The following is a 123,971-nucleotide window of genomic DNA, read 5'->3' on the forward strand; positions in this document are numbered from 1 at the left end:
TGATCCCTAATTATATTAGAAAGCTTTGCCTACTGAAATCCCCCTTGAAGCCTATATACGCATTTCAGAAAAATCTATGCTTTTCTCTACAGAGCAAATGAGGACATCAGTGGGCGGTTCCCAAGTCCGAGGGGAAGCCACGAAACCCCACGGTCACTAGATGGAGCCCTCTGGGTGGCGCACGGAACCCCTCCCCTTCAACACCGAGCGGCGCAGACCCGGAAGCGGAAATGTGCGTCCTCTGCTGGCCTCCCCGTTTGGTCGCAGTCCTGCTCGGGCTTGGAGTGGCGGTGTGTCTGTCGGTCTCTTTCCTGGTCCGGCTCTCCTGTCTCGGGGTCTACGGGCGCTGGTCCAGGTGAACTGCGCAGTGCTGGCCTCGCCGCCCTCCCTGGGCTGCTCTAGAGCCGCGCGACTTCCTGTGGCCGTGCTGTGCCCGGGGCCTCCCCCCGCAGCCGCCTCTTTTCTGCCACGGCCGCCGCCGTTCCCCCGGCCCGCCCCGTCTTTCCTGCAGTCTCCGCCTCCGCCGCCGCTTTCCTGCGCCCACCGCCTGGTCAAAAACCCTGCCACCTTGCCCGCGCCCTCCTGGACCGCAGCTGTTTTCTGCACGGCCTGGGCTGTACTTTTCTCTCGGTGCGTTAACAGGTAAAATCGTGTCAATCCTCGCTAAGCTATAGTATGGTTCCCAGACCAGCAGTGTCAGCTTCACTGGGCGTTTGTGAGAAATACAGAGTCATGAGCCTGATAGAGGCCCAGGGTAGTTGGTCTGAGTCTGCATGCCCTGCTCCCCGCTCCAGTCCGATGCTCACCTTGCTTCCGTTTGTTTTCTGTGTTTCATAAAGCCGGACTTTTGTTAAGTATTGCGGAGCAGACAAAAAGTTAAGTTTATGATGAGGCATATATCCTCCCGCTACTTTAATGGTTATAGGTATTTAAAGTAGATAAGGAATTAAGAATCATGAGCTGGAACAAGTACGTGCATTTAAAAAAAATTTTTTTTTAAGGAGTATATTTATCCCTATTTCAGGAGGAAAATATTTAATAGGCGCATGTCGAGGAATTTCTTTGCCTGTAGGACATTTTCGTCATGATTGTGTGGGAAACAGTATGGCCAACCCTAGTCGGTCTGCTGTAAAATGTAATGTGGCTGAAGAAGCTTAATATAGGCCGTGACCAATTTATACAGGTCACACACCCAGTCTTTCTCCAAGATCTTAATGCCTGGCTGAAAGAACATCTGTGCAGCATTGGATGCTGGTGAGCCAGCCACAATTTTTGCTGCCAAAGAGCCACCCTTCTTAATAGGTTGAAAGCTTCTTGGAGTAAAAGTAATGTATATTCCCAATATTCCCAATGTTAGAACTTCAAATATTAGGAATGAGGGCAAAATGGAGGCATGTATAATGAAACTAATCCAAGCCTTAAACAGATCCTACAGAGTCAGCCAGGCTATAGTGTTGCAAAATGTACTTCATCCTTTGTGTAATAATTATGTTAGGAGGTATTCTTGTTTAGATTAATGTGAACGTGCAACTGTTAGAAAGTCATGATGTATAGTAAGTAATTTTGAACATAAGGTAAAGCTTAAATTGATGAGTAACGTGTGGCATCCATAACATGACTGGAGAATGTTTCTTTTTAAGCCAAACGTAATAATGTAGAATGAAGATAATAGTATGTGTATATCAAACCTAACGCATGTAAGAGGAATAAAAGAGTATCATTTTATATACGACAAAAGAGGTGAAAATGTATAGATGCTAGAGTCAAGCAGCAGCTGCAAATATCTCAAAAATTTAAAGCGTCTAAATTTTAAAGTGTCCTGTTTGAAAAATCATTACTTCCTTCAGTGTCATTAGCAAATCTCATTATTTTTACTATATAGAATTATAATTTACCAGAATTTTTGTTATGCAATCGTCCTTTTCTTTTTTGTATGTTAACATAGTGATCCGGATCCAATTACCTTGAAAAGTCCATTCTTTCCACATTGTAGTTGCTCAAATGCAATTTTATTTGTCTAGGCCTAAGGTTCACGGTAAGTCGGAATCGACTCCACAGAACACAATGATGACAACAACAGGTTGGCATTAAATTTGGAGATACCCACGTACCTCCCTATCTCCCCATAGTAACTACATTTCTCTCCTTTTACGTACACACTTAGACCAAGAGACTGTTTCTTTTTTTGTTTGTTTTAATGGTGTCATTTCATGCTATCTGTTTTGTGTGTGTGGTAAAAAATATACAACAAAACTTGCTATTTCAACCATTTTTACAAGTAAGATTCAGTAACATTAATTTCTTTGACCATGTGTGTGACCATCACCACTATCAGTATCTAGGTTTTTCCATCACTCTTAGCAGAAACTTGGTGCTTCTTAAGCATTAACTCCACTCTTCCTCTAAACTGCTGCTGGTAACCAACCATTTGGTCTATATATTTGCCTATTCTAGACATTTAAGTGGGATTGTACAATATTTGTCTTTTTGTATCTGGTTTATTTCACTTAGCATAGTGTTTTCAAAGCTCACCCAGGTCGTAGCATTTATCAGAACTTCATTGTTTTTATTACTGGATGATGTTCTATTGTGTGGATATACTACATTTTGGTTATTCATGTAGTTTGAGAGTCTACATATCTCTAACAAGCTCCCAGTTTATGCTGAAAATAGTGTACAAATAAAGGTGTGAATTAAAATTAGTGCTTTTAGAGAAAACAGTAAAAAGAAAGATCATACTGAAAGGGAAGACCCTGGTATAATGGTCATGCAAGAGAGAGAACATTTATATTAAGATCAAGAAATAAAGGAGTAAGAGTCAGCTGCATGGGGATGGGGGGAAGTGGGAACTGGTTTAGCTGCAAATAATTAAAAATCAATAAAACATGCTCCCATGTTGATCTCAAATAACAGTGTGTGTGTTGATCCACAAGGGGCCGAATTATGTAGGCAAACACACTAACTCATGCTTGGTCTCCTGAGTCCCTGGAGAAAATCAGGTTCAAGTTTTCCAGCCTTGCCATGGATGGTTCTCATGCTTTAAGCCTGTATACGCATATATATGAGTTAATCCCTCCACCTGTGATCTTGTTGCCAAAAGGAAGAGGCTCTGTAGCTGCGTGAATAATGTAGGTGTGTCCTCTGGAAGGCTGGAGCCTGTTCTGCCTTAAATGCAAATGGACCTAGGGTAGAGCACTGCCTTGAGACTAGGAGGAAGTCCTGCCAAGGAAAGAGTGGAAGGTCAAGACCCTGTCACTCTCTCCTTACTCAACACTGTCTCCTCCCCATCTTCTTCCATTTCAGGTCGCAGGTGTGACACAGAACTAGACCAGTTTAGGCAGTTGGGTACCTACAACGACCATCTTCTATATCCTTGCTATCACAAGTAAGGGTATCTACTGCTCTGACTGGCTGCTTCCACTCCCACCGCTCTTACCTACGTGGCTTCTTGGGCTCACAGAGAACATTTACTTAACTTCCAGAAGTTGTGCCAGGAAATGGTAAGTACCACAGAATACTGGGTAATTCTTAGTATAAGGGGGTGAGGCTAAATATGATTTGGTGGGGGACCTGCTATGTGCTCTGCGCTCTGTGTTTCTTCCGTGAGGTAAAAGGTCGCAGAGGAGGCCAAGAGACTCAATCCTAAGTGGCAACCTAAGGTCCTGCTCCACCTCCACTGGGCCCTTCCTGTATATATATGTGGTTTTTCAAGCCTTGGATGCCTGCGGTTACCTTCCACATGTAACTCTCAGAGCTGGCACCATGGGGCCTTAATGTCCCCACCCTGGGCCTCAGTGCTCTGTGTTGGATAACAGAATCTCATGAGCAGAGCCTGAAGATGGTGCAGCTCTGGCTGAGGAGACTGAGCCCTAGGCCTTCCAGAGCCATCCTTGTGCCATCACTGCAAACAGTGTTCTTGGCTTCCCCCAGGCACTGAAGGCTTTTCATTGCAGTTCTAAAGCTATAGCTCCACCTCTTACATGGTGTGATGGGGTAAAGAAAGGGAGAGAGAGTTATTCAAGGAAGAATGTTGACTCTTTGTGGGTCCTGTGTGGGGCTTGGCACTCTTGTGACCTCACCAAAGAAATGAGGCAGGAGAATGAGTCCAGCTGGATCATGTCTGGAGTCTCCAAGACCATCATTTTTCCAGTGGGAATGGTTTTGCTTGAGCCTTTCAGGTGTATGAGAAGCATGATACCCAATCCAGGTCCCCGTCCTCCCAGGCTGTCTGTGCCTATAGCTAGTATCACATTTCTAAAAATTTTGACTCCTCAGCACAGTCTTGGATTAAAATCTAAAGTTAAAGTGTTCTTTTTTTGCTAAAGCAGCTCAGGATATGAAATGGTGATACCGTCCTGCCTGGCCGGCAGTCAGGGCCAGCATCACAGGTGTAATCCGGAGTCACGGGGGTAAAATAGCTCCTAAAGTCTCTTGAAAAGGCTTGGTTTGAATTCCAAAAAAATAGGCAGCAGAAGCCAGGTTGATTGGACTAAAGGTTTTTAATTAGGTCAAACTTAGATACAGAAGGGCTGCGCACATTCCCATGAGTGAAGCCGGAGAGTGCTGGTCTTTAACTTAGGGCATGATACTGGCCTGCATCTGGGGCCTTTGGTCTACTAGTTACATACTCAAAGAGTGGGTGAATTAGAGTGGGGAAAAGGAATGTGACACCAGCACTACAGGAGGACCACCACAGGAGAAAGGGAGGGGAAGTAAAGCCTGAAAACCAAGTGTGGGGTGAAGGGAGTGGCCCTGAGGGGAAGAGTTTGGTTAACGTCCTTGTGTAACTACTGACAGGGTTACTGTCCGGTCAGCCGCTCTAGTTCAGTCTGAGTCCATCATGGGCAGGATCCATATGGAATATGTCTAACACCCCACAATCCACCCCTTTCCTGCCTGGGTCTTACAATTTCACGTGCATAGCTCTCCCCTTGAACTTCCCTGAGCCTGCAGGGACGTGGGGGAAATGAGTGTAGGGCTCCCGTCTCTACTTTGTTAAAGCATTGCAAACATACGCCACACCAGCAATATAAGGAAGTTCAAAAAATAATTCTACCTATTATGATGGAAGAAGTTTGAATAGTAATTTGTTTCACCATGTTTCCCACCCAGCAACCACCCCTTGATCTCCATCCTCCAGGTGTCATCCCCCGTATGTTCTGTGCAATCAAGTTGGGTTTGTAAGTGAACAAGCGAGTGGCTTACAGGGCTGCATTATCAGAATATATACACAGCATTCAATTGTTAATAATGTACAGATGTCTTCTTGGGCTGTCATTATCATGTTCAAAGCTATTCTGTTCTGGAGTACACCTTTCTGAAGACAGCATTTCTTCATTGGGAGCAGCAAGCCTGTGTTCAGTGTCATTTAGCGGAGTGGTGATGAACTTTTGTAGCATCTTAATTTTGATTATAACATATTGGTGACGTGATATGTATATACATACACATATACATATGTATGCGCAAGCATGCATATGAACCAATAGAAAACACCATGGCATGGCTTGGGTCAGGCCTGCCTTAGTATTCAAGGTGACATCTTTGCTTTTTAACACTTTAAAGAGGTGTTTTTTTTTTTTAGCAGATTTGCCCAATGAAGTGTGTCATTTGCTTTTTTTTTTATTGTGCTTTAAGTGAAAGTTTATAATTCAAGTCAGTTTCTCATACAAAAACTTACACACACATTTTTATGTAACCCTAGTTGCTCTCCCCACAAGGTGATGGCACATTTCTCTCCATGCTGTATTTCTTGTGGCCATTCAGCCAGCTCCTGTCCCCATCTCAGATAGGGGCTGCCCACATAGGCTTATGTGTCTACTTGCGTGAAAAAGCACACTCCTCACCAGTATCATTTTATGTCTTATACTCCAGTCTAATCTTTGAAGAGTTAGCTTTGAGAATGGTTTTAGTTTTAGGCTAACAGAGATTCCAGGGGCAATGACCTCTGGGGTCCTTCTAGTCTCAGTGAGACCATTAAGTCTGGTCTTTTTACTTGAATTTCAGGTTTGCATCCTACTTTTCTCCTGCTCCATCAAGGATTCTCTGTTATGTTCACTGTCAGAGCAGTCATTAGTGATAACTGGGGACCATCTAGTTCTTCCGGTCTCAGGCTGATGGAGTCTCTGGTTTATGTGGCCCTTTCTTTCTCTTGGGCTCATATTTTCCTTGTGTCTTTGCTGTTCTTCATTCTCCTTTGCTCCAGTTGGGTTGTGACCAATTGAAGCATCTTAGATGGCCACTTGCTAGCTTCTAAGACCCCAGATGCCACTTACCAAAGTGGGATGCAGAATGTTTTCTTAATAGATTTTATTATGCCATTTGACCTAGATGTCCCCTGAAACCATGGTCCCCAGACGCCTGCCCCTGCTACTCTGTCCCTCAAAGTCTTTGGTTGTATTCAGGAAACTTCTTAGCTTTTGGGTCAGTCCAGTTGTACTGAGTTACCCTGTATTGTGTGTTGTCCTTCCCTTTCATCTAAAATAATTCTTGTCTTCTATCTAATTGGTGAATACCCCTCTCCCTCCCTCCCTACCCTCATAACCATCAAAGAATGTTTTGTTCTGTGTTTAAACCTTTTCTTGAGTTTTTATAATAGTGGTCTCATACAACATTTGTCCTTTTGCAATTGATTAATTTCAGCATAATGCGTTCCAGATTCCTCCATGTTTTGTGAAGTTTCACAGATTTATCATTGTTCTTTATGGTTGCTTAGTATTCCATTGTGTGAATATACCATAATTTGTTCATACATTCATCCATTGATGGGCACCTTGGTTGTTTCCATATTTTTGCTATTGTGAACAGTGCTGTAGTGAACATGTGTGTGCACGTATCTATCTGTTCATGGGAAGGCTCTTATTTGTCTAGGATGTATTCCAAGAAGTGGAATTGCTGGGTCATATGATAGTTCTATTTCTAGCTTTTTAAGGAAGTGACAAATCGATTTCCGAAGTGTTTGTACCATTTGACATTCCCATCAGCAGTGTGTAAGTGTTCTAGTCTGTCCACAACCTCTCCAACATTTATTATTTTGTGTTTTTTGGATTACTGCCAGCTTTTTTTGAGGTGAGATGGTATCTCATTGTAGTTTTGATTTGCATTTCTCTCATGGCTAATGACTGTGAGCATTTCTTCATGTATCTGTTAGCTGCCTGAATGTCTTTTTTGGTGAAGTGCCCGTTCATATCCTTTGCCCATTTGTTAGTTGGGTTGTCTTTTTGTTGTAGAGGTATTAGATTTTCTTGTAGATTTTAGAGATTAGACCCTGATCAGATATATTGTAGCCAAAAATTTTTTCCCAGTTTGTAGGTTGTCTTTTTACTCTTTTGGTGAAATCTTTGGATGAGCATAAGTGTGTGATTTTTAGGAGTTCCCAGTTTAGTTTCTCTTCTGGTGTTTGTGCATTGTTAGTAATGTTTTATATACTGTTTATGCCATGTATTAGGGCTCCTAGCATTGTCCCTATTTTTTCTTCCATGATCTTTATCATTTTAGATTTCATATTTAGGTCTTTGATCCATTTTTAGTTTTTGTGCACAGTGTGAGGTACGGGTCTTGTTTCATTGTTTTGCTGATGGATATCCAGTTATGCCAGCACCATTGGTTAAAGAGACTGTCTTTTCCCCATTTAATGGACTTTGGGCCTCTGTCAAATATCAGCTGCCTATGAGCAGTGGATGAATTTATGTTTGGATTCTCAATTGTGTTCCACCAGTCTATTTGTCTGTTGTTGTACCAGTACCAGGCTGTTTTGTCTACTGTGGTAGTATAATAGGCTCTAAAATCAGGTGGTGTGAGACCTCCCAATTTGTTCTTCTTTTCTCAGTAACGCTTTACTTACCCAGAGCCTCTTCCCTTGTCATATGAAGTTGGTGATTTGTTCCGCATCTGATTAAAAAATGCCATTGGAATTTGGGTCAGGATTACGTTGTATCTGTAGATTGCTTTAGGAAACCCTGGTGGGGTAGTGGTTAAGTGCTACAGCTGCCAACCTAGAGGTCGGCAGTTCCGATCCGCCAGGCGCTCCTCGGAAACTCTATGGGGCAGTTCTACTCTGTCCTATAGGGTCACCATGAGTCGGAATCGACTCGTCGGCAGTGGGTTTGTTTTTTTTTGATAGACCGCTTGGGGTGGAATAGACATTTTCACAACGTTGAATCTTCCTATACATGAGTAAGGTATGTTTTTCCACTTACGTGGGTCTCTTTTGGCTTTTTACCATTTCAAGAGGTATCATATGATCCAGAACCAATGGTACTGAAAGAAGTCCAAGCTGCACTGAAGTCATTGGTAAAAAAAAAAACAAGACTCTAAGAATTGATGAAATATCAACTGAGATGTTTCAACAAATGGATGCAGAATTGGATGTGCTCACTCGTCTATGCCAAGAAATTTGGAAGACAGCTACCTGGCCAACCGACTGGAAGAGATCCATATTTATGCCTATTCCCAAGAAAGGTGATCAAACCGAATGTGGACATTATCAGGCAATATCAATATCACATGCAAGCAAAACTTTGCTGAAGATCATTCAAAAGCAACTGAAGCAGTATATTAACAGGGATCTGCCAGAAATTTAGGCTGGTTTCAGAAGAGGACATGGAACCAGGGATATCATTGCTGATGTCAGATGGATCCTGGCTGAAAACAGAGAATATCAGAAGGACGTATACCTTTGATTTATTCACTATGCAAAGGCATTTGACTGTGTGAATCATAAGAAATTATGGATCATTATGTGAAGAATGGGAATTCCAGAACACTTAATTGTGCTCGTGAGAAACCTGTACACAGATCAAAAGGCAGTTGTTCGGACAGAACAAGGGGATACTGAGTGGTTTAAAGTTAGGAAAGGTGTGTGTTGGGTTGTATCCTTTCACCATACATGTTCAGTCTGTATGCTGAGCAAATAATCCAAAAAGCTGGACTATATGAAGAGGAATGGGGCATCAGGATTGGCGGAAGACTCATTAACAGCCTGTATTATGCAGATGACACAACCTTGCTTGCTGAAAGTGAAGAGGACATGAGCACTTAATAATGAAGATCAAAGACCACAGCCTTCAGTAGGGATTACGCGTCAACATAAAACAAAAATCCTCACCACTGGACCAATAAGCCACATCATGATAAATGGGGAAAAGATTGAAGTTGTCAAGGATTTCATTTTACTTGGATCTACAATCAACCCCCATGGAAGCAGCAATCAAGAAATCAAAAGACACATTACATTGGGTAAATCTGCTGCAAAGGACCTCTTTAAAGTGTCGAAAAGCAAAGATGTCACCTTGAAGACTAAGGTGCACATGACCGAACCCATGGTATTTTCAGTCGCTGCAGTGGGTTTTATCATATGCACGTGAAAGCTGGACAGTGAATAAGGAAGACGGAAGAAGAACTGACAGCTCTGAATTGTGGTGTTGGCGAAGAATATTGAATATACCATGGACTGCCAAAAGAACAAAGAAACCTGTCTTGGAAGAAGTATAACGAAAATGCTCCTTAGAAGCAAGGATGGTGAGACTGCATCTTACATACTTTGGACATGTTGTCAGGAGGGATCAGTCCCTGGAGAAGGACATCATGCTTGGCAAAGTAGAGGGTCATCAAAAAAGAGGAAGACCCTCAATGAGATGGATTGACACAGTGGTTGCAACAATGGGCTCAAGCATAACAAGAATTGTAAGGATGGCGCAGGACTGGGCTGTATTTCATTCTGTGGTATATAGGGTCGCTATGAGTCGGAACTGACTCAACGGAACCTAACAACAACGGCTTTATGGTCAGAAAAGATGCTTTGTGATATTTTGATGTTTTGGATTCTGTTAAGGCTTGCTTTATGGCCTAATATGTGGTGTATTCTGGAGAATGTTCCATGTGCGTTGGAAAAGAAAGTATACTTGGCTGCTCTTCGGTGGAGTGTTCTTTATATGTCTATGAGGTCAAGTTGGTTGATTGTGGCATTTAGATCTCTCATGTCTTTATTGAGTTTCTTTTTGGATGTTCTGTCCACCAAAAGTGGTGTGTTGAAGTCTTGTACTATTATCATGGAGCTGTCTATCTCTCTTTTCAGTGCTGTTAGAGTTTTATGTATTTTGGAGCCCTGGTCTTGGGTGTGTCAATATTTATTGTGGTTCTGTCCTCCTGGTGTATTGACCCTTTAATCATTATACAGCATCCTGCCTTATCCTTTGAGGTGGATTTTACTTTAAAGTCTATTTTGTGGAAATTAATATGGCCACTCCTGCTCTTTTTTGATTGTTGTTTGCTTGAAATATTTTTTTCTGTCCTTTGAGTTTCAGTTTGTTGTGTGTCTTTAAGTCTAAGATGTGTCTCTTGTAGGCACCATATATATGAATCGTGTTTTTTTTTAATCCATTCTGCCACTCTCTTTATTTGCCCATTTAGTCCATTTATATTCAGTGTAATTATTGATGGGTATGAGTTTAACGCTGTCATTTTTATGTCTTTTTTTGTGTGTTGTTGGGTTTCTTTGTTCCACTCAATTTTCTGAGCTGAGTCATTTTTATGTATTTTCTTTTCCTCTTTTTCACTGTTGTTGATTTTGTATTTGCTGAGTCTTTACGTTTTTCCTTTTTTTTAGTTGGATATGTAGGATCGTTAGTTTCCTTCATGGCTACCTTAATATTACCACTATTCTAAGTTTAAACCAATCTCTTATTTCCTTATATCACCTTGACTTCCTCTGCATATGAAAGATCTATGACTACATTTTTTAGTGCCTTTTTATTTTTATGTTGTCATCTTTTACATAATGACATCTATTACCCTGTTCTGAGCATTTTAGCTTTGATTTATGTTTGTGATTTTGCTATCTGGGTTGATACCTGGTTGCTCTCTTTTGTATTCTAGTTTTGGATTATTACCTGATGTTACTGACTTTCTAACCAGAGGACTCCCTTCAGTATTTCTTGTAATTTGGTTTGGTTTTTGCAGATTCCCGAAACTAAATGTTTGTCTGGAAATGTCCTAATTTCACCATCACATATGAGAGACAGTTCTGCTGGATATATAATTCTTGGCTGCCAATTTTTTTTCCTTCAAGGCTCTATATATGTCATCCCATTGCTTTCTTGGCTATGTGGTATCTGCTGAGTAGTCCGAGCTTAGTCTTTGACTCTCCTTTGCAGGTGACTTTTCATTTATCCCTAGCCACTCTTAAAATTCTCTCTTTATCTTTGGTTTTGGCAAGTTTGATTATAATATGTCTTGGTGAATTTCTTTTGGAATCTCCCTTGTGTGGGGTCCGATTAGCATCTTTGATAGATATCTTCTCATCTTTCATCATATCAGGGAAGTTTTCTGCCAACAAATCTTCAACAGTTCTCTCTCTGTTTTCTGTTATCCCCCGCCCCTTTCTGGTATCCAATCTTACGTAAATTATTCCTCTTGATAGAGTCCCACATAATTCTTAGGTTTTCTTCATTTTTTTTAATTCTTTTTTTTTTTATTATTTTTCCCCAAATATGTTGGTGTCAAGGGCTTTGTCTTCAGTCTCACTAATTCTGACTTCCATTACTTCAATTCTGCTCTCTATTGAATTGTCTCTGAAATTTCATTGTTAATCCTCTCAGTTTCTGTTTGCTGTCTTTCTGTGAATTCCTACAGCTTATTAAATTTGTCATTATGCTCTTGTCAAATATGCTTAAGTTCCTCTAATGCATTGTCTTTGTGCTGTTTGGCATGTTCTGCATTTTCCCTGATCTCCTTCCTGACCTCTTGAAGAGTTCTGTATATGAACCTTTTGTATTCTGCCTCTGGTAATTCTGGAGCTGGCTAAAGCCATCATGATCTGCCTCTTTATTTGATGTGGCATTGACTGTTGTCTCCGAGCCATCAGTAAGTTAAATTGTATTTATTTAATTTTGCTTACAGTGCCCAAGCTTCCTGTTTTGTTTTGATATCCCCAAATAGGGTGCTCGAGCGAGCTTAGTTTGATTTTCAGCATGTTTGAAGCTCTAATGTCCTGTCACCAGGTGGTTAGAGCTCTTACTAGGTATGTGAGCCCAGGAGTCCATTCACTTTTCTTGTATGGATTCAGCTCAGGTATCCACATAGTCACCAAGTGTTTGAGGAAGGTCTCACTTACAGTCCTAGATGAGCAGGGGTGATTGGTGTAGGCACAGGTATCTGGCTGCAGTAGGGGGTCATATGCTGAGCAAGGCAGGGGACTGACAACCACCCAAGTGTCTGTGAGGAAAGCGTGTCCCTGTTCCCTAGAGTACGTAGGTGGATGGGTTTTACATCCAGACTATGGGCACCCAGTGCTGTTGGCTGTAAGGACTGGGAGGCACTGCTTATTCTTGGACCCCTGTTGTGGGTGGCTAGGTGTTATGGGTGGAGCCATCAGTCTTCAGGCCCCTGATGTGGTTAGGTGAGGAGCCTACTTAATAGGCAGAGTGTTGTCAAATGACAGGAACCTGAGACTTCACCATGTAGTTGAAACAGTTGGACTTCATGTATATACCCTGCTGTACTATGCTAATGAGGGCCTATGCTGCCGAAATGGGCCCACACAGATCTATGCAGGAGTGAAAGGTATTCAGAGTCTGTAGCCCCCTTATGCCTGTGCCTAGGCAAAGGAGCTGTTTCTGCCCTGAATTCCCAGTTTAGGGGAGCCGGCAGATTATTTTTTCCCTGGTTGTTAATTTGTTCCCTTTCCAAGGCTGGGAGAATGACTTAGGGCAAGCACAGGGTCCTTCTTCTGGCCCAGTGGGTGCAGCCGACTGGGACCCAGCGCAGAGCGGGAAGGGAGCAGGTAAGTGGGAGAGAGGTTTTTCCCTAAGAGATATTTTTGGATCGCGGTAGGTTAGATGCAGGTACTTATTTGCTGATTGAGGTCCACTTCTTGTTTGTTCTGGAGGATTGAGCAGACTTGCCGCTGTTTGGCCTCTCCTGATGTGGAAAACATGTACCAAATGCCTCTGCTTGCCTCACTGTGCTTGTGGCAGAGGAATTGGCCTGCGGGGTTCCGGTTTCCTCCAGGTGAGGTCTGGCAACTCGTTGAGTCTGATTCCTCAACTCCCCCTTTGATGTTCAGGGCTCCTAGCTTGTCATGTATAATCGATTCACTTGTTTTTTCAGGTCTTTGTTGTAGGTAGTGGGTTTTTGGGTTGTTGTAAGAACGACCACAGGAAGTATCTGACTACTAGACCATCTTGGCCCCACCTCTTGTTTTATTTTTTTGACTGCTGCTTCCATGAATGTTGATTGTGGATCCAAGTAAAACTGAAATTCTTGAGAACTTCAGTCTTTTCTCCATTTACATTATGTTGCTTATTGGTCCAGTGGTAAGGATTTTTGTTTACTTTATGTTGAGTTGTAATCCATACTGAAGGCTGTGGTCTTTGATCTTCATCGATAAGCACTTAAGAGCTCTTCACTTTCAGCAAACAAGATTGTTTCATCTACATAACGCAGGTCGTTAATGAGTCTTTCTCTGTTCCTTATGCCATGTTCTTCTTCATGTAGTCCAGCTTCTCGGATTATTTGCTCAGCGTACAGATTAAATAAGTATGGTGAAAGGATACAACCCTGATGCACACCTTTCCTGACTTTAAACCAATCAGTATCCCCTTGTTCTGTTCAAATGACTGTCTCTTGACCTATGTACGGGTTCCTTATGAGCACAATTAAGTGTTCTGGAATTTCCATTCTTCACAGTGTTTTCCATAATTTGTTATGATGCACAAAGTTAAATGCCTTTGCAATCAATAAAACACAGGGAAATATCTTTCTGGTATCCTCTGCTTTCAGCCAGTGTTCATCTGACATTAGCAATGATATCCCTCATTCCATGCCCTCTTCTGAATCCAGCTTGGATTTCTGGCAGTTCCCTGTCAATGTACTGCTGTAGCCGCATTTGAATGATCTTCAGCAAAATTATACTTTGATTCTCTTAGGGGATACCGAATACCTTCCTAGAGGGAGAAAGAGAGAGGAGTCTGGTTAATGTCCTTGTCTAACTATGGATGAGGTTACTGTCCTGTCAGTCAGTCTTCCTCAATCTCACTGTCGTTTGTAGGGAAGATCCTTATTGGATATGTCTAGAACCCCACAGGTGGGTGTGCTTGAATTCTCAGGGTCACAGTTTCCACTGGAAGCAAATTTCAGGATTAGTTTGTTGTGTTTCTACTGATAATTTTTTAATTAAGTCGATACCAATCTTCTGAAACACAGGGAAATGCCTATTTTAACTGAGGTAAAAGTTACTCTAAAACTGACTAAATCTCGAGAAGGATCTGAAGGACTCCCGTTACATTTACCGTATTTAGCCAGAACGACTAATGTTTTAACTCTTCTAGCCATTTTAGAAACGTTCTGATGGAAATAAACATATAGACCTATCCCTGGTTGCTGGGTTTAAATACAGAGCTCTGACTGAAGTTTTTGATTTGCACAAATATATCAGACTATTTTTTAACGCTTAGTCCTTAAGTGATTAAATCTTGAGTGCTTTTATACTTATGCATGAAATTCCTAGGAAACATATCAAATACTATGTTTGATTTATATTATGTTTAAAAGTAAAATTATTGTGTTTTCCCAATAGATAATAACCTTTAAAGCTCAAGTATCAATATCAACTTAACAAGCAGTCATTATGAAGAATTGTCTCTAACTTTGTCCTCATCAACCCCATACTTCTTCCTCCAGCTTCCTTTAGATAAGCAGCTTTATTATAAGATTTCTTAAGCATATTGCCAGTATTTCTTTATATAAGTGCAAGCAAATAGAAATTTTTATCTTCTCTACTTTGTTATACAAAAGATAGCTTGGCATTTATACTTGCCTTTTTCAGTTAATACATTACCCTGGAGATCTTTTCATAACAATATATAGACAACTTGAGTGTGAAGTTGTACAAAATTTCTTAGTATAGAATTTGATGAATCTCTCTTAGTATTTTCTGTTTTTTTACCTCACCACTTTGAATGGACACTCGGAATGTTTCCAGCATTTTCCTTTTACAAAGTTTACTCTAGTGAACATAAATGTAAATTTATAAGATCCAGGTATAAGAAGTTGGGGCATAAAAGCTAAAAGCCCTCTTGACCTAAGACTAGTTAAACCAAAATGAAGGGGCTGTCAGATTACTTGGGAAAATTAATACATGAAAATTAGTTTTCTTTTCTCATTTTAAATTACATTTTAAACTTTTTATTGTAAAATAAGTATAAAAGAATGCATGGAAGTTTTCAAGTGAAGTTTTTTCTTTATAATTTTTATTGTGCTTTAAGTGAAAGTTTACAAATCTAGTCAGTCTCTCACACAAAAACTTATATACGCCTTGCTACATACTCCCAATTACTCTCCCCCTAATGGGACAGCCTGCTCCCTCCTTCGAGTCTCTCTTTTCCTATCCATTTATGCCAGCTTCTAACCCCCTCTAACCTCTCATCTCCCCTCCAGGCAGGAGATACCAACATAGTCTCAAGTGTCCACCTGATCCAAGAAGCTAACTCCTCACCAGCATCCCTCTCCAACCCATTGTCCACTCTAATCCATGTCTGAAGAGTTGGCTTCAGGAAGTTCTCATCCTGGGCCAACAGAAGGTCTGGGGGCCATGACCACCAGGGTCCTTCCAGTCTCAGTCAGACCATTAAGTCTGGTCTTTTTATGAGAATTTGGGGTCTGCATCCCACTGCTCTCCTGCTCCCTCAGGGGTTCTCTGCTGTGTTCCTTGTCAGGGCAGTCATTGGTTGTAGCTGGGTACCATCTAGTTCTTCTGGTCTCAAGATGATGTAGTCTGTGGTTCATGTGGCAGTTTCCGTCTCTTGGGCTCGTAATTACTTTGTGTCCTTGGTGTTCTTCACTCTCCTTTGATCCAGGTGGGTTGAGACTCATTGATGTATCTTAGATGGGTGCTTGCTAGCATTTAAGACCCTGGACGCCACTCTCCAAAGTGGGATGCAGAATATTTTCTTAATGGATTTTATTATGCCAGTTGACTTAGATGTCCCCTGAAACCATGGTTCCCAAACCCCTGCCCCTGCTACGCTGGCCTTCGAAGCATTTAGTTTATTCGGAAGACTTCTTTGCTTTTGGTTTAGTCCACTTGTGCTGACCTCCCCTGTATTGTGTGTTGTCTTTGCCTTCACCTAAAGTAGTTCTTATCTGCTATCTAATTAGTGAATACCCCTCTCCCACCCTCCCTCCCTCCCCCCTCTCGTAACCACAAAGGAATGTTTTCTTCTCAGTTTAAACTATTTCTCAAGATCTTATAATAGTGGTCTTATACAGTATTTGTCCTTTTGCAACTAATTTCACTCAGCATAATGCCTTCCAGGTTCCTCCATGTTATGAAATGTTTCACAGATTCATCACTGTTCTTTATTGATGCGTAGTATTCCATTGTGTGAATATACCATAATTTATCCATTCATCCGTTGATGGGCACCTTGGTTGCTTCCATCTTTTTGCTATTGTTATTGTCATGTAAAGTTTTAATAACACAATTCTAAACACCTGATTATAAATAGGTCTTGAGGAGTTCCTAGAGCCTCTTATTCTGTCCTGTCCTAATCTCATTAACCTGGAGGTAACCACTGTTGTTAGGTGCCGTTGAGTTAGTTCCAACTCACAGCCACCCTGTGTACAACAGAATGAAACACTGGTTCTATGTCATCCTCACAATCATTGTTATGTTTGACCCCATTGTTGCAGCCACTATGTCAGTCCATGTCACTGAGGGTCTTCCTCCGTTTTGATGATCCTTCACTTTACCAAGCGTGATGTCCTTCTCCATGGACTGGTCCCTCCTGATAACATGTCCAAAGTATGTGAGTCGAAGTCTGGCCATCCTTGCTTCTAAGGAGCATTCTGGCTGTACTTCTTCCAAGATGGATTTGTTCTTCTGGCAGTCCATGGTATATTCAGTGTTCTTCACCAACATTGTAACTGCTATCTGTATTTTAGAAATTGTTATTATTGTTATTGCCATTATTATAGCTTTACCACCAAGTCTTAATTTTTAAACTATGTATTCTAGGTGTCGTTGAGCTTTGGATTCATTTTTTTGAACTTTCTATAAATGCAATTACTCTTTTGGGTTCTTTAGTGAATTATTTCCCTCATGGTATTTTTGAGTTTCATACATGTTGATGTCTGTAGCTCTACCCATGTTCCTATGTGTGTATGTATTCCATTTTTTCAGTGGGTCACAATTTACCCATCATTGTACAGCTTACAAAATTTGTTTCAAGTTTAGTTTTTCCTAGTTTATTCTCTTTATAGAGTCCAAGTGCTCTTGCCCCATAACTCTAATGAGGGCAGTCTGGGCTGCAGATCATAGCCAGGTTTAAATTTATTAGGAAATGCTGATGTAGTTTACCAGTTTTCCCTCCCATATAGTATGCATATGTATTTTATTTGTTTCATTTGCTTGGCAACATGGGGATTGTCGAATAAATTTTGCTTTGTAGAGGGGTATGAAATGATATCTTACTTTAATTTTATTCTGCAGTTATTATGCCAGTATTGAAAGGCTGTGCATATTTTCCCACTATTCATCTTTCTCTGACTTTTTAGAGTTTGTAAAAATGGCTTGGGGGCAGTGTCTGACCACCTCTAACTTTACAAGGGGGAAGGAGAATCAAAATCAACAGTCCAAGGCCCATTCCCATGAATCAGAGTCAGACATGCCTCCAGTCTCTGTCATCTTTACCAATTTTGACACCACCCATGGCTATGAGTTTTTCATCCCTCCCATGGCACTCGCTACTTCTCTGCTGGGTTGGATAATTCACTGCAGTGGCCACACAGAACGCACAGACAATATGATTATGGGGTTTATTAGGGAAGTAAGAGGTTACTATTCAGCTTCAAGAATCCTTGGGATACAGTTCTTCCATCAGGACAGTCTCTTCCGATCTGTACTCATAGACACGCCTCTCCCTGGCCCTCTGCCTCTGCCCAAAGGCCCCAGGTTTCTTGCTCCATGGGCTGGGAAGCCCACTGCGCCATCTCCTGCCAGTCTCTCCTTCCACCGTTTCTCACCATCTTCAGCGTTATAGCTCTCTCTTTCTCACTTCTGGTTCCAGCTTCTCAACACAAGGATCCTGGCGGTTCTTCCTTGGTGGTGGTGGGATCCCCTCTCTCCCACTTCTGGGGTGGCTAACTTCAAACCCAGCAGGATGGCAAAACTGACCAATCCCTTTGGTGGACCACAATTACCCTATGCACAGTCCCGCCCAGTGACTTGGGTAGGAGTTACAAGACCGTGGCTAGAAAGGCCTCACAAATATGATCCATCGCACCACAGGCCTTGTTTATAGGATTTGGAAATACATTTTTCATTTATGTATGTTGACTTTTTTTCCCTAATAGTAGCTTATGCAGTCACTCACTTTTTGCTGCCTTTTGATTAATAGTTCTGAATTTTAATATAGTTGAGTTTGTCAGTTTTACATTTTCACATTTAAAATTTATTTGGAATTGATTTTTACATATGGACTATGTAGAAATGCGTTAATTATTCCAATTAGATAATTTGTTGACTTGAGACCACATATTAAATAAAGTGTGTATAGTTTCTGGCAGCGCCGTGCAGTGCTTTCTCTGTCATGTCTCAACTTTCCATATTGGTTTTGGGCATGTTCCTGGACTATTTACTTTTTTCCATTGATCTATTTGTGTATTCTTATTTTGATACTGTACTATCTAATTTATTATAGCTATACACATATATACACCGTCACAGTTATATATATGGGTGTAGGTGTATACATACATATGTATGCATATATGTAAGTGTGTGTGTGTGTGTGTGTGTGTTTGTTTGGGCAAGTCACCATGCAGTATTCTTTAGAACATCTTGGCTGTTTGTGGATGTTTGTAATTCCACATAAATTTTTGAAGTATGTTCTGGTGAAGTTCTAAGAAAAATAATATATGTTGGAGGTTTTTGGAAGTTCCTAATAAGATTTTAATAAATCTTAATCAAGATTTATTTGGTAAAACAGCATTCTAAAAGCATACTTTAGGTTTTTATTTATTTTTATCAGCTTAGATAACGTTTAATAATGTTTTATAATTTTTTATTAGGACTTTTTATTTACTTAACTACACTCCTTGATCCTTTTTATTTTCAGCAAAATGTGTTATCCTTTTTTAAAGTTAAATTTTCAGCTGTTTGGTACTAGTGTATATGTTGTGTGCTGTGAAGTCAATTCCAAATCACAGTGACCCTGTAGGACAGAGTTGAACTGCCCCATACGGCTTCCTAGGCTATAATCTTTATGGGACTAGATCGTCTGGTCTTTTTTCCAGCGCAGTCACCGGTGGGTTCAAACTGCTGACCTTTCAGTTGGCAGCTGAGTGCTTAACTATTGTGCCACCAGGGCTAATCTCTCAGTCCTATAAAAATCTGTATAATCTTTTGGGGCTGTACATACATAGTTTTATAGCTATAAAATAGAATGGGCTGTGGTTTTTTTTTCCCTTTAAAATGTTTAACCTTTTCCCTTTTTTTTTTTTTGAGGGGAATATACTTTTTAAATTCTCTGGGATAATGTTTAATAGGAATGGAATAATGGATATCCTTGTTTTTCATCTGCTTTTTTGGGAAAGTGAACTTTTACTATCTATGTTCTTTGATGAACATTTTTTTTATATATGCCCATGCTTGGCTGCTAACCAAAATGTCGACAGTTCAAATCCACCAGCCACTCCTTGGAAACCCTATGGGGGGCAGTTCTACTCTGTCCTGTAAGGTTGCTATCAGTTGGAATCAACTCGACGGCAACAGGATTGGGTTTTTGTTTGTTTCTTTCTTTTTATTTCCAGATTTGGTTAGAATTTTTTACATACACACAGCTAAATTTATACTAAATATACAGTTGAGTAAAATATAAAATGAACATCCATGTAATGGGTACACCCTTGCTCTTGACTACCTCCATGAGTTGATTTTTAACCACAGTCCCCTTCTGCCCTCTTGATATAACAAATATTTTGATATGTGTAAGGATCATATATTTGCTTTTGTTGATATTTTTTCACTAATGTATATAACCTTAAATAGATACATTTGAAAGGAGCCCGGATGATGCAGTAGATAAACTCTCGGCTGCTAACAGAAATAGTGGTTGTTCGAACTCTCCAGCCGCTTCTTGGGAGAAAGACGTGGCATTCTGCTTCCATAAAGTTCACAGCCTTGGAAACCCTGTTGGGACAGTTCTATTCTGTCCTATATAGGGTTGCTGTGAGTCAGAATTGACTCAACAGCAATGGGTTTTTTTAATATACATTTGAATTTTGATGGTTTTTATGTTGTAATAAGATAGAAAAACACTAAGTGTACTTTTAATACCATTTCCTTTAGTTCACATTTACATTGGGAGGATACTGTGGGTTTGTTTATTTTAAATGCAGTATATTGTTCTTTTGATGGAATATGCTGTAATATTTTAACAATTCAACTTCCTGAAAATATTTGGGAAGTTTCATTTTGGTACTATTATAAACATTGGTTTTATGGTTTTAGTTCTTATATTTAGGTTATCAGTGCATTTTGAATTAATTTTTGTACGTGATATAACATATAGGGGATCAACTTCATTCTTTTGATGTGCAAATCCAGGTGTCCCAGCACCATATGTTGTAGATGGAGACTATTCTTTCCTCATTACAAACCATTTTTTAAAAAATCTTCATTTTTCTGTATTTTCCCCACTTGGATGTGTTATCCTTATTTGAGTCTCTATAAGCCCCGAATATCCTCTGCGTGCTTTTCCAGAAAATCTGCTCCCCTTGAAGGTTTCCACATCTGTGCTGATGGCACATCATCTTTTCAATCTTCATGGGTAAAAATGTTGGACTCATCCTTGCCACCTCTTTCTCTCACACCCCATCCTTCAGTCTACCAGGAACTTCTGTTGGGTCTACCTTTCAGATATCTAGGGACCACCCCTTGCACACTCATTTGTATTGCCACCACTCCAGTCTCAGCATTTCTTACATGATTATGGCCATAATCATCTAACAGATCTGCCAGCTTCTACAGTTGCCCTTACACAAAGGTCTTTTAAGAGCTGTCAGATTAATATTATCCTTTGCTCAAAAGCCTGAAACTGCTCTTTTTTTCACTCAAAAGCCAGAGACTTCACAGCGGCCAGCAAATGCCCAAGAACAAACATAATATGTCCACCTACCCCGGTCACCTTCCAACTTCCTCTACTGTTTCTTGTCCACATCTCACTCTGCTCCATTCACGGTGGTATTTGGCTCAAAGTACAACATACAAGGCCCCTCTGGCCTTTTTCTTCTTTCTGGAACAATCTTTTGCCAGATATCCCCTTGGATAACTCCTTCACATTTCTAACCAGTTGCTGTCGAGTTGATTCCAACTTATGATGACCCCATGTGGGTTCAGAGAGAACTACACTCCATGAGGTTTTTCAACGGCAGTTACCTTCTGGGAGTAGATTGCCAGTCCTTTTTCCAAAGCTCCTCTAGATGGATTCAAACTGCCAACCTTTTGATCAGTCGATGAGCACTTAATAGTTTGCGCCACCCAGGCATTCGCCTTCACGTCTCTAGGTCAGTACTTAACTTTTTGAGGAACCACCAAATTGCTTTCCCCAGTGGGTGCAGCATTTTACATTCCCACTAGCAATGGATGAGGCTTTTATTTCCTCCACATTCTCAGCAGTAGTTCTAATTTTGTTTTTCGTTTTTTAATTATAGCCATCTTAGTGGATGTGAGGAAACCCTGGTGGCATAGTGGTTAAGAGTCACAGCTGCTAACCAAAAGGTTGGCAGTTCGGATCCACCAGGCACTCCTTGGAAACCCTATGGGCAGTTCTACTCCGTCCTTTAGGGTCCTGTGAGTTGGAATCAATTCGACGGCAATGGCTTTTGGGTTAGTGGATATGAAGTGGTATCTCATTGTGGTTTTGACTTCTGTTTTCCTAATGACTAATGTGGTTGAGCATCTTTTCTCATGCTTTTTCTATAGTTCTCTGAGAAAATGTCTACTTGCCCATTATTAAAATGGAATGTTTATTTTTTTGTTGTTAAGTTGTAGGAGTTCTTTATATCTCTGGATAGTTAACCCTCTTCAGATACAATTTGCAAATATTCCATTCTGGAGGTTTTCTTTTCACTGTCTTGATAATGTCTGTTGGTGTGCAAAATATTTAATTTCGGTGAAGTACAGTTTATTCATTTTTTATTTGGTTGCTTGTCCTTTTGATGTCATATCTAACAATCCATTGCCAAATTCAAGATCATGAAGCTTTACCCACAAGTTTCCTTCTGAGTTTTATGGTTTTAATTCTTACGTTTAGATGAATAATCCATCTTGAGGTAGTTTTTGTATATGGTGGAGTCCTTGGGTGGCACAGCTTGTTAACTGCCCAGCTACTAATCAAAATGGTGGTGGTTTGAATCCACCCAGGAGCACCTCAGAGGAAGAACCTGTCAGTCTGCTTCCAAAAGATCCAGCCACTGAAAACCCTGTGGGGCACAATTCTACTCTGACACACATGTAGTCACCATGATTTGGAATCAGCTTGAGTGCAACTGGTGGTTTTTTGTTTTCTTTTCATGGAAACCCTGGTGGCGTAGTGGTTAAGTGCTATGGCTGCTAATCAAAGGGTCTGCAGTTCAATTCCACCAGGCACTCCTTGGAAACTCTATGGGGGCAGTTCTACTCTGTCCATTAGGGTCACCATGAGTCGGAATCCACTCGACAGCAGTGGCTTTGGTTTTTGGTTTCTTTTCATATGGTGTTAGGTAGGGTCCAGCTTCATTCTTTTGCATGTGGAAATCCAGTTGTCTCAGCACTTTTGTTGAGGAGACCATTCTTTCCCTATTGAATGATGTTATTACCCTTAATGAAAATTAATTGACTGTGTTGTTGTTAGGTGCTGTTGAGTCAGTTCTGACTCATAGCGACCCTATGCACAACAGAATGAAACAGTGCCTGGTCCTGCACCAGCCTCACAATTGTTGCTATGCTTAAGTCCGTTATTGCAGCCACTGTGTCAGTCCATCTTGTTGAGGGCCTTCCTCTTTTTAGCTGACCCTCTACTTTACCAGTGATGTCCTCCTAGGACTGATCCCTCCTGATAACATGTCCAAAGTATGTGAGACATAGTCTCGCCATCCTTGCTTCTAAGGAGCATTCTGGTTGTACTTCTTCCAGGACAGATTTGTTCGTTCTTTTGGCAGTTCATGGTATATTCAATATTCTTCTCGAACAGCACAATTCAAAGGCGTCAGTTCTTCTTCAGGCTTCCTTATTCATTGTCCATCTTTTGCATGTATATGAGGCGATTGAAAATACCATGGCTTGCGTCAGGCACACCTTAGTCTTCAAGGTGACATCTTTGCTTTTCAACATGTTAATGAGATCTTTTGCAGCCAGTTTGCCCAATGCAGTACATCTTTTGATTTCTTGACTGTTGCTTCTGTGGGTGTCAATTGTGGATCCAAGTAAAATGAAATCCTTGACAACCTCAAGTTGATCTCCGTTTATCATGATGTTGCTTATTGGTCCAGTTGTGAGGATTTTTGTTTTCTTTATGTTGAGGCGTAATCCATATGTATGGGCGTAGTCTTTGATCTTCATCAGTAAGTGTTTTAAGTCCTCTTCACCTTCAGCAAGCAAGGTTGTGTCATCTGCATAACGCAGGTCCTTGATGAGCCTTCCTCCAATCCTCATGCCCCATTCTTCTTCATATAGTCCAGCTTCTTGGATTATTTTCTTAGTGTACAGATTGACTAGGTATGGTGAAAGAATACAACCCTGATGCACACCTTCCCTGACTTTAAACCATGCAGTATCCTCCTGTTCTGTTCGAATGACGGCCTCTTGATCCATGTACAGATTCCTCATGATCACAATTAAGTGTTTTGGCATTCCCATTCTTCGCAATGTTATCCATAATTTGTGATGATACACACAGTCAAATGCATTTGCATAGTCAAACACAGGTAAACATCTTTCTGGTATTCTCTGCTTTCAGCCAGGATCCATCTGACATCCGCAATGATAGCCCTGGTTCCTAATTGACTCTAGATTGGATTTATTTAGGAACTGACAGTTCTGTTGCATTGGTTTGTGTGTGTAGGCTTATACCAGTGTGACACTGTCTTGATTAGTATAGCTTTCTAAGTTTTGAGTTCAGAAAATGTGAGCCCTCCTATTTTGTTCTTCTTTTTCAGGACTGTTTTGTCTGTTCAGGATTCTTTGCAATCCAATGGAACCTTGAGGATTTTCTAGACCATTTACTGCAAAAAGGGCTATTGGCATTTTGATAGTGATTGTGTTGAATCTGTATACCACTTTGAGTAGTACTGACATCTTAACAAGTTTTCCAATCTATGAAGATGGAATGTCTTTTAATTTATTTAGGTCTTTATTTTATTTTTTTTTTTTACAATGTTTTCTAGTGTTCAGTGTACAAGTCTTTTACTTTCTCGACTGAATTTATTCGTGGGTACCTTATTCTTTTAGATGTTATTGTAAATAGAATTGTTTCCATAATTTTCTTTTCAGCTTGTTGATTAATGGTGTACAGAAACACAACTGATGTTTACTGTCAACATTGTAATCTGCAAATTCATTGAAATCTTTTTTTAGGTCTAGTAGCTTTCTTGTGGATTTTTAGCAATTTTTCTATGTGATTGTGTCATATTTAAATAGAGATACTTCTATTTCCTATCAGAATTGGATCCCTTTATCTTCCTAACTTCTCTGGCTATGACATCCTTTACCATGTTGAAAGTTGTTAGGTGCTGTCAAGTCAGTTCTGACTTATAGTGACCCCATGTATAACAGAACAAAACACTGCCCAGCCTGCACCATCATCACAGTTGTTTCTGTGCTTGAGCCATTGTTGCAGCCACTGTGTCAGTCCATCTTGTTGAGGATCTTCCTCTCTTTTGCTGACCCTCTACCAACCATGATGTCCTTCTCCAGGGATTGGTCCTTCCCGATAACATGTCCAAATTAAGTGAGGCAAAGTCTTGCCATCCTCACTTTTAAGGAGCATTCTGTCTCCTTAGAACAATGTTGAATATTGGTGTGAAAGCAGGCATTCTTGTCCTGTTCTTGATCTTAGGGGTGAAGTTTTAATTCTTTCATACCGGAATATTATGCCACCAGCTGCAATCGAATCGATTCCGACTCAGCGACCCTGTAGGAGTTTCCAAGGCTGTAAATCTTTATGGAAGCAGACTGCCACATCTTCTTCCCATGGAGCAACTGGCGGGCTCAAACCACTGACCTTTTGGTTATCAGCCAAGCCCTTTACCACTGCACTTCCAGGGCTCCGTGGTGCTAATTGTGGGTTTTTCATGAATGCTTATTATCATATTAAGGAATTTCCCTTTGATTGCTAGTTAATTGAGTATTTTTATCATCAAGGGATGTTAGATTTTGTGAGATACTTTCTCTTATCAGTTGAAATGATCATGTGGTTTTTTTCCTTCGTATTATTGATGTCGTGTGACATTAATTTTGTAATGTTTAGCTATCCTTGCATTCTGGAATAAACTCCTCTTGGTCATGATGCATAATGATTCTAATATGCTGTTTGGTTTGGTTTCTAGTATTTTGTTGAGTATTTTTACATCTATATTCATGAGGGAAATGGGTCTGTCTTTTTTTTATTTCCTTTTCTGGTCAGCCTGTATCTGGCTTTGGTATCTGAGTAATGCTCACCTCATAGTGTGTTAGGAAGTGTTCCCTCTTCTATTTTTGGAGGCATTTTTAAGAAAGATTGATGTAAATTCTTCTTTAAATGTTTGGTAGAATTCAGCAGTGAAGCTATCTGGGCCTGGTCCTTCCACTGTTGGGATAATGTTGTTTACTGATTCAGTCTCTCTACTTGTTATAGTTTTGTTGAATTTTTCTATTTCTTTTTGAGTCAATTTAGGTAATTTGTGTTTCTAGGAATTTGCCCTTCATTGTGTTCTCTTGTAATCTTTTTTATTTCTGTCCGATCAATAGTAATGTCTTCATATTCATTTCAGATTTTGGTTATTTGCCTCTTCTGTCTTTGGTCAGTCTAGCTAAATGTTTGTCAATTTTATTGATCTTTTTCAAAAACCCAAGTTCTTGTTTTGTTGATTGTCAGTTTCTCTATTCTGCATTTCATTTATCCACACTGTAGTCTTCATTGTTTCTGTTTTTCTAGTATCTTTGGGCTTATTTTACTTCTCTTTTTCTGTTTCTTCAAAGTATAATATTATTGATTTGAGAGATCTCTTTTGTAATGTTGGCATTTAGTGTTATAAATTTTGCTCTGAGCACTGTCTTCCCTCCATCCTCGAAGTTGTGGAAATTTTGCTTTTATTTTTATCTGTGTCTAAGTATTTTCTAATTTCCCTTGTGATTTTTTAATCCCTTACTGTTTGTTTATTTAATAATTTGTTGTTTAGTTTCCACATATTTGTGATATTTCTTCTGTTCCTGGTTTTTAGTTTCACTGCATTATGGTCAGAGAAGGTACAGTTTATGATTTCAATCTTTTTGAATTGTATTGAGACTTGTTTTTTGACCTAACACATGGTCTATTTTGGAAGATGATCCATTTGCACTGGTGAAAAATGTGTATGCTGCTTTTGGGTGGAGTGTTGTATATGTCTTTGAAGTCTAGTTGTTTTATACTGTTAACTCAGATCCTATTATTTTCTTATTGATATTTTGTCTAGTCTGTCCATTATAGAAAGTGGTATATTGAAGACTGCCGCTCTGAATGTAGAACTATCTTATTTCTCCATTCAGTTTGGTTATTGTTTGTTTTGTTCACCTTCTCATTTTCTTTTGGATGTGGTTTTTAGATGTTTTCTTTGTGGTTACCATGGAGATTACATTTACCATCTTAGATTTATAACAGTGGAAATTAAATTATCAGTGTCTTAACTTTAATAGTATACAAAAGCTTTGGTTCTACATAGCTCCATTTCCCCGCCTTACGTTTTGTTCTCACAAATTACATCTTTGTCCATTTTGTCCCAAGTAACAAATTTATAAGTATTTTTTTATACATTTGTTATTTTAATCACGTATGACATAAGAGAGGAGCCCTGGTGGTACAGTGGTTAAGCACTCAGCTGCTGACTGAAAGGTCAGCATTTAAACCCAGCAGCTGCTTTACAGGAGAAAGATGGGGCAGTCTTCTTCCATAAAGATTTACAGCCTTGGAAACCCTATGGGGCAGTTTTACTCTGTCCTACAGGGTCACTATGAGTTGGATTCACCTCAATGACAGTGGGTTATGACATTAAAAAAAAAAAATAGAGGTACAAACCTAAAATACAATAATACTGGCTTTTATATTTTCATATATAAATGTTTTTACTAGAGCTCTTTGTTTATATAGCTTCCCATTACTATCTACTGGGTTTTTTTCTTTTCAGCCTGAAGGATTCTCTTTAGCAATTCTTGTAAATTAAGACTAGTCTAGTGGAAACCAGCTCCCTAAGCTGTTGTTTGTCTGGGCATATTTTAATTTCACCCTCATTTCTAAAGGACTGTTTTGGCAGGTATAGAAGTCTTGGTTTACAGGTGGTTTTTTTTTTTTCCTTTCAGCCTTGTAAGTACAGGTAGTCCCCAGGTTACCAAAGAGATCTGTTCCTAACTCTGTCTTTAAGTCAAATTTGCAGATAAGTTAGAGCAGGTGCATACAATTCTTATTAAGCCTTACTTTAGTGCAGGAAAAGTTTTAAAGCTTTTCATTGACTTAGAAGCTGCATTAAGCAAGTGAAGAAGATTGTGATGAAGAATTTATTACACGTAGGGTTTGGTTGAGTCGGGTTGGTTCAGTCATTTCAAAGTGAGGGCAAATTTACATAACATTAAAAGGCAAGTATGAGTTATCCATAAGTTGGACGTTAGTAACTCAGGAACTGCCTGTATGTCATCCCACTACATTCTTGTTTCCCTGATATCTCTTAATTTTTTGAGGATCCCTCATATGCTACTTCTTTTGAGGATCCCTCATATGCTACTTCTTTTGCTTTTTTCAATATTCTCTCTTTGCTTTCACTTTCGACAGTTTAATTATAATTTCTCTAAGTGTAGATCTCTTTGAGTTATTTCTTAAAGTTCATTGAGCTTTTTGGGTATGCAGATTCATGTGTTTCATAAAATTTGGGACAATTTCAGCCATTGTTTCTACAAATATTCTTTTTGCCCCTTTCTTCTTTTTTGAGTATGCATGTGTTGGCCTACTTGATGATGTTCTGCAAACATATCTGGCTCTGTTTACCTTTCTTCATTCTTTTATGTTTCTTTTTGTCAGACAATAATTTCAGTTGTCCTATACCAATTTCACTGATTCTTTCTTCTGCCCAGTGAGATACGCAGTTCAGCTTCTCTAGTGAATTTTTCATTTTGGTTGTTGTACTCTTCAGTTTCAAAATTTGTTTGGTTCCTTTGTATAATTCACATCTCCTTATTGATATTCTTACTGTTTTTATTATTGTTAGTTGCCAACCCCCTGAGTGTGGTAAAATTTCTTCATAGGGTTTTCAAGGCTGTGACCTTTTGGAAGAAGATTGCCAGGCCTGTCTTCTGAGGAGCCTCTGGATGGGTTCAAACCACCAAACTTCCAGCTACTATTGAGCACTTAACCTTTTGCACCACCCAGGGACTCCTCTTATTTTGTTAGTATATTGTTTTCATTTAGTTTTTTGTCCACGTTTTCCCATAGCTCTTTCACTCCACCCCACTCTGGGACTGCAGGCTGCCACCACTATAAGACTGCCACCTAACCAGGGAGCAGTTGAGGCTTGAGCAAGCAGAAAATTCCACAAAGCTTTCCTACTATTTTGAAATCACCTTTTTCTTGGTTCTGTGATTGCTTAGTTCTGTAAACCTTTGACTGGTTCTGAAGTTCTTACAAAGTTGAACATTTTCTGCTTGTTTTGTGTGTTTCTGTGTTTCCTGGTGGACAGAGCATGGAATTACTTATGTTACCTTCTTGCTGCCCTGTGTCCCATCTCTCTCCATCCCTTTACTTTTTTATATTTGTGTCTTTATAAGCATTCTGGATTTATAAACATCTACCTCATTTGCTACCATTTTCTGTTTCTTGCCCTTTGTTTCCTTTTTTTGTCCACCTTTTCTCTCTTGTGTTTTATTTTAGCATTTTATGGTTCCATTTTTCTCTTCAGACTTAGCATGTAAATTTTTTTTTTTTTACTTTTTCAGTGATTACTCTAGAGTTTGCATTATATAAGTAATCGATTACACTTTAAAATTACATAATACCTCTTCATTAGTAGTATAAGTATCCTAAAACAGTTTTCCCAGTTTCTTCTTCCTGTCCCTTATAAATTGCTATTCTTCGTTTCACGAGTCAATAAGTTACAATCACCGAATCTATTGTGTTGTTCTTAGGTGCCCTTGAGTCAGTTCCAATTTCTACCAGCCCTCTGTACAACAGAACAACACACTGCCTGGTCCTGCACCGTCCTCACAGTCGTTGTGCTTGAGCCCATCATTGCAACTATTGTGTCAATGCATCTTATTGAGGAGCTTCCTCTTTTTCACTGACCCTCTACTTTACCAAGCATGATGTCCTTCTCCAGGGACTTGTCCCTCCTGATAACATGTCCAAAGTATGTGAGACAAAGTGTCACCATCCTTGCTTCTAAGGAGCATTCTGGTTGTACTTCTGCTAAGACAGATTTGTTCTTCTCGCAGTCCATGATATATTCAGTATTCTTCTCCAATACCGTAATTCAAAGGCATCAGTTCTCCCGTCTTCCTTTCCATTGTCCATCTTTTGCATGCATATGAGGCAGTTGAAAGCTGCTCGAGTCAGGCACACCTTAGTCCTTAAAGTGACGTCTTTGCTTCTTGACACTTTAAAAAGGTCTTTTCCATATTTGCCCAATGCATTTGATTTCTTGACTGCTGCTTCCCTGGGTGTAGAATGTGAATCTAAGTAAAATGAAATCCTTGACAACTTCGGTGTTTTCTCCATTTGTCATGACATTACTTATTGGTCCAGTTGTGAGGATTTTTGTTTTCTTAATGTTGAGGCGTAACCGATATCGAAGGCTGTGGTGTTTGGTCTTCATCAGTATGTGCTTCAAGTCCTCTTCACTTTCAGCAAGATTGTGTCATCTACATAATGCAGGTTGTTAATGAGTCTTGCTCCAGTCCTGATGTCGTGTTCTTCTTCATATAGTCCAGTTTCTCTGATTATTTGCTTAGCATACACAGCAAATAAATATGGTGAAAGGATACAGCCCTGATGCACACCTTTCTTGATTTTGAAACGTGCAGGCACTGGGGGTCTTTTTTAGTATCCTCTTACTCTGTTCAAACAACTGCCTCTTGGTCTGTGTGCAGGTTCTGCATGAGTACAGGTAATTGTTCTGGAATCTACTGTGGCTGTTATATTTAACAAACTGTTAAACGAATTAAGAATAAGAAAGGTAAAATATTTTACCTTCATTTCTTTTTTCTAATGCTCTCCTATCCTTTTTTACACATTCGAGTTTCTGACCTATATCATTTTCCTTCTCTTCTATGAAGACCTTCCTTTAACACTCCTTGCAAGACAGGTATACTGGCAACAGATTCCCTCTATATTTGTCTGAGAATGCATATATTTCTCCTTCATTTTTAAAAGATAATTTACTAGATGCAAAATTTTAGGTTGGTAGTTTTCATCTTTCAGTCCTTTAATATTCTACTGTTTTGTTGCTTGCATGGCTTCTGAATACAAGTAAGCTATACTTACTTTTCTATAGATGTGTTTTTTCCCATGACTTCTTTTTTATTTTCTTTCTGTTCAATTTTTCTGCAGTTGAAGTATGATATACCTAGGTTTAACTTTTATTGTATATATCTCATATATTGTATATAAACAGCGAGTATACACGTGGACCTCACCAGATGGCATATGCAGGAATTAAATTGACTACACCTGTGGGAAAAGACAATGAAAAGGCTTAATATCAGCAGTCAGAACAAGGCCAGGGACTGACTACAGAACAGATCATCAGTAGCTCATATGCAAGTTAAGTTGACATTGAAGAAAATCAGAACAAGTCAATGAGAGCTGAAATACAACCTTAAGTATATCCCACCTGAATTTAGAGACCATCTCAAGAATAGATTTGACACATTGAACACTGATGACCAAAGACCAGACAAGTTGTGGAATGACATCAAGGGCATCGCACCTGAAGAAAGCAAAAGGTCATTAAAAAGACAGGAAAGAGAAAAGTCCAAATGGACATCAGAAGAGACTCTGAACGTTGCTTTTGAATGTTGAATAGCTAAGCGAAAGGAAGAAATGATGAAGTAAAAGATTTCAAAAAATTTGCACGAAAAACTTCAGTGGGCAGCTAGAGAAGACAAAGTATTATAGACATGTGCAAAGACCTGGAGATGGAAAACCAGAAGGGAAGAATATGTTCTGCGTTTCTCAAGCTGAGAGAACTGAAGAAAAAAATTCAAGCCTTGAGTTGCAATATTGAAGGATTCTATGGGTAGAATATTAAACAACGAGGGAAGCATCAAAAGAAGATGGAAGGAATACACAGAGTCACTATACCAAAAAGAATCGGTCAACAGGACATACCATATGAGCAGGAACCAATGGTACTGAAGGGAGAAGTCTAAGCTGTACTGAAGGCATTGGTGAAAAACAAGGCTGTAGGAATCAGCAGAATACCAACTGAGATGTTTCAACAAACAGATGCAGTTTCATCTATGCCAAGAAATTTGGAAGAAGCTACCTGGCCAGCCAACTGGAAGAGACCTATATTTATGCCTATTCCCAAGAAAGATGATCCCACCAAATGCAGAAGTTACTGAACAATATCATTAATATCACATAATCATTAATATCACATGCAGGTAAAATTTTGCTAAAGATCATTCAAAAGTGGCTGCAGCAGTATATAGACAGGAACTGCCAGAAATTCAGGCTGGATTCGTAAGAGGACATGGAACCAGGGATATCATTGCTCATGTCAGATGGATCATGGCTGAAAGCAGAGTATACCAGAGACATGTTTGCCTGTGTTTTATTGACTATGAAAAGGCATTCGACTGTGTGGCTCCTAACAAATTACAGATAACATTGGAAAGAATGGGAATTCCAGAACACCTAATTGTGCTCATGAGGAACCTGTACATGGATTAAGGGGCAGTCATTCAAGCAGAACAAGGGGATACTGTGTTTTAAAGTCAGGAACGGTGTGTCAGAGTTGTTTCCTCTCACCATACTTACTCATTCTGTATGCTGAGCACATAATCCAAGAGGCTGGACTACATGAAGAAAAACAGGGCATCAGGATTAGAAGAAGACTCATTAACAACCTGTATTATGCAGATGACACAACCAAGCTTGCTGAAAGTGAAGAGGACTCGAAGCACTTACTGATGAAGATCAAAGACCACACAGCCTTCAGTATGGGTTACAGCTCAGTATAAATAAAAAATCCTCACAACCGGACTAGTGAGCAACATCAGGATAGACGGAGAAAAGACTGAAGTTGTCAAGGATTTCATTTTATTTGGATTCACAATCAACAACCATGGAAACAACAGTCAGGAAATCAAAAGATGCGTTGCATTGTGCAGATCTGGTGCAAAAGACCTCTTTAAAGTGTTGAAAAGCAAAGATGTCACCTTGAAGACTAAGGTGCACCTGACCCAAGCCATGGTGTTTTCAGTCACCTTCTATGAATTGTGAAAGCTGGATGATGAATGAAGAAGACCAAAGAAGAGTTGATGCCTTTGAATTGTGGTAACTGAGAATACTGAATATACCAGGGACTGCCAAAAGAACAAACAAATCTGCCTTGGAAGTAGTATAATCAGAATGCTCCTTAGAAGCAAGGATGGCAAGACTGTGCCTTACATACTTTGGACATGTTGTCAGGAGGCATCAGTTCCTGGAGAAGGACATCATGCTTGGTAAAGTAGGGAGTCGGCGAAAAAGAGGAAGCCCCTCAATGAGATGGATTTACAGTGGCTGCAGCAATGGCTTAAGCATAACCATTGTGAGGATGGTGCAGGACCTGGCAGTGTTTTGTTCTGTTGTATGTGGAGTCATTATGAGTCAGAACAGACTCGATGGCACCTAACAACAACAACAACATCTTTTTTGGTGTTCTCTGAACTTCCAGATCTGTGGTTTGGGTTCTGTCATTAATTTTGTAAAAATTTCAGTCATTCTTCAAATATTTAATTTCTTTTCTTCTGTTATTCTCATTAAGCATATGCTACACCTTTTGGCTCACAGGTCTTGGATATTCTGTCCCCCTTTTTTGTTCCTTTTTCTTTGTATTTCAATTTTGCATGTTACATCAGAATCAACTCAGTGGCCTATTGGTATTGACCTATTTTCAAACTCATTGGTTTTTCCTTGGCTGTGTCCAGTCTATTGCTGATTCCATTAAAGGCATTCTTTATTTCTATTACAGTGTTTCTTGATTTCTAGGATTTCCTATTGATTTTTCTTAGAGTTTCCATCTCTCTGTTCACATTACTCATCTTTTTTTGCATGTGATCTACTTTTTCATTTGGAGGACTTTTTATATGAATCATCACCACCACACCTGTTGACATCGAGTAGATTCTGACTCATAGCAACCCTATTGGACAGAGCAGAATTGCCCCATAGGACATAGTTTTATTAAATTCCCAGTCTGTTAATCCCAAAATCTCTGCCATATCTGAGTCTAGTTCTGATGCTTGCTTTGTTTAATCAATAGGAAAAATTGTCAGTTCCTCAGTCTTTCTAAGTTATTAATAATCTTTTGGAACCAACTTGATGGCACATGACAACAAGAACAATGAATTCTCAGTTCATCAGGACTGTCAGCCTCACCCATCCTTTTGCATATATTGGGGAAAATGGTACGTTGCTGATCCAAAATATGTGTGATGTTTTAGGACTCAGTGGTGTTTGAGGATGTGGCTGTGGAATTTACCCAGGAAGAGTGGGCTTTGTTGGATTTTTCTCAGAGAAAACTCTACAGAGATGTGATGATGGAAACCTTCAGTAACCTGGACTCAGGTAAGCATAGCTTCATGTTTCTTATTTACTTACTTGTTGAATAAATGTATTTACGGCACAGTGGTTAAAGAGCTACAGCAGCTAACCAAAAGGCCAGCAGTTCAAATCCACCAGCTGCTCCTTGGAAACCCTATGGAGTAGTTCTCCTCTGTCCTATACAGTCAGAATCGACTCAACGACAACAGGATTTTTCATCAACCTTATAGGATTTGGGTTGACGAATTGGAATACATTGGCAAACATAACAGGCACTGTCACTGCCTTCATGGGGCTTAGACTCATTGGCTTCCCCATGAAAGCAAAAATTATGTATTAATTGACTATTAGTTGAGCGTCAGGGAAATGTGCTCCTCTATCTCCTATTATTTGCCTCTCTCCATTAGTACCATGTCAACCACCCTAATTTTCCTCTCTAAGGGAAAGATCTTAGGAGAGTGGAGATGAGACTTACCCAGTGGTGCAGTGTCAGGAAGTAGGAAGGCAAGAATCCTTTCAGGGACCAGCCCTGAAAGGATGGAATTACATTTGAAGAAACAACTCAAAATAGTCTTTGGCTTTGAGGAGGTAGGACTTACAGACATACCTGAGCTGAGTTTTTTTAGTTTTCATTAATCCTCTAGTGCCTTCTGTGTTTGCGGGAAAAGACTTACACCATTTTCTCTTTTAATATTAACACACATACATTGTTTGCAGTATCTTTTTATTTTACTTCCTTAAATATATCCTATTTATAACACCATCACTCTCAATTGTTATGGAATTATTTCTTAGTAAATTTCTTACCCTTTTGACCATTGCCAAAGTCCTGTAACAGCCAAATACCTCAAAGTCTGTCTTTCTTCACATGTGCCTTGTTCCTCATAAAATTTCCTGTTTTATCTTGTAAAACTCCCCTTAAAATTATTGGGTCAGTTTTTAAACAGGATAATAATGAACAAGCATTGTCCATGAAGAGTGACTCCTGGTTATCCACGTTAGGAGAAATCTGTGAATACTATGGCCGTGAACATCAGTACAACAACCAGGGGAGGCACATGAGGTTAGTATCTTTTGCATGACAATAAGCAATCCTTCGGGATAGTCTTAAAGTGTCATGACATTTGTGTGTGTGTATGTGTGTATAACTGGCTCTAAAATGTGTGTTTAACTACTAAATGGTGAGTTCATAATTTTCTCAATTCAGTATTTCCACAAATGTGTATCAGATATTATTTAAAACATTTAATTTGTATCCAGTTATCAGAAAGGCTCATTTTTTCGAAAAACTGTTGTCACAGTGGTTAAGAACTTGGCTGCTAACAGAAAGGTTGGCAGTTCAAATCCATCACCTGCTTCTTGGAAACTCTGCGGCAGTTCTCTGTCCTACAGGGTCGCTATGAGTCAGAACCTACTCGACAGCAGTGGGTTTGGTTTTGGGTGACAGTAACGGTAGTGCCCACTGCTAGATGATTCAAGTTACGCAGTACGAGACAACTCAGGGCAGAAAGTATACATATTCATTTTGTATGGTAATTGTGAAATGGTAACAAATTCTAACAGCCTGCTTCCTGTTTTTAACAGAATGTCTACAGTAGAGAGCCTCTACGAAAGTAAAGATGGTAAAGTAAATACAGGTGAAGAAGGTAATCAGTGTGGAAAAAATTTCAGCTGGATTGGAAATCTTACTAGTCTCAAAAGGATGTCTCCTGGAGTAAATCCTTTTCAGTGCTTTGAATGTGGAAAAACCTTCATCAGTCATTTATCATTTAAGTATCACATCAGATCTCACACTGGATACAAACCTTATTGTAAGGAATGTGGAGAAGACTGCAGTTGTCCTTCTTACCTGAAACCTCGTGTGAGAGAGAAACTTTGTAAATGTAAGGATTATGGGAAACCTTGTAATTGTTTCTTACCTCTCACTAAGCGTATAAGAGTTCACATTGGAGAGAGGCCTTATGGGTGTAAGGAGTGTGGGAAAGCCTTCAGTTATCTCTCAAGCCTCACTAGACACATAAGAACTCACAGTGGAGAGAGGCTTTTTGAATGTAAGAAATGTGAGAAAACCTTCAGTTGTTCCTCATCCCTTGCTGTGCATATAAGAACTCACAGTGTGGAGAGGCCCTATGAATGTAAAGAATGTGGAAAAACCTTCCGTTATTTCTCAGATCTCACTAAACATATAAAAACACACAGTGGAGAGAGGCCTTATGAATGTAAAGAATGTGGGAAAGCCTTTATTTATCTCTCAAGCCTCACTAGACATATAAGAACTCACAGTGGAGAGAGGCTATTTGAATGTAAGGAATGTGGGAAAGCCTTTAGTCGTTCCTCGTCCCTGGCTAAACATATAAAAACTCACAGTGAAGAGAAGCCTTATGAATGTAAGGAATGTGGGAAAGCCTTTCGTTATTTCTCAGATCTCACTAGACATGTAAGAACTCATAGTGGAGAGAGGCCTTATGAATGTAAGGAATGTGGGAAAGCCTTTATTTGTTCCTCATCTCTCACTATACATGTAAGATCTCACAGTGGAGAGAGGCCTTACGAATGTCAGGAATGTGGGAAAGCCTTTACTCGGTCGTCACACCTCACTACCCATATAAGAACACACAGTGAAGAGAGGCCTTATGAATGTAAAGAATGTGGAAAAGCTTTTAAGCATTTTGCAGAACTCACTAGACATGTTAGAGTTCACAGTGAAGAAAATCCTTATGAATGTAAGGAATGTGGGAAAGCCTTTAGTTGTTCCTCATCTCTCACTATACATATAAGATCTCACAGTGGAGAGAGGCCTTATGAATGTGAGGAATGTGGGAAAGCCTTTACGCGGTCCTCACACCTCACTACCCATATAAGAACACACAGTGAAGAGAGACCTTATGAATGTAAAGAATGTGGAAAAGCCTTTAAGCATTTTTCTGAACTCACTAAACATGTAAGAGTTCACAGTGGAGAGAAGCCTTATGAATGTAAGGAATGTGGGAAAGCCTTTAGTCAGTTTTCACGACTCACTAGACATGTTAGAGTTCACAGTGGAGAGAAGCCTTTTGAATGTAAGGAATGTGGAAAATCCTTTAGTCAGTTTTCATACCTCACTGGCCATATAAGAGCTCACAATGGATACAGGCCTTATCAATGTAAAGAATGTGGGAAAGCCTTCATTCGGTCCTCACACCTAACTGAACATATAAGAACGCACAGTGGAGAAAGGCCATATAAATGTAAAGAATGTGGGAAAGCCTTTTTTCAGTCCTCACACCTCACTAACCACGTAAGATCTCACACTGGAGAGAAGCCTTATGAATGTAAGGAATGTGTGAAAGCCTTTAGTTGTTTCTCATCTTTCCGTAAACATGTTAGAACCTTCCATGGAGTTAGGCCTTATGATAGGAATGTGAGAAAGTCTTTAGTCAGTTCTCACACGTCACTGACCATATAATAGAATGGAGAGAAACGGCAGTGCAGTGAATTGGTATCAAATGGGCCTCCTAGCTGTGGTCTTCTAACTCCCACACAATGATTGGGAGGGACTATGCAAATAGGTGCATGGAACCCTTGTAGGGGATTGGTCAGTTTTGCTATCTTACTAGGTTTAAAAAAAAAGCCAATCCCAGAGAGGAATGGAGGACACCACTACCATCAGGAAGACTGGACCAAGGTCCCTGCGCTTAGACACTCCTTAACCCAGGAGACAGAGCTTAATGCTATAAGAGGAGCAACACAAACAGAAGTGGTTGCAAGCATAGCTGAGGGATGGGTGGCAATAGAACCAGGAGACCAGTGCAAGATCGTGCAGTGTGCTTCCCAGCCCACAGAGCAAGGGAGGTACAGTGGGCTTACCCACAGAGTAAGAGAGCTGAATCCCTTTGGACAAGAGGCTTCCTGGCAGAGTAGATTTCCTCCAGGCACTTACCAGCATGGGTAAGAAGCTGTAACACTTGCCTGAACAGGGCAGAGGCTGGCAGTAGAGGCCAGGTCCGAACAAGGCTCACCAACAGCAAGGACCTGACCAGGGCCCAGTGGCAGAGGGTAAGAAACTGTCCTGATTGAAGAACTGTATCTTGACTTGTTTCTGTTACTTCCATATTGATTGTGATCGTAAATTGTAACTTGTTAATCTAATAAACCTCATTAATTGTGAATATGGTCTGAGTTCTCTGTGGCTATTGCAGGAAATTATCAAACCTAGCAGAGAAGTAAAGAGTGCTGTGGGATGCAGGCTAGTGTCAGAATTGGTAAAAAAAAAAAAATTCGAGGGTGGAGGTATGTTTGAGTTCCACCTCATAGGAACCAGGTTTGGTCTTTGGGCTAATGATGACGGTAATTCTCTCTGCCCCCGCTGAAGTCAGAAGATGGCTTCTGACACCATACCATATTTACAGAAGCTTTATGAATGGTAAGGAATGTGGGATAGCCTTTAGTTGGTCCTTATCCCTCACTAACCATAGAACAGTTTACAGTGTAGAGAGGTCTTGAGCATAATAAATGTCAGAAAGCCCGTACCTCAGTAACCATAAAGGAATTCCCAGTGGAGAGAAGGCTTAGGAATGTAAGGAATGTGGGAGAGCCTTTAGTTATTATTCTGTAATAAACATAAGAACTCACAGTGGAAGGGGCCTTATATATGTAAGGAATGAAGGAAACTTCAGTTCTCTCAGCCTTTTGAAGATGTGAGAAGGTACACTGGAAAGAAACAACACATGCGTAAGTAATGTTGGAAGGCTTTTGGTAATCCTTCGTCTTTTAAAAACCTGAAAGAAAACACATGGGAGAGAAACCATGTTGTAGTGTAAGGAATGTCATTTGGGAAAGTTTTTGCTTTTCTCCCTGTACTTTCAAAGATGTGAAGTTTCATGCATATGGGAAAGCCTTTACTAATAACCTCTATTAAATACATGAGAAGTTATACTTCTGAAAAACTATGTCCATGTAAGGAACATGGAAACATCTACAAATCTTTTGGAATTCCTAGAAAATATGTGAAATATTACACCATGGATTCAGCTGGTGGGTTCAAACTGCCGACTATTCAGTTAGCAGCCAAATGCCTATCCACTGTGCCACCAGGCCTCCTTCCATTGATCCTAGTGATAGTGGAAATACTGAAAGTCTAGAAACTCTCAGTGTACAACAGCAGTGGAGTTTTCAATAAAACCCTGGCTGAATGTCACAGTATTGTGCTATCAGTAAATGAATTTCTTAAGAAAAAGTTTAGTCCACAATAGGAGAGGCAGTCATAGCTTATTCTTATTTGAAAAGCAGGGTATAAAACAGCATTATACATGATGATGGCAGTTTTATAAAATACATATGCAGAAAAACCAACCTGTAGAACAGCCTAGAACATTAACAGGGAATCTCTTGCACAGGTAAAATTGATTTCTGTAGTCACTTTGCTTCTTCCTGATTTGCAGTTTTTCTTCAGTCTACTGTTTGTATATGTATATATATTAACTTAAAAATAGTAATTCACTTTTCCAATATACAGTAGTAAAGAGTTGTGACAAATATATCAAGTAGTATAACCAGTACCACAATGAGAGTACAGAAGAGCATTCTTCTCTCTATAAATATTCCTAGTGCTACCCCTTTTTAATCAAATTTCCCCTCAATCTGAATCCTTGGCATCTGTCCCTATACATGTCATTCACTATGTAGCTTTTAGATTCTGGTATCTGTTATTTAGCATAATGAAGAAATTCATCTGTGTTGATAAATGTATCAAGATTTTTATTGTTTTGTAGTTCATTGTATACACATTTCCCAGTTGTGTATTTGCCAGTGGAAGGATGTGAGTTTTTTCTTGTTTTCATTAATAAAACAGCTATAAGCACTCAAGCATAGACGTTTTGTATGTGTGAATATGCATGTTTCCTTTTTCTTGTGTATATCTATGAGTGGAATTGCTGTGTCATATTGTGGGTGTATGTCTACCTTTATTAGAAACTTCTTGTTATGGATTGCATTGTGTACCCCCCAAAATGTGTCAACTTGGCTAGGCCATGATTCCCAATATTGTGTGGTTATCCACCATTTTTGTCATCTGATGTGATTTTCCTATGTGTTGTAAATCCTACCTCTATGATGTTAATGAGGCAGGACTAATTCTACAAGATTAGGTTGTGTCTTAAGTCAATCTCTTTTGAGATATAAAAGAGAGAAGTGAGCAGAGAGACATGGGGACCCCATACCACCAAGAAAACTCATGTATTTTGGACATGTTATCAGGAGGGACCAGTCCCTAGAGGACATCATGCTTGGTAGAGGGTCAGCGAAAAAGAGGAAGACCTTCAATAAGATATATTGACACAGTGGCTGAAACAGTGCACTTAAGCATACCAACGATTGTGAGGATGGAGCAGGACTGGAAGTATTTCATTTTGTTGTACAGAGGGTCGCTATGAGTCAGAACCGGCCCAACGACATGTAACGACAACTTTTTGCTATTGCGAATAGTGCTGCAGTGAACATAGGTATACATATGTCTGTGCATATCACTACTTTTAGGTCCCTAGGTGGTGTGGTGGTTAAGTGCTATGGCTGCTAACCAAAAGGTTGGCAGTTTGAATCCACCAGGCACTCCTTGGAAACTCTATCGGGCTGTTCTATTTTGTCTTATCGGGTTGCTATGAGTCGGAACCAACTCAATGGCAATGGGGTTTTTTTTTTTTTTTTCTTAAGTATATACCTGAGACTGCAATTGCTGACCCACATGGTAGTTCTATTTTTTTTTTTTTTTGGAATCATCATACTGATTTTCACAACAGTTGTACCATTTTACATTCCCACTAGAGATGGATAATGGTTCTGATGTCACCACATCCTCTCCAACATTTTTTTTTTTAATCATTGCCATTCTAGTAGGGGTGTGGTGGTATCTCACTGTAGTCTTGATTTACATCTATATAAGGCTAATGATAATGAGCATCTTTTACTGTGCTTGTTGGGTGCTTGAATAACCTCTTTGGTGAAGTTTCTATTCAAGTCCTTTATCCATTCTTCGATTCCATTATTTTTCGTCATCTTAAGTTGTATATGTTTTATACATAAATTTTGTATATTAGACCCTTATTGGGTATGTGGTTCCTGAAACTTTTTACCAGCCAGTAGATTGTTTTCTACTATTTGATGAAAAGTATTTTAATTTTCATGAGGTCCCAATGATATATTTTGCCATCTGCTGCTCATGCTTTTGTTATATATATTGTTATTAAAAAAAAACAAATCTAGGTCCCATAGCTTTGTTCCCATATTTTCTTCTGAGAATTTTATAATTTTAGATTTAGCGTTTGGGTCCTTGACTGATTTTAAATTGTTTTTTGTGTTTGGTGTGAGGAATGGATTCTGTTTCATTTTTCTGCATGTGGAAATCCAATTTTCCCAGCACTGTTGAAGCCACAACACGTCTCTCAGTTTGTCATACTGTGGGGGCTTGTGTGTTGCTGTGATGCTGGAAGCTATGCCACCGTTATTGAAATATTAGCAGGGTCACCCATGGCAGACAGTCCTCACCTGAGCTTCCAGATTAACAAAGACTAGGAAGAGGGACCCGGTGATCTACTTCTGAAAAGAATTACCAGTGAAAACCTTATAAATAGCAGCAGAACATTGATACAGTGCCAGAAGATGAGCCCCCCAGTTGCAAGGCACTCAAACACGACTGGAGAAGAGCTGTCTCCTCAAAGTAGAATCAACCTTAATGACGTGTATGGAGTCAAGTTTTCGGGACCTTCATTTGGTGATGTGGCCCAACTCAAAATGAGAAGAAACAGCTACAAAGATTCATAAATAATCAGAACGTGGAATATACAAAATAAGACTCTAGGAAAACTGGAAATTGTCAAAGATGAAATGGACTAGTGTTAGCATTAGTATCAGCATTAGTGAGCTGAAATGGACTGGTATTGGCTATTTCTAATGGAACAATCATACGGTCTACTATGCCAGGAACGATAACTTGAAGAGGAATGGTGTTATATTCATCATCATCAAAAGGCACATTTCAAGATCTATACTGAAGTACAACGCTGTCAGTGAAGCAGTTCTTTTGGAGTGTAAAGTACCTCCTCCTGAGTCACTTTGTATTTCACCTCGTGGGGCTCACTGGAACTTAATTGTAGTTATAGGTCTAGAAGCAAAAATGACTGGCGGGGATAAGTACTGAAAACATTCATCAATGTCTTGTGTAAGACATTTGCCTCAGATGATGCACCAGGCAATGACTCAGACACTGCTCCAGGTGCTATCTCAAAGGCTTTTCAGACACAGCTGGGTAAATGTCATCAGATGGGGGTGGAGGGGCTAATGGTTTTGTTGGCAGGAGCAATTCAATGGAATTTATGGGCTCTGTGTCTCAAGTTTCCTGATTATCTGCCCATATGTCCCTATCCCAAGTTTCAGGATCCCATTTCTTCCCAATCAATGCCCTTGCTTTAACTTCAGACACCATTTGAGTGTGGGAATTCAAGTAGTGTAATTCAGCCACTCTTAGGATACTACTCTGCGTTTGGTTTTCGGCAATATCAGCTCTGTTACTACAAGAAATAGGCTTCCTTTTAGGGCACAAATGGCAACTTTGAGGTCATTTATGTGGTGCTTGAGCTTTGACTCTGAAGCCCTGAGCTCATCTCTTTTCTCACCATTTTGTCTAGTTGAAAGGACCAACTAACCAGCTTCCTTACCTTTCTCATTCTGACAAGATTGTAGAAAAGTATCAAATGTGATCACCCAGAGCCTCACCTCTCACCAATACTTGATCTATTGGTGGTGATATGTTGCGTATTTCTATTGCCACCTCATGTCACAGACTAATATTGCCTTCTTTTTTTTTTTTCTTTACTACTGGAAGCAGAGTAATCAACATCTTTAAGACTAACCAGGCTTGAGAACCAATTTAGAAAGCTCATCCTTAAAATTTTGTTTCTGTAGAACCATGCTAGGTACCAAATGTCTTAGGCTGGGTTCTCTAAAGAAAACCAGTGAAGCTCGTGTGTGTGTGTGTGTGTGTGTGTGTGTGTGTGTGTACGTATACATAGATAGAGATTTATTACAAGGAAATGACTAATACGATGGTAAAGGCTGACAAGTCCCAAGTCCATGGATCAGGTGTCAGGCTGGAGGCTTCTCCTGACTCACATAGCATCATGGGCTGATGAACCCAAGATCAGCAGTCAGACAACAGGCTGCTGGATCATGGGCTTCAGAGGCTGACAGATCCAAGATCAGCAGGTAACATGGCAGGCTGCTGGCTCACAGGCTGTGGAGGCCAACAAATCCCATCATTGGCAGGCAATATGGCAAACCACGGGCTCAAGTCCCAAGAATCAAAGGTAGGATGTTGACAAGTGGGATGCATGATCCAGAACAAGCAAAAGCCAGTGAGCTTTGCCAGAAAGACCATATATATTGGATGCAGACCACATCAAAGGAAACCAGCTTTCAACTGATTGGCTGCTCACAGCAAATCTCATCATGAAAGTGATTATATCATATCTCATCATGGAGGTGATTACATCTTTACATAACTGCCAAAACACTGAGATTCATGGCCCAGTCAAGTTGACAACCATTACAGACATTATCAAGTGACGAAAACCTCCAGAATGGGAGAAAATATTTGCAAATTATATATGTGATAAAGATCTAATATCCAAAATACAGGGGAAAAAAAAAAGGCTAACAACTCAACAATTCAACCATGCAATTTAAAAATGGGCAAAGGAGCACAACGTGGATAAACCTCAAAATCCTTATGCTAAGTGAAGAAGTCAGACACAAATGATCACGTAGTGTATGATTCCATTTATTTGGAATATGCAAAATAGACAAATTCATAGAGGAAGCAGATTAGTGGTCCATGAAAACCAAAATACACCTTGAATCTATCCCACCTGAATTTGAAGACCATCTCAAGAATAGATTTGATGCATTGGACACGAATATGCATCAGGTTTGTATCCTTTCACTATACTTAATCTGTATGCTGAGCAAATAATCTGAGAAGCTGGAGTATATGAAGAAAAACAAGGCATCAAGATTAACAACCTGCCATATGGAGATGACACAACCTTGCCTGAACAAAGAGAAGAGGACTTGAAGCACTTACTGATGAAAATCAAAGACTACAGCCTTCATTATGGATCACACCTCAACATAAAACAAAAATCCTCACAACTGGGCCATCATGATAATCACAGAAAATACTGAAGTTGTCAAGGATTTCATTTTACGTGGATCCACAATAAACACCCATGGGAGTAGAGTCAGGAAATCAAATGATATATGCATTAGACAAATCGGCTGCAAAAGACCTCTTTAAAGTGTTGCAAAAACAAAGACGACATTTTGTGGACTAAAGTACTCCTTGAAAGCAAGAATGGCAAGACTTCTCATGTACGTAGGACATGTTATCAGGAGGATTCAGTCCATGAAAAAGGACATCATACTTGGTAAGGTAGAGGATACACACACAAAAAAAGACCCTCAATGAAATGGATTGACACAGTGGCTGCAACAGTGGCTCAAACAGCAACAATTGTGAGGACAGCGAAGGACTGACTGGGCAGTGTTCTGTTATATTGAATTGGAGCTGATTTGATGGCAGGATGGAGTGTGGGTGGAATGGAAAGTAACTTAATGGTTATAGAGTTACCTTTTGGCACTGATGAAAATGACTTTGGCCTCAGCCAGCAACACCCACAACACCCCAGTATTCAGGCTGCCCCACACCAGGATGCTCTGAGGATGCATCGCTCTGCTTTTAAATGGGGCTTCTGGATGGTGTGGGGGTGAGGCTGGAGGGCTCCAATTGGACCCCTGATTTCTGCTCGTAACTCTGGGATGCTCTGGCCGTGTAAGTGAAGACGATAACACATGCATCCCAGACTCACAATAACCTGGAAAAGGACAGGCTGAAATGGGCCTTTACATTGTGATGAAAGGACCTGCTGAGCAAATTAATTGTGTGAGCAGATTATACAAGTAGAGTTGGGGCCTTTAGCAGCCCCCAGTAGACACACTGATGGGAAATGAAGCACCGTGGTCTGTTTATTCAAGCAGATCTGCACACTCACTGCTTGTCAACACATGTTCAGCCAGTCTGAGTGATTTCCTGGTGAAAAGCAGCAAGCTGGCACAGGGTGACTGCAAGATTAGGGTGGACTTTTCAGGGTCTCCATGTCTTCTCTGGCTTGGGAAGCAGACATGGAGAGGGGGATGGAGGAAATCTGGTGGGTTCTATGGGCATGTGTGTGGAACGATCAGGGGGGTGGGGGTGGGGGGAATCAGCGAGTGTCAGAGATAGATGATAGGTACCTAGAGATGAAAAAGATAAAGTCCTTGTCCTCAAAGAGCTCTTGGTGTGTGCATGTGGATTACCTTGGACACGCCCCTGACCATCTTGTCTGAACCTCAATTCCTCCATCTGCCAAAGGGCAAATCGATGTGCAGAAGTGTGCAAACAGCCACAAAGCCCGCGCCAGAGACCTGATCCTGCAGCCACCTCGGGCAGGCCTTGCTGGAACCCTCTGGTCACCGTCATCATCCCACCCTCCAAACACTGTTTCCAGCCTGTCATTGCAGGAGCCCGGCTCCGGTGTCACCCACATTTCTAACCCCCATGTTAGCCTGAGCCGCCCCCTTTGTGCACCCACAGTGCAGCCTCTGGCTCCAGTTCCTCTCCAAATCAAGTCTGGATAACAAGGCCGCACTGGGCAGCAGCCCCCACAGGATGAAGGGTCATGCCAATTTCCCATGTTCGGACCTCCAGTTAGTAGGGACAACAGGAAGGGAGGCAGGCACGATCCTGGGAGTCCAAAAGAAAGAAGAAAGGTAATCAGGAAGGGAAAGAGATGGAGAAAAACTGCCACCAGAGTTTTTGAGGAGGGGCCTTTAAGGAGGGCCTCAGTCAAGCTCTGACAGTCTGGAGTCCTAAGACCACGATCCAGAGCCAGAGCTGCGTGGTGACAGTGTGGATGAGACACAGGGCCACGCCTCAGGCTTGGGGCAGAGCAGGCATTAAAGGTCCTTCTGTTCCAGCCACACACACGCAGGGACCTCCACGCAGCAATCTCCTCAGGGCGTCCCTGCAAGGGTCCTCCCAGTGCTGCCTGCACACACCCTTGGTGAGGACAGAGTGCGGGCAAAGGGTACAACAAGCACGAAGGGCACAATCTCATCTCCCACACTGCAGCCCCGGGGAAAGAGAGTCTCCTTCAGCCATGACCCTAGCCCTAGGTGAAGGGCCTTTCCAATTGCACCCAGTCTGTCCCTGAGCACAGAAGTCCCAACATGCTGGGAGATGAGCCCATGAAGAGGAATAGCTAGCGCAGGTGCTCCAGGAAAGAAAGGGGTCCTCAACATGAGGCCAGGGCAGAAACCAGACTCATCCCCCTTTGGGGGACTTTTGGGCTAAGGGGCCCAGTGTGGTTTGGGGTGGCCCAGTGCTCGGGGAGCCCACTTCTGGGCCAAGAGCACAGTAGCAGCAGCAGCAGCAGACACACACCGGGGCTCCGGGGCCTCAGTGGTACTGCCAAGGTCTAACAACCCCACTGTAGTGGCCCTTCCTCTGGCCCCCTCACTCCAAACCTCCTGCTTCATTCCTACTCTTAGCAAAAAAGCTAAGAGCTTCCTCTGGTGAGGCCTCAGGATGGGGCAGGACAAACCAGGCCCTCACCCACCAAGGCTCAAGGTCTGCCAGTGAAAGTCAAGCACAGGTGATGGGACCCATCTGGCCCACTAAAGCCCAGCAGGCTTCCTGGTGGTGGCTACAGTGAGCAGGAAATTCACTGTTACTTCAGGGAATTCCATTTTAACTTAATGTTATTTCTAAACATTCTGAGTTACCGAACTCAGAGTTCTGTGCAGTACACACCCATCTGCCCCTCTGTGGCAGGGTACAGGGACTATGCCTCCTGCTCAGAGGAGGTGAGAGGGAGCAGGGCCTTGAAAGGAGGGTAAAACTTTAAGAACCCAGAGTAGAGGAGGATTGGCATTTGGGTGGAGGGAATAGTATGGGCAAAGGAATGGCTGTGGACAAGGCTGAGGGAGACGAGGGGCCTAATAAGCAACTTTGGGGCCAAAGAGCCTCAGATGCCAGGCTCTGGATTTGGACTTGTGCTCGGACCTTCTCCCTCTCCCAGCAGGACTCAGGGAGGAGGAAAGGCCAAGGCCAGAATCATCCACACCCGGGCATGGGACCTGATAACAGACTGGGAACCCAGACTATGTGCACCAGGCACCACTGCAAAGGAAGCAGTGCCAACCTGCCAGCTTCCTGAGTTGTCAGGGCCCTAAGGGGTCACCCTGGCACTGGGATCACGGAACACATCATCCAGGGGCCAGAAGACAGTCACAGGACACTGGCCCAGCCCTCACTGACCCATCTCTGCTGGATCTGACCTGATCTAGGTCCCTGGTGGGTGTGGGCTGACGTCATCCTCATATCAGCAGTCTGTAAAAGGTTCTGTTATCACTCCTTCTGAACATATGGGGAAACAGGTTAGGCAGGCCCAAGCTGGTAGGTGCAGGAGCCAGACCCGAACCAGGCAGCCTCGCTGCAGAGCCCAGACTCTAGGTCTTTGTCCCTCACAGCCTCACCCTCCAGGCCCTGAGGTAAGTGGCCCATAAGGGCAGGCACAGCAAAGACTCTAGAAGAAGCCTGTGGCTCATTCAAGCCTGGCCTCTGAGCTGAAATCCAAAAGAGGAGAGGGAAGTGAGCAGGAGCCACATCAGGGCAGGGAGTAAGGAGTGAGTTTTTTTGCAGAATGCCCAGAGGAAGGATGATGCATAGGCCTGGTTCAAGACTGGCAGACCCTGCCCCTGTCCAGGCCTCAGTACATCAGGGACTGGAGCGGCTGACTTCTGATGCAATGATGGAACAACAGCTCTGGGCAGAGGGAAGGGACTCCTGGGCTCAAGATGGTCCAGCAGGCCCTAGGCAAGAGCAGGACAGATACAAGACTGGGAGCAAACTCCCATGCAGTGGCCACGGCCCATCCAGCCACCTCTCATACCCACTGCACCCTCCACTTCTTCCCCAGACATGGCAGGTTCTGCCTTCAGATGTTACTGCCAGCAGTCCTGCCGGCCCTGGAGATGCAGAGCCACAAGAGTCCCTGTCTCTGTGCACAGAAAGCCTGTACCCCCCAAGCCCACTGCCGTCGAGTCAACTCCAACTCCTAGTGACCCGAAAGGATAGGGCAGAACTGCCCCATAGGATTTTTAAGGAGAGGCTGGTGGATTCGAACTGCCACCTTTTTGTTTAGCAGCCCAGCTTTTAACCACTATGCCACCAGGGCTCCAAAGTCTCTGTAGGACGGTTTATATGAGCTTTATTCATAACAACCAGAAGTCCACATCCTCCAAATGGTGAATACACCAACCGTGGTATGTCTGTATCACAGAATACGACCCAGAATAAAGAGGAACACCTGCCGCATCCATCAACATGGATGACTCCCAAATGAATTAAGCTAAGTGAAAGGAGCCAGAATCAACAGCCCACACAGGGCCAGAATGTACAGACAGTTGCCAGGGATTCAGAGTCTGGAGATAGCCTGACTAAAAAGGGGCAGCATGAGGGAGGGTTTTAGAGGGAAGAGGAGCACTATTCTGTACTTTCACTGGGCTGCTGATTGTAACACTTAATGCGCTTGTCAAGTCATATAACTATGCATTCCAAAAGACAATTAGTATTTTTACATTTAAAAAAAAATTTTAAAGATTTTACAAGCAATGAACAATGACTAAGAAAATCGGAAATTACAGAGAAGCAAAATGAGGAATCACTTATCATCTCACCTTTAGGGGACAATCCCTGTTAAAGCTCTAGGATGGAGCGTCTCCACAGACTGGTCTGTCCGCCTTTATAAAATGTACAACATCTATATGTAAATGTTTGACAAACTGCCATCATCACGTACACACAGTTTTATATCCTGCCTTTCACACAACATTATGCTACAACTGCCTCTTTTGTGATGCAAACTTTTCTGAAAAAAGTCATTTAGTGGCAGCTCAGTATATTGGTGTGTGGCCAGGTGTTAATCTTACAACTCTCTTCCTGGTGGCCACTAACTCTCAGAGTTTCCACTATCACTACTATAAACACATACCGTCACGTCCAGGAGTTTCCATAGGATGATTCTAAAAGGCGAACTGCTAGGTCAAAGGAAGGTCTAATTTGAAGGCTTCTACTAACTGTGGCCACCATTTCCCAGGCCTCTTACATGAAGAGTCAGTGAGGCAGCTTCCAATTCAGCATGGGGCAGAGTGGCGCTGGATAAACTGCAGGCTCAAAAGCCCCTCTGCATTGTCCCCACTAATACAGGAACCCTCGCTGGGCTCTCATCTTCTCTAGGCCCTGCAGTGGGTGTGCATACCAAGTGGAATCCAGAAACTGCAGCTGTAGCACCCTGCCTGGGACACACCCTTGGATGGACAGAATCATAAAACCAGGGCTCAGTCAGTGAGCACAGGCTCTGGGCCTGTGAGGACAGCTCCACTGCAGCTAGGTCAGGTTGGGGCTGAATGTGGGCCCACCATCACCTTTAGCCCAAGAAGGAGCTGTTCTTCCATGCAAGTCCTGCTTCTCACAACCCTATCTGAGAGAGAGACACTTCTGTGAGATGATTTTGGCTTAAAACTTTCTTTGCAGTTTCCTCATCAGTAAATCAGGGATCATGATAGTAGCTGGGAAGAATAAATGAGATCCAACACAAAACATATCCACTACAAGAATGAACATACAGTACAACCCTGATTCTGTTAAAAACATTGCTCTGCATACAAGGAAGGCCGAAATGAAGTTCTAAAATACCAAGAGTGGTGAGATTTTAGTAATATTTGCTTTTCCATACAGTTTTCAATTAAAATCAAATTTTCTAACATGAGAACTTAGTGGTATACACCCTGAAAAAAGATAACACACTTCAACACACCCATGTGTTGATGAGATGTTCTAATTAACTTTTATGTAAATGAGGCAAAATACAAACACTACTTACCAAATTCCATGTCACAGAATCACAAGAGTACTTAGAATGATATTTATCATCTTAATGTTTACATCAGAAAATACAAAGTGGAAATGAACGCACACGGGGATAAGGCACTGTACACTCTACATTTGTAACTTTGATAAGATTCTTCTGGTTGAGATTTCCTCGTGCACAAAAAGGAAAATGATATGATTGAACGCATTCTCACAATGCTTACAATCGCAGCATCTCTCCAGTGCGTGAGCTCTCATACATATTTACATTCTGGGTAGAATGACATATCTCACCTCTGATGCCAACTTGTGGTGGACTATAAATCCTACTCTACATGCCAATTGCATCCTGGGGAAATCTCAGACTTCCCTTTCCTGTTCAATTCTGAACCCAGCTGCCTATGTGGCACACAATTTCTCACTGACCCTAGCCACCTGGGGATAGGTCAGCACTCAGACTGCCAAAAAGGCCAAAGCCAGCCTCAAGCTCGGGAGTCTAACCTGTCCTTCCACTTCGGACAGGTTGGCCCCACTAATTCCTTTGGGTTTCATTATGTGCTAGAACAACTGACACACCTCATGGAGAGTACCATGCCTGCAGTAACAGCTTTAACACAGTGCAAAAGACACAAATGAAGAGATGTTTAGGGTGAGATCTGGGAAAGTCCCCAGAGAGGTACTACCTTCCCACGTGCATGGATGTCTTGCATCAACCAGGAAGCTCACCGAGCCTCTGCATTAAAAAAAAAAAAATTTTTTTTTTTTTTTATTGGCCTCACCTTGTGGCGGTCTTACTCCCCTCCGGCTTGGCGGTCCCATACCCATTTATCTCAGGAAGACAAAAAAAGGCCAAATTGTTTACTGCAAGGTAATTTATCACTTCACAGCATCCTGAGAAAGCTTTCATTATCTTTTACGTTCACAGGCTCAATGCACAGTGTAATGTTTCACATGTTGTCTAAGAATGGAAAAAGATACGTAGATGTTTCCAGGTACCTTACATTAAACGATGTCTCCCCATGGTCACTCCTCACATGTTCAGTAGGGTTAGGCAGGAAAAGCTTTTCCATGTGCATGAATTCAAATGTTTTTCAAAGAATGGAGGAAAAAAAATTACCCACATTCCTTAAACTTACATGGCTTCTCTGCCATGTATCTTCTTTCAGGTTTGTGAAAAAATAAGGAATGAAAGCTAGCCAAAACTACTTACACATATATCGTTTTTCTCCAGAATGCCTGCTCAAATGTGTTCCAAAAGATGAGAGACATCAGAAGACATTCCCATATTCCTCACATTCTAAACAAACCTCTCCACTCTGAGTTAGTATGTTTATAGAGAGAGGAGGAATAACTAGAGACTTTTCCACAGTCCCTCCATCCATAAGCCCTCTGTCCACTGTGAGCTCTTATGCTTACTGAAGAATAAGGAACAACAAATGGCTTTCCCACATTCAAAAGGTCACTCTCCATTGTGAGTTCTTCTGTGTGTACTGAGGCATGAGAACTGACTAAAGGCTTTCCCCTATTCCTCACATTACAAAGGTTTTTGTCCTGTGTGAATTTTTAAGTGAAAAGCGAGGTATGAGGAATTACTAAAGACTTTTCCACATTCCTTACATTCATAAGGCCTCCCTCCACTGTGCGTTCTTATATGTTTAGTGAGGGATGAGGACTGGCTAAAGGCTTTCCCGCATTCTTTACATTCATAAGGCCTCTCTCCACTGTGAGTTCTTATGTGTTCAGTGAGGGACGAGGAACTACTAAAGACTTTCCTACACTCCTTACATTCATAAGGCTTCTCTCCACTGTGAGTTCTTCTATGTATAGTGAGGGATGAGGCCCAACTAAAGGCTTTCCCACATTCCTTACATACATAAGGCCTTTCTCCACTATGAATTCTTACATGTTTAGTGAGGGTTGAGGAATGACTAAAGGCTTTTCCACATTCCTTACATTCATAAGGCCTCTCTCCACTGTGAATTCTTATATGCCTAGTGAGGATTGAGAAATGACTAAAGGCTTTCCCGCATTCCTTACATTTATAAGGCCGCTCTCCATTGTGTGTTCTTACATGGTTAATGAGGTGTGAGGACCGACTAAAAGTTTTTCCACATTCCTTACATTCATAAGGCCTCTCTCCACTGTGAGTTCTTATGTGCTCAGTAAGGGATGAGGAATGGCTAAAAGCTTTGCCACATTCCTCACATTCATAAGGCCTCTCTCCACTGTGAATTCTTACATGCGTAATGAGGGATGAGGAACGACTAAAAGCCTTCCCACATTCCTTGCATTCATAAGGCCTCTCTTCGTTGTGTTTTCTTATGTGTTTAACGATGAATGAGGCTTTCTCACATTCCATACACTCAGCAGGCTTAACTCTACTATGAATTTTTTTATGTAAAGTGAGGGATGAGGTACGAGTACAGATTTTCCATTTTTTACATTCACACTTATAACCTCTCATATGTGCTCCAAAGAATGAGAAGCTACCAGATTTGTTACATTCACAGGGTTTCTTTCCAGTCAGCGTTGTCACATGATTCTTAACAGTTGAGATACCAATGAAGTCTTTCCCACACACCTTAAATTTACAGGGTTTCTCTACAATAAGAGTTCTCATAGGAACGCTTGGACGAGAGGGACAACTGCAGAGATTTCCACATTCCTTACACTGACATATATTGCATCCATTGTGAGATTTGATATGATGCTTAAGTGATGAACGATCCATGAATTTTCCACACTTACAGCGTTCAGAAAAATTTACTTTAGGAAGAGTTCTGTTAAGCACAGTAATATTTGGAATCCAGCTGAAGGTTTTTCCATACTGAATACCTTCCTTACTTTCATGAAGCTTTTCTAACGTATGCCTCCTGTTAAAAAATAGACAACATGCTGTTTGAAATAAATTTTTTACCATTTCATCATTATTAAACAAAATGAACATGTATGTTTTTGCCAAGTTGTCTCATATTTCAAATTTTAAATCATCTGGCAGAGTCACTTCCATTATTACTCTCAGTGTTTCAAAAATACAGAGCTTACTAATAATTGTGCACAAGTGAAATATATTTCAAATATTCAATATCAGATTCAATATTATGAAAATACTATAGTTTAAAAATTCTGTGAACACACAATTTTAGAGGTACTTATTTGTATATTTTAATGTCATGACAAGTCAAGTCTCTCTCCTGAGGCACTATTGTTTATTGTGTGACTGACACTCACTCACCTCATATGTCTCTCCTGGTTGTTATGCTTGTCTTCAATGCCATGAAATTCAAAGATTTCTCTTACCACAGAGGGCCAGGTGCCATTCTTCATTAATTGTACTATTATCTGTTCACTGGATAACTTTTCTCCATCATTAAGGTTTTGAGACACTGACCAAAATGATTTTAGTACAGGTTCACAATATGAAATAAAAAGGAAAGGAATTATCAGGAAGAAAAAGGCAGCTGTGAACAAAGAAAAACCTTGGGGCATCTGGCTGTTTCAGGACTTAAGAAATGGTCTAATAGCAATTTACTAGGAAATACTTTCATGAAGATTAAGACGCAAAGTGACATGAGTAGGGTGTAACTAAGAGAATGAAGTAGGAAGATACTGGACACAATGCACATGTAATGTTACAAAAGGAAAAGGGGAAGGTATTTCTCCAGGAACACAGGTGTGACAGGATTGATGAAAGTCAGAAAAGGAAGATCAGGTATCTGTGTAGTTCAGTCTCCTCAATCCCATTTATTTATTCAAATCTAATCAGGGCTGGTCCTTCAAAGGATTCTTCCCTTCCTTGTGCTCTTGACACAATGGCCCTGGATGAGGTCTACCTTCACACTCCTTAGATCTTTCTCTTGTATCTTTGGGAGAATAAATGTGTGTAGCGGACATGGGGCCCATGGAGAAAGGCATGTGATGAGTGTCTTAGTTTCTTATTGGTGCTATAACAGAACTACCACAAATGGGTGGCTTTAACAAGCAGAAATTCATTTTCTAACAGTTTAGGAGGCTAGAAGTCCAAATTCAGGGAGCCAGCTCTAGCGGACAGCTCTCTCTGAGGGAAAATCCCTGTTTCTTTACGCTTCTCTTCTTCTGTTCCTTAGTGATCTCTACGTGGCATCAATCTTTCTCCATTTGTGCTTCCTTGCTTCTATGCCTACCTAATCTTTTTGTATTTCAAAAGTGATTGGTTTAAGGCACACCCTACACTTACATGATCTCATTAACATACCACAGAAAACCCTATTCCCAAATAGGATTAGGTCCAAAGTATCCCATTGCTGTAGAGTTGATTCCAATTCATAGCAACCCTGTAGGACAGAGCAGAATTGTCCCATAGAGTTTCCAAGGCAATAAATCTTTATGGAAGAAGACTGCCCCATCTTTCTCCTGTGGAATGGCTGGTGGGTTCAAAATGCCAATCTTTTGGTTAGCAGCCTAGCATTTTAACCACTGTGCCAACATGGCTCCTTCCTCCAAAGTACAGCGGTTAGGATTTACAATACACATACTGGGGGACACAATTCAATCAATAACAATGAGGGAAGAGAGTAATGAGCCATGAACATTTCCCTGTCACTGAGCCAATACTTTCGTATCAAGAGTCTTGGGAGATGGACAGGTCTGAGTTTATTTGCAGCAAAATAATCACATCAAACTTGTAACAAACGTAGTAAAACTGTTCACAAGGTACCAAACCATAAATCTTCTCTTTGTGCCCCAAATTGACCCCTGAAGCCAATGCTCACACTTGTAACACTTAAAGAGTCTCAATACGTTCAAACACAAGATAAATAAGAAATTAGTTAAATACACAGAGCTCTGTGTTCATGGGGGAGCCAGAATATGGAAGCTCCATAGAAGGAGTGAATAAGCCTATTTTATTTAACAGGTATTCCCATTCTCCAACCCAAATACTGTAGCAAAGTCTATGCATGTATTTGTTAACTAAAGGAGTAAATAAAAAATGATGCCATCCTTACCTACTGATGCCAGGTTTCTGAAGGTTTCCATCATCACATCTCTGTAGAGTTTCCTCTGAGCAAGATCCAACAAAGCCCACTCTTCCTGGGTAAAGTCCACGGCCACATCCTCAATGACCACTGAGTCCTAAAACATTCCATATATTCTGGATCAGCAAAGTACCATGTAATCCAATGTGTGCAAAAGGAAGGGTGAGGCTGACAGTTCTGGAAAACTGATAATTCAGAGATTGGACACAAGGTTCTGTGTTCTCAAAAGACCGACTCTAGGGTTTAGTCATCAGCCTCTTCCCTTCGTTGTCTGCATTCACTTCCTGACGGACTGTATCCTGTTTCCTAGGTTTAATGCTGCCCTGCACACTAAACTGGTCTTTCCACACTTTGCCTAATTACAGTCTTATTCTTTTCTATCTTCGTGGACTAGGGCAGTCAGAGTAAGGAAAAAAAAAAGTCAAAGTACACAGCAGAAACTAGAGAAACGCATATAAAAGTCTTACTGTCACATTCATACCATCACTTCCTTGTGAAAAAAACAATTTCACCTTCTTTGATAAAACCCACCACAACACTGAACACAATGTGAAAATGAGGGTGAAAGTAGGATGAAATATTAACAACTGAGAAACACTGCAAGACTGGCAGTTTGCACCTTACTAGCCATGGTAGGCTCAGGGGTCCAGACAAACCGGCAACCCAAGGGCCTCGGGTAGCAGTATATTCTCGAAGAACTCCAGGTGATCAGGAGGTGACAGGACTACCTGCCAAAAAGAAAATATTCTTTTTGACAATTATAAATTCTTACACGTCTGTCACCTATTTTGCATCAACTCAGCAGTTACACTGTCATCCTCTCTGTTCCTTTTATGAAGTCATGGAAAGGTACTGAAAAGTTAAACAGAGCTGAGGTGAGACACAGAAAACATGAGAATCCAGATAGCCCCAGAATTCTCACATTTTGAGACCCAATGGTACGATACACCAGTTATTAGTGACAGCACCTCTCAACAAACGTAAAACCAGACATCTATGCAAACACACTCTAATGTCATGGCAAAAAGCCCTATCTCTGCAAGAACCAGAATGCATGCCACTGCATTTACTGACTGTGAAGAGAGGTTAAGATTCTCATTTTTAATGGACGTACAACATGATGAACGTATCAGTATCACTGGACTATATATGTCGAAATTGCTGAATTGGCAAATACTTTGTTATATATGTATGTTTTCACCACACCCAAAAATTCCTATTTTAAGTTAATTGACATACAGAGGGTTAAGTTGTTAAACTGCCCATGAATCCTAGGAAATAAAGACTTATTCACCATCTCTCCAGAGGTTCCACTACAAAATTTTCTCACATTTGCAGCCCCTGGAAGGCCCTGATGGTGCCAGTGGTTAAGTGTTCAGCTGCTAACCAAAAGGCTGGCAGTTCAAATCCACCAGGTGCTCCTTGGAAACCCTATGGGGTAGTTCTACTCTGTCCTATAGGGTTGCTATGAGTTGGAATTGACTCAACGGCAATCGGTTTGGTTATTTTTTTCTGGAAGCACACAAGAAATACTTCCCTACTCTCACTACTAGTATCCTCTGGCCTTGGGACTGGCCTCTAAAAAACTGCTTCAACCCACTGGCTTCCACAGGTAGTGAGGAGAGAAAAGGATGCCACACTGTACTTCTGATGCTAAAATTAGACTGAGTAGCAGACCAGCTGTAGAATAAGACGACTCCTCTTGTCAGGGCAGGGAGTGAAGTGAGCTGTCTAGATCAAGAACCAAAATTCAAAAGTCACCACCACTGCAGTGGGCCAGATAACACATATTTAAGCCATCAAACACCCTAGCATTCATTACTACAATATATTAGAGACAACATGTTCCATTTGTTGAGCATCTATGAAACATGAAAGTTTTTGCAAAAAGCTCTTGACACAACAGCTTATGACTCTCATCAACATATTATTTCAAACAGTTACAGCTGAGGAAAGTTATAATCAATCAATCAATCACCTGCTAAATGTTGCGCAGGTGAATATTACTGAGCCAGGTTCAGAATGCAGGTCAATTTGACTTTGAAGCCTAAATTCCTGACAAGTACATTTCTGTTCATATGTGCACAGTTTTGTTGTTATTCTGCTTGTTGTTCTCCAACACCACCATGGATGACCTAGGGCCCTGCAAGGTACCAAGGAAAGGACACAAAAGAAACATCCTACTCAATTCAAACAACATGACGCTCCTTCTCCCAGCAAATCCCTGTGTCTCAGGCAAGGCTACTTCCCTTCAGACCCTTACCTCTAGCTCCTTCATTTATTAAAACTGACTTAATACTGACAAAGAGCCTATTTCATGTGGGCAAAGCAGTGAACAAAACAAATATCCAGATGCACATGGATCATAAATTCTTTGGAAGCAGACCGTAAATAACCAAATAAAACATAACGTCAAGCGGTGATAAGTTCTATGGAAAATGCAACACACTAAGGGGATAAGCAGCGAGTAACACGAGCATATTTATCTTTAATGAGTCTGTGCAGGGACATGCAAAATAATTATTTTAGAAAACAGTAGCTATTTCTAAGAACTGTGGGACAATTACAAAAGGTGGACCATACGTGTATTGGGAATACCAGAAAGGAAAGAAAGTAGAAACAGATGAAATATTTGAGGTAACAATGGCTGAGAATTTTACAAAATTAATGAGACACCAAATCACAGATTCAGAAACCTGGCTTGATAAGGAAAAAGACATCACATTTTCAATTCTAAAAACTTGGAAGCAGACTGATGATTTTGCAAACTCTGACAGATTTCGCATGCTTGTCAACTTCAACAAGTCCCACCTAAGAGACATAGAAGCCAAAGGACTCCACTGACTTTTATACTGTTCTAGTGTAAAATCATCACAAAGTTATAATAAAGCAAAAAGAAAGGTTTTATTTGACATACGTTCAAAGAGGCAAAAGTAGGAAACAGACAAGCATGCTGCCAGAGCCATGTCTATCCGAGTCCAAAGAATGTTACAGAACCATCAGTATATATTAACATTACAGCTGGGTAAAGTCATTGAAAGTTTTACCTTTCACAGATGGGCTAAAAACTGCCAAATCACTGTAATTCTACATTTTGAATTTCTTAATAATCACTGGTAAAGGTTTCAGTAATGATAGTCAGGAGGGTCTTCATTGGTCCAACAAATCATACTATTTACTTAATGCTAACAGAAAAAGATAAGAGTGGAAAATATGTGGGTCTTTAGTGCTGTTTATGATTTCTTTATGTGAAAGGTTCCCTAAAAGATGTTTGCCAAGATTGTCTTTGCTACTGTCTTTATACTTCAGGGCCCAGTTGATGTGTCCTTCTGAGTCCCGCTCCAGCTGAGTCACATTTTTTATGCTCAAGGTCAGGGAATAATGGCTTCAATTTTATCTCCTAAATCAATACCCAGGAAAGGGAAGACTCGTTGCTTATTCCCAGAAAAGACAAGGTCATTAGCAATAGCCTAAACATACGAACTCAGGACACTGGAAAAATAAAGCACCATAAGTAAACAGTATAAAATAATATGAAAATAAACGGGGGAAGAGGAAATGTTATCATTTTGAAACTCACCCAAATTATTCTGTTCCCCTTTAATAAGGCCTGGCTTCAAGGCAAACTATTTTACCAGAGTCTTACTTTTTCGGAACTTACGGGGAGTAAGGAAATATCCAACAGCAGCCCCATCCAGGTTTTCTGTCTCACCAAAATGGGGTAGAGGAGAAGCAGGAAACCATTTGTGAGGGCACTGCCCAGGAGCATAGGCTCACTAAAAGACTGAGACCTAATAATTGGACTATAGAATGCTTCCCTGCCCCCACACCTCAACACATCAGTACAGCTCGTATAGAATAACAGGAGATTAAAACTGAAAGAACCCAAGTCTCAGGCCTTATTTAAGAAGTCTCCAGGAAACCCATGCACAACATGAAAGACAAAAACAAGAAAATCAGAGAACATTTTGGCCTCTAGCACCTACAACAAACAGTAAACAGCCTAACTTCTAGCCAGATAAAGAAAAAGCCTCACATTAAAGGCCTATTGACCCCAGTTCCTTTAGCTTAGTACATCATCTCTGGCTTTCAAAATAAATTACAAGGTACACTAAAAAACCAAAAACATAGCTTGAAGAGACAAAGAAAAAGCATATAGCACTGATAGAGCAGAGGTTTTGGAATTACTAGACTGGAAATTCAATGTAACTATGATTAACATACTAGGGGCTATACATAAAGTTTTACAAATAAAATACATAACATGTAATAACAGATGGTTAATGTAACCACATGAATGGGAAGTAGAACAAAGAATTCAGAGGAAATGCTAGAAATCAAAAATACTGCAACAGAAATGAAGAATGCTTTTAACAAGTTCATCAAATGCCTAGACAGAGCCAAGGAAAGAACTAGTGAGCCTGAAGATATGTCAATAGAAATTTCCAAAACTGAAATGAAAAGAGAAAAAGAATGAAAAAGATGGAAAAGAATATCCAAAAACTGTGGGAAAATTAGAAAAGGTAGACCATACATGTATTGGGATTACTGAGACAGGGAAGAGACTGGGTTGGCTGAACTAAATAAGGGCTACATTTCAAGGCCCTGTGTGCTCGACCAGCTATAATTACATCTAAACCTAAGTGCAGACCACCATATAACTTTTACTGCTGGCACCCGAGAACTACTTGTGATTAACAAACTAGGTGCTTAGACAAGGTAAGGGGCTACATTTCAAAGCTCTGTGTGCTTGATAAATTACTTGATAAATTACTTAAATTACTGATAAGCCTTCTGAGTTGTTTTTCAAGGCCTCACCAGGTGCAGAGCATGCACACTAAAGATCAATGTGGACTATGAATGACCTTCCACATGAGACAAACATGAGCAGGGACCTCTTGCCGGGGCTTGAACCAAGATCCAGAGGCATCACGCACGCATGACATCCAAGAGTAAGTCCTGTTCAACATCCTGGCAGCCTCTGTGACGGACTCCATCTTGGTTCCAGCAATCTCTTCGAGGAAGTCCGTCTTGAATTCTAACTGCGTGTGCAGTTAGAATTTCATAATCCCTCCCCTTCTCCTGGAAATCTCCACCCATCTAATAAATAAAGAATACCTTTTTCCCTCCTAAAAACTTTTACAAGCCCTAGGGAATCCTTTGTCCAGTCAGAGACTGGAGGCTAGCATAGGTGGAAAACCCTCTCCCTCTCTCCCTCGTGAGCGTTTTACTCTGTCCCTAATAAATCTTTACTCATGTGGAACCTCTGAGTCTCTCTTGGTCATTCTTGATAGAAGAAGCAGGGCTTAGTTCCAAGCTGGAAAGGCCTGCCTTGTAACAATACCAGAAAGGAAAGAAAGTAGAAACAAAAAAATGAAATATTTGAGGTAATAATAGATGAGAATTTTACAAAATTAATGACAGACACCAAACCACAGATTCAGGAAGTTCAGAGAACACCAAGCAGGATAAATACCAAAAAATCTACACCTAGGTATATCATATTCAAACTACAGAAAATTAAAGAGAAAATACTAAAAGAGGCCTAAGGTGAAGAAAACACCTTCCTAAAGAGGAGCTAAACTGGTTACTCAGAACATAGGGATCAGGATAAAGTTGGTTCCTACGAGGTGGAGTTCAAGTATAACCCTCCCTCCCTTTCCAACTTCTCTATCATTTCTGACACCAGCTGCTATCCTTACGGCATTCTCTTTCTCTTCTGGGTTTGATAACTTGCTGCAATATCTCACAGAACACACAGACTATACATACGGTTGTATGGTGTATTAGGGTAAATGGATACAACTCAGGAGTAACAGGAAACAACCCAGAAATAGTAGGATACAACTCAGGATCAATGTCAGGAAGTGGTACATGGAGAGAGTCTAGATGGGTCTCCAAAGTGGAGAGTATAACCCTTTCCTAATGAATCAAGGCAGCTATCGGAGCAAAAAGCTCTCAGAGCAGACAAGCACCCCGCCGGAAAAACTCCAGGCAGATCCTGTAACAGTTAAACTCCCCAGTGGAACAGTTCTCAGAGCTGACAAGCTCCACACTGGAACAGGTCTCAGACAGCTCTTGGAACAGACATGCTCCCTGCTGAAAAAGCTCTAGACAGTTCTCAGAGAAGATAGCTTCCTGGTTGAAACAGGTCTCGGATCACTCTTGTCTAGCGCTACTGCTTTCAGCTGTGATCGGCTGGTGCTGCTTCTCTTGGCTAGTGATCAACTGGTGTTGCTTCTCTCAGTCACTGCCACTTCTCTTGGTAGGTATAGCTTCTCTCTCCAGGTGCTGCTTCACAGCCAGTATTATTCTCAACCAGGTTTTTGCAGGGGGTTTTCAGTACAAGACTTCCATATTCCAAAGGATGCATAATCTCTCCTGGCTCTCGTCAACCATGAAGCCCCCAAACCTTCCTACTCCAGGGCTTTTATAAACTAGTCCATGTTACAAGGCGGGGCACTCTAGCCAGACCAGTGCCCCAGGGGTACACAAGAAATCCCATAAATTGCTTTTCCAGAAATGACGGGCAAAGGTACCAACTCCTGGAGCATAGTCAATTACTTGGGAAATTCCCTAAGGTTGATTTCCTAAAAGCCAAAGGCAAAAGACCACATAAGGGAAAGCACCCGGCTCACGTGGGTTCACTAATGAATTCTAGGAACCATTTCATGAAAAAAGTATACCAATTCTCTGCTACCTCTTCTACGAAACAGAAGCAGAGGAAATTCTTCCAAACTAATTTTATGACCAAAACCAAAGACACTAAAAGAGAAAAATACAGACCAGTGTCTCTCATGAACATGGATCCAAAACTCAAGAAAATACTAGGAAATTAAATCTACCAACACATAACAATTACACACCATGACCAAATGGAATTTATTTCAGGCATAAAAGGCTGGTTCAACATTAGAAAATCAATTAATATAGTCATTCACATCCACAGATTATAGAAGAAAAATCACATGAACCTATCAACAAATGTAAAAAAAAAGTATATGACAAAATCCAACGCCCATTCAGGATAAAAATTCTCAGCAAACTAGGAGAAGAAAGAAATGTCCTGAGCTTGCTAAAGAACATCTACTAAAAACCTACAACAAACATTATAATTATTGGCAAGGAACTAGACGCTTTCCTACTAAGATCAGTAACAACACAAAGATGTCCTTGCTAACCACTCCTATTTACTAGAAGTCCTAGGTAATGGAATAAGACAAGAAAAGGAAAGAAAATATACAGACTGGTAAGGAGGCTATAAAACTGTCTCTGTTTGCAGATGAAATGATTATCTATGTAGAAAATTCCAAACAATCAGCAAAAAACTCCTGAAACCAATAATCCAACATAACAAAATTGCAGGATAAAGGTTAATACACAAAAGTCAATTACTTTCCTATAAAATAGTAAAAAAAACAATTGCAATTTGAAATTAAAAACACAACGGCATTTACACCATCAGCAACAACAAAAATAAGAAATAGTATAAAGCTAAGAAACTATGTAAAAGACCTATGAGAAAAACTGTAAAATGCTGATGAAATAAATCAAAGAAGATCTAAATGAATGAAGAGATATTTCATGTTCATAGACAGGAAAACCCAATATTGTTAAGAAGTCAGTTCTTCCCATTTTAATCTACAGATTTAATGCAATTCCAGTCAAAGCCCCACCAAGTTATTTCGTGGATATGTACAAACTTTTTCTAACACTTACATGAAAAGACGAAAGTCTCAGAAGAACCAACATGATATTGAGAAGAACAAAGTTGGAAGACTGACACTACACCACTTCGAGACTTAATCTGAAGCTACACTAATCAAGACAGTGTGGTATTTCCAAAATAATAAACAGATAAACAGCACAGAAGAAAGAGCTCAGAAACAGAAACACAACAAACATAATTATCTGATCTTTAAGAAAGGAGGGCCAAAGCAATTCAATGGAGAAAGGACAGCCTTTTCAATAAATGGTGCTAAAACAACTGTTCTCAAAAAAAAAAATCTAGACACAGACCTTACACACTTTTCATGAACATTAACTCAAAATGGTTCAAAAACCTAAATCTCAATGACAACCATAAAACTCCAAGAAGGTATCAGAGGAGAAAACCTAGGTGATCCTGATTTTGGTGATAAGTTTTTAGATACAACAATAAAAGTATGATCAATGACACTGCCCCAATTTTTTTTAATTAACTGGGCTTCATTAAGATAAAAAAAAAAATCTGCTTTGCAAAGACATTGTCAAGAAATGAAAAGACAGACCACAATCTGGGAGAAAATCTTTGCAAAACATATATGATAACTGGTATTGAAAGTATACAAAGAACTCTTTCTTAAAACTCAAAAATAAGAAAACAAAACCCCAATTACAAAATGGGCAAAGCAGACACCTCACCAAAGACATACAGGTTGAAAATAATTTGAAAAGATGTTCAACATCATGTGTCATGAGCGAATTGCGAATTAAAACAATAAGATATCATCACCCATGTATTAAAATGGCTAAAATCCAAACCACTGACACCACCAAGGGGATGTACAGCAACAGGAACTCTGATTTACTGCTGGTGAGAATGCAAAATGGAACAGCCACTTTGGAAAACAGTTTGGCAATTCCTTACAAAATTAAACATACTCTTAGCATATGACCCAGCAGTTGCACTCCTTGGTATCTATCCAAATGAGCTGAAAACATCACTACCGCATAGAAACCTGCACACAAATGTTTATAGCAGCTCTGTTCATAACTGTCAAAAATTGAAAGCAACCAAGACGCCCTTCAATAGGTGAATGGATAAGCAAATTGTGGTACGTCCATGTTGTTCCTGTTACTAGTTGCCATAGAGTTGGTCACCAATTGGTCACCAACTCATGGCAACCCCACATGCAAGGGGATTGGACTGCTGTGATTCATAGGCTGTTTTTTTGTAAGTGGATCACCAGGCCTTTGTACTGTCTTAGTATGGACTTTCCACTGAAAACTGTTCTTCATCATCATAGCAACACTCAAGCCTCCACTGACAGATGGTGGCTGTGCTTGAGGTGCACTGGCCAGGAAATCAAACCTGGGTCTGACATAGAAGGCAAGAATTCTACCACTGGATGACAGTGGTGAATTCATACACTGGAATATTATTCACCAATAAAAAGAAATGAGCTATCGAGTCTCAAAAAGACACGGGAGAACATTACATGAAAACCGTTAAGTAAAAGAGGGTAAGGTATATAAAAAAGAAAGTCCTTTAAAAGTTTGTTTATAAGGGGAAAGAAGAGTCTCTTCAACAGATGGTGCTGTGGCAACTGATTTCCACAGGCAAAAGAAAGAAGTGGGATCCCTTCTTCACACCATATACAAAAATTACTTCAAAACGGATCAACGGCCTAAATATAAGAGGTAAAACCTTAGAAGTATTGTAATGCCCCCAAAATAGAAGCTTCCCAAATATCTTCAAGAAATAGACTTGTTATGACAGTATATTCTTACAAGAGACCAAATAAAGTGAATGAATGACCCATGGAAGAGTCTTCTTAATGTAAATTTAAACTAAAGGGATTGACATAAAAAGTAATACATTATTATTCTATTTTTAAAAAAAAAAATAATAAAAAAATATATTTACTCAGGGATGCATACACAGGTGATAAAAATATTTAAAAACAAAGAAATAATCATAAATGACATACTGATTACATCAAGAGCACAGAGTGGTGATTATGACTGAACATCAACTCATGAGGGGGTGAGTCAAGAGGGAGGGTATTTCCATTAGATGAATATTCATTTTATATTTCACTCAACTATACATCTATTATAAATTTTCCTGCAAGTATGTCAAAACAGTTATCAAATTTAGAAATGAAAACACGTACAAATCTGAAAATGAGTGTATACAAAAAAATGTATATCAAAGAACATACATACTGAAAAGTTCAACAGTTTCCCAGTAAAAGCAGGTAAAAAACAAGACCACCCATTTACTCCATTCCTATTCAATGTTATCCTAGATGCTGTAGCCTGTACATACCAAAAAAGAGAAGCAAAAAAAAAGAAAAAAGGTAAAAATAGAAAAATTTTAAACAGGTAAATCAATAACAACAACAAAAAGAAAACACCACCCCAAATGTTCACAAAGAGCCAAGGTTGTCAAAGGAATACGGCATGCGGGCTTAGTCAAAAATATCATATACGTTCTGGTGGTTGTTAGGTGACCACGAGTAAGTTCCAAATCATAACGATCCTATGTATAACAGAATGACCCCATGTATAACACTGCCCAGTCCTGCACCATCCCCATAATCAATGCTATGTTTGAGCCCACTGCTGCAGCCACTGTGTCAATCCACCCTGTTGAGGGTCTTCCAGTTTTCTGCCAACTCCTCTGCTTTACGAAGCACGATGTTGTTCTCCAGGGACTGGTCCCTCCTGATAACACGTCCACAGTACGTGAGATGAAGTCTTGCAATCCTTGCTTCTAATGAGCATTCTGTGCTTCTTCGAAGACAGATTTGTACATTCTGCTGGCAGTCTATGGAATACTGAATACTCTTCACCAACACCACATTTCAAATACATGAATGTTCTTTGGTCTTCCTTATTCATTGTGCAGCATTCAGATGCACATGACATGACGGAAAATACCATGGTTTGGGGTCAGGCGCACCTTAGTCCTCAAAGTGACGTCTTTGCTTTTCAACACTTTGAAGAGGTCTTTCGTAGCAGATTTAGCCAAGGGAAAACCCTGATTTCTTCACTGCTGTTTCCATGGGCACTTATCGTAGATCCAGGTAAAACGAAATCCTTCACAACTTCTCTCCATTTATCAGGATGTTGCTCACTGGTCCAGTTGTGAGGATTCTTGTTTTCTTTATGTTGAGGTGTAACCCATACATAAGACTGTAGTCTTTGATTTTCATCAGTAAGTGCTTCAAGTCCTCTTTGCTTTCAACAAGGCTGTCTTATCTATATATCACAGGTTAATGACTCTTTCTCCAATCCTGATACCAAGTTCTTCACATAATCCAGCTTCTTGGATTACCTGCCGAGCATACAGATTAAATAAATATGGTGAAAGGATACAACCCTGACACACACCTTTCCTGATTTTAAACCACACATTATCCCCTTGATCTGTTCCAATGACTACCTCTTAGCCTACGTACAGGTTCCTCATAAGTACAATTAATTGTTCTGGAATTCCCATGCACTGCATTGTTATCCATGATCTGTTAAGATCCACATGGTCGAATGCCTTTGCATAGTCATTAAAACACAGGTAAACAGCTTTCCAGTATTCTCTGCTTTCAGCCAAGGTCCATCTCATTATCTGCAATGATGCTGCTTGTTTCACGTCCTCTCCTGAATCTGGCTTGAACTTCTGGCAGTTCCCTGTCGACGTACTGCTGCAACCATTTTTTAATTATCTTCAGTAAAATTTTACTTGCCTGTGATACCGATATTGTTTGATAATTTCCACATTCTGTTGGATCACTTTTCTTTGGAATGGGCACAAATATGGATCTTTCCCAGTTGGTTGGCCAGGTAACTGTCTTCCAAATTTCTTAGCACAGACAAGTGAGTACTTCCAGCACTGCATTTATTTTTTAAAACATCTCAGCTGTTATTCCGTCAATTCCGGAAGCCTTGTTTTTTGCCACTGCCTTCAGTGAATTGTGGATTTCTTCCTTCAGTACTATTGGTTCCTGATCATATGCGACCTCCTGAAATGTTGAACATCAGCCAATTCTTATCATATATAACCTCGTATTTTTATGTATTTATTTTGTAAATAAAGCTGTAAGTGCTTGGCTGCTAACCGAAAGGTCGGTGGTTTGAATCCACCAGACATTCTCTGGAAGAAAGATGTAGCAGTCTGCTTCTGTAAAGATTACAGCCTTGAAAACCCTACGGGGCAGTTCTACTCTGTCCTACTGGGTCACTATAAGTAAGAACCCACTTAATAGCAACAGGTTTGGTTCTTTGATTTTATTCTAGACAGTACAGTATCACCATGTTGGTGTTGTTGACGTTAGGTGCCGTGGAGTCGATCCAGACTCACAGCAACCTTATGTCCAACAGAACAAAACACTGCCCAGTCCTGCACCATCCTAACAATGCTATGCTAGAGTCCACTGTTACAGCCACTGTGTCAATCCATCTTGTGGAGGGTTTTCCTCTTTTTCCCTGACCCTCTGTTTTACCAAGCATGATGTCCTTCTCCAGGAGTCCTGATAACATGTCCAAAGTATGTGAGATGAAGTCTTGCCATTCTTGTTTCCAAGGAGCATTCTGGTTGTACTTCTTCCAAGATAGATTTGTTTGTTCTTAGGCAGTCCATGGTATATGCAATATTCTTCACCAACACCATTATTCAAAGGCATCAATTCTTCTTTGGTCTTCCTTATTCATTGTCCAGCTTTCACAGGCATATAAGGAAACTGAATACACCATGGCTTGGGTCAGGTGCACCTGAGTCCTTAGAGTAACATCTTTGGTTTTTAACACTTTAAAGGGGTCTCTTGTAGCAGATTTGCCCAAAGCAATGCATAGTCTGATTTCTTTTTTTTTTTTATTATTATTAACTTTTATTGAGCTTCAAGTGAACGTTTACAAATCCAGTCAGTCTGTCACATATAAGTTTACATACATCTTACTCCGTACTCCCACTTGCTCTCCCCCTAATGAGACAGCCCTTCCAGTAGTCTGATTTCTTGACTGCTGCTTCCATGGGCATTGATTGTGGATGCAAGCAAAATGAAATCCCTGACAACTTCAATCTTTTCTGTTTATCAGGATGTTGCTTATCAGTCCGGTTGTGAGGATTTTTGCTTTATGTTGGGGTGTAATCCATAATGAAGGCTGTGGTCTGTGATCTTCATCAATAAGTGCTTCAAGTCCTCTTCATTTTCAGCAAGCACGGTTGTGTCATCTGCGTATCACAGGCTATTGATGAGTCTTCCTTCAATCTTGATGCCCCTTTCTTAGTCAAGTAGCCTAGCTTCTTGAATTATCTGCTCAGGATACTGATCGAATAAGTATGGTGTTTTCAATCACCTCATGTTCATGCAAAAGCTGGACAATGAATAAAGAAGACTAAAGAACTGACACCTTTGAAATATGATATTGGCAAAGAATACTGAACATTCCACGGAGTGCCAAAAGAACAAACAAATCTGTTTTGGAAGAAGTACAGCCAGAAAGATCCTTAGAAGCAAGGATGGTGAGACTACCTACATTTCATATACTTTGGACACGTTATCAGGAGGAATCAGTCTCTGGAGAAAGATATCATGCTTGGTAAAGTAGAGGGTCAGTGAAAAAGAGGAAGACCCTCAGTGAAAGGGATTGACACAGTGATGCAACAATGGGCTCAAGCAGAGCAAGGAGTGTTGGGATGGCACAGGACTGGGCAGTGTTTTGTTCTGTTGTACACAGGGTTGTTACTGAGTCAGAACCAACTCGATGGCACCTAACAACAGGGCCTAATGGTTATTACACGGTCTAACACATTTTTGTAAATCATAAAAATGTAAATTAGAGCTCACTTTCTAAACACACTGACCAGGGATACTAGAGTCTGTACTTCCATTTTAACTCTTTAGTTACCATTGGATTAACAGTATACCAGCCACTTTTTATGCCTCTGGACCTCATAGGTAGTGTGTTACTCCAGTTTTAATGCATTTAGTGTCAAGGTGGGTCCCTTCTGAAATGCATGAAGCTCAGCAGACAGGAGCTGGAGCCTCACTGTTGTGTAGGTTGGGCATTCTATAAGGTGAGGCTTCTTGGATGTGTTAGTTTTATAAACTTTTGCCTTTTTTCCCTTTATTTCTGTGAGATAAGGCTTGTATGCACAATTATGGCTTTTCTGCGGGATAGTTAGGGAGCCCTGCTGGGTATGTTTTGGTTTTTGTGTGTCAGATCTGGAAAACCAGAGGTTCCCTATATAACCTAATGGAAAGGCATCTGCGATAAATTATATATCTAGTATTCATTGGTGTACTTTCACACCACAGATGGTGGCACCACAGTGCCACTCACCTCATTGGTGCCTTGTATAACCAGATCATATTTCTCAAAATCTGTATTACCAACCAAAAATTTAAACACACTCAATTAGTAAGCATGTACTCCAATAGTGAAAACACATGCCATCAGAAAAAAAAAATTAAGGATGTAGTAACGAAATTAAGGCGCCTTGGTAGAGCAACTGTTAAGTGTTCTTAAGCACTCAACTGCTAACGGAAAGAATGGTGGTTCAAACCCACCCAGCGATTCTGTAGGAGGAAGACCTGGCGATCTGCTTCCGCAAAGATTACAGCCCAGAAAACCCTATGAGGGCAGTTCTACTCTGTCACATGGGGTCACCGTGAGTCAAAAACTGACTCGATGGCACGTAACAATAACAACAACAAATGCCATTTTATCTCAGCCAGGAGAATGTTTCTGAAATGGCTAAAATATTTAACACATTAGAGGTTTTGGCATTTGTTAAATATAATAAGAGTGTTTTAAGATCCTTTTCAAGATTTAGGTAAACTTTAGGGTTAACTTTTACTTTAGTTAAAATAGACATTTCTCTGTTTTTCACTAGTTTTATCTCCATTAAATTAAGAAATTCTCAGTAGAGACACACAAATTCATGTAGAAATTTTCTTGCTGTGGGAACTGTAAATCCAAGAACTTAGATACATTCATCTCACATAATGAGCTTCTCCAGCAAAAAAGAACACTTTAGTTTTAGATTCTAATTCAAGACTGAAGAGAGTAGCCCCAAATTGTAGGGATTTAGTAGAAGCTGTAGGCTCAGTGGTTAAGAGCGCAGCTGCTAACCAAAAGGTTGGCAGTTCAAATACACCAGCCACTCCTTGGAAACCCTTTGGAGGCAGTTCTACTCTGTCCTATAGGATACGCTATGAGTGGGAACTAACTCCATGGTAATGGGATACACACAGATAGTTGAGAGGAGAAGGACCTCGATTGGTGAATCATGCTTCTCACACACTTGAAAGCCTCAAGGCAAAAGCATTCCCCACTGGAAAAAAAAGATGGGTCTGGAGACCCCACACATGACCCACCTGGACTCATTCTCCCCTACTTCATTCCTTTAGTGACATCAGGAGAGCAAAAATACCACCCAGGATTCCATAAACAGAGTCAGAGCCTTCACCTACTAACTCTCTCCCCACTTCTTTATCCCATCACACAGTGTGAGAAATGGAGTTATAATTTTAGAACTGCACAGAAGTGGCTCCAGTGCCTGGAAGGTGCCAAGAAAAGTGTTTGCAGTGATGGGACAAGGATTGCCCTGAAGGGCCTGGGGCTCAACCTCTGCAGCCAGAGCTGCTCCACCTTCAGGCTGTGGTCAGGAAACTCTGTTATTCAACACATAGCACCAAGGCCCAGGGTAGGAATGTTAACATCCCATGTACCAGCTCTGAGAGTCACATATGAAAAGTGACCCCAGTCATCTAAGGCTTGAAAACCCACATTATGTGTAGGGGAAGGGCCCAGTGACAGTGGAGCAGGGCCTCAGGATGCCTCCTAGGGCTCAGTCCCTTGGGGTCATCTGCCAACTTTTTACCTCACTGAACAACTGCAGGACCAGGTGGGCAAAGCTGTTCCCCAAACAATTCATACCTAGCCTTAACGCCTTATGGTAAGAATAACCCAGTTCTCTGTAGTACTCACCATTTCCTTGCTCCAGCTTCTGGAAGTCTACGTGAATGTCCGTTCTAAGCCCAAGAAGCCACTTAGAGGAATTCTAAGTAAGAGGGATGGAGCTGGAAGCAGGGCCACTAGGCACTCTGGAGGCAGATGAATAATGTTTGGTCCACATACCAATCAGAGCAGTTGAAATCCTTATCTGTGATTGCATAGGATGTGCAAGATGGTCGCCCAAGGTCTCCAGCTGCTTAGATTGGACTAGTTCTCCCTTTGCCACATCTGGGATCTGAAATGAGAGAACGATGGGGAGGAAACAGTACTGAGTAACAGGTTCTTGACTTTCAGCTCTTTCCCTGGGCAGGGATTCCTCCTAGCCACCCAGGAGGCATTTGCATTTAAGGCGGAACAGACTTCTGCCTTCCAGAGCATATACCTGCATTCTTCATGCAGCTTCACAGGACTCTTCCTGCTGGCAACGAGATCACAGGTGGAGGAATTTACTCACACCAGAGCATCAGAGGCACCAAGGCTTGGCCAGGCTAGAAAATCTGAACTCGATGTCCTCCAGGGATTCAAGGGTCCAAAGTTGAGGTTGTGGGTTCACCTACATAACTTAGCCCCTTGTAGATCAACGTGCACACTTTGATATCAACATGGGTGCTTTTCAAGAACATGTTTTTCAAGTTTGGCCAAGGACCTCATCACGCTTTTTTTTTTTTCTATTATGTGCAGTTAAAACACTTCTGCTGTGCTCTGCATTTTCTTTTTAATTTTCATTTCATTTCTAGCATTGTAATATGTGATCAGTACTTTTCTTGTTGATTTTGCAAGTAATATTTCTTCCCCTGCCCCATTTTTTTCCCATTGGCTCTCTGGCCACGACTCCACTAGTCCCCAAGCTTTCCAGATATCTGGGAGTATTCCTGACACTTCCTTTTTCAATATTATAACAAATCAATCAACCAATAAATCAGAAAACAATTAAGTTTTCTTTAAGGAGTAGTCTCCTGTCTCTGTTCTCCTACTTTTCACCCTGCCTTTCCACTCGGCTGACTCCTACTCTTTTATTTCTTGGACTCAGTATAAATGTTCTCTCTCTCTCACGTAATCTTTATGCCAGTGTCTCCCTTTGGGCATTGTCCTTGCTTTTATGATTTTCTGTAATAGCACTCTCTAATTTTAATTCACATCCTTATTTCTATACTTTCTGTTTTCTGCATAAACTGGAAGCTTGTCAATACGTAGACTCTAAAGCCCCACTTCAGACCTGATATGTCAAAATCCACACTTTAACAAGATCCCCAGGTTATCCGCATCTACATTCAAGTTTGAGCAGCAGTCACTGCTCTAGAGCCTGTAACTAAAGGAATGAACATTCTATCAACTGATGCCCTTTGAACTATCTACATCTACATCGTATCATTCGACTGTCTTGCAATACACAACCACCCTCAATGTCTAAGCACCTCAGTCATCTTGAACTGTTCACAACAAGCTCCTACTTAACGTCATTCATGGTTGTCATTTCCAAAATCTATTTGCAGGACAGGAACTAGAGTGTTCTGCTGTAAATCACAAATATACTCACATGCATTCCTGTGTAATGCTTGTCAGTGGCTGTCCACTAGCCTACAAAAAAGCCCAGACCAATCAGCATGGTTCTAAACAACACGCTGCCGTTGCCTCCTGCGGTCCAACTCACATCTCTACCCCCCACCCATCCACTTTGTTTTTTCTGCTTCAACCTCCGCTAACTTTCATTAAGGTAAGGATGACTTCTCTGCTACCTCAGGGATTTACACACTCATTTTTCCCAATTGAAATATCCTCTCCACCCTCACTCCTCTCACCTGCAATAAACCCTGCTCAACCATGTATGTAGCTAAATACCACTTAAATAATTTTCCCCATCTACCATCTAACTTGAGTCTCAAGTTAGGTTCTTGTACTCCAGGCTGTCAAATGTCCCTGGTTTTTCATTATTTATTTAAACTTATCTTCCATGCTAGACTGTCACTCTGTGAGGTGACATGTGAAATGAGGATTACGGGATTCCTGTGGTAAAAAGCTCTTATCAGAGAAAATAATCTGGTGCAAAGGAAAAAATGGCAAAGGAAATCTCACTATCTTTAAAAAAGTTTTTTTTCTCATTATTTTACAAATGTCGAAAATGTTATTTACTCATCAATTTAAGCCTTACTCCACATTCAACATCACTTACTGTAAATCATTACTTTCTAACAGCTGCATGTTTCATGTTTATTTAAGCAAGAGTACTTCAAAAAATAATTACTACAAAGGATGAGGTACATTCTGCAACAGTGTAGTGTGGCGGACCCTCTGGAATCTGTTTAAGGATTTTGATAAGTTTCATTACACATGCCTCATATTTTGCTCTCATTCCTAACATTCACTGCTCTGACATTGGGAATATGCAGGACATTTGCTCCCAGAAGCCTTACACCTATTAAGAAATGTGCTCTTTGGTAAGAAAACTTGTGCTTGAATCACCACCATCCAATCCTGCACAGATCCTGTTTCCGCCAAGCCTTAAAATCTTAGCAAAACACTCGGTGTGTGATCTCTACAAATCACTCCTGGTCTACATTAAATGTGTTCAGCCACAACACATTTTACATCGCACCAACTAGGGTTGGCTATACTGTTTCTCACACAATCATGACGAGAATTTCTGCCTTACAGCCAAAAAAAAAAAATTCCTTGAGATGTGCCTCTTACTATTTTCCTCCCAAAATTGGGATAAATATGGCCCTAAATGCACGTACTAGTTCCAACTCATAGTTTTTAATTCTTCATCTGTCTTAAAGACTTCTAACCATTCATGTAGGGAGTGGGGGGATACATCCTCACCACAATCCTACTGTACGTATGACCAGCAATACTCAACAAAAGTTCTGCCTTGATGAATCACTGAAAACCAAGAAGAGTATGGTCAGAGGCAGTCTGGAGTAGGTGGGAGCAAGTCACTTAGACTCAGGCTAACTACCTCGAGTTTTGATGAGGGTCCGACTCTGCATTTCTCACAAACTCCCAGGTAAAGCTGACGCTGCTGGTGTGGAAACCACGCTTTTGCTTAGCAAGAATTTACACGGTTTTACCTGTTATTGCTCCGAAACCCAGGTCCAGTTCACCTACCCAGCCTTCCCGACCCCGGGTGGCGGAAACCGGCCCCGGACCAGGTGCAACCCGGAGGGGTGGGCCGGGCTCTCGGAGGACGCGGCGGCGGCTATAGCAAAGCGGTGGCGGCGGCGGCGGGAGGCCCACAGCACAACGCTGCTACAGAAAGTCGCGCGGCTGGTACAGCCCAGGGAGGGCGGAGAGGCCTGGAGCGGTAGGAGATCTAGAGTAGCGCCCATAGCCCCGAGGGCTGCTCACGCTACTGAACCAGGACCGACCCTGACAGACGCAAAACCTATCTCACACCAGATCCCGAGCGCGACCAAACATGGCCGCCGGCCTATGTAAGCACACTTCCGCTTCCGGTTTGTGGGCCTCTTGGTGCCGAAGTGAAGGGGTTCCGGAGTGAGTCCAAAGGGCTCCATCCAGTGGCATTGGCGTTTAGTGGCTTTTGCAGGGCATTGGGGTCTGCCCGCTGCTGTCTTTAGTTCATCAGTAGAGAAAAGCCTAAGTTTTCTTAAATGCGTATATAAACGTAAACGCAGATTTCTGTAGTCAAAGATTTCTAATGTCTTTGGGGAGCGGAAAAAATTGGTATTTGCGTATTTGGCCCTTTGAAAAAAATTTACCACGTTATGTAGAGAAACAATTTGTTTCCTCCTCATAGATATTTGTCCATCTTTAGAATCCTGGAAGTCTGAAGTGTTAGCTTGTATTCTGTGGTTTATTACCTCTTGCCTCCCAGGAACAAACCCAACCCGATCTCTCCAAGAGCTGAGGAACATGGACAGAGTAGTTCTCCAGGGTGAGAGGCAGGAGACAGCAGTTCTTATGAGGAACACTATGTAGAGACTGACGTTACTTTTGAAAAGGACAATTATAAACAGCTTTTACTTTTTCATCAAGCTTAACACACAGTACATTGCACAATGTGAACTAATGTGATGAATTTTTGCATGTGTATATACGCTCAAAAAACCGCCTCTGAGATTCTCAACTGATACTTACTCCCTTCCCCAACTGATATTGTCCCTGGGAGTAATCAGTGTTCTCTTATCTCCAGAGAGAGGTTTCGCATGTTCTTGGTCTTCAGTTAATTGGAATCATATTGTATGGACTCTGTTGCGTCTGACTTGATCTACTCAACATAAAGCCTGTGAGATTTTATCGATGTTGTTACAGGTAACAGTAATTTGCTCCTGGTTTGCTGCTATATAGTATCATATAGTATGAATATGTCACAATATTTTAAAGAATAATCACCTGTTATTAAGGTTTGTATTACAATTTAGGTTTATATACATATTTATGAATACTTAAAGACCACTTTGAAATAATATGTCTTCTGCTGCTCATTGGATGGAATGTCAGTGAACATCAATTAGGTCAAGTTGGTTGATGTTGTTCAGGTCTTCGGTACGTTTCCTGACTTCCATATCCTTGTGGTTTTTATTTTTATTTTTTTCTATTTCATCTTTCAGCTCTATCAGTTTTTCTGTCATATATGTTGAAGCACTGTTTAGGTGTATACACATTTTGAATTGTTATGTCTTGATGAATTCCCCTTCTATCCTTATGTAGTGTCCCTCATTATCTCTGGTAATCTTTATTATAGCCTTCCTCCCTTGCTAATCATGTCTTTTTCTGAGGGTAAGAATCTGGCTCCCAGCCACAAAGACACAGGTACCTCCTCATGGTGTTCTCTTGAGTGTTGTCCAGGTACTTCCTGTGCACACTGGGGTGGGGAAAGACTGCAGGCAGCCCAAGGGGTAAAGCAGGCACAGAGGGCTCCAATCACATTGACTGCACTGCAGCCCCCATGGAACAGAAGATCTCCCTCAGCCAAGACCCCAGCCCTTGGCAAGGACCCCTCCACGTGTGCTCCATCCTGTCCCTTAGTAAAGGCGGCAGGTGAGCTGACATCCCAAAGTGCCAGGAGGCCAAACAATGAGAATTACCAGTTCAGGGACTCCTGGAAGGAAAGGAGTCCTCAACACCAGACTGGGACAGAAAACACAGACACACTCCCTTGTGGACCTTTGGATTAAGGGGACCAGTATGGTCTGGGGCAACCCAGCACCCTGTGGATCCCCCCTCTTGGCCAAGAGTGTGGTAGCAGCAGCAGCAGCAGCAACACACCAGGTCCCCAGCCTCAGGAGGCCCTGGTCCGCTGCCAGGGTCTAAGATCCCCACCACAGTGACTCCTCACTCCAGACCTGCTGCCTCTGGCCTCATTCCTTCTCTCAGCAAAAGAGCTGAGTATTCACTCCAGCCAGGCCTAGGGATGGAGCAGGACAAACCAGGTCCTCACCTTCCCAGGCTCAGGGCCTGCAGGTGTCCTAGACAAGCACAGGTGAGTGGCACCCAGCCCCATCTGCAAAGGCCTGGCAGACTTCCTGGTGGTGGTGTTAATGGCAGTGAGCTGGGAAAATTCAGTCGCTTCCTGGAATTCAGTTTTAATTTATATTAACGTATCAATTTCTAAGTATTCTAGTTTGTTCCAATGCTTTAAAGGGTACAACAAGCTCAATAAACATCTGTTGAATGAGTAGTGTAATTAATGAATGATGATAATGAATTCCGGCATTGACTGCTTCCCTGCCATGGGTCATGCAGCCTTGATTTTTTTGAATCTGTTAGGAAACCCCAAGGATAGTGTAGTTGTGCTCACAGTTACTCTCCCCTTTTATAGATGAGGAAACAGAGGATCAGAGGGGTTCAGTGATATGCCCAAGGCCAAGCAGCTACAAGTCCCTGCAATGTACACAAGGTAAATTCAATAGACTCCCAAAAAGAGCTCTCTAACTTACTGAAGAGAAACCAGGTCCAGGCGAATGTGAAAGTTCCAGAAGGGGATAGTGGAGGGGTGCAGACCTGCCTCCCAAGGGCCCCTACCCCATGTCCCCATCACCTATTCCCATGTCCCTGGGACCCCTACTGTGTCCATGGGTTTCCTCCCCAAGTCCCTTGGCCTCCCCCCACGACCCTGGGTCCCCTCCCATGTATATGAGCCCACTGCCCATGTCCCCATGCCCTCTCCCAATGTCCCTGGGTCCCATCCCTGTATCCCAATGCCCTCTCATCTCCCAGAGCCCCCTCACCATATCCCCAGGCCACCTCCCCATGTCCCTGGGGCCCCTCTACATAACCATGGCCCCCCCGCCATATGCATGAGTCCCCTCCACATATCTCTGGGCCCACTGTCCATGTCCCTGGAAGTAAACCTATATCCCTAGGATTCTTCCACATGAGCCAGGGCCCCTTCCCCATATCCCTAGGTCCCCATTCCACATCCCTGGGGCTCCTTCTTATGTCCCCAGGGCAGCCTCCACATGTCCCTGGGGCCACTTTCCATGTCTCCAGGCCCCCACCCTATTTTCCTGGATCCCCTGCCCACATCCCTGGGACTCCTCACCATTTACCTGGGCCACCTCCACAGGTCCCGGAGGACCCTCCCATGTCACTGGGCCCACTCCCTGTGTCCCTGGGTTCATTCCCCATATCTGCATACCATCTCCACATTTACCTGGATCCCCTCCCCATGTCTCTGGGTCCACTCTCCATGTCCCTGGGCTCCTTCTCCATGTCTCTGGATCCACTGCCCATGTCCCTAGGACCCCTCATCATGTTCATAGGAGCAATCTCATGTCCCAGAGACACCTACCCATTATCACTAGGCTTCCTTCCCATGTCCCTGGGCCCCCTCTCCATGTCCCTAGGATTCCTCTCCATGTCCCTGGGTCCACTCTCCATGTCTCCAATCCCCTTCCCTATCTTCCTGGGCCTAATCCCAGGTCCCTAGAACATCTTTCCCAGTTTCTGAACCCCATCTTCATGTCCCCAGGCCTCCTCTCCACAGACCCATCACCACCCCCATTTTCTTGGGCCCCTCCCCATATCCCAGGGGACCCTTCCTATGTACCTGGGCCCCCTCCTCATGTCCTTGGGTCCCTTCTCCATGTACCTGGGACCACTCACCATGTTCCTGGGCTTCCACATCACGTTCCTTGGCTCATCTCCACATCCCTCAACACCATCCCCATGTTCCTGATCACTCTCCCCATGGACCTAGGCCCCACTCCCTTGTCCCTTGGTCCCCTCCGCATATCTCTGGGTCCCTACCCCATGTCCCTGGAAGCCCTCCCCACGCCCATTGTCCCCTCTCCATATCCCTATGTCCTTTACCCATAATCCTAAGCCCCCTCCCCACATTTCTGGATCCCTTCCCCATATCCCTGGGACTCCTGCTCATATCCTTGAAAGCCCTCCACGTGTTCCTTGTCCCCATCCTCATGTCCCTGAGACCCCATTACATATCCCTGTGTCTCCTTACATTGTCTATGAGTCCCATCCCCTTGTCCCCATGCTTCCTCCCCATGTCCCTGGACACCATCACCATGTCCCCATGCTCCTCCCCCATCTTCCTAAGGCCAATCTCATTTCCCTGGGATCCCTCCCCTAGTCCTGGTGGCCCCTCCCCATTTCCATGGGCCCCCTCACCATGGACTCTTCCCATGTCCCCATGCCCCCTCCCCATGTCCCTGGGTTCCCTCCCCATGTCCCTGATCTTCCTACCCATGTCCCTTTGCTTCCTCCTCAAACTTCTGGGACCAATCCCATATCCCTGGGATACCACATCATGCCCCTAGCCTTTCTCCCCATGTCTCTTAGCCCCTTCCCATGGGGCACACAATTCAGTCCAAAACAAGGGGCATCTCAGTTCCCTCTCCTGAGGTTCCTGTGTCTTGTCCTCCTGGTCCCCCCATGATCAATAAGGAGGACAGGAACCATGATGGACTGTTACCTCAAGAAAGAGTGAAAGAGTAAAAGACTCGCTTTCTGAACTCACAGCTGCAAACTACGTTGAAAGATACTGAAACAGACATAGAGAGTTCTCTGCTTCCTAGAAAGAAGGAATCTGTCCAAAAAGAACTGGACCAAAATGTCAGTACAAAGTGAAAATAGGATGAGAGCTATCTTTTGCTCAGCTTTATATGCAATTTTTATGCAACTGAACACTTTTGTATAATATCATGATGCCAGTTACATTGTGGTATCATTTTGAGACCAATCATTCATAGGTTAAAGAAAAAGGAATTGAGTATTTTAAGTGTACCCATTATGAGCCCCTTAACAGCCTAACATTATCACAACTTCTCAAACTGGAAATGAAAAGGCCACTGAAGCTTCCTATAGGTTCCAATTTGTAGCAGGATAAATATCAAGAGCTATAACACACGTAGATAAAAAGCTCTTTGGGGTCTTCAATAATTTTTATTTAATGAGTAAAAGACTCTTGAGACCAAAAAATGAGAAAACCACTGTGAATTATCTCCAGTCTTGATTGGCCCATCTCTGCCGTGATCTCATAAGTGGACATTGTTTCATCATTCCAAGCCATCGTATAAGTCCCTTGCTACCTGACATTGTTTCATTGCTCCAAGCCATTGTATAAGTCCCTTGCTACCTAGGTTTGGTGGTCCTTCTAACTCAGGAAGCTGGTTTTCAGCTACCTGAGAGACTGTGACTGAACTTAGTTTCTTTTCTATTGGCAGTTTGGGTTCTTCAACTACTTTCTTAATTATCTTCTTTTCTCTTTTTTTCTGCCTTCATTCCTTTATTTACTTTTTTACATTTTCTCACTTTAATTTTTATTTTTCAATGTATCTTTTTTACTAATTTTTGTTTTATTCTTTTTTCTTCCCCCATTTTCCCTGCCTCACTTAACTTACCTTTATTCACATTTTAATTTTTTTATTTTAACTTCTTTCTGTACTTTCTTTTTCTCATTTTATTCTTGTTCTTATTTTTTCGTTCTTTTCCTCATTTTTTCCACTTTTACTTATTCCATTGTATTTATTTTCATATTTTATTTATATTTTTTCTCATGTTATTTCGATTTTTTAAAATTTTTATACTTTTTATCTTCATGTTGTTTTTATTAGGTATTTAGTCACCAGCTTTTTCCATTTCTCATCTTTTCTTGGGACCCCTCAATCCCAGGCCCAGCAGGACTTAACATCAAGTCCAACATGTTACAGGCCTCTCAGCCCTATGTGCTGAGGAGACTCATGGTGGCAGACTATTGCCTCCTCAGAACTCTTGGCAAGAGGCAACGGACCTTCACCAAGGTTGGAATGGCACATCCTCATTGGCAGACCTCCTCCAGCCTCCACGGACTATGCTGGGAGGTAAAAATCATGAAGGCTCTCAATCACCCCAACATTGTGAAGTTGTATGAAGTGACTGAAAAGAGAACACACTCTACATAGTCGTGGAGTATGCTACTGAAGCACAGGTGCTTGATCAGCTAGTAGCCCAAGGAAGTATGGAGAAAAAAGAGGCCCAAGCAATATTCCTACAGATAGTGTCTGCTGAGCAGTACTGTCACCACAAGGTATTGTTCATAGAGACCTAAAGGCAGGAAACTTGCTCTTGGATATGGATATGAACACAAAACTTGCACAATTTGGCTTCAGCAATGAATTTAGTATCAGCAACAAGCTGGATATCTTCCGTGCCAGTCCCCTTTATACTTCCCTGGAACTCTTCTGGGGAGAAAAGTACAGTGGACCAACTTTGGATGTGTAGAGCCTGGTAATCATTCTATATACACTGGTGAGCACATTCCTGCCTTTTGTTGGAAAGAACTTCAAGGAGCTGTGGGAGCAAAGACTGAAAGGTGAGTACAGTATTCTCTCCAACATGGTTGTGGGGTGTGCAAACCTGCTGAAGAAAATTCTCATTCTTGACTCCAGCAAGAGAGGCCCTTGAGAGGAAATCCTGAGACATTCATGAATGAGTGCGGGCCATGAACATGAAGAATTAAAGCCATACATGGAGTCACCCCCGACAATAACAACCCCCAATGAATTGAGTTGAAGGTATCCATGGTTTACACACAGGAGATCAAGGACTCACTGATGGGCCAGAGGTACAATGATGTGGTGGTCACCTAGCTTCTCCTGGAACCAAGAGATCTGAATTAGAGAGACAAATCAGCACCCTGAAATCCTAGCTTTCCACTGATCAGACTGATAGCAGCACTCCTTCCCCATTCTACACGGTACAACATAGTGTCTCTGCTCTACCCAAGGGTCGAGTTACAGAGAATTTACCACTCCCATTTTTCATTCCTACTTTAAGAAACTAAAAAAATAAGTGGACCAGGAGTCAGGGTAGAAGCCAGCAGCCACCATAAATGCTAGCACCCTACCCGTCCTGGAGAGGAAGAAGAGCACTCCTGTGCCCTCCTTGAAAAGTGACCTCTTTCTTCATCATCACAAATGAAAGCAGGAATTCCCCACTTTTGGAGAGGGTGTCTTAGCCAGGTCAACATCTAGAATAGTGTAGACAGGCTATCCAATCCAGGTCCTGGGGCCTTGATCGAATCTTCTTCTCCCTCAGTCTCCCCAGCCCTGTCACACCTGCACCAAGAATCCAAGATGACCTTGGTTTCTGGATTGCGTCCCATAGTAACTGTGAGCTGCCACAGCCCAGCACAGCCACCCCCTAACATGCCTCTGTGGCTTCCTCTTCAGCCCACACCACCAGCAGCAGTGGTGGAGTCCTAAAGGGAGCCATTTTCCCCCAGGGAGCACCAAGAGTAATCTCCTTCCATGCTGAGCAGATGCAAGAGCTGCCTGACTAAGAAAACTTGCCCCGCAATGTGATCCCAGACTCTGTCTGTCAACAACAAGGGCCAACGGTCGGCCACTGAGAGGTTCTTCCAGTTTACAGGAAGAAATCTTTCATTCACATGTGACAGAAGAAACCCAAAGGAACCTGAAGTCAAAGGTGGAATGGAGAAGCTCAAGCCTCCAGAGGCCAAGCCATGCTCACTAAAGTTTGCACAGAGAATGAAGATCATCAGCAACATGGAGCCTGATGAAATGATGTAGATGCCAACAACACCCAGAAATACATGTTAGCATGCACACATGGAACATCGGGCCAGGAGGACTTGTGCAATGGAGAATGGAGGTGTGCAAACTGCGTTGGTGGTCTCTCAATAAGATTGAGCCTAAAGAGAATATCTAGCACCTCTGTGGCCTTCAAAAACATTGTGTCAAAAATTACCAAGGGGACCCCAGCGGTCATAGTCCTCAAATCTTCTGTAGGCCCAGGATAGGAACCATTCCTGAAGCCAACTCATCAGACATGGATCGGACTGGACAATGGGTTGGAGAGAGATGCTGATGAGGAGTGAGCTACTTGCATCAGGTGGACACTTGAGACTATGTTGGCATCTCCTGTCTGGAGGGGAGATGGGAGGGTAGAGGGGGTTAGAAGCTAGAAAAATGGTCACAAAAAGAGAGACTGGAAGGAGGGAGTGGGCTGTCTCATTAGGGGGAGAGTAACTGGGAGTATGTAAAATAAGGTGTATATAAGTTTATAAGTGAGAGACTGACTTGATTCGTAAATTTTCACTTAAAGTACAACAAAAACTATTATTAAAAAAATAACAAAATGATACTTGACAGAATTTTCTCTGTTTTGTTATTCTTGCCAAAAAAGAAATTTTGAATTTGTTGGTCAATTCTGTGTTTTGTCATTTGTTTATTTTTGTAGTTCTAACTATGTTAAGTTAGATAAGGGGGGAAACCCTGGTGGCGTAGTGGTTAAGTGCTACGGCTGCAAATCAAGAGGTCGGCAGTTCAAATCCTCCAGGCGCTCCTTGGAAACTCTACGAGGCAGTTCTACTCTGTCCTATAGGGTCACTATGAGTCGGAATCGACTCAACGGCAGAGCGTTTAACTATGTTAATGATTGTGATTTCTTCTATTTCGAGTGCTTTCTTTTCTTCTTGAATTGAAATATTAATTCATATATTTTTTAAAAAATTACCAAGGACCTTAAAATTGAAAAAGCTGCTAGGAGATGCCTGGGAGACAGGAGGTTGGGTCAGCTGGCCCTGGCTGCAGACAGGCCCCATCCCCACCTGGATGAAAGTGCTGATACTGGACTGATGAATTCCCCTCGGGCACTTCTCTCTGCCCTTCTCAGGGAAGACTGGCCAGCCTGTAGCTGCAAAGACATAAATAAGTAATATCAGAAATATTTGTGGTGACATTGCTACTGACATTACAGATATAGGGAAAAAAAGATTATAAGAGAGTAGTAAGTGGCCAGGTGAAAGTTTCACCTTCCAAGTTAATGAAGCTACAAATCAATGTAGAAGTATAACTCTGGATACCTCTCCTTCCAGGACAAAGGAACATCCAGGTGAACAGTTCAAAGTCCACCCTGGGAGAGTTTCTCTTACCACTGTCCTTCAGAACCATTCTAATGGAGCTGTAGTGCTGCATCTATAAATTGGCCCAAATGTCCTCTTCCTGCTACTAGGCCACTTGGGGTTCCTCATGCCAGTGAACCAAGTAGCAAAGGTGATTATTGTACTGGTGGAAGTGATTGATACTGGTTGTCAAGGAGATATTTGTTTGCTTCTACACAATAGGGGTAAGGCAAAGTATGCATGGACTGCTGGAGGTCTAGCGGAGTGCTTCTTAGTGTTCCCATATCCTGTGATAAATGCAAAAGGAAAACTAATCCTATGGAACTCTCCATGAGGACACAGTTGCAGATTGAGAGAGAAGAGGCAATGTAGTAGAAGTAAGAATCTTGGCATTTTGACTTGTGCCTTCAGGACCTACTTGAGCCCAATTTCAAATAGACCACTTCTGCTGTGCACACCAAACTTTAATGTTTGATGGGTCAGAGAACACCCAATTCTTGATGGGTAGCTAAGGTTATATAACTTGGTGGACCATGATCAAGCATTAAGTCTCTGCTAAGGTCCCAGAGCAAGCCAGGCACTGTTTCTCAAAAGGAGAATAGTCAGTTATCTGAAGAGGATGGCTAGCCTTGCTCCTTGATCCTAAAGGTCTGTTGTGTGAGACACCTGCCAAAGGCTCCATCAAGTACCCCTATGTGTCACAGACACATCAAGCACCATCATATCTGCTGGATCCTATGGCACAAGTTGTGGAGCAGATTGTCTGCAACTGAGATCTGTTGCTGAACCTTCCCTTTTTTCTGGGCTCCACTCAAAGCTGGTCGTTAGGGTTACTCAGAAAATGGGTCAGTGTTTCAGGCCCACATGACATGCATGTGGTCTCCAAAACCCAAACAGGCCCACTAGGCTTAGTGCCTTTTTCTTAGTGGTAGGAGGGAACAGATGCAACATTTCACCATGCTCCAGACCCTGGACTCCTAGAGATTTCACTAAGGTGGCAGGCCCATAAATTTCTATGGGGTTTATTTCCCACCCACTGTGTCTTACCAAGGTGTCTAAAATTGTTCCTACTTCTTGATTACTCTGTTCAAATCAGCCTGATGCCATCAGTATCACAGTGGAGCAGCCTGATGTCCTGTGAAATGGGAAAATGCTTGTGCAGAGGAAATAGTGAGAGTCCTGGAGAGTTTATACGTCTCAGTTAAGACAGGGAAGGTGTATTTCTGGTCCTGCCAGCTGAAAGCAAACAACTTCTGTTGATCTTTACTACCTACAAGAAGACAAAATCTTTTACCAAATAAAAAGCTACCCTCCAGGTGCCAGGGAACATGCTGATTTGCTCCAACAGTGAAAACCACAGCTGAGTTAGAGGAACACCTTAATGAAGTAGAAATAATGCACTATCCTTCTCCAAACCTCCCTGCATTTTGCATTGTTTTTAGATGCCACCGAGTTGATTCTGACTTATAGCGAACCTATGTACAACAGAACGGAACACTGCCCGGTCCTGCGCCATCCTCACAATCATTGCCATGTTTCAGCCCCTTGTTGCAGCCACTGTGTCAATCCATCTTGTTGAGGGTCTTCTTTTTCACTGACCCTGTACATTACCCTGCATGATGTCCTTCTCCAGGGACTGGGCCCTCCTAATAACATATCCAGAGTACGTGAGATGAAGTCTTACCACCCTCACTTTTCAGGAGCATTCTGGTTCTACTTCTTACAAGACAGATTTGTTCATTCTTCTGGAAGCCCATGGTATATTCAATATTCTTTGCCAACATCATAATTCAAAGCATCAATTCTTCTTCAGTCTTCTTTATTCATTGTCCAGCTTGCCCACACATATGAGGTGATTGAAAGCACCATGGCTTCAGTCAGGCACACCTTAGCCCTCAAAGGGACATCTTTGCTTTTCAACACTTTAAAGAGGTCTTTTGATGCAGACTTGCCCAATGCAATACATTGTCTGATTTCTTGACTGCTGCTTCTGTGGATGTTGATTGTGGTTCCAAGTAAAATGAAATCCTCGACAACTTCGGTCTTTTCACCGTTTATCATGATGTTGCTTATTGGTCCAGTTGTGAGGATTTTTGTTTTCTTTACGTTGAGATGTAATCCATACTGAAGGCTGTAGTATTTGATCTTCATCAGTAAGTGCTTCAAGTCCTCTTCGCTTTCAACAAGAAAGATTGTGTCATCTGCATATCACAGTCTTCCACCAATCCTGATGCCACATTCTTCTTCATATAGTCTAGCTTCTCAGATTATTTGCTCAGCATACGGATTAAATAAATATGGTGAAAGGATACAACCATGACACATGCCTGATTTTAAACCATGCAGAATCCTCTTGCTTGATTCGAATGACTGCCTCTTGGTCTACGTACAGTGGCCCCTAGTAGACACTAGCTGCTGCCAGAGGGAGGGGCTGGGCTAACAGTCAGGGGCAAACTCGGCTGGTCAGCATCTCTTGCAGCTGCTCAGCATGGAAGGAACTTAATTCTATCACTCTCTGTGGGAAACTGGATCCCTCCGGGCTCTGCCACTGCTGCTGATGATGTCAGCTGAGGAGGAAGCCACAGAGATGCACTGGGGAGATGTTCCAAACTGCAGCGTGTCACTGTTACTCACCTTGGAGCAAACTCCAGAGGCCTAGTTGTGCTACATGAGGTTGTCCTCAATTCATGGTGCATGTGGGACAGAACTGGGGAGACTGAGATAGAAGCAGATGTCACGAAGCCTCAGACCCTGGATCAGGTAGACTGTTGAAAGCACCATGGATGTTGCTGTGGCCAAGGCTGGCCTTCATCAAAAGTGAGGAATTCCCACTTTCATTTTTGCTGATGAAGAGGTTGCTGTTCACAGAGGGCACAGGGGTGATCTTCTCCAAGATGGGTAAAGAGCTAACAGGTATGTTGCTGTACTACTGGTCTCTTACTCTGACTCCTGGTCCTCCTCAGACCACTTATTTTTGGCTTACTTGCAGGAGGACTCATAGGTGGGAGTGGCGGCTCACTGTAACTCTGCTGCTTGGTTTAGCACAGAGAGTAAGATGTACCTCATGGGATTATGAAGGGGTGTTGCTATTGGTTCAACCAACTGAAAGCTGGGGTCCCAGGGTGCTGGTATGTCCTCTGTCACAGATGTTTTGTGATGCAGGAGCAGATAGGTGGCCATCACAGCATTCTACTTTGGGATTAAGAGTGAGTCCTGAATCTCTTCCTGTATGTAACCCATGCTTACCATCATCTCAATCCACCAGGCATCAGAGCAATCTGGGAGTGGCTCTACATATGGCTTTTGTTCTTCATTTTCATGGTCCCCCCTTCATATATGGATGTTCCAGGATTTTCTTTAATGTGCCTCTCTTGCTGGAGTCATGAATAAAAATTTTGTTCAGCAGGTGTTCACATTGTATAGACATATGGAAAGGAATGGTCTCTTCAGTACCTGCTCCAGCAGCTAAATACAAGATGACTCCCAGGCTCTATACAACCTCCAGGGGTCCATCATACTTTTCTCCCTGGAAGAGTTCTGGGGCAGAATAAGGGAGACTGCCACAGAAGGTATCCAGCTTGTTGCCTGTGGTGAATTCATTTCTTTGTCCAATAGTAGGTTTTCTGTTTTCAGATCCCTCTGAACCATACCCTTATTATGACAGTACTGCTCTGCTGACATTGTCTAGCAGAATTTGGTGGCTTGGGCCTCATTTTTCTTCATGCTGCCATGAGCCTCTAGGTGATAAAATACCTCCCTTCTCTCTCATACTCCATCACTATGTAGAGGGTATTCTCATTCTCAATGACTTCAAACAGCTTTACAATGTTTGGATGAGTGACAGCCTTCATAATTTTTACTTCTCGGGATAGTCTGTGGATGCCAGAGATGTTTGCTGGGTCTTCCTAATGATCTTCGCCACTGTATTTTTCCTGGTGAGGATGTGCCAAGTCAACATCACCTTGGTGAAGCTACCCTTGCTGAGGGTTTAGAGGATCTGGTAGTCTCCCACATGGGTGTCCTTCTCAGCAAAGATGGTTTGAGAGGCCCTGCATAACCTTGGACTTGGAGTCACGTCTTGCTGAGCTTCAGGCCAATGGGTCCCAAGATAGGATTCAAAGTGGTAAAACCTGATGACTAAAACTGGGTCCCTGGGTGGCACAAATCGTTAAGCCCTGTACTACTAGCCAGAAGGTTAGTAGTTCAAACCCAACCAGCTGCATCTCAGAAATAAGGCCTAGTAACTGCTTCTGAAAGCTCACAACCGTGCAAATCCTAAGAAACAGTTCTACTCTGCACACTTGGAGTTTCCACAAGTCGTAGTTTACTTGACAGCAACTAGCAACAAGCAAGTACAAATGAAAAAGGAGAAAAATAAACAAGAAAAAAGAGTAAAGAAAAATAAAATGAAAAAGTAACAAAAAATTTGGGGGTATAGTTTGTGTAGGTTGGATGAGCTCTGCTGGGTCGTGTTAATGATCCTGGCTGTGAAGGTGAGCCACCTTTGGATTCTGGTCTGCTGAGTTCTAGCCTCTAACTCAGAGCCCTATCGAAGGGCAAAGTTAAAATGAATCAAATGGGAAACTTCAGCAAGATGGTGAGATAGGCTATTTCAAGCTCTTGACCTACAACAAAACATCAAAAAACACCTAAAAACTGTCACTACCAACATGGTCAGAATCTGGGAAAAGGGTCAAATGCTTACATCAGCACAGCAAATGCTCAATCAAGAAGAAGGTGACTTCAAAACAGTAAGGAATCTTTGTGGTGTCTTTTCTTGTCCTTGTCCCCCGCATTCTCTGGCTTAGCAGTGGTCTTATGGCAGCAGAAGTTGCCTGTGATCCCAGGGTATGACATTGGTTCCTGGCTCCAGCTGGATCAGAGCAGACCTTATTCGCAAATTATTGTGGATCTCTTCTAACCTTTCTGGAGGATACCTGAAGGACTGATTCAAGCAGCTTGTGTCTATCTTACTTAACTCACAACTCAGGCTGGTAGGCTAGCAGGTGTTAAAGAAAAGACAGCAAGAGGAAACCACCCACAGACAGCTGGGGCTAAACATTATGGTCAAAACATACAACAGATTACTTAAGGCCTGACGGCCAAAACTGAGAAGCATTTCTTTGGAAAATAAGGACATTCAAAAGCTACTACATGCTTGGGAGAATTTAGCAGGCTACACATACATACCTAGAGCAAAAGTTAGGTTCAGAGACTACGTGAGAAAGACCTATACTTTCACCTCACTCTTTAAATGCTTAAGGAGTGCCCCAGCCCAGAGCCAATCTGCACAGACTGGGAGAGGTGGCTGTGTGTTTTGATTTATTTTTTTCATATGTAACTATTTTTTTTAGCTCCTGGCATTTAATAAAATCGCCGTAAAAGCACTAGTTGGGAATTTCCTGTTTCCATATTTCTATTCTACTATAGCAGGAGCTTGGATATCATCCCTCCCACGCTCACAACAAGAAAAAAGCTGAAAATCAACAACCTTTTGTAGATCCATCAGAGAACTGATGTCACAGAGCAAACTACTGCCTCAGAAGCTGGAGGCACAGATGGACTACTAAAAAGAATCACCACTTACTGCAGACAGAGAATACTGCTGCCATTCTCTAGTATCACCTCCTTACCTAACAGTATGTTGTTATGTGCTGACCAGTCGATTCTGACTCACAGAGACCCAATGTGACAAAGTAGGACTGCCCCATACGGTTTCCTAGGCTGTAATCAGTACAAAGGCATACCCCCAGGTCTTTTTCCAGTTAGCAGCTAAGCACTTAACTATTGCAACACCAGCGCTCCTTCCTTTAAAGGTAGAGTCAGGGGTCCCTTAACATTCATGACACATTCTGTGAAATAGAAATACGTTATGTGCTTTGGATGATGTGGGAACACCATATTACATGGGTAAATGTCCTTTCAGGCATTCACTTCTAGAAAAAGGTTTTGTTCATATCAAAAATTTTCTGGGGCAAATAACCTCCCTCTACAATTAGTTTATCTAAGGTTTCAACAAATTATTCTGCTGTCTTCGCATCAGCACTCACTTGGTTATTCTGCAGTGAAAAATGTTTGAAGCACTTGAACCATCCAGAGCTAGCACTAAACTCCATATGGTAGTCATCCTGTTTTTTCTTTAAGCATCTGAACAAGCTTTGTGTCTTGTGCCGAGAGGGACTCGCTTTTGTGTTTGGTCCTCAATCCATGTCATTAGGAATTTCTCCATATCTGATATAGGCCCCTCTCGCATTTTTGATAACCTTGTAGCTTTCAGTGGAGCCGATCCTTAAACAGCTTGGAGAATTTTTTCTTTGTTTTCAAGGATCGTAGTGATTGTCGGATGCCACATGCCTAAATCACAAGCAAGGGCATTCACTGATTTTGCGCCTTCGTGTCGTTTAATAACCTTTCGTTTCATTCCAAATCAATACTTCTCCTTTGCCACTTGAAGCTGCTATCACTGGCACTGGTTTTGCTGTGTTTGGGAGCCATAATGCACTTCATGGTAATAGTTCTCTGATCAGGATTTCTGAACTCTATTATAACCTCATGGGACCATGGACATTTATGTGGTTGGATGTTGCACTAACAGATGTTTAATGGGCACGTGACTGTAATTGACTAATGGCTGGAGACCAAGTATGGACTAAACTGAGAGATACAAACTTCAGGAGGCCCAGCCTTGCAGTATCTTCATGTTGTTGTTGTTGTTAGGTGCCGTCGAGTCGGTTCCGACTCATAGTGACCCTATTCACAACAGAACGAAACACTGCCCAGTCCTGAGCCATCCTTACAATTGTTGTTATGCTTGAGCTCATTGTTGCAGCAATAGTGTCAATCCACCTCATTGAGGGTCTTCCTCTTTTCCGCTGACCCTGTACTTTGCCAAGGATGATGTCCTTCTCCAGGGACTGATCCCTCCTGACAACATGTCCAAAGTATGTAAGACGCAGTCTCGCCATCCTTGCCCCTACGGAGCATTCTGGCTGCACTTCCTCCAAGACAGATTTGTTCGTTCTTTTGGCAGTCCATGGTGTATTCAATATTCTTCGCCAACACCACAATTCAAAGGCGTCAACTCTTCTTCGGTCTCTGTCATTCATTGTCCAGCTTTCACACGCATATGATGTGATTGAAAATACCATGGCTTGGGTCAGGTGCACCTTAGTCTTCAGGGTGACATCTTTGCTCTTCAACACTTTGAAGAGGTCCTTTGCAGCAGATTTACCCAATGCAATGCATCTTTTGATTTCTTGACTCCTGCTTCCATGGCTGTTGATTGTGCATCCAGGTAAAATGAAATCCTTGACAACTTCAATCTTTTCTCCGTTTATTATGATGTTGCTCATTGGTCCAGTTGTGAGGATTTTTGTTTTCTTTATGTTGAGATGTAATCCATACTGAAGGCTGTGGTCTTTGATCTTCATTGGGAAGTGCTTTGAGTCCTCTTCACTTTCAGCAAGCAAGGTTGTGTCATCTGCGTAACGCAGGTTGTTAATGAGTCTTCCTCCAATCCTGATGTCCCGTTCTTCTTCATATGTCCAGCTTCTCGTATTATTTGTTCAGCACACAGATTGAATAGGTATGGTGAAAGAATACAACCCTGACGCACACCTTTCCTGACTTTAAGCCTATCAGTATCCCCTTGTTCTGTCCGAACAACTGCCTCTTGATCTATGTAAAGGTTCCTCGTGAGCACAATTAAGTGTTCTGGAATTCTCATTCTTCACAGTGTTATCCATAGTTTGTTATGATCCACACAGTCGACTGCCTTTGCATAGTCAATAAAACACAGGTAAGCATCCTTCTGGTATTCTCTGCTTTCAGCCAGGATCCATCGGACATCAGCAATGACATCCCTGGTTCCACGTCCTCTTCTGAATCCGGCCTGAATTTCTGGCAGTTCCCTGTTGATATACTGCTGCAGCCGCTTTTGAATGATCTTCAGCAAAATTTTGCTTGCGTGTGATATTAATGATATTGTTCCACAATTTCCACATTCGGTTGGATCACTTTTCTTGGGAATAAGCATAAATATGGATCTCTTCCAGTCAGTTGGCCAGGAAGCTCTCTTCCATATTTCTTGGCATAGACGAGTGATCACCTCCAGCGCTGCATCTGTTTGTTGAAACATCTTGGTTGATATTCCATCAATTCCTGGAGCCCTGTTTTTCACCAAGGCCTTCAGAGCAGCTTGGACTTCTTCCTTCAGTACCATCGGTTCCTGATCATATGCCACCTCTTGAAATGGTTGAATATTGACTAATTCTTTTTAGTAAAATGACTCTGTGTATTCCTTCCATCTTCTTTTGATGCTTCCTGTGTCGTTTAATATTTTCCCCATGGAATCCTTCACTATTGCAACTAGAGGCTTAAATTTTTTTCTTCAGTTCTTTCAGCTTGAGAAACGCCAAGCATGTTCTTCCCTTTTGGTTTTCCATCTCCAGCTCTTTGCGCATGTCATTATAGTACTTTACTTTGTCTTCTTGAGAGGCCCTTTGAAATCTTCTGTTCAGTTCTTTTACTTCATCAATTCTTCCTTTTGCTTTAGCTGCTCAATGCTCAAGAGCAAGATTCAGAGTCTCCTCTGATACCCATCTTGGTCTTCTCTTTCTTTCCTGTCTTTTCAGTGACCTTTTGCTTTCTTCATGGATGATGTCCTTGATTTCATTCCACAACTCATCTGGTCTTTAGTCACTAGTGTACAATGCATCAAATCTATTCTTGAGGTGGTCTCTAAATTCAGGTGGGATATGCTCAAGGTCATATTTTGGCTCTCATGGACTTGCTCTGATTTTCTTCAGTTTCAGCTTGAACTTGCATATGAGCAATTGATGATGGAACACACAGAAGTCAAATTGACTACATCTGTGGAAAGAGATGATGGAAAAGCTCAATATCATCAGTCAGAACAAGGCCAGGGGCCGACTGTGGAACAGTACCTTCATACTTTGGTGAGTTTCTCCTCCAAGAAACCCACTTGGTTTTCACTGTCAAGCTGGAAGTAAAATCCCTCATGCTTCCAGCAGGGAAGAAAAAAGTAAGCAATTTGAAATAGTACTGTGTTCTTGACAACAGTCTGCCCAAAAGGGAAACGGCTCTACTAACCTCCTAACCAACCTAACCAATTTATGGTTTTTAGAGCTTAAGAGACTTGTTGTTGTTAGGTGCCATTTAGTCAGTTCTGACTCATAGCGATCTTATGTACAACAGCATAAAATATTGCCCAGTCCTGCACCATTCTCACAATTGTTGCTATGCTTGAGTCCATTGTTGGAGCCACTGTATCAATCCATCTCATTGAGGACAGCATTCTGGCTGTATTTCTTCCAAGACAGATTTGCTTGTTCTTCTGGCAGTCCATGATATATTCAACATTCTTCGCCAACACCACAATTTAAAGGCATCGATTCCTCTTTGGTGTTCCTTATTCATTGTTCAGCTTTCCCATGCGTATGAGCCCAACTGAAAACACCATGGCTTGGGGCAGGCACACCTTAATCCTTAAAGTGACATCTTTGCTTTTTAACACTTTAAAGAGGTATTTTGCAGATTTCCCCAATGCATTTGATTTCTTGAGTGCTGTTTCCATAGGCGTTGATTGTGGATCCAAGGAAAATGAAATCCTTGACAACTTCAATCTTTTCACCATTTATCACAATGTTGCTTATTGGTCCAGTTGTGAGGATTTTTGTTTTCTTCATGTTGAGGTATAATCCATACTAAAGGCTGTAGTATTTGATCTTCATCAGTAAGTGCTTCAAGTTCTCTTCACTGTCAACAAGCAAGGTCATGTCATCTCCATAATGCAGGTTGTTAATGAGTCTTCCTCCAGTCCTGATGCCCTGTTCTTCATGTAGTCCAGCTTCTAGGATTATTTGCTCAGCATACAGATTGAGTAGGTATGGTGAAAGGATACAACCCTGACGCACTCATTTCCTGACTTTAAGCCACACTGAATCCCCTTGTTCTGTTCGAACGTCTGCCTCTTGATCTATGTACAGATTCCTTATGAGCTCAATTAAGTGTTCTGGGATTCCATTCTTCACAATGTTATCCATAATTTGTCGTGATCCACACAGTTGAATGCCTTTGCATAGTTGATAAAACACAGGTAAACATCCTTCTGATATTATCTGCTTTCAGCCAGGATCCATCTGACGTAAGCAATGATATCCCTTGTTCCATGTCCGTTGAATTTCTGGTAGTTCCATGTTGATGTATTGCTGCAACCACTTTTGAATGATCTTCAGCAAAATTTTACTTTCATGTGATGTTAATGACATTGTTCCATAATTTCCACACTCTGTTGGATCACCTTTCTTTGGAATGGGCATAAATATGTATGTATTACAGTCAGTTGGCCAGGTAGCTAGCTATCTTCCAAATTTATTGGCATAGGGGAGTGAGCACTTCCAGTGTTGCATCTGTTTGTTGAAACATTTCAATTGATATTCCATCAATTTCTGGAGTCTTGTTTTTTGCCAATGCCTTCAGTGCAGCTTGAACTTCTTCCTTCAGTACCATCAAATCTTGATCATTTCCTCCTGAAATGGCTGAAGGATCTCAGGCGTTGTTTCTATCAGGAAGGCCATACTTTCTAAACAGTGTTCCCTCCTCCTTGTTTCCAACTTTTGCATTTTGATCACCAGCAATTATCAATGCATCTTGAGTGCATGTTTGATCAATTTCAGGCTGCAGAAGTTGGTAAAAATCTTCAATTTCTTCATCTTTGGCCTTATTGGTTGTTGCATAAATTTGAATAATAATCATATTAACTGCTTTTCTTGTAGGTGTATGGGCATTATCCTATCACTGACAGCATCGTACTTCAGAATGTATCTTGAAATATCCTTTTTGAATATTAATGCAATGTCATTCCTCTTCAATTTGTCATTCCCGGTATCATAGACCTTATGATTTTCTAATTATGAATGATCAATACCAGTATATTTCAGTTCACTAATGCCTAGGATATCAATGTTTATGCCTTCCATTTCTTTTTTGACAATTTCCAATTTTCCTGGGTTCATACTTAGTACATTCCACCTTCTGATTATTAATGGATGTTTGCAGCTGTTTCTTCTCATTTTGAGTCATGCCACATCAGCAAATGAAGGTCTCGAAAGCTTGACTCCATCCACATTATTGAGGTTGACTTTACTTTGAAGGTAGAGCTCTTCTTCACTCATAATTTGAGTGCCTTCCAACCTGAGAGGCTCGTCTTCCTGCACTGTGTCAGACAATGTTCCACTCCTATTCATAAGGTTTTCACTAGCTAATTTTTTTCAGAAGTAGACTTCGAAGTCCTTCTTCCTAGTCTTTCTTAGTCTGGAAGCTCAGCTGAAACTTGTCCACCATGGGTGACCATGCTGGTATTTGAAATACTGGTGACAAAACTTCCAGCATCACAGCAACACGCAAGTCCCCATAGTACGACAAAATGACAGATGTATGGGGAAACAGACTTGAGGGAGGCAAAATACCAAACACTGTCTAACCTTTCACGTACCAAAGGGGGGAAAAAAACTGTTGTGGTCAAGTTGATTCTGACTCATAGTGACCCTATAAGACAGAGCAGAACTGTCCCATAGGGCTTCTGAGGAGTAGCTGGTGGATTCGAATTAGTGACATTTTTGGTTAGCAGCCATAGCTCTTAACTCCTGTGCCTCCAGGGTTCCCTTTCACATAGGGAAGAAGAATTGCCAAACACCTGCCCTTATTAAGCATAGCTTACCAATAAGAGAAACACACACACACTACAGAGACTGGGTAAATATCAGAACCAGAATCAGATATGGCACACATGTTAGATTATCAGACCAGAAATTTAAAATAACTATGATAACATGATAAGGGCTGTATGTAAAAAGTGGAGGACATGCAAGAATAGAAGGATAATCAAAATGAAGATGTTGAAGCTCTAAAAAAAACTCAAAAGGAAATGTGAGAAATCGAAAACGCTGTAACAGAAATGAAAAATGGCATTCACAGGCTCCTTAGTAGATTGCACATGTTCAAGAAAATAATTAGTAAGCTTGAAGGTTTGTCAACGGAAGCTTGCCAAATTGAAAAGAGTGGAACAGAATATCTAGGAAAGTAGGACAATTGCAAAAGTTTTAACATACACATAGTGGAAATACCAGAAGGAAAAGAGGGAAAGAAACAAGAGAAATATTGGAAGTTTTAATGGCAGAGTATTTTTCAAAATTGTTGCCTGACAGCAAATCACAGATCTAGGAACCCAGAGTACACCAAGCAGGATAAATACCAAAATATCTAAACCTAGACATATCATATTGAAACTGCAGTTACTTACACAAACAAAATAGTCAAATAAAACAAGTGGGAAAAAAAGTTTAAGAACCAAAAACACTATACCTGTAAAGGAACAAAGATTAGAATTAATCAGAACTCCTTAGAAACCATGCAAGCAAGAAGAGTGGACTGATATATTTGGAGTGTGGAAATAAACCTCTAGCTAAACACAAGCTAAGCAACAGAGATTTCAGTGACTGCCTGAAAACAAGAATACATTCTTTGCAAAAATAAGAAAAATCACTAAACAAATGCACTACTATAGCTTTCAAGAATAATAATAAAAAAAAAAAAACCAGAGAAAGGGGCATAATCTGAATTCCAGAGTTACCACTTCATAATATTAAAATGTTAAATTTTCAACAATGACAGAAAAAATCACAACACATACAAGAAAAATGAAATTTGTTCCATTCAAAGAAACAAAGTAAATTGACAGAAAATGGTCCAAAGGAACTCCACACATCAGATTTACTAGACAATGATTAACAAAAAAAAAAAAACCTCTTAGATATGCTTAAGGAGCCATTGGAAAACATGGAGAAATAACTAAAGGAAATCAGGAAAACAATGCATGAAAGAAAATGAGAATATTAATAAAGTGATAAAAAGTATAAAAAGAAACAAAAAAATTTAGGAGCTCAAAAGTACAATCACTGAAATAATAACTCACTTTTTTTTTTTTAGAGGATTCAGTTAAAGATTCCAGCAGTCAGAAGAATCTGCAAAGCTGAAAAGAAGGAAAAAAGGGCAATTGAAATGACTGAGTCTCAAGAGCAAAAAAAAAAAAAAAAAAACCAAAAAAGTTGAAAAGTAAGCAAAGCCTGTGAGACCTGCTAGACACAATCAAGCTCACCAACATGGTAGTCCCAGAATGAGAAGAGGGAGAGAAAGAAACAAAAACCATACTTGAAGAAATAATGACAGAAAAGATTCAAAATTTGATGAAAGATGTGAATCTACAAATCTATGAAGCTAATCAAATCTCAAGGAAAATAAACTCAGCCACATACAACAATCAATTTGAAAGAGAAATCTAGAACACCATTCTTTTTTCAATAGCATCTGAAAGATGAAAATACTTTGGAATAAATTTATCTTAGGAAGCAAAAAACGTATACAGTGAACAGTACAAAATATTGCTGAAAGAAATTCAAGAAGACCTAAGCAAATGGAAAGACGTTCCGTGTTCATGAAATGGAAGTCCTGATATTGTCATAATGGCAATTCTACCAAATTGATCTACAGATTCGATGTAATCTCAACAAAAATTCCAAAGGCCATTTTTACAGAAATGGAAAAGCCAAACCTCAAGTTCACATTGAATTGCTAGGGGCCCTTAATAGCCAAAATAATCTTCAAACACAGGGATCAAAGTCAGATGACTCACATTTCCTAATTTCAATACCACTGCAAAGCTGCAGTCATTAAAATCATGTGGCATTGGCATATGAATTGACATATAGACCAATGGAATGAAATTGAAAGTCTACAAATAAACCTACTTATATATGGTCAATTCATTTTCAGTAAGGGTGTCAAATCATTCAATGGGGAGACAAGAGTGTCTTTAACAGATGGTTGGTCATGACGGCTCCCACTCACAGTGAACCTATGTACAACATAAGGAAACGCTGCCCAGTCCTGCACCAACTTCATGACTGCTGTTATGCTTGAGTCCGTTGTTGCAGCCACTGAGTTAATCCATCTCATCGAGGGTCTTCCTCTTCTCCACTGACCCTCTACTTTACCAAGCATTATGTGCTTTTCCAGGGACTGACCACTACCGATAACATGTCCAAAGTAGGTGAGACGTAGTCTCACTATCTTTGCTTCTAAGGAGAATTCTGGCTGTATTTCTTCCAAGACAGATAAGGTCCTTCTTTTGGCAGTCCATGGTATATTCAATATTCTTTGCCAACACCATAATTCAAAGGCATCAATTCTTCTTTGATCTTCCTTATTCATTGTCCAGCTTTCACATGCATATGAGATGACTGAAAACACCATGGCTTGGGTCAGGCTCACCTTAGTCTTCACCGTGACATCCTTGCTTTTCAAAACTTTAAAGAGGTCTTTTGCAGAAGATTTGCCCAATGCAATTCGTCTTTTGATTTCTTGACTGCTGTTTCCATGGGTGTTGGTTGTGGATCCAAGTAAAATGAAATCCTTGACAACTTTAATCTTTACTCCATTTATCATGATGTTGCTTATTGGTCCAGTTGTGAGAATTTTTGTTTTCTTTACGTTGAGGTGTAATCCATACTGAAGGCTGTGGTCTGTGATCTTCATCAAGTCTTCTTCACTTTCAGCAAGCAAGGTTATGTCATCTGCATAGTGCAGGTTATTAAGGAGTCTTCCTCCAATCCTGATGCCCCGTTCTACATATAGTCCGGTTTCTCAGATTATTTGCTCAACATACAGATTGAATAGGTGTGTGAAAGAATACAACCCTGACGCACACCTTTCCTGATGTTAAATCATGCAGCATCCCCTCGTTCTGTTCAAACGACTGCCTCTTGATCTGTGTACAGGTTCCTCATGAGCACAATTTAGTGTTCTGGGATTCCCATTCTTCACAATGTTATCCGTAATTTGTTATCATCCATACAGTCGGATGCCTTTGCATAGTCAATAAAACACAGGTAAACATCTTTCTGGTAGTCTCTGCTTTCAGCCAGGATCCATCTGACATCAGCAATGATACCCCTGCTTCCACATTCTCTTCTGGCAGTTCTCTGTCAATATACCTCTATAGCTGCTTTTGAATGATCTTCAGCAAAATTTTACTTTTGTGTGATGTTAATGACATTGTTGGTAATTTCTGCATTCCAATGGGTTACCTTTCTTGGGAATAGGCATAAATATGGATCTCTTCCAGTCAGTTAGGCAGGTAGCTGTCTTTCAAATTTTATGGCATAGAAAAGTGAGCACTTCCAGCACTGCATTCATTTTTTGAAACATCTCAGTTGGTATTCTGTCAATTCCTGGAGTCTTGTTTTTCGCCAATGTCTTCTGTGCAACTTGGACTTCTTCCTTCAGTACCATTGGTTCCTGATCGTGTTACCTCCTGAAATGGTTGAACGTCCACCAACTCTTTCTGGTTTAGTGACTTTGTGTATTCCTTCCATCCACTTTTGATGATTCCTGAATCATTTAATATTTTCCCTATAGAGTTCTTCAGTATTGTAACTCGAGGTTTGAATTTTTTCTTCAGTTCTTTCAGTTTGAGAAATGCCAAATGTGTTCTCCTCTTTTGGTGTTCTAACTTCAGGTCTTTGCACAAGTCATTATAATAATTTACTTTGTCTTCCCGAGCTGCCCTTTGAAATCTTCTGTTCAGCTCTTTGACTTGATCATTTTTTTCCTTTTGCTTTAGCTACTCAATGTTCAAGAGCAAGTTTCAGCGTCTCTTCTGACATCCATTTTGATCTTTTATTTCTTCCTTGTTTTTTTTTTTTTTAAATAACCTCTTGCTTTTTTCATGTATGATGTCCTTGATATCATTCCAGAATTCGTCTGGTCTTCTGTCATTAGTGTTCAATCTGTCAAATCTATTCTTGAGAAGGTCTCAAATTCAGGTGGGATATACTCAAGGTTGCACATTGGCTCTCACGGACTTGTTCTAATTTTCTTTAGTTTCAACTTGAACTTGCACATGAGCAATTGATGGTCTGTTCCGCAGTCAGCCGCTAGCCTTGTTCTGACTAATGATATTGAGCTTTTCCTTCATCTCTTTCCACAGATGTAGTCGACTGGATTCCTGTATATTCCATCTGGCCAGGTCCACATGTATAGTTGTCATTTATGTTGTTGAAAAAAAGGTACCTGCAATAAAGAAGTCATTGGTCTTGCAAAATTCTATCACCCGATCTCTGGCATCGTTTCTCCATATTATTTACAACAGTAAAAAAGGATACATTTCTAATCAAAAAATAAAAAAAGGAAAGAAAGTTTTGGGGCAGTTCCTGACATTGGGCCAATCTTGGATTCTGTCTGGTCTTAGCTACCGCCTCTGTCCTCATAACCCGTATTAAAGAGGAAATTTAAAATGAGAGTAAAAGAAAGTTTCAGAAAGGATCCTGACACTGGGTCAAGCTTGGATTCTGGGCAACAAAGCTACAGCCACTAGCATCAGAGCTGCTTCCAAAAGGAAAACTTAGGCTGAAGCAACAGGTAGCAAAGAAGTTTAGAATTGGAACAACGGAGGGGAAAGAGAAAGGGAAGAGTCAAGGATTCTATTCAGCAAGGCAGAAAACTTCAAAACGTACTTCAGAAATGGGAGATTAAAACAAATATTGATGGGATAAAAAAAAATTGAAGGTATACTCTCAGAACTTGGGTGGACTGATGGGAGACACTGCTAGTCACTCAATATTAAGGGACCCTAGATATGTCTTCTTTGTCGACCCTGATTTGGAGGAATTGAGAAAACTGCAAGACAAAAATGAGAATGAGAAATCTGACCTACAACTGTCAGGCCAATGGTCCACAATCTAATCAGGATAAGGATCTTTGAGAAAGTCTAATGTACTTGACTTGAGTCCTCTGCTGGGGACTCAAGGCCATATGCACACAAGTGGGTGAAAGGATGAGGAGGTGAAATTGGCTTTCTGGAACTCCTTGAGACAGGAGTCCATGCACTCCTTCCAAAATCTGTTGTTGTCATTTTAATGGGGGCTACAGTTAGAAGAAATGATGAAGTAAAAGTATTAAACAGAAGATTTCAAAGGGTGGCTTGGGAAGATACAGTAAAGTATTATAATGACATTTGCAAAGACCTGGAGTCAGAAAACCAAAAGGGAAGAGTACACTTGGCATTTCTCAAGCTGAAAGGACTGAAGAAAAAATTCAAACCTTGAATTGCCATATAGAAGGATTCTACAGGAAAAATATGAAACGACAGGGAAGCATCAAAAGCGGAGCACAGTTCTACTCCAAAACACACAGTGTCACCATTGAGTCAGAATCTACTCAATGGCAGCTGGTTACTTTGAGGGTGAGGAAATGTGCCGGGTACCTCTTGAGAGCACCTTGCTGCAGATGCTGTAGCACCCCAGATACTTTGTCAAAATGCTGACACCAGCATTTTGAGTCTGTGTAGCTTCCTCTCTACAAGCATGCTCTGCATGCAAAAGCTGGACAACACATAAAGAAGAATAAGTGATGCATTTGAGTTATGGTGTTGGGGAAGAACATTGAATGCACCATGGACTGCCAGAAGAATGAAAAGTCTGTCTTGGAAGAAGTTCAGCCAGGATGCTCCTTGGAAACAAGGATAGTGAAACTTTGTCTCATGTACTTTAGACATGTCATCAGGAGGGTCACGTCCCTGGAGAAGGATGTCATGCCTGGTAAGATAAAACTTAAACTCATTGCCATCGAGTCAATTCTGATTTACAGTGATGCTATAGAACAGAGTAGAATTGCTCCATAAGGTTTCTAAGGAGCGGCTAGTGGATTCAAACTGCTGACCTTTTGGTTAGCAGCCTGCACTCTTAACCACTTCACCACTAAGGCTCCTGGTAAACTAGAGGGTCAGTGAAAAAGAGAAAGAACCATGACAAGATGGATTGACACAGTGGCTACAACAATGGGCTCAAACACAGTAACGATTGTGAGGATGGCGCAGGACCAGCCAGGCTTCGTTCTGTTGTACATAAGGTCGCTATGGGTCAGAACCAACGCAACGGCACCTAACAACAACATGGGTCCTTTCTTTTTTGCGAGAATTATCTCCAAGGGAGAAAGGTGTACCAGGTAGAGCGACTGAGCCAGGCTGTGGGAGCCAGGCCCCTGGACCTCCTCCCTTACCCTCCTGGGGCTGGAGTCCAGCACTTGGTTCAGCTCTGAGATGATATTTCTGCCACTCTGGGGCAGTCCTTCCTAGCATCCAACTGGGGGAGTTGCTGCTGGCTTTCCTGAACTGTACTTCTCTGACCAAAGTGCTGAGCGCCAGCTGGTCTTCACTCTCCCTCTGTTGCCTCAAAGCTCTGTGCTTGGTTATGCCAACACTGGACTTAGTGTGAGCCAGCTGTACTAACCACCAGCCTCTGTCTCGTAAGGGGCCGCCTACTGCTGCTTCCTGGCTGTGGAACTAACTCAGAATCCAGTGACATACTTTCTGAACCTTTGGAGAGTTAGACAATGTAGAGAAGCTGCCCCTCACATAATTTGTTTACTTACATAAACAAATTCTACATGAAAAAAAAAAAAAAACCCAGCAGATGGAAGGAATATACAAAGTCACTATACCAAAAAGAATTGGTGGACATGCAACCGTTTCAGGAGGTGGCATATAATCAGGAACCGATGGTACTGAAGGAAGAGGTCCAAGTTGCACTGAAGACATTTTCAAAAAACAAGGCTCCAGGGGTTGACAGAATACCAATTGAGATGTTTCAACAAACGGATGCAGCACTGGAAGTGTTTACTTGTCTATGCCAAGAGATTTCTAAGAGAGCAACATGGCCAGCCAACTGGAAGAGATCCTTATTTATGCCTATTCCCAAGAAAGGTAATCTAATGGAATGAAATTATCGAACAATATCATTAATATCACACAAAAGTAAAATCTTGCTGAAAGTCATTCAAAAGCACCTACAGCAGTATATTGACAGGGAACTGCCAGAAGTTCAACCTGGATTCAGAAGAGAATGTGGAACCAGGGTATCATTGCTGATGTCAGATGGATCCTGGCTGAAAGCAGAGAATACCAGAAAGATGTTTATCTGTGTTTTATTGAATATGCAAGGGCATCCGACTGTATGGATAATAAGAAATTTTGGGTAACATTGTGAAGAATGGGAATCCCAGAACACTTAATTGTGCTCATAAGGAGCCTAAACACAGATCAAGAGGCAGTCGTTTGAACAGAACAAGGGGATGCTGCATGATTTAAAATCAGGAAAGGTGTGTCTCAGGGTTGTATTCTTTCACATACGTATTCAATCTGTATGCTAAGCAAATAATCCGAGAAACTGGACTATATGAAGAAGAATGGGGCATCAGGATTAGATGAAGACTCATTAACAACCTGCATTATGCAGATGACACAACCTTGCTTGCTAAAAGTGAAGAGGGCTTGAAGCAGTTACTGATGAAGATCAAACACTACAGCTTTCTATATGGATTACACCTCAACATGAAGAAAACAAAAAATTCTCACAACTGGATCAATAAGTAACATCACAATAAATGGGGAAAAGAATGAAGTTGTCAAGGATTTCATCTTACTTGGATCCAAAATCAATACCCATGGAAGCAGCAGTCAGGAAATCAAAAGCCGCATGGCATCGGGCAAATTGGCTGCAAAAGACCTCTTTAAAGTGTTGAAAAGCAAAGATGTCGCCTTGAAGACTAAGGTGAGCCTGACTCAAGCCACGGTATTTTCAGTTGCCTCCTATGCATGTGAAAACTGAACGATGAGTAAAGAAGACCGAAGAAGAATTGACACCTTTGAATTGTGGTGTTGGCAAAGAATATTGAATATACCATGGACTGCCAAAAGAATGAACGAATCTGTCTTGGAAGAAGTACAACCAGAATGCTCCTTAGAAGCAAAGATGGCAAGATTACGTCTGACATACTTTGGACATATTGTCAGGAGGGATCAGTTCCCGGAGAAGGACAACATGCTTGGTAAAACAGAGGGTCAGCAAAGAAGAGGAAGATCCTCAACGAGATGGACTGACAGTGGCTGCAACAATGGGCTTAAGTATAGTAACTTGTGAGGAAAGCATGGGACTGGGCAGTTTTTCGTTCTGTTGTACACAGGGTTGCTATGAGTGCTTGAGGGCACCTAACAACATTATGAAGTCATCTGAGTGAGAAAGAATAACACAGTAAGTTCTGGGGAAATCAAATAGAAGGGAGGAGAAGCAGTTACTCTAAGGGCATGGCCAATGGTAAGGGATTAAGGGAAGCCTATCACTTCAAAAAAGAATTCAAAGTAGTTCAGAAAGTCTAACAAAGAAGGAAGCTTCAGAATTTACAGCAGCCTCTTTTCTCAGTAGGAAACCCTGGTGGTATACTGGTTAAGATGTACAGCTGCTAACTAAAAGGTCGGTAGTTCGAATCCACCAGGCACTTCTTGGAAACTCTATGTGGCAGTTCTTCTCTGAATTATAGGGTCTATATGAGTCTGACTCGATGGCAATGGGTTTTTTTATTTTTCTCAATGGAGCCCTGCTGGTGCAGTGGTTAAGAACTACGGCTGCTAATCAAAAAGTCGGCAGTTTGAATCCACCAGCTGCTCCTTGGAAACCCTATGGGGCAGTTCAAACGGGTTGTTTGTTTTCTCAGTACCTTGCCCAAACTCATTCTAATATCATTTCCTCAGCCCTCACATTCCCCATCAGGATCTGTCTCTCTTCTAGTTTTTTCCTGGTGGACTTTGGGTTCCCTAATGTATCACCCAGTGCCTGAGCCTTCTTCTGCTCTCATTACTGGCACATGCCCAGCGTAGGGACCTCCCTCCTCATTGACTCTGGCATTCGGCAAGCATTCACAGCCACTGTGGGCTGTCTCTGCGATGAGCAGAAAGATGGCGTTCTGTGCCTTGTTTCTAGGAAGAGGAAATGAGACAACCCACGAGAAGAGATTAGCACAGTTCCTGCACAAAGTAATTGTTAATAAATACGAGCTACTATGTAAATATCATTTACTAAGCTCCGTAATGAGGCACACTCTGGTCTATGTACTTTACATTTTTGTACTACTGTGAACAGGATAATTTTCCTATTATGTTTCTGTTTATTGCTGGAAATAGCGATGATAATGACACGTTTGTTTTTTAATCTGGCCTTCTCAAATAACTTCTTAGTTGTAAGAGATTTCCAATTGATTTGAGGTACCCAATTTTATTCTCTGAACATATGATCAATTTAGTTTTACCTAATACACAAAGTTATGATTGCTTTATTCTTCTTTGGTTGCATTGGTGTGAAATTGTATCTTTTGTAAGATATTCATGGGTATTCCTCAAATGTTTTCATGTTAGGCCTGATATTGGCTGATGATCAAAGAGGCTTTTTTTTAGTCCATATTTAAGAAGTGTCCTAGTCACACTTTCCTAAGAACTATTTTCATACAGTACATTTTTCAGCTATTAAGATGATCCTATAATTTTTATGTGATTTTTTTCTACTCATGTGCTTTACTGGACCACATGAATTACCAATATAAAAGGTTCAATGCTTTCTTGGATGGAAGGGTACCTGGTTGTGTTACTCACTTTGCTTGATAAGTTTATGAATATATTTTTTCTCTAGTTTGTCTTAGCCTTCTCTATATATGCTGATTAATGACATTAATCACTGGTTTCTGTTTTGTTGTATTTGTGGCACTCTGTTGTCTTTTACAGAAGCTTTTTGATATCAGGATTTAAATGCTTTTGGAACATTCTTTGGGACATGTCTTCTTTTCATGTGCCTTCGAATTGTTTTCAGCAGGGTATTGTTCAGTTTCCAAGTGTTTGATTTCTTTACCCTGCTTTTCCTGTTATTGATTTCCACTTTTATGGCCTTATGGTCAGAGAAGATGCTTTGTAATATTTCAATGTTTTGGATTCTGCTAAGGCTTGCTTTATGACCTAATATGTGGTCTATTCTAGAGAATGTTCCATGTGCACTGGAAAAGAAAGTATATTTGCTTGCTATTGGGTGGAGTGTTCTGTATATGTCTACGAGGTCAAGTTGAATGATTGTGGCATTAGATCTTCCGTGTCTTTATTGAGCTTCTTTCTGGATGTCCTGTCCTTCACCGAAAGTGGTGCGTTGAAGTCTCCTACTATTATTGTGGAGCTGTCTATCTCACTTTTCAATGCTGATAGAGTTCGTTTTATGTATCTTGCAGTCCTGTCATTGGGTGCATAAATATTTAATACGGTTTTATCTTCTTGGTGTGTTGTCCCTTTAATCATCATATAGTGTCCTTCCTTATCCTTTCTGATATATTTAACTTTAAAGTCTATTTTGTCAGAAATTAATATTGCCACTCCTGCTCTTTTTTGATTGTCGTTTGCTTGATATATTTTTTTCCATCCTTTGAGTTTTAGTTTGTTTGTGTCTCTATGTCTAAGGTGTGTCTCTTGTAGGCAGCATATAGACGGATCTTGTTTTTTAATCCATTCTGCCACTCTCTGTCTCTTTATTGGTGCATTTAGTCCATTTACATTCAGGGTAATCATGGATAGGTGTGATTTTAGTGCTATCATTTTGATGTCTTTTTTTGTGTGTTGTTGAACAGTTTTCTTCCCACTTGATTTTATGTGCTGAGTAGATTATATACTGTCCTTTCATCATATTCATTGTTGTTTATTTTGTTTCTGATGAGTCTGTATTTTCTTTCATTTTATCTTGATGTATAGGATAGTTTGTGTCCTTTGTGGTTACCTTATTATTTACCCCTATTTTTCTAAATTGAAAACTAACTTTTATTTCTTTGTATCACCATATCTTCATATGGAAGGTGTATGATCACATTTCTTAGTCCCTCTTTATTATTTCAATGTTGTTTTCTTTTATATAATAACATCACTGTTACCGTGTGTTGGGCTTTTTTGTTTGTTTGTTTTTAATCTTGCTTTGTTTTTTTGGATTTCCCTGTCTGGGTTGACTTCGGTTGCTCTGCTCAGTGTTCTAGTCTTGGGTTGATACCTGATATTATTGATTTTCTAACCAAAGAAATCCCTTTAGTATGTCTTGTAGTTTTGGTTTGGTTTTTACGAATTCCCTCAACTTGTGTTTATCCGGAAATGTCTTAATTTCACCTTCATATTTAAGAGACAGTTTTGATGGATATGATTCTTGGCAGGCAATTTTTTTCCTTCAATTTTTTAAATATGTCATCCCATTGCCTTCTTGCCTGCATGGTTACTGCTGAGTAGTCCGAGCTTATTCTTATTGGCTCTCCTTTGTAGGTGACTTTTTGTTTATCCCTCGCTGCTCTTATGATTCTCTCTTTATCTTTGGTTTTGACAAGCTAGAGTATAATATGTCTTGGTGACTTTCTTTTAACATCTACCATATGTGGAGTTCGATGAGCATCTTGGATAGATATCTTCTCATCTTTCACAATATCAGGGAAGTTTTCTGCCAACAAATCCTCAACAATTTTCTCTATATTTTCTGTTATCCCTCCCTGTTCTGGTACCCCAATCACTCGTAGGTTATTTCTCTTGATAGAGTCCCACATGGTTCTTAAGGTTTCTTCATTTTTTTAAATTCTTTTATCTGATTTTTCTTCAAATATATTAGTGCTAAGTGATTTATCTTTGAGTTCAGAAATTCTAGCTTCTACTTGCTCAGTTCTGCTCCTCTTTCTATTATCTAATTCTGTAATTTTATTGTTAATCTTCTGAATTTCTGATTGCTGTCTGTCTACGGATTTTTCCAGCTTATTAAACTTTTCATTATGTTCCTGAATAATCTTTCTAATTTCTTCAGGTGCTTTATCTGTGTGTTCCTTGGCTTGTTCTGTGTATTGCCTCCTTCCTGATGTCTTCAAGGGTTCTGTATATTAAACTTTTGTATTCTGCATCTGGTAATTCTGGGAATGCACTTTCATCTGAAAGATCCCTGGATTCTTTGTTTCGAGAGCCTGTTGAGGTGATCATGATCTGTTTCTTTAGGTGACTTGATATTGACTGTTGTCTCCAAACCATCTATAAGTTATTGTATTAGTTTATGCTTGCTTACTGTGTCATAGCTGCTTGCTTTGTTTTGTTTTGGTATACCCCTATGGGTTGCTTGAGTGAGCTAGCTTGATTATTTTCACCTTTGGAGCTCTGGTGTCCTGTCCCCAGCTGGCTAGAGCTGTTATGAGGTATATCAGTCTAGGAGTCCATTCAGTTTTCTTGTATGAATTCAGCTCAGGTGTCCAGGTAGCTGATATCGAGTGTGTGGTATAGGCTCTGTCCTACAGTCTTAGAGGGGCAGGGGTGATTGGTGTATATACCGGTATCTGATTGCAGCAGGGGGTCACGCTCTGAACAAGGCAGGGGGCTGAGACTGACCCCCAAGTTTCTCTGAGGAAAACGCGTCTCTGTTCCCTAGAGCATGCTGGTGGGTGGGTTCCGCAGAGGGACCATGGGCACCATGGGAGGTACCAGTTACTTTGGACCCCTGTCACGGGGAGCTGGATGACCTGAGTGGAGCTACCAGTTCTTAGTTCCCTGACGTGGGTAGGTGAGGACCTTGTTTAATAGCCAAAGCAATGTCAAACGTCAAACACCCACCTCTCCACTGCACAGCTGAAATGGTTGGAGTTTGCCAACAAGGGCCTATTCTGCTGAAATAGGCCCACACAGGTCCATGCAGAAGGAATAGGTGCTCAAGGTCCATGGAAGGTTTATGCCTGGACAGGAGCCGCTTCTGTCCTGAGCTCCCCCAGTTAATGGAGCTAGCAAATTATCTTTTCCCCCCAACTGCAAATTTTTTCCTTCCCCAAGGCCAGGAGGATGTCTCTAGGTGCTCACCAGGGTCTATGTCAGGCCCAGGGATTCATCTGCTGAAGCCGGCTTGGGGGTGGAGGGGGCACGGTAAAATATACGCAAGTACTTAGCTTTTGCCGACAGCACGCTGTTCTCCTCAGGTTCCAGAGGTCTGAGTGGGCTGTGCGGCTGCTGCTTCTCTCTGAGGAAACTGCGGCCAAACGCTAGGACCAGCCCACTGCTGCCACTCCAGGAATGGTGCCCGAGGGCTCCCTGCGATTCAGGTCCGATAACTTCTCTCCACTTCTGAACGGTCTCTTCCTCCCCCTGCCCCTTGGTTCGTTGTCTAAGCTAGCCTTTGACGCTCAGGGTTCCCAGCTTGTCACGAATATACTCGTTTCACTTGTTTTTTGGGTCTGTTGTAAAGAGGGCTCGATGGAAGCGTCTATCTATTCTGCCATCTTGGCTCCACCTCAAATTGTTTTTAAATAAAGCAAATAGGTTTTGTGAGATTTCGGAATCACTAATTTGGCACCAAGTTCTCTGTGAGACATAAATTTGGTTAAAGATGGTGATTGTTCAATTATACATTTTAATTAATCAAGTGTGTGGAAATATTTTTGACATCCTCATTGTTGCTAGGTGCTGTCAAGTCAGTTCCGACTCATAGTGTGCAACACTGTGTACAACAGAATGAAACACTGCCCAGTCCTAAGCCATCCTCATAATCGTTGTTATGCTTGAGCCCATGGTTGCAGCCACTGTATCAATCCATTTCGTTGAGGGGCTTCCTCTTTTTCACTGACCCTCTACTTTACCAAGCATGATAGCCTTCTCCAGGGACTGTTCCCTCCTAATAACATGTCCAAACTATGTCTCACATACTTTGGACTTTTTTATGGAAATTATATACAGATTCATTCCTTCTTATTAGTATATAGCTATTTAAAAGAAAAATTTTAAATAATGCAAATATACTTAAGATGATGAAGACTGGTTGACCAGATGACAAGGAAGTTGAAAAGATGATATCTGCTTTGTGTGCAAAATTAGATTTTGAATCTAGGTTTTCCAGCTAGTAGTGGCAGCACAGAAGAAGATGGCAGTATTTGAAAACCCCAAACTGACAGAAGAGAACAGGCTATTTAGTGCATGTGTTATCTCTTGAATACATCAGGTTCAAGTTAAAAGCAACCACATTTCTAAGGTAGCTACTGGTTATTAATTTAGTGTTATTTTTGCCTCTCTCCTGGCAGATACTTCCTTTACATGGAACCAGGAAACCAAAAAGGGCTTCCAGTGTTTCTCCTCCTGGAACTTTCTGAGAAGCCACAGATCAAGTCCATTCTCCTGCTTCTATGCTTGTATCTGCTCACCTTCGCCGGGAACCTGTTCATCATCCTGGCCACCAGCTCTGACCTCCACCTCCACACACCCATACACTTCTTACTCTCCAACTCGTCCTTTTCTGAGATTTATTTCACCTCCACCACCCTCCCAAAGATGCTGCTGAACATCCAGATGCAGAACAAAGTCATTATCTATGTAGGCTGCATTATGCAGATGTACTTTTTAACAGTTTTCGGACTTTCAGACTATTTGCTCCTGAGTGCAGTGGCCTATGGCTGCTTCATGGCCGTCCATTACCCCCTGCACTACAAGGTCATCATGAACCCCTGCCTCTGTGCCCGGTTACTTCTCCTGACCTGGCTCGTCAGCATGCTGGAGGCCCTTCCTGAGAGTTTGACCATGTTAAGGCTTTTTTTTTGTGCCACTATTGAAATCCCATGTTATTTCTGTGAATTCCTGTCCTCAAGCTCGTCTGCTCTGACAACTTCATTAATAACATTGTGTTATATTGTGACAGGTGTCGTGGGATTTTTCCCTCTGGTTGGGATCCTTTTCTCTTATTCTCAAATTGTTTCTTCTGTACTAAAGATCTCAACAGAAGGAGGAAAGTATAAAGTATTTTCCACTTGTGGGTCTCACCTTTCAGCTATCTTCTTGTTCTACAGAACTTGCCTGGGCATCTACCTCGGTTCCACATCCACACATGCCTCTCGGGTAGGGACATTTGCCTCAGTCCCGTACACTATGATTACTTCCATGATGAACTCCTTCATCTACAGCCTGAGGAACAGGGACATGAAGAGAGCCTCGAGGAAGCAACTCTACAGTGAGTCTTCCTCTCAGTGACAGCACCAATGCCCTGTGCCCAGACAAGTGTGTTCAAGGGTGATGGAATGGGGCAGTTACTAGTGAGAACTCAAAGGTTTCCCTGCCTGGACTCAAAATTTTATACTACCCTTAATAGATAATTACCTTCATATAAATGGTCATCCTGCCTTCACCTCAGTTTTCTCATCTGTGAAATAGAACCTACAGCAACATTGTCTCATAAGGTTTATGTGAGAATCAGATGGGCTAATATGGTAAAGCACCAGCACAGGGAATATCACAAGGCAAGTAAGTACCAAGTAGATGTTGGCTCCTGTTGTGTAAGAGGGATATATTTTTAAGCCAGTTTCTCTCTTTGTGCCTTGCCTTCCTTTAGAGTTAAGTCATGAGCTCAGTACCCCCAGGAAGACAGTATGATGTAGGGTACAATTTCTCAATCTCATGACCATTAACATTTCAAGCCAGATCAGCTTTTGCAGTGGAGGACTGTCCTGTGCATTGTATGGTACTTATATGCATCCCTGGCCTCTGAACACTAGATGTCAGTAGCACACGCCTCCCCCCAACCAGGCTGTGACAATTAAAAATGTCTCCAAAATATTGTCAAATGTCCCCTGGAGTATAAAATCACCCCCAGTTGAGAACCATTAGTGTAAGGAGGGTGTCTTCAAAAGAGGAAGAGAACAGAAGGCTGTGACGAAAGAAAAGGGAGCTGATGTCCCTGTTCTGTTTTGGGAATCTTGGGGAATATGGTCACAGAGTTTGTCCTGGATTAAAATGGAAGTTCTGTGCAGGCTGAAGAACCCAAGAGGATACTGGGCTTCAATCTCAGTCCTTTGGAACATGGGTCCCATAGAAGAATCACTGGGTTTCTGGAGGCCCAATGAGGGATTCAGAAGTTAGAGCTGAGAGTACACAGATTGGAAACAGGCCCCTGGGGTGAGAGGTAAGGTGATGCCACCACATGTCTGCTATGGACAGATGGAAGATTCAATGTAAGGAATGTTCTGAGATATATGAAGGGGCTAAAGTGGGGCTGAATCAGCAGGAAAGGACCACAGGGTCCAGACCAGGTCAAGAGGACAGAGCAAAGGTCCACCAGCCCAGGCTGCCAGTTGGGGGGCCCACTGAGGGTTCACAGGGCCCACAGTAGTCAGTTTAGGCGATGGTCCAATGACTTCCCTTTTCCTGTTGTTACCATCACAATTGTTGTGTGGAGTGAGCTGAAACCCAGAAGTCCCAGACTTCTGATAGCTCAGGAAAAATCTGCTCCAGATCCTCAGTGCACAGGATGTTTTGAAAACAATTCCCTTATTTATACTTTAATCAATTGCTGCCCAAATATTTTAGTGGACTTTCTGGTCCACCCTGTTGTTCAAATCGTTCTTGATATATTTCCATTTTTACAGAAGTCATTCCCATAACTAGATCTGCTGCACCATAGCCAGCCTCCAAGATGGGTTCCAAAGATCCTTACCTCCTGGTATTCATGCTCCAGTGGAGAACCCTTTCACTGTGAATAAGGGTGACTTGAGACAACAATAAAATATTACAGAAATGTCACAGTGTTTCTTCCAAGGAGAGTTCACAAAAGATATTACAGCATCCCCCCTTCTGTCTCTTGCACTGGTCACTCTGAAGGGAAGCTAGCCGCCATGTCATGAGGCCACATGGTATGTCCTACGGAGAGGCCCATATAAAAGGAACGGACGCCTCCTACCAATAACCAGAAGCAGACCCTCCAGCACCAGTAAAGCTTTCTGATGACTGCAGGATAGGCCAGCATTCTGACAGCAAGTTCAGGAGAGATCTTGAACCAGAGCCACCCAGCTAAGCCACTCCAAATTCCTGACCCACAGGAACTATGTGGGATAACAAATGTTGATTATAGTTTTAAGTTGCTAAGTTTTGGGCTCATTTTCTATGCATTAGAAGAAAACTAATACAGTGGGAAACCCCCAACATATCAAATATTAACATGGAATTCTCAAAAATCCTTTGTCCATAATTCATGTCAACTTATCTTTTCAAGATTACCTCTACTAAATAAAGAGTTAAAACCCGTTGCTGTTGAGTCGATTCCAACTCATAGAGACCCTACAGGGCAGATTAGAACTGCCCCCTAGAGTTTCCAAGGAGCATCTGGTGGATTTGAACTGCTGGTCTTTTGGTCAGCACCTGTAGCACTTAACCACTGTGCCACCAGGGTTTCCAAATAAAGAGTTAAAGGATGTTTAATTCCTAGAAACGCAGCGTTTTTTTAGGGGGGTTCCTCAGATACTTTGAATGAGAGATGAAGACAACACAGTCATCTCCACTTTCTACCCCTCTGCCTCCCTCACTCACTGCTCCCCGCAGGTACACAGGTGCACTCCCTGTGTCAGGGACCTTCTCTCTGTAATGCTGGGACAGGGCGGGCAAGAGTGGTCTTCAGACAAAAGAAGTACACTCCCCAGAACAAGTTTAAATAACTGCGCTGACTTAACCTAGCCTGCTCCTTGGAAACTCTATGGGACAGTTTTACTCTGTCCCATAGGGTCGCTATGAGTCGGAATCAACTTGATGGCACTGGGGTCTGGGTAGAGTTAGAGAGAGGTTAGTTCTCACGGTGAGGGAACTCCCTAACTCCCCAAAGTGATACAATGCAAAGGGCTTCTGGTGAGAATATTGCTTCCACCATAGAGTATTAATGCAGGGTGTGGATTTTCTCTTTAGAATTGCCCTCATGAAGTCACTGGGCCAACACTCTAATTTGATATTTAAACAAAGTTTATTGAAGGAATGAACCTCAGGAAAGCATGGGTTCAGTGTGGCTTTAAGGGTTTGCTCTGCCTTGTGGCAAAGCAAAGACATGGTTAAGTGAGTAGAGTGAGTACAGATAACAGCTTCACAACAAAGCAATGGCAGGAAAGGAGGAGAGATTTACAAGGATGGCGATTAATTGTGAAACTTTCTTTACATCAGCTTATAGTTTCACACAAATCTCTCTTACTTGATACATTTTAACTAAGGCAGTATTTTTTAAATGAAAAGTATAAACAATTTTGACATGAAAGTTTAGTGATATGGAAGTTAATGATGTATTGGCAGCTGGGCCAACTTAATTGGAATCTTTGGATACAGCACTGACCATTAGGAAAGTGTGAATAAGCTCTGCTTATTGAGCTGGGAGAAAAAAGATAATGCCTAGGCACTTGCTGGGGAACTTCTTTAAGGTAGTTAAAACATGTTTATCTATAGGCTCTAATTTACTTTAGCAACTCAATGAAGCTTTCTCTAAGGCCAGCTCTGGGGGCACTCTCAAAATAACGAGCACAAGACTGAGCTTTGTTTTTCAAACGGCAACTTTAAAGAAGACTAGTAGTTACCAGGAGTGTAGAAGTAAAATCCTTGGTTTAATTTCTGAGTAGAGTGCTTAATTTTGGTTCTGAAATCTCCCCAATTAGACCTACTGGCACCTCAATATTTAAAATCTTGATTTGCACAGAATCAAGAATTAAAAACTTGTAAACTCATCCTGGAATCCATCTTATTGCATTATAGTAAACTACTCCTCAGCTCCTAACAAAACATTTATCCTTATGGAAAATGTTAATGTCCCTTCCTCCTCAGGAAACTACACCTCCTTGCCTGCCTCATTTTCAATTGCACTGTAGATCTGCCAGACCTAAATTACCTTGGGAAACCCTGGTGGCATAGTGGTTAAGTGCTATGCCTGCTAACCAAAAGGTCAGCAGTTCAAACCCACCAGGTGCTCCTTGGAAACTCTATGGGGCAGTTCTACTCTGTCACTATAGGGTTGCTATGAATCGGAATCAACTCGATGGCAACAGGTTTGGTTTTGGGTTTAAATTGCCTTGAGCTTGAAACTGTTGTTCTTAAATTGCTATACTAGAGACTAAAATACATGCTTCAAACATGGTTTATTAAGAGCAGAATATAATTTGTCTGCAACAAAGTCTTGGGCTACTATAAGCCCTATAACCGCTAAGTTTTTAAGCAGCCATCCCATAGCATATTACTTTGAGATCAGTTAAGACTCTAGAATATCTTCAATATAAGCAAATGATAAGTTGAGGCCATGGGAGTGGAGGACTGGGGCACAAAGAAGTGAAGAGCTGCAAGGCCCCAGGAAAACTAACCAAATAAAAAGTACACGGCACATAGGGGTAGGTGATGAGGGCATGGGAGGTGCTCTAGCACCACTGAGCCAAGAGGAAGCAAACGAAACCCAAGGGGACACTACGCACATCTGAACTGGAGGAAGGAAGCACCAGAGGCCACTGTGCCGTTGACCCAATAGGGAACCAAGAGGAGACCATGAGAAACCAGGAGGAAAGGGCATACGCTCTATCTCCAGAAATGCCAGTGACCTGCAGGAACAGAATAAGGCTTGCCACATGGAAGATAGTAGAGGACGTGGGAGTTGTGTGAGGCCCAGATTCAGCACTGGAGGAGGGCTTGTTGGGAGCTGAATCTGGATGGGACCACTGCCTGGACTAGGGTGAGGACGCAGGGCACAGGGAAGAGCTCAGTCCTTAAATTTTGGCTGTGGGGTTCTCACTAGATGTACTCTAGTCCTGGCTCTACATGGGCTGCCCCTAAACTGAAAGGAAACCACGGAAAATGAAGGGTTTCTTAGTTATCTAATGCTGGTATAGCAGAAATACCATAGTGGGTGGCTTTAACGAACAGGAAATTATTTTCTCACAGTTTAGCAGAATAGAAGTCAGAATTCAGAGTGCCAGCTCTAGGAGAAATCTCTGTCTGCTCTTGGGGAAAATCCTTGTCTCTTTCAGCTTCTCTTCTTTGGGTCCATGGTGAACTACAGGTGACATCAGTCTTTCTCCATTTGGACTTCCTTGCTTCTGTGCCTAATCTGCTCCTTTTATATCTCAAAAGTGATTGGCTTAAAACACATCCTACATGGAGGTAGCTCATTAACATAATGATGAAAAAACAATATTCTCTAATGGAATTACATCCACAGGCATAAACTCACTGCTGTTGAGTCAATTCTGACTCATAGCGACCCTATAGGACAGAGTAGAACTGCCCATTGAGAGTTTCCAAGGAGTGCCTGGTGGATTTGAACTGCCTACCTCTTGGTTAGGAGCCTTAGCTCTTAACCACTATGCTACCAGGGTTTTCTCCAAAGGTACAGTGGTTAGGATTTACTACATATATTTTTGACAGGCACAATTCAGTTATTAACATTGTTGTTATGTGCCATTGAGTCAGTTCCTACTCATAATGACCCTATGTACAACAGAACACTGCCCAGTCTTGCGCCATCTTCACAATTACCGCTGTTAGAGCCTATTGTTGCAGCTACTGTGTCCTTCATCTCATTGAGAGTCTTCCTCTTTTTTGCTCACCCTCTACTTTACCAAGCATGATGTCCTTCTCCATGATGATGTCTCCTGATAACATGTCCAAAGTCTCACCATCCTTGCTTCTAAGGAGATTCTGGCTGTACTTTTTCCAAGACAGATTTGTTTATTCTTTTGGCAGTCCATGGTATATTCAACATTCTTTGCCAACACCATAATTCGAAGGCATCAATTCTTCTTCAGTCTTCCTTATTCATTGTCCAGCTTTCACATGCATAGGAGGTGACTGGAAATACCATTGCTTAGGTCAGGCACGCCTTAGTCCTCAAAGTAACATTTTTGCTTTTTAATACTTTTAAGAGGCCTTTGGCAGCAGATTTGTCCAACGCAATATGTCTGCTCTCTTGACTGCTGTTTCCATGGGCTTTGATTTGTGAATACAAGTAAAATGAAACCCTCAACAACTTCAGTCTTTTCTCCATTGATCATGATGCTGCTTATTGGTCCAGTTGTGAAGATTTTTATTTTCTTTATGGTGAAGTATAATCCCTAGTGAGAGCTAAGTCTTTGATTTTCCTCAATAAGTGCTTCAAGGCCTCTTTGCATTCAGCAAGCAAGGTTCTATCATCTGCATATCACAGGTTGTTAATAAGTCTTTCTTCAATCTTGAGGCAGAGTTCTTCTTCGCATACTCCAGCTTCTTGGATTATTTTCTCAGCATAGAGATTGAATAATTATTAAGACCAGGAGTGAACAAATACATGGAGAATTTATGGATAATGGGAGCTAGGCTTCTCACCCTCAGAAATAGACACTATAATTAGCAAGGGAGTAAGACTGGAATGAAGATTACCAGAGATAATGAAAGACACTACATAATGATAAAAGAATGAATTCAGGAGGCGGGGCCAAGACGGCGGACTAGGTAGACGCTACCCCGGATCCCTCTTGCAACAAAGACTCGGAAAAACAAGTGAATCGATCACATACATAACAATCTACGAACCCTGAACAACAAACACACATTTAGAGACGGAAAACGAACAAACACAGGGAAGCAGCGACTGTTTTTGGAGCCTGAAGCCAGCGTCCCAGTCAGGTAACCTTGGCGCCGGGCATCTGGGCCCAGGGGAGCTGAACTCATAAATCTTGTGATGGCGCAAACAAGGGGCGCAGCCCTACCCCCCTGATCTGAACCCGGGGGGGGGCCCAGACGGTCTGCGCAGGCGGCGTGGCAACGCGGCAGGTGGGAGATCTCCCCGGGAAGCAGTGACTGGTTTTGGAGCCGGGAGTGCTGCGTCCCAGCCGGGGAACCCTGGCGCCGGGTATTTGACTGGGCGCTGTCACAGCGCAAGCATGGGGCACAGCCCTACTCCCCTGAACTAACCCCAGCAGGGGGCCCAGCTGGTCCGCGAGGCGGCGCAGCGACGTGGCTGGCAGGAGGAGAAATCCCTGGGAGGCAGCAGCTGATTTTGGAGCCGGGTGTAAAGCGTCCCAGCAGGGGAACCTTGACGCTAGGATTTGGACTGGCAATGGAGGATCTGACCGCGACTTCAGCAGGCCAGACCCCCGGGGGCAATCTCCACACAGCCAACACACATAGGTGACACGCCCCTCGGGAATCTCAGATATAATAGTCATTCCAAGCAAGACAAACAACTCTGGCTATATCCCGAGGTGCTACTCTCCTATCTCTCTGATCCCTCCCCCACCCTCCCCAGTCGGCTTCATTAACATTAGAATTTCCTGAGCCAGAGGGAGAACAGCTCCGGTTCCGCAGAGGCTTTGCTTCCCCCCCTCTTTTTTTTTTCTTTTGGTCTTTTCCCAACCCACTCTTCCGGCCTGAGAGAAGGAACCACAAAAATCCCAGGGACCAAAAATCCACCCCTAATTGGACTAAAAACACAGAACCAGCTACAGCCAAGCATATATGATCCAAATCTCAGACTTTCATCCTTACAGGGAACAAGGTGGTGGTTATAATCCAAAGGCAGTTCTGATAGGGATCTGACTGCATTTTTTTTTAGCGGAATTTCTGGAAAAACAAGATTCCCAGTGATGGCTCAGAGACAGCAGTCGATATCAAACCACATAAAGAAGCAGACCACGACAGCTTCTACAACCCCCCAAACAAAAGAATGAAAATCTTTCCCAAATGAAGATACAATCCTGGAATTATCAGATACAGAATATAAAAAACTAATTTACAGAATGCTTCAAGACATCACAAACGAAATAAGGCAAACTGCAGAAAAAGCCAAGGAACACACTGATAAAACAGTTGAAGAACTCAAAAAGATTATTCAAGAACATAGTGGAAAAATTAATAAGTTGCAAGAATCCATAGAGAGACAGCATGTAGAAATCCAAAAGATTAACAATAAAATTACAGAATTAGACAATGCAATAGGAAGTCAGAGGAGCAGACTCAAGCAATTAGAATGCAGACTGGGAAATCTGGAGGACCAGGGAATTAACACCAACATAGCTGGAAAAAAAAAACAGATAAAAGAATTAAAAAAAATGAAGAAACCCTAAGAATCATGTGGGACTCTACCAAGAAGGATAACTTGCGTGTGATTGGAGTCCCAGAACAGGGAGGGAGGACAGAAAACACAGAGAAAATAGTTGAAGATCTGCTGACAGAAAACTTCCCTGACATCATGAAAGACGAAAGGATATCTATCCAAGATGCTCATCGGACCGCATTTAAGATTGATACAAAAAGAAAAACACCAAGACATATTATCATCAAACTTGCCAAAACAAAAGATAAAGAGAAAATTTTAAAAGCAGCCAGGGACAAAAGAAAGGTCACCTTCATGGGAGAATCAATAAGAATAAGTTCAGACTACTCAGCAGAAACCATGCAGGCAAGAAGGGAATGGGACGACATATACAGAGCACTGAAGGAGAAAAACTGCCAGCCAAGGATCATATATCCAGCAAAACTCTCTCTCAAATACGAAGGCGAAATTAAGATATTTACAGATAAACACAAGTTTAGAAAATTTGCAAAAACCAAACCAAAGCTACAAGAAATACTAAAGGATATTGTTTGGTCAGAAAACCAATAATATCAGATACCAGCACAACACAAGGTCACAAAACAGAACATCCTGATACCAACTCAAATAGGGAAATCACCAAAAGAAATTAAGATTAATTAAAAAAAAAATGCTCATAACAGGGAATCACTGAAGTCAAAATGTAAAAGATCACAATAATCAAAAAGAGGGACTAAATACAGGTGGCATAGAACTGCCATATGGAGAGTGATACAAGGCGATATAGAACATTACAAGCTAGGTTTTTACTTAGAAAAATAGAGGTAAATATTAAGGTAACCACAAAGAGGTATAACAACTCCATAACTCAAGATAAAATCCAAGAAAAACGTAAGAACTCAACAAACATAAAGTCAAACACTACGAAAATGAGGACCTCACAATTTACTAAGAAAAACGTCTCAGCACAAAAAAGTATGTGGAAAAATGAAATTGTCAACAACACACATAAAACGGCATCAAAATGACAACACTAAACACTTATTTATCTACAATTACACTGAATGTAAATGGACTAAATGCACCAATAAAGAGACAGAGAGTCTCAGACTGGATAAAGAAACACGATCCGTCTATATGCTGCCTACAAGAGACACACCTTAGACTTAGAGACACAAACTAAAACTCAAAGGATGGAAAAAAATATATCAAACAAAAAAGAAGAGGAGTAGTAATATTAATTTCTGACAAAATAGACTTTAGACTTAAATCCACTACAAAGGATAAAAAAGGACACTACATAATGATAAAAGGGACAATTGATCAGGAAGACATAACCATATTAAATATTTATGCACCCAATGACAGGGCTGCAAGATACATAAATCAAATTTTAACAGAACTGAAAAGTGAGATAGACACCTCCACAATTATAGTAGGAGACTTCAACACACCACTTTTGGAGAAGGACAGGACATCCAGTAAGAAGCTCAACAGAGACACAGAAGACCTAATTACAACAATCAACCAACTTGACCTCATCGACTTATACAGAACTCTCCACCCAACTGCTGCAAAGTATACTTTTTTTTCTAGCGCACATGGAACATTCTCTAGAATAGACCACATATTAGGTCATAAAACAAACCTTTCCACAATCTAAAACATCGAAATATTACAAAGCATCTTCTCAGACCACAAGGCAATCAAACTAGAAATCAATAACAGAAAAACTAGGGAAAAGAAATCAAATACTTGGAAACTGAACAATACCCTCCTGAAAAAAGACTGGGTTATAGAAGATATTAAGGAGGGAATAAGGAAATTCATAGAATGCAACGAGAATGAAAATACTTCCTATCAAAACCTCTGGGACACAGCAAAAGCCGTGCTCAGAGGCCAATTTATATCAATAAATGCACACATACAAAAAGAAGAAAGAGCCAAAATCTGAGAACTGTCCCTACAACTTGAACAAATAGAAAGTGAGCAACAAAAGAATCCATCAGGCACCAGAAGAAAACAAATAATAAAAATTAGAGCTGAACTAAATGAATTAGAGAACAGAAAAACAATTGAAAGAATTAACAAAGCCAAAAGCAGCTTCTTCGAAAAAATTAACAAAATTGATAAACCATTGGCTAGACTGATTAAAGAAATACAGGAAAGGAAACAAAAGCCAAATAAGAAACGAAAAGGGCCACATCACAACAGACCCAACTGAAATTAAAAAAATCATATCAGATTATTACGAAAAATTGTACTCTAACAAATTTGCAAACCTAGAAGAAATGGATGAATTCCTGGAAAAACACTGCCTACCTAAACTAACACATTCAGAAGTAGAACAACTAAACAGACCCATAACAAAAAAAGAGATTGAAACGGTAATCAAAAAACTCCCAAAAACAAAAAGCCCTGGCCCGGACAGCTTCACTGCAGACTTCTACCAAACTTTCGGAGAAGAGTTAACACCACTACTACTAAAGGTATTTCAAAGCATAGAAAATGACGGAATACTACCCAACTCATTCTATGAAGCCACCATCTCCCTGATACCAAAACCAGGTAAAGACATTACAAAAAAAGAAAATTACAGAAACCTATATCCCTCATGAACATAGATGCAAAAATCCTCAACAAAATTCTAGCCAATAGAATTCAACAACATTATCAAAAAAATAATTCACCACGATCAAGTGGGATTTATACCAGGTATGCAAGGCTCGTTTAATATCAGAAAAACCATTCATGTAATCCACCACATAAATAAAACAAAAGACAAAAACCACATGATCTTATCAATTGATGCAGAAAAGGCATTTGACAAAGTCCAACACCCATTTATGATAAAAAACTCTCACCAAAGTAGGAATTGAAGGAAAATTCCTAAACATAATAAAGGGCATCTATGCAAAGTCAATAGCCAACATCATTCTAAATGGAGAGAACCTGAAAGCATTTCCCTTGAGAACGGGAACCAGACAAGGATGCCCTTTATCACCGCTCTTATTCAACATTGTGCTAGAAGTCCTAGCCAGGCAATTAGGCTAGACAAAGAAATAAAGGTCATCCAGATTGGCAAGGAGGAAGTAAAATTATCTCTATCTGCAGATGACATGATCTTATACACAGAAAACCCTAAGGAATCCTCCAGGAAACTGCTGAAACTAATAGAAGAGTTTGGCAGAGTCTCAGGTTGTAAGGTAAACATACAAAAATCACTTGGATTCCTCTACATCAACAAAAAGAACATCGAAGAGGAAATCACCAAATCAATACCATTCACAGTAGCCCCCAAGAAGATAAAATACTTAGGAAAAAATCTTACCAAAGATGTAAAAGACCTATACAAAGAAAACTACAAAGCTCTACTACAAGAAATTAAAAAGGACCTACTTAAGTGGAAAAACATACCTTGCTCATGGATAGGAAGACTTAACATAGTAAAAATGTCTATTCTCCCAAAAGCCATCTATACATACAATGCACTTCCGATCCAAATTCCAATGACATTTTTTACGGTGATAGAGAAACAAATCACCAACTTCATATGGAAGCGAAAGAAGCCTCGGAGAAGCAAAGCATTACTGAAAAAGAAGAAGAAAGTGGGAGGCCTCACTCTACCTGATTTCAGAACCTATTATATAGCCACAGTAGTCAAAACAGCCTGGTATTGGTACAACAACAGGCACATAGACCAGTGGAACAGAATTGAGAACCCAGATATAAATCCATCCATGTATGAGCAGCTGATATTTGACAAAGGCCCAGTGTCAGTTAATTGGGGAAAAGATAGTCTTTTTAACAAATGGTGCTGGCATAATTGGATATTCATTTGCAAAAAAATGAAACAGGACCCATACCTCACACCAAGCAAAAAAACTAACTCCAAGTGGATCAAAGACCTAAACATAAAGACTAAAACGATAAAGATCATGGAAGAAAAAATAGGGACAACCCTAGGAGCCCTAATACAAGGCATAAACAGAATACAAAACATTACCAAAAATGACGAAAAGAAACCAGATAACTGGGAGCTCCTAAAAATCAAACACCTATGCTCATCTAAAGACTTCACCAAAAGAGTAAAAAGACCACCTACAGACTGGGAAAGAATTTTCAGCTATGACATCTCCGACCAGCGCCTGATCTCTAAAATCTACATGATCCTGTCAAAACTCAAGCACAAAAAGACAAACAACCCAATCAAGAAGTGGGCAAAGGAAATGAACACACGCTTCACTAAAGAACATATTCAGGCAGCTAACAGACACATGAGAAAATGTTCTCGATCATTAGCCATTAGAGAAATGCAGATTAAAACTACGATGAGATTCCATCTCACTCCAACAAGGCTGGCATTAATCCAAAAAACACAAAATAATAAATGTTGGAGAGGCTGCAGAGAGAATGGAACTCTTATACACTGCTGGTGGGAATGTAAAATGGTACAACCACTTTGGAAATTCATCTGGCGTTATCTTAAACAGTTAGAAATAGAACTACCATACAACCCAGAAATCCCACTCCTCGGAATATACCCTAGAGAAACAAGAGCCTTCACACAAACAGATATATGCACACCCACATTTATCGCAGCACTGTTTACAATAGCAAAAAGCTGGAAGCAACCAAGGTGTCCATCAACGGATGAATGGGTAAATAAACTGTGGTATATTCACACAATGGAATACTACGCATCGATAAAGAACAGTGACGAATCTGTGAAACATTTCATAACATGGAGGAACCTGGAAGGCATTATGCTGAGCGAAATCAGTCAGAGGCAAAAGGACAAATATTGTATAAGACCACTATTATAAGATCTTGAGAAATAGTATAAACTGAGAAGAACACATACTTTGTGGTTACGAGGCGGGGAGGGAGGGAGGGAGAGGGTTTTTTACTGATTAATTAGTGGATAAGAACTGCTTTAGGTGAAGGGAAGGACAACACTCAATACATGGAAGGTCAGCCCAATTGGACTGGACCAAAAGCAAAGAAGTTTCCGGGATAAAATGAATGCTTCAATGGTCAGCGGAGCAAGGGCGGGGTTTGGGGACCATGGTTTAAGGGGACTTCTAAGTCAATTGGCAAAATAATACTATTATGAAAACATTCTGCATCCCACTTTGAAATGTGGCGTCTGGGGTCTTAAATGCTAACAAGCGGCCATCTAAGATGCATCAATTGGTCTCAACCCACCTGGAGCAAAGGAGAATGAAGAACACCAAGGTCACACGACAACTAAGAGCCCAAGAGACAGAAAGGGCCACATGAACCAGAGACCTACATTATCTTAAGACCAAAAGAACTAGTTGGTGCCCGGCCACAATCGATGACTGCCCTGACAGGGAGCACAATAGAGAACCCCTGAGGGAGCAGAAGATCAGTGGGATGCAGACCCCAAATTCTCATTAAAATACCATACTTAATGGTCTGACTAGAGGAATCCCAGCGGGCACGGTCCCCAAACCTTCTGCTGGCATAGGACAGGAACCATTCCCGAAGGCAACTCATCAGACATGAAAGGGACTGGACAGTGGGTAGGAGAGAGATGCTGAAGAAGAGTGAGCTAATTATATCAGGTGGACACTTGAGACTATGTTGGCATCTCCTGTCTGGAGCGGGGATGGGAGGATAGAGAGAGTTGGAAGCTGGCAAAATTGTCACGAAAGGAGAGACTGGAATGGCTGACTCATTGGGGGAGAGCAAGTGGGAGTAAGAAGTAAGATGTATATAAACTTATATGTGACAGACTGACTTGATTTGTAAACGTTCACTTGAAGCTCAATAAAAGTTAATTAAAAAAAAAGAATGAATTCAACTACAAGATATAACAATCCAAAACATGTATACATATAACAACAGACCTTTAATATACGTGAAGGAAAAATTGATAGATCTGAAAGATAAAACAGAAAAAACTCACAAGATATTGTAAGTCATTAAGCATATAGTAGACCTGAACAACACCACGAATCAGCTTGACCTAAGTGACATTCGTTCAACGCTCCACCAACAACAGCAGAAGACACATTATTGTCAAGGGCTCATTACACATTCAACAAAGTATATATCATATCCTAGGTTAGAATACAAACCTTAAAAACAGGTAATTAATTCAAAAACATT

General features: G+C 41.3%; 2 protein-coding genes across 3 annotated transcripts; one reads left to right on the forward strand and one right to left on the reverse strand.

Moving 5' to 3' along the window:
• The first annotated feature begins 222 nt into the window (after positions 1 to 222).
• Positions 223 to 38,152, forward strand: LOC100663424 (zinc finger protein 791). Of its 2 annotated transcripts, none has more exons than XM_010593312.3 (5): positions 223 to 642; positions 3,304 to 3,500; positions 33,905 to 34,028; positions 34,941 to 35,067; positions 35,589 to 38,152. In XM_010593312.3, the coding sequence occupies exons 2-5, from the start codon at positions 3,498 to 3,500 to the stop codon at positions 37,447 to 37,449; spliced, it is 2,115 nt and encodes a 704-aa protein (XP_010591614.1). In that variant the 5' UTR covers positions 223 to 642; positions 3,304 to 3,497; the 3' UTR covers positions 37,450 to 38,152. The 2 variants fall into 2 exon arrangements, with proteins under 2 accessions (XP_010591614.1, XP_010591613.1); XM_010593311.3 differs by having other exon boundaries at positions 223 to 630.
• A 2,952-nt stretch (positions 38,153 to 41,104) lies between these two features.
• Positions 41,105 to 74,159, reverse strand: LOC104846169 (zinc finger protein 699-like). Its single transcript, XM_023552392.2, has 6 exons — positions 73,808 to 74,159; positions 70,713 to 70,974; positions 55,636 to 66,060; positions 54,987 to 55,113; positions 53,237 to 53,387; positions 41,105 to 52,874 (listed from the first exon to the last, which is right to left on the reverse strand). The coding sequence occupies exons 3-6, from the start codon at positions 55,645 to 55,647 to the stop codon at positions 51,536 to 51,538; spliced, it is 1,629 nt and encodes a 542-aa protein (XP_023408160.2). The 5' UTR covers positions 55,648 to 66,060; positions 70,713 to 70,974; positions 73,808 to 74,159; the 3' UTR covers positions 41,105 to 51,535.
• Between the last annotated feature and the right edge of the window lie 49,812 nt (positions 74,160 to 123,971).

The sequence above is a fragment of the Loxodonta africana genome, chromosome 3 (genome assembly GCF_030014295.1).
Source record: "Loxodonta africana isolate mLoxAfr1 chromosome 3, mLoxAfr1.hap2, whole genome shotgun sequence".
Lineage (NCBI taxonomy): Eukaryota > Metazoa > Chordata > Mammalia > Proboscidea > Elephantidae > Loxodonta > Loxodonta africana.

What these genes read in the sequence shown, in the direction of transcription:
- LOC100663424 (XM_010593312.3), top strand. An exon ending in CTTCAGTAACCTGGACTCAG is followed by an intron (nt 34,029 to 34,940) that starts GTAAGCATAGCT and finishes TTATTGGGTCAG; the next exon opens with TTTTTAAACAGGATAATAAT. An exon ending in AACCAGGGGAGGCACATGAG is followed by an intron (nt 35,068 to 35,588) that starts GTTAGTATCTTT and finishes TGTTTTTAACAG; the next exon opens with AATGTCTACAGTAGAGAGCC.
- LOC104846169 (XM_023552392.2), bottom strand. An exon ending in CAGAAACCTGGCATCAGTAG is followed by an intron (nt 53,388 to 54,986) that starts GTAAGGATGGCA and finishes CATTTTGGTCAG; the next exon opens with TGTCTCAAAACCTTAATGAT. An exon ending in AACCAGGAGAGACATATGAG is followed by an intron (nt 52,875 to 53,236) that starts GTGAGTGAGTGT and finishes ATTTTTTAACAG; the next exon opens with GAGGCATACGTTAGAAAAGC.